This window comes from Ranitomeya variabilis, chromosome 2 (assembly GCF_051348905.1).
Source record: "Ranitomeya variabilis isolate aRanVar5 chromosome 2, aRanVar5.hap1, whole genome shotgun sequence".
NCBI classification, from domain to species: Eukaryota; Metazoa; Chordata; class Amphibia; order Anura; family Dendrobatidae; genus Ranitomeya; species Ranitomeya variabilis.
In genome coordinates, this window is record NC_135233.1 from 460,280,649 (window position 1) to 460,402,985 (window position 122,337).

The 122,337-nt window shown below is 43.8% G+C and overlaps 2 protein-coding genes across 2 annotated transcripts; one reads left to right on the top strand and one right to left on the bottom strand.

The window, feature by feature from the left end:
* Window positions 1-12,146: 12,146 nt before the first annotated feature.
* On the bottom strand, window positions 12,147-87,457 carry LOC143806667 (uncharacterized). Its single transcript, XM_077287463.1, has 5 exons — window positions 87,360-87,457; window positions 34,141-34,194; window positions 18,042-18,153; window positions 14,663-14,917; window positions 12,147-13,940 (listed from the first exon to the last, which is right to left on the bottom strand). The coding sequence occupies exons 3-5, from the start codon at window positions 18,098-18,100 to the stop codon at window positions 13,838-13,840; spliced, it is 417 nt and encodes a 138-aa protein (XP_077143578.1). The 5' UTR covers window positions 18,101-18,153; window positions 34,141-34,194; window positions 87,360-87,457; the 3' UTR covers window positions 12,147-13,837.
* On the top strand, window positions 49,313-52,153 carry CD248 (CD248 molecule). The gene has a single exon (XM_077287461.1). It carries the CDS (start codon window positions 49,736-49,738, stop codon window positions 51,836-51,838), a length of 2,103 nt encoding a protein of 700 aa, XP_077143576.1. The 5' UTR covers window positions 49,313-49,735; the 3' UTR covers window positions 51,839-52,153.
* Window positions 87,458-122,337: the final 34,880 nt, after the last annotated feature.

Consider the following 122,337-nt stretch of genomic DNA (forward strand, 5'->3'; position numbering starts at 1 on the left):
CTCATATGGGGTACCAGCATACTCAGGACAAACTGGGCAACAACTATTGGGGTCCAATTTCTCCTGTTACCCTTGCGAAAATAAAAAATTGCTTGCTAAAACATAATTTTTGAGGAAAGAAAAATGATTTTTTATTTTCATGGCTCTGCGTTATAAACTTCTGTGAAGCACTTGGGGGTTTAAAGTGGTCACCACACATCTAGATTAGTTCCATGGGATGTTTAGTTTCCAAAATGGGGTCACATGTGGGGGAGCTCCAATGTTTAGGCACACAGGGGCTCTCCAAACGCGACATGGTGTCTGCTAACGATTGGTGCTAATTTTTCATTCAAAAAGTCAAATGGCGCTCTTTCCCTTCCAAGCCCTGCCGTGTGCCCAAACAGGGGTTTACCCCCACATGTGAGGCATCAGTGTACTCAGGAGAAATTGCCCAATAAATTTTAGGATTCATTTTATCATGTTGCCCATGTGGAAATGAACAAATTGAGGCTAAAAGAATTTTTTGTGAAAAAAAAGTACTTTTTCATTTTTACGAATCAATTTGTGAAGCACCTGGGGGTTCAAAGTGCTCACTATGCATCTAGATAAGTTCCTTGAGGGGTATAGTTTCCAAAATGTGGTCACTTGTGGGGGAGCTCCAATCTTTAGGTACACAGGGGCTCTCCAAACGCGACATGGTGTCCGCTAACGATTGGAGCCAATTTTTCATTCAAAAGTCAAATGGCGCTCTTTCCCTTCTGAGCCTTGCCGTGTGCACAAACAATGGTTTGTGACCACATATGAGGTATCAGTGTACTCAGGAGAAATTGCCCAACACATTTTAGGATCCATTTTATCCTGCTGCCCATGTGAAAATGAAAAAATTGAGGCTAAAAGAAATTTTTTGTGAAAAAAAAGTACTTTTTCATTTTTACGGATCAATTTGTGAATCACCTGGGGGTTCAAAGTGCTCACTATACATCTAGATAAGCTCCTTGGAGGGTCTAGTTTCCAAAATGGGGTCAATTGTGGGGGAGCTCCAATGTTTAGGCACACAGGGGCTCTCCAAACGCGACATGGTGTCCGCTAAAGATTGGAGCCAATTTTTTTCATTGAAAAAGTCAAATGGCGCTCCTTCCCTTCCGAGCCCTGTCGTGCGCCCAAACAGTGGTTCCCCCCTCATATGGGGTATCAGCGTACTCAGGACATATTGTAGAATAACTTTTGGGTTCCAGTTTCTCTTTTTACCCTTGGGAAAATAAAAAAATTGTTGCTAAAAGATCATTTTTGTGACTAAAAAGTTAAATGTTCATTTTTTCCTTCCATGTTGCTTCTGCTGCTGTGATGCACCTGAAGGGTTAATAAACTTTTTGAATGTGGTTTTGAGCACCTTGAGGGGTGCAGTTTTTAGAATGGTGTCACTTTTGGGTATTTTCAGCCATATAGACCCTTCAAACTGACTTCAAATGTGAGGTGGTCCCTAAAAAAATGGTTTTGTAAATTTCGTTGTAAAAATGAGAAATCGCTGGTCAAATTTTAACCCTTATAACTTCCTAGCAAAAAAAAATGTTCCAAAATTGTGCTGATGTAAAGTAGACATGTGGGTAATGTTATTTATTAACTATTTTGTGTCACATAGCTCTCTTGTTTAACAGAATAAAAATTAAAAATTTGAAAATTGCGAAATTTTCAAATTTTTTGCCAAATTTCCATTTCTTTCACAAATAAATGCAAAAATTATCAACCTAAATTTACCACTAACATGAAGCCCAATATGTCACAAAAAAACAATCTCAGAACCGCTATGATCCGTTGAAGCGTTCCTGAGTTATCACCTCATAAAGGGACACTGGTCAGAATTGCAAAAAATGGCCAGGTCATTAAGGTCAAAATAGGATGGGTCATGAAGGGGTTTGTCACGGGTTCCTTCTCCGGTACCACACAATCAACAGAGCAAGAGAATAGTGAACAATTCCAGAACTTTTATTTAGGCAAAAACACGAAAGGTCCATATAATCCACCACACTGAGGATCCAACAATCCAGCACACAGAGGATAAAAAATGGTCCATATGCTTCCCCTTCTCTATGCCGTGCTGTCTTCACTTCCTAGTTCCAAACAAGACTGGTCTGTGTCTCACCTCTCCATTCACAGGTTAGGGGGGTGGGTCGCAGGGGCTCATTGTTTCAACAAGCTAGGTCAACATGTCATTAGCATATTAGCAAACAACATTATTCACTGACCCTGTGGAGAGGTAACAATACAGAACTGTGGGGAGAATATCAGATGGCAAATAACAACTCAACACCATGAAAATAAGTAAAATAGAAATGTACACAAAAATAATACCACATAACATATCACACCATCACAACCAACACCCTTAACATCTCCTCTCTGTGATACCCCCAGGTCGTGGTCGGAACTGTAGGGGCCCAGGATTGTGAGCTGTGATTGTCATTGGCCTGCGGCTGGGTGGAGGGGCAGATATAATCGGAGGGGGACGGGACGCGGGAGAAGGCCGTGGTTCATTGTCCAGAAGCCTCCTCCATTGCGGTCGGATAGCAAGGGCTTCATCGGCCAGGGCTGCAGCTCTATCCACGATGCACGGCGTGCGTTCCCGGACCCATTCCAGTACCTCTGCGGGGCACTTGACAAGAAATTGTTCTATAAGGAACACCTGTATAACATCTTCCACAGTAAAGGCGTTTTCTGCTTCCAGCCATCTCCGACATGCCTGGGACATCTTATGTGCATACATCCTAAACGATCCCCCTTAAGTGCATGGGAGGTCTCGGAACTTGGCCCTATATGAGTCTGGGGTGATAGCATGGTAATCCAGGATAGTCTGCTTTACAATGTTATAATCCTGGTTCTGCTGGGAGTCAATGGTTCGGTAAGCCTCCGCCAGGCTACCTTTCAGGAGTCCCACTAACAAACGCATCCAGCCAAAGTGGGGCACCTCCATCACAGCACACTGCTGCTCAAAGTCCTTGAAGATCCCCTCCACATCTCCGTAAGCCTCATCAAATGGCTTAAAGTCTGTCCGGGTGATCCGTACAGGCTCCCGGATCGTTGGGTTTACATTCCACATTGCGTTACTCCCTCTTTCAAGCTCCATTGCTTCTTGTCTCCATTGTGCCCGGCGGGCAGCCTCCTCCTTGTACTCCTGAGACACGCCTGGGCCCAGAACCGCCATCTCTTCTTCGTACCACACCACCCACTGGCTTTTTGGGGTGGGGGTCCTTGTCTCCAGTGCTCGTCCTTCAGACATATGGGAGTAGGTGGTCTGGCTAGCACCCACCAGTAGATCAATTAAGGCCTCTTTAGTCAGTCCCTGGTAGTTCAGGCCCAGGTCTCTGGCTCTCTCCTGTAAACTGGATACAGTCCAATTTCTGTACTCACTCTGTGGGTGGTTCTCCATTAGGTTTCGCTCTGTTGATCCCGCTGCTTGCCACCAGTTGTCACGGGTTCCTTCTCCGGTACCACACAATCAACAGAGCAAGAGAATAGTGAACAATTCCAGAACTTTTATTTAGGCAAAAACACGAAAGGTCCATATAATCGACCACACTGAGGATCCAACAATCCAGCACACAGAGGATAAAAAATGGTCCATATGCTTCCCCTTCTCTCTGACATGCTGTCTTCACTTCCTAGTTCCAAACAAGACTGGTCTGTGTCTCACCTCCCCATTCACAGGTTAGGGGTGGGTCACAGGGGCTCATTGTTTCAACAAGCTATGTCAACATGTCATTATCATATTAGCAAACAACATTATTCACTGACCCTGTGGAGAGATAACAATACAGAACTGTGGGGAGAATATCAGATGGCAAATAACAACTCAACACCATGAAAATAAGTAAAATAGAAATATATACAAAAATTATACCCACATAACATATCACACCATCACAGGATTAAACTTGTATCCTTTATTGTGATTTTTCTTGATCAGCCAAGGAAGTGCTGGGAATATCTGACATATGCTTCGGCTAAACAGAATTACCGCAGAGATCTTTTCTCTCTGCGCCTTTATGTCAGTAACATACGTAATAGGGGGCATTAAAGATCTCCGATTTCAGCTTTTTTTTGCTGTTGCTGAATGGAAGCATAGACCTTCCGGCTAATTCATGTGATCCTGAACCTTCTTACCAATCTGCTACAGAGTTAAATCTACAGTCGCTGTTCTAGAGTGGCACCACCCAGACATCTGGGGTCACCCCCCATCCCTCCAGGCAGGGTGGGATTCACAATCTGGTTTAGATTTGGGTGTGGACCGCTCAGTCCGGGTGTAGGAGGGGAGCTGATATGTAGTATTTTGCTCACGCTGCTCTGTGTGTATTACCTTGTTTGACTTTGTTTCTTCCCCTTACATTTTATCTCATTAATGCTACACTTGTAAACAAATCATTAAATCCACTTTATTGCAAATTCGGTTTATTAGCAAAATTTACACATTTTTTGCTGTTTGGAATAAACCAAGAAAAATGTAAGGACCTATTTATTACAAGTCGTTTTTCCAATGCCAACACAAAATGGCACTTTTAGTGGCTATTGCAATCTCAGAACTATTTAACCCCTTCATGGCAAGCATCTTCAATACTTAGTAAATCCCCTTTGACGGTTATGATCTGCTGCAAATGTAATCCATAAGCAGACACCAGCTTCTGTCACTGTTGATGAGGAATCTTAGCAAATTCATCATGGGTAATGGCTTCCAGTTCCAGGTCACTACTATTCTTGGGTTTGCGTGCTGCAACCACCTTTTTCCTAATCCCACCAAAGATTTTCTATTACTTTTAAATCAGGAGTCAGTAACGATCATTCCACAGTCTTCCAAGACTTCATCTCAAGCCAAGTGGTGGTGAGCATTGAGGTCTGCTTGGAATCATGGTACAATAATTCACAAACTTCAATTCCACCAAGAAAATGATGGTTACCCAAGTATTTCCTGATACATGGTTGACTCTATCTTGCTCTCCACATGCTGCAGGTTTCCAGCCCAGCCAGAAAGATGCAGGTCATCTTCGAGCCCTGCCATGTTTTACTGTAAGCAATGAGCCATTGCCATGTTTTACTGTAGATATCACAGGGGCCCCACCATGCTTCACTGTAGGCATCACCAAGCCCCCACCATGCTTCATTGTAGAGATCACTGAGCCTCTGTCATGCTTTACTCTAGGCATTCCCGAGCCTCTGCCATGCTTCACTGTCAGCATGATTGTACCCCTGCCATGTTTCACAATAAGCATCACTGAGCTCCCACCATGGTTCACTGTAGGCATCACTGAACCTCTGTCATGCTTTACTGTAGTCATCACCGAGCCACCATTATGTTTCACTGTAAGCATCACAGTGCCATCTCCATGCTTCATTGAAGGCATCACCGAGCTACCACCATGCTTCACTGTAGGCATCACCAAGCCACCACCATACTTGTCAGTAGACATCACCAAGTCACCGCCATGCTTTACCGTAGGCATCACCGAGCCACCGCCATGCTTCACTGTAGGCAAAGTATTTTTTTTCCTCAAATACTTCATTCATTCTCCTTCAGACAAACTGATGCATATGCCCAAAAAGTTCCAGTTTTGTTTTATTGCTACACAAAACAGAATCCAAACACTTCCATGGCTTATTGTAATGGTTTTGAGCATAATGGAGCTTATTTTTCTTGTACTTTTGAATCAGTAGAAATTTGGGCATTGAGACCTTCAAGTATTAGGATGTGCCTTACTGTGCAAACTGAAACATCAGTGCTGCTGCCACCAAATTTTGCTGCTGGTCTTTTGAAGTCACTTGATGGTTTTTGTCCATCAGCCTCCCCTGGAACCTGTTGGCAGCCAATGACATCTTCTTTCTGCCATGTCCAGGTAGTGTAACCAGTGTTCCTAAAACTCTGCTCCCAACTTTGTCTCTGGGAACATTCAATGCCTTTATATCTCTTAACTTCTTGAACCACTCTTTTGACAACCTAAGAATCTTAGTGACCTGGAGGCTTTTCCCAATGATGAATGGGTAAAGATTCCTTAGGAATGCTGTTAAAAGCTGGTGTCTGGCTTTGCATCACATTTCCAACAGGTCATAACAGTCAGAGAGGCCCTACTAAGTACTAAAGACACTAGTCATGGAGGGGGGTAGGAATAATTTTGAGATCGCAGTTGTCAGTATTAAAGTGGCATTTTGTGCTGAATTTGGAGAGACCACTTGTTTTCTGAATTCTGTTGAGAGGTTTTAATTGTTTTTGTTTGATTGGTTTACTGCAAAGGGCAGAAAATTTGCAAATGTTGAATAAAATTGTTAGGGGTCGAGTTCCCACCTCTGCACGGGGGAAATCTCAGTCCATCTCCGCTGCGGTCTCCCATTCTTCTCCTGCCGCAGTGGAGCCTGCTCAGTGGAGACGTCAGTCCCAGTGTCTCGCTCAGTCTGACTCTGTACAAAGAGTTACTGCTGCTTTCCCTGCTTCTGCCATTGAAGTCAGTGCTGGGCAGCGGCGAGCAGACGCTTCTGGGACTAAGTCCTGCTTTTCTCGTTCTGAGCATGCCCAGAGTAAGATCTCTCAGTGAAGATCGAGGGTCACATGATCAGATACTGCAGCTTAGGCCATTGGTCCTTCAGGAAGGTCCTGTAGGTGCTCACGCTCTGTGGCAGCCTCTCATTGGTCCTTCCAGGAAGGTCCTGTACGTGCTGCAACTATTTAAGGCTCGCATGGCCGCACGGCCTTGCACTAGTATTGTTCTAAGTTATGTACTTTGCGCCAGTATGGTCATGTATGATTGTGTTCAGGGACCCGGCTGAAATAAGCCCTAGAATGCTGGCACCTCTGGCGAGGAGTTTGTGTATTCAGGGACCTGGCTGAAATAAGCCCCTAGAACGCTGGCTCCTCCGGCTAGGAGTTTTGTGTGCATGCATGACCACTGACTGCTCTCGTTTGGGTAGTTAGTCTGTGCCACTGTGAGGTCTAACAGGGCGCAGTGCTTTGAGTTCACGGCTACTCTGTGAAGTAATAGAGTTAGCTCATACTGCCATATTGTTCCGCCGTTTGCTAGCAGCAGGTTCGCCTGCACGGTGGACCCCGGGCTGCGAACGCATCTATTATAATAAAATCTCTATATTCATTTGGTGCATTCCGCTAGCCCTAACATAATACTAGCACCAGGGTCTGGCTAGTAAATGGCGGACATTCAGCAATCTTTGCGGTATATCCAGCAGCTGGAGGGTAGGTTGGCGGCTCTTGAGAGCTCAACCTCAGCTGTGGATGTAACCGTGGTTGCTGTACAGGCTGCTAGCGTGGCTGCAGCAACCTTGTCCACTGCCACCCCTGTTCCGACATTATCTCGCCTCCCGCTACCAGAAAAATTTTCTGGAGATAGCAAATCCTGTAGGGGATTCGTGAGTCAGTGCTCTATTTACCTCGAGCGCCTGGCTGCACGTTTTCCCACAGAGCGGGCTAAGGTGGGATTTATTGTGTCCCTCTTGTTGGACAGGGCATTGGAATGGGCTACACCGCTGTGGGAGCGTGGCGATCATGTGGTGCAGAGTGCTCCGTTGTTCCTGAGCACTTTGAAACAGGTCTTTTTAGGACCTCGAGTCACCCATGACACGGCGCTCCAACTGCTGGCATTAACTCAGGGTGTGTCCTTGGTCAGCCATTTTGCCGTCCACTTCCGTACATTAGCTTCCGAGCTGGAGTGGTCGGATAAAGCCCTTATCCCCATATTTTGGAGGGGGCTGGCTGATCACGTGAAGGACGCTCTGGCCACTAGGGAGATTCCTGCCACACTGGAGGAATTAATAACTGTCTCTACTCGTATTGACCTCCGTTTTAATGAGCGGAGGTTAGAGCGAGCCCAGTGTAGGCCGAGGTTTCGGCTGGCTCCCACCTTCGCCAAACCTCTGAAGTCTCTGGTCCTGGTTCCTGAGTCACATGAGGCCATGGAAGTGTCACGAGCGGGATTTAAGTCCCGGACCGCTTGTGCACTCAAGGCCTGTCATGTCTGCCAGTGGTCAGGACATCTTGCCACCAGATGTCCCCAGCGGTCGAGGAAACGTCAGCGTCTAGTGGTAGTAGGTGGAGGTACACTAGACATGGCGACGTTTGCCTCCAAATTGTCCTTTAAGGGGACAATTATTATAGGCTCATCCTCCCACTCGGTAGAGCTCTGCGTGGATTCTGGGGCGGAGGGCAATTTTATGTCTTCAGCCTTCGCCCAACGTCACGCAATACCCCTGGTTATGCTAGCTCAACCAGTAACGGTACAAGTGGTGAATGGGTCGACACTGCCCTCACAGATAACACACCAGACCATCCCTTTTACTCTGTCCATGTCGCCATCCCATCAGGAGATTATATCTCTGCTCGTCATTCCTGAGGGAATAGATGAGGTCCTGTTGGGGATAGCATGGCTACGGTACCACTCTCCTCATATCGAGTGGTCCTCAGGCAGAATTTTGGGTTGGGGTGAATCTTGTGGGGGTAGGTGTCAGAGGGAGTGCGTTCAGGTTGCTACTACAGAGGTACCCCCAGATCTATCCTCTCTGCCCAAGCAATATTGGTCTTATGCGGACGTGTTCTCCAAAAAGGCGGTGGAGACCCTTCCGCCCCATCGCCCCTATGACTGTCCCATTGACCTCTTGCCTGGTGCTGAGCCTCCCCAGGGTCGAGTCTATCCTTTATCTCTCCCGGAGATGGAGGCAATGTCTCAGTACATTCAAGAGAATCTGGCAAGAGGGTTCATCTGGAAGTCAGTGTCACCTGCTGGGGCTGGGTTCTTCTTCGTGCAGAAGAAGAATGGGGAACTGCGTCCATGCATAGATTAGAGGGGTCTTAACGACATCACCGTTAAGAATAACTATCCTTTGCCCCTGATATCGGAGCTCTTCGATAGGCTTCGGGGAGCAAGGGTATTTACTAAATTAGATCTGCGGGGTGCTTACAACCAGATTCGCATCCGTGAGGGGGACGAATGGAAGACGGCTTTTAACACCAGGGATGGGCACTATGAATATCTGGTGATGCCCTTCGGGCTCTGCAATGCCCCATCCGTTTTCCAAGACTTTGTGAACGACATCTTCCAGGATATGCTCTCCACCTCGGTCGTAGTCTATCTGGATGATATTCTCATCTACTCTCCAGATATTGACTCCCACCGGAGAGATGTTTGCAAAGTCTTCGATCTCCTACGGGCAAACTCCCTCTATGCCAAGTTGGAGAAGTGTGTGTTTGAGCAGGAGTCCTTACCTTTCCTTGGCTATATCATCTCCGCCCAGGGATTGGCTATGGATCCTGTCAAACTACAGGCTGTGATGGACTGGCAGGAACCCCATTCTCTTAAAGCGGTGCAGCGCTTTATGGGGTTCATTAATTATTATCGCCAGTTCATTCCGCACTTCTCAACTTTGGTAGCTCCCTTGGTTGCCCTCACCAAGAAGGGAGCAAATCCCAAATTGTGGTCTGAGGAGGTCTCCAAGGCCTTTAACTCCATTAAGTCACACTTCGCTAGCGCTCCCATCCTACATCGCCCTGATGTTGATAAGCCATTTATCATGGAGGTGGATGCCTCATCTGTTGGTGCTGGAGCAGTCCTCTTCCAAAAGGATGCTCAAGGTCGGAAGCATCCTTGCTTCTTCTTTTCTAAGACCTTCTCACCAGCAGAGAGGAATTATTCCATCGAGGACAGGGAGTTGCTAGCCATGAAGTTGGCTTTCTCGGAGTGGAGACATCTCTTGGAGGGAGCTCATTTTCCCTTCCAAGTATTCACAGATCATAAAAGTTTGGTGTACCTGCAGACAGCCCAGCGGTTAAATTCTCGCCAGGCCAGATGGTCCTTGTTCTTCTCCCGGTTCCATTTCACCCTCCATTTTCTTTCTGGGGAGAAGAACATTTGTGCCGACGCTCTCTCTCGCTCCGTTGTGTCATCTGTGGAGGAGGAAGAGGAGCCTCGGCTTATTGTCCCCACTGAGAGCCTGAGAACTGTGGCCCCGGTTTCGCTAGAGTCTGTGCCTCCGGGCAAGACTTTTGTACCATCCAGTTTGCGACCGCAGGTTCTCTCTTGGGCACACTCGTCCAGGGTGGGTGGACATTTTGGTTCCAAAAGGACATCTGAGTTACTGGCGAGGACATACTGGTGGCCGCATATGGCTCGTGATGTCGCAGACTATGTTCGGGCGTGTGTCTCTTGCGCCAAGAACAAGTCCCCTCGGCAATGGCCAGCTGGGTTGCTTTACCCTCTGCAGGTGGCAGACAGGCCCTGGGAGATGGTCGGGATGGACTTTGTGGTGGGCTTACCCAAGTCTCGTAACGAACATTATCTGGGTGATCACCGACCATTTTTCCAAAATGGTTCATTTAGTGCCTCTTCCACGGCTACCTTCTGCACGGGCTCTGGCAGCCGTGTTCATCAAGCATATCTTTCGCTTACACGGTATGCTGAACAAGATTGTCAGTGACCGGGGTCCTCAGTTTGCGTCTCGATTCTGGAGGGAGCTTTGTCGTCTACTCAGTATTGAGTTAAATCTCTCCTCGGCTTATCATCCCGAGACGAATGGGTTGGTTGAGAGGGCCAATCAGACTCTGGTCACTTATTTACGACATTTTGTTTCTGCCAGGCAGGATGACTGGGTATCCTTGTTACCGTGGGCTGAGTTTGCTCTTAACAACGCTGTAGCCGACTCCACTGGTCAGACTCCTTTCCTCCTTAATTACGGCCAACATCCTGTGCCCATGCCTGTGTCCTCTGCTGATTCCAGGGTGGCAGACTGGGCAGTGAAGGCACGAGACATTTGGGACTGCACTCAGGATGCTATCCGGGCCCCCAAGGAGAGAATGAGGTCCTCCGCCGATGCACATCGGCGCCCTTCCCAGACCTTTGCTCCTGGCGACTTAGTGTGGCTCTCCGCTCGTAACATCAGGCTGCGTGTTGAGTCCACTAAGTTTGCACCTCGCTACTTGGGTCCCTTCAAGGTCCTCGAACAGGTTAATCCTGTGGTCTACCACCCTAGCCCTTCCTCCACGCCTAGGTATCACCGACACCTTTCATGTGTCCCTCCTTAAGCCCGTATACATGTCCCAGTTTTCTGAGTCATCTGCCGGGACATCGGGTTCATCTACGGACGATTACGAGGTGAACGCTATTTTGGGGTGCAAGGTGGTTCGTGGCAAAAAATTTAATTTGGTGGACTGGAAGGGTTACGGTCCTGAGGATAGGTCCTGGGAGCCTGCTGAGCACATTCGGGCTCTGCAGCTCATTGCTACCTTCGAACGTAGCGAGGCCCTAGGAGGGGGGGTAATGTTAGGGGTCGAGTTCCCGCCTCTGCACAGGGGGACTCTCAGTCCATCTCCGCTGCAGTCTCCCATTCTTCTCCTGCCGCAGTGGAGCCTGCTCAGCGGAGACGTCGGTCCCAGCATCTTCGGGCTCCGCAGCTCATTGCTGCCTTCAAATGTAGCGAGGCCCAAGGAGGGGGAGTAATGATAGGGGTCGAGTTCCCGCCTCTGCACAGGGGGACTCTCGGTCCATCTCCGCTGCAGTCTCCCATTCTTCTCCTGCCGCAGTGGAGCCTGCTCAGCGGAGACGTCGGTCCCAGCATCTTGCTCAGTCTGACTCTGTACAAAGAGTTACTGCTGCTTTCCCTGCTTCTGCCATTGAAGTCAGTGCTGGGCAGCAGCGAGCAGACGCTTCTGGGACTAAGTCCTGCTTTTCTCGTTCTGAGCATGCCCAGAGTAAGATCTCTCAGTGAAGATCGAGGGTCACATGATCAGATACTGCAGCTTAGGCCATTGGTCCTTCAGGAAGGTCCTGTAGGTGCTCACGCTCTGTGGCAGCCTCTCATTGGTCCTTGCAGGAAGGTCCTGTACGTGCTGCAACTATTTAAGGCTCGCATGGCCGCACGGCCATGCGCTAGTATTGTTCTAAGTTATGTACTTTGCGCCAGTATGGTCATGTATGATTGTGTTCAGGGACCCGGCTGAAATAAGCCCCTAGAACGCTGGCACCTCCGGCTAGGAGTTTTGTGTGCATGCATGACCACTAAACTAAGGAGAAATGGTGCACTCTAGCTGTATGCTTTTAGTACGTACGGGTGCGGTGCCTAGTCCAATAATAGATATGACCATAGCAAAAAAGAAAAAAGATTGGACTAAAGTAGGCTCGCACAACCTCATTATATGCAAAAATATGAAAAACATTTATTGGAACACCACAGCAAAACAATATAAAAACATTTAAAAATGCACATATAGGTACACATCACCCCAATTAAACTCAGTATGTCAAATAACAATACACTGATAAGCTCAGCTGAACCAACATGTATATACCAATGATAATTAAACAGCACCAGAGTTATTTTATACAAAGGTATATTTTATTAAATACAAATACTAAAAGTTACCACACAGGATAACGGTAGCAGAAAAATAACACAATATATATAATAATAAATACGTTATTATGGACTAGTACCAAAGTGTGATGTGATCCCAAATGGTGTGCTGAAATACGCACAGCGGTCACAGGCCCTATGTAGCAGCAATCAATCCTATAAATTGAAGGTGTCCATTGTAATTGAAACACCACAGAAGACAGGCCCACATTTGTAAGTGGAAGGGAGGGGGGGCAGGAAAAGAAAAAACCTCCCACAGCCAGTGGAACTACACTTGTAAATAGTCTGTCACATATCCATGTCAAGCAATTGTTGCTGCTAAAAGGTAAAAAAGTAAACGGTTAGTTACCCATGAGATGTGTTGAATGATGAGGGACCGGACCGCTTTCCCCGACGCGCGTTTCGCGAGGATAAACCTCGCTTCCTCAAGGGGGCGTGGTCTCAGATGTCTAAATGTCCATCTTAAATGCACGGCCGTTCCGGTCACCTGACCGGGAAATGGCCAATTGCATTGCTTATCCTTGCGCCTGCGCAGACGCTAAGACCGGCTCAGCAGGCGCGATCCCGCACTCCCAATGCGCATGTCCGATATGGCGGCAGGCGCCTAGCCGCACAACATCAGGCATGAATCATCATTCAACACAGGGGAAGTGGGTTTGCGTGGTGAGCCACCAATGTTATATACTATAAGCCTAATTACCTAAAATGCCAGCCGCTGGGTCTCGTTGGAGCAGAGAAGCGTGGACCGCAACGCAACCGCCGACCGGAAGTGGAGGGGAGCTGGGCGGAAGTCAAAGGGATCTCCATGGAGAGGAAGCTGTGCATGCGCACACACGGCTCTGATAATGAGCCATGTTGCGCAAGCGCTGGAACAAAGGAACAGATCAGATGGAAACGATGGAAAAAGATAAAATGACACCCAGTGCAGCCGCCGCAAAGGATAAAGCAGAGGATAGTACAGGATGAGGACTCCAAAAGAAGCGGAGAACCCAGGGGCAACCTATGGAGTACGGGAAAAAGATGTATAATTACTGCAACAACATAAATATGCACAAATAAACATACTAACCAAATAACCTTATGTACATATATGAATACAAAAACAGGGGAGACAATGTGGAAAACCCCCGGTGTATTGCGAGACTAGTCACATAACAATACATTTCCCCTTTATCTATCTATATATACACTTTCATTTAAAGTGCCAGATTCCCAACAAGGCACTAGTCCCACTAATAAGGGTGCATATTTAGTTCACTTCTTGTATGTCAAAAAATTGTACATAAAAGTGTCCACAAGAATCAAGTCCAAAAAATCCATTGTTGATAGAGTAAATAAATATCTCCATTCTCTGTTTCGTGGATCTTGCTTGAGAACAAATCTTAGTAAAGACATATCCCGTAGTCGCATTCTTTCCAATGAGCCCATAGATGTCGAGAAATGCTGAGCCCCCCCCAGTTACTAGGGAAGGTCAAAGAAAACCATAATATCCGAAGGTCATGTACAGGAGAGCGTGTAATTCCCCACGTATGGAGATGCAGATCCAAAAAGGCTGATGTATCTGCCAGAGGAAGCTGAAGAGAGAGAACAAAAATACATAGCATTAGTGCGACCTACGTGAGGCCCAAGATGTAATTGTAGAGGTTCAATTGCCCAGAAACCCTGTGAAGAGGAGTTCTTCATTGAGGCCTGACGGGGACACAAATTGTAGCTCAAAGATCCATCTAGACTCCATTTGTAAAAGGAGTTAACGACTGTCTCCTCCTCTCTCATTGGGGGCAAGTTTCTGTAAGCCCACCAACCTGAGGTTAGCAGAAGAACCCCGATGTTGATTTAGAAAATGCTCAGCCACTGGAGTAAGTATTCTGCCCTTCTTAAGATCTGAGGTTGCTAGATGTATCGTGGAGATGTGCTTTTGAGCACGTTTCCGCAACTCCTGCGAGGTTTGCCACACATACACCCTTTTACACGGGCAAATAAGTGCATAAACTACATCTCTGGACCGACAATTGATGTATGCTTTTAGAGGATGTTTACTCGACAGTGTAGGATGGACAAAGAGATCACGAGTTGGAACCATGTGGGGGCAGACATTACAATCTCCACATGGGAATGAACCCCTTAAAATGATACCTCTATTCAGCCTCACCGTAGACCTTTTAAAGTGGCTCCTCGTGAGTATGTCCCTCAAATTTGGTGCCCGTCTAGCTGTTATAGACGGTCTATCGCTCGTAACTTCCATGGTCTGATAATCTGCTCTCAAAATGGGCCAATGCTTTGAAAATATGTCACTGACCTGCTTCCAACTGTTGTTAAAGTCGGTGATGAATCTGGTCTGCGTCTCCCGACGTTGTCTTCCAGATGATAACAAGGACTTCTGGTCCTGTCTTCTCGCTCTTTGATAGGCTGTAGAGATGACGCGTCGGGGGTAACCCCTTTGCTTGAGCTGGAGAAATCCAGAAGCGCATTAGTCGCTGTTGGTTTGCGAAATAGATTCGTCGCCAGGCCATTCTCATAAGGGAAGATTTTTAAGTCCAAAAATGTGATTTCTCTGTCAGAGATGGTATAAGTAAGAAAGATATTAAAAGGGTTAGAATTTAGGACCTTAAAAAATTCTATACATTCCCCCTCTGTACCTTTCCAGAGAATGAAGACGTCGTCTATAAAGCGAAACCAGGCGTGTACGTGGGCCGCGAAGGAGGGTAAAGGATAGACAAATTTCTCCTCCCACCAGCCTAAAAAGGTGTTGGCATAGGCTGGCGCACACTTCGCGCCCATCGCCACGCCTGATCGCTGCAAATAATAGACTCTGTCATATTTTTGCATATAATGAGGTTGTGCGAGCCTACTTTAGTCCAATCTTTTTTCTTTTTTACATGCATGACCACTGACTGCTCTCGTTTGGGTAGTTAGCCTGTGCCACTGTGAGGTCTAACAGGGCGCAGTGCTTTGAGTTCACGGCTACTCTGTGAAGTAACAGAGTTAGCTCATACCGCCATATTGTTCCGCCATTTGCTAGCAGCAGGTTCGCCTGCACGGTGGACCCCGGGCTGCGAACGCATCTATTATAATCAAATCTCTATATTCATTTGGTGCGTTCCGCTAGCCCTAACAAATATTGATTGCAGCTACAGTGCCTTGCGAAAGTATTCGGCCCCCTGGAACTTTTCAACCTTTTCCCACATATCATGCTTCAAACATAAAGATACCAAATGTAAATTTTTGGTGAAGAATCAACAACAATTGGAACACAATTGTGAAGTTGAACGAAATTTATTGGTTATTTAAAATTTTTGTGGAAGTTCAAAAACTGAAAAGTGGGGCGTGCAATATTATTTGGCCCCTTTAAATTAATACTTTGTTGCGATTACAGCTGCATGTCACTTGGGGTATGTCTCTATCAGTTTTGTACATCGAGAGACTGAAATTCTTGCCCATTCTTCCTTGGCATACAGCTCGAGCTCAGTGAGGTTTGATGGAGATCGTTTGTGAACAGCAGTTTTCAGCTCTTTCCACAGATTCTCGATTGGATTGAGGTCTGGACTCTGACTTGGCCATTCTAACACCTGGATACGTTTATTTGTGAACCATTCCATTGTAGATTTTGCTTTATGTTTGGGATCATTGTCTTGTTGGAAGACAAATCTCTATCCCAGTCTCAGGTCCTTTGCAGACTCCAACAGGTTTTCTTCAAGAATGGTCCTGTATTTGGCTCCATCCATCTTCCCATCAATTTTAACCATCTTCCTTGTCCCTGCTGGAGAAAAGCAGGCCCAAACCATGATGCTGCCACCACCATGTTTGACAGTGTGGATGGTGTGTTCAGGGTGATGAGCTGTATTGCCTTTACGCCAAACATATCATTTGGCATTGTTGCCAAAAAGTTCGATTTTGGTTTCATCTGACCAGAGCACCTTCTTCCACATATTTGGTGTGTCTCCCAGGTGGCTTGTTGCAAACTTTAAACGATACTTTTTATGGACATCTTTGAGAAATGTTTTTCTTCTTGCCACTTTTCCATAAAGGCCAGATTTGTGCAATGTATGACTGATTGTTGTCCTATGGACAGACTGTCCTACCTCAGCTGTAGATCTCTGCAGTTCATCCAGAGTGATCATGGGCCTCTTGGCTGCATCTCTGACCAGTCTTCTTCTTGTTTGAGATGAAAGTTTAGAGGGACGGCCGGGTCTTTGTAGATTTTTAGTGGTATGATACTCCTTCCATTTCAATATGATCGCTTTCATAGTGCTCCTTGGGAGGTTTAAAGTTTTGGAAATCATTTTGTATCCAAATCCGGCTTTAAACTTCTCCACAACAGTATCACGGACCTGCCTGTTGTGTTCCTTGGTCTTCATGATGCTCTCTGTGCTTCAAACAGAACCCTGAGACTATCACAGAGCAGGTGCATTTATACGGAGACTTGATTACACACAGGTGGATTATATTTATTATCATTAGGCATTTAGGACAACATTGGATCATTCAGAGATCCACAATGAACTTCTGCAGTGAGTTTGCTGCACTGAAAGTAAAGGGGCCGAATAATATTGCACGCCCCACTTTTCAGTTTTTTAATTTCCACAAAAATTTAAAATAACCAATAAATTTTGTTCAACTTCACAATTGTGTTCCACTTGTTGATTCTTCACCCAAAATTTACATTTGGTATCTTTATGTGTGAAGCATGATATGTGGGAAAAGGCTGAAAAGTTCCAGGGGGCCGAATACTTTCGCAAGGCACTGTATATGTTGTACTTATAGGTAGCATTAACTGTTTTGGCTAGTGCTGGTCTATTACATCGACCAGACGATTTGGTTTTACAACACTGATTATAACCGTTGTCAGAAATTGACATATAACTGATGTAACTATTATTTTTCAATACTGAAAAAACAATGATTCATATATTTCTGCAGTCTTAATCACGCCCTTCAGTTTCGGAGACAAAAGCTTTTTCCAGTCTCTGTCTGGTTTGCCAAAAACAGAATCCAATATGTTATAAATGAAACCACACATGGGTGCTTTTGTATATACAATTTTGATGTGTTAAAATAAATGTATGCAAATGGTCAAAACTGAGTTTAAGAACAGGCCAGGTGTTCGAAACGCATCCAGTTTACTCTATTTTTTGCGCCTTCCATACCCCAACTATACGTATATAGTCGTCACAACAACTGACTTTATTTTAATAATTCTAATAAAGATGCCAAACTTTTTATTATCGAAGCTGGATTGCTTTTTTCATGTGCACTTCGCTTCTACGTCAGGCAGGAACGTGATTCTGTGCTTCGTCCCGTGAGATCCAATGTGAGACTACTAGGGGTGACCGGAAAATTTTCCTACTTTTGCTTATGTCTCAAACACACATAACCAAAAACAGCTTTACGGCAAACAAATTTCCTCCATTCCCTTCGATGTAAAGCTACAATTAGTCATAACACTATTATCGGTCGATTTCCCCAATACTGTCTGCAAATTGAGTAGTGACACATCAGGTAACAACCTTGCAATGCCACATCAAACTCACCTAGAAAGGTAACTATCACGTCCTATGATTTCTCTCTCAAACAACCCCAGAACCTCCATAAAAAATAAATATAAAATAAAAGAACACTTACCAGTCTAAGCTTTCCCCAACTAATGTCTCAGGATTAAAGAAAGGTGCGGCACCCACCTGGCCATCCTTGGACAGTTGACCCAGCAACGGCCTTTCCAATAGATCCAGACATCCATAAGCTAGTTCCACAATCACTCAGATATCCAAGGCACAGGACAAAGCTTACCGTCTGTAGAGCAAAGACAGAGGCCTTATCATCTTTGACCTGTGGACACCAACTCCATTGCTGCTTCTGAAAATAAAGGGAAGTAATCATTTGGAACTTCTGTCACTCAGGGATGGGGATTAGTGAATTCTGGCCAGTGGACACCTTGATGAAGACCAAGATGGCCATTCACCCTGAACTTCCTACTCACAAGCTCCGCACTTCTGGTACTTTATTCCTCCTCCCTGGTACCACTGTCCTGCTTGCTAATCCTCCCTTATGCTTAGACCATCAGTAGGACTATAACAGCCTCACTTCTTTGCCAATGAGCTGTCATCTGAGAAACTCCAGTTGCCTCTGACTCCAACAGTACAGATGAATTTCTCCTGGCAATAGATGCTGGAGAGTTCCAGGCTGAGGCTCCAACACTCTTGCTGCAATGTATGATAAGGGCAAAGGCTGTGGTTGCCTAGTTCTTGCCCAAAAACTTGCATCTCGTGAAGAAGATTCAAGATCAGGAGACGTCCCCAAAAGATGTTGTCCAGAGCCATGCAAGAAGGCAACTTCCTGGGCTCGAAGCAATAAGATTTTAAGAGTCTCAGGTATCTTGACTCACGTTAAATAAAAGCCCTCCCTTGGTTAAAGGGTTGTACCGTGTATATAAGCTATCCCTTATCAATTGAGCATAACTTATTGATAGCTGGGCATCCAACTCTTGGAACACCCATCAATCTTGAGAACAGTGTTCTGAAAATGGAGTGGAAATCGATTATTCTCACCTCTACTCCATTCATTTTTATTGGACTGCTGGAAATTGCAGAGTACAGTAATTTGCTGCCTCCAGCAGTCCCATAGATCATGGAGCTGAAATGCAAATGCTCGACTTTCTCTGCATCCAGAGATGACTGAAGAGTCCCATTCTTGGTATTGGTTGGGTTGCAATGGACGAGCCCCCAAGGATCAATAATTTGTCACCCATCCTGTATGAATAGGGGCTGATCTGCAGTACCCAGGAGCGGCCAGTAAACACTTTATGGAGCTGTGTTGTCCTGACAGTACTTTTTGTACATCCGGCCGCTGTCGGAGTTGGTAACAGCTGATCGGTGATGGTGCCGGGTGTTGATATCACTGATATGATATTAATAACCCATCTTTCAGATAGGTTATTAATATCACAGCAATAGATAACCCCTTTAAAAAAATCCAACAAAGCTGCACCAAATTTGTACTGTGTGAATTAACTGTAACAGCTCATCCATACCAAGTACAGATGAGTTCGGACATTTGGCACAACGCTACTCAGCTGACTTTTGCTGGAGTGTAGCCTGTACATGACTGTGCCTCTTGAGATTTTGTGTTCTTTATTCTTGCCACATTCTTGTAAATTCTGAATTTGATAGGCTCTAACACTAGCAGTCAAGTTAATAATAGAACAGAAACCTTGAAATGTACTGACTGTCGATATGGTACTGAATTTCAATAATCTAATAATTCAAATATTTCCATAAAATTCATTGGCCCAAATTGAAAACTTTCTGTTAATGGGATTTATCCAACATTGTAAATTATCACCTATTTACAGGATGGGTGATAGTTTGCGGATCGGTTCTGCAACTGATCTAAGACTAACAACCTCCATAATCTGAACCTCACATCTCTGTCTCCAAGACTTCTCTCATGCTGCACCAGTGTTCTGGGATGCACTACCACAAACGATCCTGCTAATACTTAGCTCCCATGTTTTTAATCGTGCTTTAAAAACACATCTCTTTAGACAAGTGTAAGGGGTTACAAAAGACGGTATTATTCCCCACTCGTCCCGGCAAATTGATGATTCTTGTTTTACTGTGTAAATACTGTTGTATACTGCATACTGTAAGACGTGCATTATGTTGTAGCTTAGGGAGAGCACAGTTAGTAGTTAGGACACTAGATTGGGCACAATAGTGTATATAGTTAACTAATAAGAGGAGTCAACTGTGGATAAGCTAGGAAGATTTCCTGATTGAGGGGAGTAGGGCCAGGGAGCCCAGACAGCCCAGAAGGCCCAGGGAGCCCAAGGCATCCTATGGGGCTTTAGAGCCTGGGGAAAGCGCAGTGACTCTGCAACATTCAAGTTAAGAGCCCAGTTGGTCCAGGGCCGGATAGTGGCCGGAGGTTACAGTTGGAACAGGATCGCAGGTCGCTCCAAGATGTGGCAGCTTACTACATGTCTGTGGCAGCCCTTATGTCTGTTGCGAAGCAGACAGGGGAACTCCTAAAGGAAGTAAAGCTGGACAGGGAGGACGCTGCAGTACCGGACGAGACGGTACATCCTGGGGACACCCTGGAAGGAATGAGGGAAGACACAGGGAAAGCAAAGGATGCATACTGTGTGGAACCTTATGACATGGCTGTAACTCAAATGAAATGACTTACTGCGTACTGAAGCAAGTAAATTCTTTATTGTTGAGTTGGACCTGGACTACAGAAGGTGTAGCAGAAGGTACGCTGCAAAGGGGACATTGTATTCATATGACGGGGACAAGGGCACGATTGAGGAATATATGTCAGCCACGACTACGGCCTTGCTACCCCTCACACAGGCCTATCACCTCAACTCACCAACCTAACTCATCCGTTCCTTCCTTTTAAATCATAACCTACTCCCTCCTATTCATCGGTCTCCACATCCTCCAGGCACCCAATAGTACAAGGTAACTGCACCTAGATACAGGTCCTTCTCAAAAAATTAGCATATAGTGTTAAATTTCATTATTTACCATAATGTAATGATTACAATTAAACTTTCATATATTATAGATTCATTATCCACCAACTGAAATTTGTCAGGTCTTTTATTGTTTTAATACTGATGATTTTGGCCTACAACTCCTGATAACCCAAAAAACCTGTCTCAATAAATTAGCATATCAAGAAAAGGTTCTCTAAATGACCTATTACCCTAATCTTCTGAATCAACTAATTAACTCTAAACACATGCAAAAGATACCTGAGGCTTTTAAAAACTCCCTGCCTGGTTCATTACTCAAAACCCCCATCATGGGTAACACTAGCGACCTGACAGATGTCAAGAAGGCCATCATTGACACCCTCAAGCAAGAGGGTAAGACCCAGAAAGAAATTTCTCAACAAATAGGCTGTTCCCAGAGTGCTGTATCAAGGCACCTCAATGGTAAGTCTGTTGGAAGGAAACAATGTGGCAGAAAACGCTGTACAACGAGAAGAGGTGACCGGACCCTGAGGAAGATTGTGGAGAAGGACCGATTCCAGACCTTGGGGAACCTGAGGAAGCAGTGGACTGAGTCTGGTGTGGAAAGGCGTGTGCAGGAAATGGGCTACAGGTGCCGCATTCCCCAGGTAAAGCCACTTTTGAACCATAAACAGCGGCAGAAGCGCCTGACCTGGGCTACAGAGAAGCAGCACTGGACTGTTGCTAAGTGGTCCCAAGTACTTTTTTCTGATGAAAGCAAATTTTGCATGTCATTCGGAAATCAAGGTGCCAGAGTCTGGAGGAAGACTGGGGAGAAGGAAATGCCAAAATGCCTGAAGTCCAGTGTCAAGTACCCACAGTCAGTGATGGTGTGGGGTGCCATGTCAGCTGCTGGTGTTGGACCACTGTGTTTCATCAAGGGCAGGGTCAATGCAGCTAGCTATCAGGAGATTTTGGAGCACTTCATGCTTCCATCGGCTGAAATGCTTTATGGAGATGAAGATTTCATTTTTCAGCACGACCTGGCACCTGCTCACAGTGCCAAAACCACTGGTAAATGGTTTACTGACCATGGTATTACTGTGCTCAATTGGCCTGCCAACTCTCCTGACCTGAACCCCATAGAGAATCTGTGGGATATTGTGAAGAGAAAGTTGAGAGACGCAAGACCCAACACTCTGGATGAGCTTAAGGCCGCTATTGAAGCATCCTGGGCCTCCATAACATCTCAGCAGTGTCACAGGCTGATTGCCTCCATGCCACGCCGCATTGAAGCAGTCATTTCTGCCAAAGGATTCCCGACAAAGTATTGAGTGCATAACTGAACATTATTATTTGATGGTTTTTTTGTTTGTTATTAAAAAACACTTTTATTTGATTGGACGGGTGAAATATGCTAATTTATTGAGACAGGTTTTTTGGGTTATCAGGAGTTGTAGGCCAAAATCATCAGTATTAAAACAATAAAAGACCTGACAAATTTCAGTTGGTGGATAATGAATCTATAATATATGAAAGTTTAATTGTAATCATTACATTATGGTAAATAATGAAATTTAACACTATATGCTAATTTTTTGAGAAGGACCTGTATATCCTGGCCAATGACCGGATCATGCAGCTTTATATGAAAACCCTTATTAATTATAATGATGGCGGACCGTATATAACAAGCACGTTCTACCTATTGTGTCCCCCCTATTTCCTTATAGATTGTAAGCTTACGGGCAGAATCCTCACTCCTCCTGTAACTGGTGAACTACGTGTTACTCTGTATTATTTTTATTGTGTGTACATGTCCCCGCTTCATTATAAAGTGCTGCAGAATATGTTGGCGTTATATAAGTGAAATTATTATTATTAATTATTATTATCTCTGAGAGATCCTGAAAATGGCTCTCTGAAATGCCCCATCAGTATGGAGCAGTGGCTGTGCACACCAGTCTCCACTTATTGTCTATCGGATTGTCAGAGAAAGCCAAGCACTGTATTCAGGTACAGTAGTCCCATAGACAAAGTTCATTCGGCCCTCTCGCTGTTCCACTCCGGGTCTGCACCGACAATATGTCTGCCCCTGTATAGGCTTTGTGGTGCTCGTACTGCATAAAGGTGGACTGTGTGAATTCTCATACTGTATATAGGGAAGCTGTGTGGGGGCTCACACTATAAATAGGGAAGCTGTGTAGAGGCTCACACTGTATATTGGGGATATGTGGGGGATTATACTGTATATAGGGAGGCTGTGTGGAAGCTCATACTGTATATAGGGAAGCTGTGTATGGGGGCTCATACTGTATATAGGCAGGCTATGTGGGGCTCATACTATATATGGGCTATGTGAGGGCTCATACTGTATATAGGGGACTGTTGTGGGTTCATACTGTATATAGATGGTAATGGGAGGGCTCATGCTATATATAGGGGGCTTTGTGGGGGCTCATACTGTATATAGGGAGGCTGTGTGGGGCTCATACTGTATATAGGGAAGCTGTGTATAGGGGTTCATACTGTATATAGGCAGGCTGTTTGGGGCTCATGCTATATATGGGCTATGTGAGGGCTCATACTGTATATAGGGGGCTGTTGCGGGTTTATACTGTATATAGAGGGTAATGGGAGGGCTCATGCTGTATATAGGGGGCTTTGTGGGGGCTCATACTGTATATAGGGAGGCTGCATGGGGGCTCATACTATAAATAGGGAAGCTGTGTGTAGAGGCTCACACTGTATATTGGGGATATGTGGGGGATTATACTGTATATAGGGAGGCTGTGTGGAAGCTCATACTGTATATAGGGAAGCTGTGTATGGGGGCTCATACTGTATATAGGCAGGCTGTGTGGGGCTCATACTATATATGGGCTATGTGAGGGCTCATACTGCATATAGGGGGCTGTTGCGGGTTCATACTGTATATAGATGGTAATGGGAGGGCTCATGCTGTATATAGGGGGCTTTGTGGGGGCTCATACTGCATATAAGGAGGCTGGGTGGGGCTCATACTGTATATAGGGAGCAATGCGGGGGCTCATACTGTATATAGGCAGGCTGAGTGGGGCTCATAGAGTATATAAAATGTATACATAGAATGTAAGGGTACCGTCTCACAGTGGCACTTTGGTCGCTACGACGGTACGATCCGTGACGTTCCAGCGATATCCATACGATATCGCTGTGTCTGACACGCAGCAGCGATCAGGGACCCCGCTGAGAATCGTACATCGTAGCAGATCGTTTGGAACTTTGTTTCGTCGCTGGATCTCCCGCTGTCATCGCTGGATCGGTGTGTGTGACACGCTTGTAACCAGGGTAAACATCGGGTTACTAAGCGCAGGGCCGCGCTTAGTAACCCGATGTTTACCCTGGTTACCATCGTAAATGTAAAAAAAAAAAAAACAGTACATACTCACATTCCGGTGTCCGTCAGGTCCCTCGCCGTCTGCTTCCCGCACTGACTGTGAGTGCCGGCCGGAAAGCAGGGCACAGCGGTGACGTCACTGCTGTGCTTTGCTTTTACTTTACGGCCGGCACTCACAGTCAGTGTGGGAAGCAGACGGCGAGGGACCTGACGGACACCGGAATGTGAGTATGTACTGGTTTTTTTTTTTTTACATTTACGATGGTAACCAGGGTAAACATCGGGTTACTAAGCGCGGCCCTGCGCTTAGTAACCCGATGTTTACCCTGGTTACCCGGGGACTTCGGCATCGTTGGTCGCTGGAGAGCTGTCTGTGTGACAGCTCCCCAGCGACCACACAACGACTTACCAACGATCACGGCCAGGTCGTATCGCTGGTCGTGATCGTTGGTAAATCGTTTAGTGTAACGGTACCCTAAGTCCGCAAGGACAGGGTCCTCTCCCCTCTGTACCAGTCTGTCATCGTAAATTAATTTACTGTAAATGATATCTATAACTCTGTATGTAACCCCTTTCTCATATACAGTACAATGGAACTAATAGTGCTATATAAATTAATAATAATACCGATAATAATAATATAGGGGCTATGCGGGGATCATACTGTATATAGGGGGGCTGGTGTGGGCTCATATGGTAAATGAGGCAAGTGTCAGTATAACTCTGCTCAATATTAAGTGATACAATTAATATTAATATAAAATAATTATAATATGATAATATTAATATTGAACAGAATTAATTTCAGCCTAGGGGTTCGGCCTCCACAACAGTCACGGTCTCTTATGTGGCCCCTCAGGAAAATGAATTGCCCACTCCTGCTCTATGCTATGGCCAGATGGCGGGGCTGGCCAAATGATGCGTCTAAAACTCTGCCCTTCCATCACTCTGACCGATTTCTGTACAATTTTGTCTGCCTGGCTGCCGCACTGTCTGGCAAAACCTTCATTTTTTTGCATCATTCCCACATATTTATGTTCACTTTATATAGTGGTTTATTTCTACATAATGCTAAAAACTTTTCTTCTCTTTTTGAGATTATATTTTCTAACATTTTCAACTTTATCCCTTATTTTTGCTCTGTCTGCTAGATCCATCACAGAAGTAGACTTGTCCCACCTCCGCCTTTCCAGAGGATACAGTGACCAGGACATAGAGAAAGGCAGGGCCCGCCGGCTCCCTGCAGGGGTTAAATCATTACCAGAGGAAGTTTAACATTCCTTCCATATCAACACCAGATCTCCTGGGTCAGACTGGTTCCCATGCCTCCAGACTGGACCTCTTAACCCTTAATATGTTTAGATATTCACTGTTGGTTTAGAATTTAACATGGTAAACTTTTTCTGATAAATTATTAAAGTTTTTTTTCCCGTATTTTTCAAAGTCTCATATATCATTGAAGGGGAACTTCCAAATATTTGGGTTTGCAATGTAGAAACCTAAGAAAACTAGGGACCTACATGTAAGAAGATTAATAGACATTACACTGACCTCAAAATGGCAATTAAATTCACATCATTACTGATTATTATTACTAGGTTCGCTTTTCAACTAACATTAAACTGAGCGCTGATCAATTTAATGAGGCAGTGTGGGACCTGGGGAGGGCAAGTAACAGATGATTTTATTATTTTGAATACAGGGACAACGATTTAGTACAGAAAGTGGAAAAGGTAATCTCTCTTTTGAAGGCTTTGGACACTGAGCATTGAAAAAAATATTTTTTTCACTTTAGTTAATAAAATGAATAAAAGTTTCAGCTTAACTCCTTCATTCATTTTCACACCCACTGACAAGCAGTTTGCAGCCTAGTTTCACATTTTTCTCTTACGGGAGTGTCTCTCTCAGAAATATAGGTTGGATGTGAGGTCTGTGTGTATCCAGGGAGCTGATGCATACCGTACATTTTCATGTCTGCCCTCCTTATCTGTAGCCTGCTTTCTTTCCCTTCTTGATACTGTACATTTTCTCTGCTCTTCGGAACTGTGTGTGTACAACTGTTCCTATTCGTAACACTGAGAAAATGGATGGGATGAAGAGAGAGCAGTCAGAACCAGGGACAGGAGTTTGGATGGATTTGTTACATTTTTGTAAATCAATCAGCTAGCTTGATTCAACTTGCATTTAGGAAACAAGTGAAAAATGGGAAAAAAAAAAATCAGTGTACACAGCGTCTATATTTAATTACTGGAGGGCAATTAGTAAATTCATAGCAAGAATTTGTTAAAATTACCCCTCGACAGTGCCACATCAGACATTTTACTCAGTGCATGACTATTCTAGGTTGACAGCCTATTTTAAAGCATAAAACATAACTTAAAAGAAAACGGGATGATTAAAAAACAAAGTCATGATTGGCTATAACAGTCACCACAGATAAAAAAAAAATGGAGCCCAGGATAGTACATCAATGAATAATTATAAATAGGATGGGAAACAAGTATGCATATAATATATAATAATAACCATATAAAGAGAATCATATTATTAACATGCAAAAACAGCATCATCTGAGTGTCTGGGGGTCTATTGAGCGGTCAGTGATGGTCTCAGGACCTGGGCTCCACTATTTTGCAGGCAATTAAAGTGCCTGCCTAATATGATAAAGTCATAGTCAAAGTTTAGTTACTCTTAAAGTATCTTTATTCAATAAACGCTTCATATTTAAGGTTATAACAATGCTACGTCTTATTATTTGTTCATTATACCGCAATGATTTGTCAATTGTGCAGTGTCTGTCGGTGCTATGTCATGTTGGAGTGAATCATGCTTCCAATCAACCATAATTATGGCTATGTTGAATTTATTAGGCCACATCTGGTGTCTTGGTGGTATTTTTATCAACTGGTTATTCCCTTATATGTAGAACAGTGGCTGCTTCACGCAATGCCCAGGCCTCACGAATGACATAACATGAGGATAAAGACACTACCCAGACAGGGACAGTGCCAGCCGACCCTCAGACTCAACACATCCTATATAAACACCATACAGGTAACGCACATATATAAGATGCCGAGAACAGTGACAGTAACACCGCGCTCATCGGCACTACACAGGCCCTAGGTTATGGCAGGCTTACTTAAATCTCCAGGAAACATGTAGAAGTGTTACCGTACATGACGCTGTCGGAGGGAGCGTACATTTCTGCGCTCTGTTAGCAATAACTGTAAACTGCGTATTTTCAGTGATGCATTTTGCATCGGCTTCTGTAAGAATTGCAACCGACCTGACCTGGGTAGCCCTACGGTCAAATCATTGTATCGATCATCCAACGCAGAGAAAAGGGTTGTTTTTAGGAGTTTTTGGCTTGGGGGTCAGATTTGTTCCAAAATGATTCTTAAGGACAGCTCCAAAAACTATTCCTATTCATGTTTTAGGAAGTTTGTGAGTGTCTTTTTTTTCCCCTGGAAGAGGTTTCGGTGGAAGAAAAAAAAAGGTGCAAGTCACTTCTTGGAAGCAAATTCTGATGGAATACGATCAAGCCTAAGCAGTGTAAAGTCAAAGGAGATGTTTCAGGAGAAAAAATCTTCCAAAACCGTATGTCCAATATGACCCCCATCCAGTGACCGTATAGAGGTAGATACCAGTCTTGCCAATCATATAAGTGATTATTCTTCTGATATATACAACATAGTGACTTCTAGCCCACGTTCGTTCTGATTGAGGTTATTCACTTTTCTCGTCTTTTCCATCTGGTCCAGACCGACGTGACGACATCTTCCAGCCACGTCTCGTCTGGAGACTTTATAAGAAAGACACATTTGACTTCTCACATTTCCAGCCCTCTATTTATTCCCAAAACACAAAAACTCCCCATCCTGCCTGCACCAGTGGCATGGACCAGTGAGCCCAATACGACAAAAACTGTGTCATTACTATGCTTACTCACCCCACCAAAAAAATAAAATGCTACACAGACAGTGTACCAGTTAGAGAGTGCCTCTAATATTAAAGTGTCCAATAGAAAGTATTAATGCTCCCACTGTGCAACTTAGAAAGTAATAAGGCCCCGTATGCTCCTTTGATGGATATAATATCCTAAGTGACCCCTTCAAGCAATAATGACCCCTGAATGACTCTTAAATTATCAATGCTCCCTAAAAAAAATAATATCCCAAGTTTCACCTTAAAAAGTAATAATGCCCCGAGTGCCTCAATAAAAAGTAATAATGCCCCTATTTAAAAAAAAGTCCTCTGAGAACCCCCACAGCTCCCTATATATATTATAAGTGCCCTCAGCTCACATTATATATAAAGTATGATGTCATCAAAGCTCCCTATTTACAGCATGATGGCACGACAACCCTTATGTACAATGTATATGTTCCCTACAGCTCGCCATATACAGTATGAGAGCCCACTGCTCCCTATATACAGTATGATGGCCGCCACAGCAACCTGTAAACAGAATGCTGCCGACAGAGCTGCCATAAACAGTATTATGGCCCTACAGCTCCATATAAACAGTATGATGGCCCCACATATCTCTATGTATAGTATGGAACCCCTACCGCTCCCATATATGCAGTATAATGCCCTCACAGCCCTGTATATACAGTTTGATGACCCTATAGGCCCCTATATACATTTTGAGGCCCCCACAGCTCCCTATATGCAGTAAATGATAGCCCTATAACCCACTTTATATATGTTGAGACCACACAGATCCCTATGTAGTATGATAGGCCCCACATCTCCCATACATACAGTATGATGGCCCTCACAGCCCAGTAATAAAAAAAAACCAATAAAGATTACTCTCACCCAATCCGGATTCCTGCAGCTTCTGTCTCCTCTTCTAAGTTCCTCTGTTGTCTGGCCAGTTCAGGGCTGGAGACCTGGATCTTTGACGCTAGCGATGCCCATGCTTTTACCTATTATAGTCTATGGGACTGTTCACATGTCTGTGAATTTTTGTGGACCGAGTGGTCCTCACCAAATCATGGAGACATGTCCAATATTGATTTGAATGTAGAAAAGCCGCGGAGACACCATCACGTGTTTCTCAACGCAAGCAATGAATAGCCAAGTCTTTCACCAGGAAGGAACAACCACGGGAAGGGCAGCATCCAATAAAGGAAAACCACCTATGCCAAAACATGGTATCCATCCACAGACAGCTGTTTCGGGGTATTTGCCCCTCATCAGTGTGGAGTAGGAAACTGGCTATTAGGAGCAGTGCCTCGTGAAAAGACTATAAACATAAGGGTGAATGACCTCGGGGAGATCAAAAACATCCAACACCGCGGAGACACCATCACGTGTTTCTCAACGCAGTGATCCAGAACACTGCCCCCATCCCTTATGGGAAATATGCAAATGCATGTAGAAAAGCCGCGGAGACACCATCACGTGTTTCTCAACGCAAGCAATGAATAGCCAGGTCTTTCACCGGGAAGGAACAACCACGGGAAGGGCAGCATCCAATAAAGGAAAACCGCCTATGCCAAAACATGGTATCCATCCACAGACAAAGATATTTAGTCTTTTCACCAGGCACTGCTCCTAATAGCCAGTTTCCTACTACACACTGATGAGGGGACCCCGAAACAGCTGTCTGTGGATGGATACCATGTTTTGGCATAGGTGGTTTTCCTTTATTGGATGCTGCCCTTCCCGTGGTTGTTCCTTTCCGGTGAAAGACCTGGCTATTCATTGCTTGCTTTAAGAAACACGTGATCGTGTCTCCGCGGCTTTTCTACATGCATTTGCATATTTCCCATTAGGGATGGGGGCAGTGTTCTGGATCACTGCGTTGAGAAACACGTGATGGTGTCTCCGCGGTGTTGGATGTTTTGATCTTCCCGAGGTCATTCACCCTTATGTTTACAATACTGAGTTGAGTCACGGATCAAACTCACCAATGTAAGTCCATAAATCCGTGAAATAAAAATCGGACACAACTCGGATGCCATCCATGTGCTGCATGTTTTAAGAGAAATATCCTTCAGTTTTTTTTAGAGATGAAAATCTGATGGTAAAAATGGAAAAATTGAACAGACACTGAAGAAAATCTGATCCAAAAATTCTAATGTAAATGGAATCAAAAACACTGATGAACCTTGGACCATTTTGTTTTGTTTGTTTTTTTTGTTTTTTTTAAGTACAAGAAAAATCAAAGATGTCTGAATGAGGCCTTACTGATTGTAAGAATATTTTATCTAAGTTCAGTATGGTATATAGAGGAGTTATACATTTTATGTAAAGACTTATGAAGCCCCTTTAAATGTGGCAGTATTATGAAACTTCATGGTTAAACTGCATCAGACTAAACTACAAGGCTTTGCACATGTTTTCCACTGAGGCCACTAATTGTTCTCTTTTACAAGAACATTCTTTACTTCTAAGTTTCCTCCAGTTTTTCCAGCTGACAGCAGAGGCCATCGTCACTGATATAAGACCTTTATATTTTCTTTAAAGGTTTATACCCATCTCTGCCTTCCATGGCTGATATCAGAATAAACTTCTTTTTTGTCCCGGCCATCAAAAGCATGAATATGAGCTATGTTGCTTTTGTATTTCCCATAGAAATTAATGACACTTTCGTAAACAGCGTAGCAAAGGGAGAGTAATCTTGTCTGTGGTGGCCGGGACCTAGGAGCAATTATTTCCATCTGAGCCACGATGGGAATAATCTTTTAAAGAACATCTAATAATATAGGTTTATATTGCGCTCGACCCCATCCCATCGCACGTCCTCCCCAACCTCACCGCCACTCTTATCCCATCCCTAACCCACCTCTTCAACTTATCACTAACTTCTGGCACCTTCCCTTCAGCTTTCAAACATACCACAATCACGCCTATCCTTAAAAAGCCAACCCTCGATCCAACTGCAATGCCATTCGCTTCCAAACTCCTGGAGCAGCACGTCCACGCTGAACTTTCCTCCCACCTCTCATCTAACTGGCTCTTTGACAATCTACAATCTGGTTTCTGCCCCATCACTCAACTAAGACAGCCCTGACCAAAATTAGTAACGACTTACTTACAGCTAAAGCTAACGGACAATACTCTGTACTCCTCCTTCTAGACCTGTCCTCTGCTTTCGACACAGTTAACCACTTCCTCCTACTACAGATCCTCTCCTCCTTTGGCATCAATGACCTCGCCCTATTATGGATCACCCCTTATACCTTTCCAACCACACATTCAGCGTCTCCCACTCCCACACTACCTCCTCATCCCATCCTCTCTCTGTTGGAGTCCCCCAAGGCTCTGTTCTAGGACCCCTACTCTTCTCAATCAATACACTTGGCCTGAGACAACTCATAAAGTCCCATGGAATCCAGTACCACCTTTATGCTGATGACACTCAGATCTATTCTAAACTCTGCTGCCCGACTAATCCACCTGTCCTCCCGCTATTCCCCGGACTCTCCCCTCTGTCAATCCCTTCACTGGCTCCCCTTTGCCCAGAGACTCCAGTACAAACCCTAACCATGACATACAAAATCATCCACAACCTGTCTCCTCCATACATCTGTGACCTCGTTTCCCGGTACTTACCTGCACGCAACCTCTGATCCTCACAAGATCTCCTTCTCTACTCCCCTCTTATCTCCTCTTCCCACAATCGCATACAAGATTTTTCTCGTGCATCCCCCCTACTCTGGAACTCTCTACCACAACATATCAGACTCTCGCCTACCATCGAAACCTTCAAAAAGAACCTGAAGACCTACCTCTTCCAACAAGCCTACAACCTACAGTAACCACCGACTGACCAAACTGCTACACGACCAGCTCTACCCTCACCTATTGTATCCTCATTCTAAGTAGATTGTGAGCCCTCATGGGCAGAGTCCTCTCTCCTACTGTACCAGTCGTGACTTGTATTGTTTAAGATTATTGTACTTGTTTTTATTATGTATACCCCTCCTCACATGTAAAGTGCCATGGAATAAATGGCGCTATAATAATAAATAATAATAATAAATAATAATCTACCTCTCTGACCCAGACGTCACCTCTCTGCTGTCCAGAATCCCGGAGTGTCTATCAGTTATATCCTCCTCCTTCTCCTCTCGCTTCCTCAAACTCAATGTGGACAAATCTGAACTCACCATCTTTCCTTCATCTCATAGATCTTCCTTACCTGACCTATCTATCGCAATTAAGGACATCACGCTTTCCCCTGTACCGGAAGTCCGCTCCCTCGGAGTAACCCTTGACTCTGCCCTGTCCTTCACACTGCACATCCAAGCTCTTTCCACGTCCTGTCGCCTCCAGCTCAAAAATATCTCCAGAATCTGTCCTTTCCTCAACCGTCAATCTACTAAAATGCTTGTGCATGCCCTCATCATCTCCCGCCTCGACTACTGCAACATCCTTTTCTGCGGCCTCCCTGCTAACACCCTTGCACCTATCCAGTCCATCCTTAATTCTGCTGCCCGACTAATTCATCTCTTTCCTCGCTATTCCTCCGCTTCTCCCCTCTGCAAATATCTTCACTGGCTCCCATTCCCTCAGCATATCCAGTTCAAATTACTAATACTAACCTAAAAAGCCATCCATAACCTGTCTCCTCCATATATCTCTGAACTAATCTCCCAATATCTTCCCTCACGTAATCTCTGGTCCTCCCAAGACCTCCTTCTCTCCTCCACACTTATTTGCTCCTCACCAAATCGCCTCCAAGACTTCTCCCGAATATCCCCCATCCTCTGGAATTCTTTGCCCCCAACTAGTCCGACTATCAACCGCATTCAGATCCTTCAGATGGAACCTGAAAACTCACCTCTTCAGGAAAGCCTACAGCCTGCACTGACCCCCCTGCCTCCTCACCACTACCGGAGCCACCGCCTCACCAACACCAGAGCTTCTGTAATCCCTCAACCTAATGTCTCCTTCCCCACCATCCTATAGAATGTAAGCCCGCAAGGGCAGGGTCCTCGCCCCTCTGTATCAGTCTGTAATTGTTAGTTTGCTTACTGTAAGTGATATCTGTAATTTCTATGCAACCCCTTCTCATGTACAGCACCATGGAATCAACGGTGCTATATAAATAATAATAATAAAGAAGAATATCCAGTTACGAAGATCAGGGTATCATTATTATGGCCGGGTTCAGATGAGTATATGCAAAATCATCCGTTTCTCATCCTCTAAAATATTACATTTTTATATCTGTATTGAGTTCCATATGTCCATTTTTCATATCTTTGTGCCATGAATATCTCCATTTTATCCATCCATATGGCATCTATTCCTTTTTTACTTACTGATAGTAACCCGTATGTGATCTGTTTTTTACTCACCCATTGACTGATAATGTCTGAACCGAACTGATGATCACAGTTGACTATGGGTCCGTGTGAAAAAAATCTTTACTTGAAATATGCCATTGACTTTCTGTCAAAGCTCACCAGGTGAGAAGGTTCCTCTAAGCCCCAGGTCTGGGTGGGCACATGGACCACGGGCACTTGGGCAGCGAGGACTTTGCACATTCATGAATCTCAGGAACCGCAGGGCAGATGAAGTGTAACCCAACAGGGATGGAGCATGTGAAGGGCAGTAGGTACAGAATGTGGAGCACATCAAACATACAGGTATAGTAACCCAATCCCAAGATGCAGGTGTGGCCTTAAATAAGCATAGGGAGATGATGTCATGGATCCATGCTGGACAACCTGCAAACCCTAACATGGAGCACAACAGAGGGCAGTGGACCCAGGGGAGGGAAGCAGAGCTCAGGATACCCAGAACATGTGTGTAACATTTTAATTGAATGATGTCCCGTTTATGCTATCCATTTTGCTTACAGACAGCACAGAGACATTTAATACACTTGCCTGAATGAGCCCTAAGTAGAACAAAACAGTAAGCAACTGCAATTAAAGAAAATTAGGATTTAGATCATCAAACTGCCACCAACCTGTTTTCCAGGACCACAGCAGCTTCATAATAATGTGCTTCTATATGGTCAATCCTGCATAATGTAAAAAAGAGAACTTTAGAAATCTGCATGTGCCAAATTCAAAAATAAATGGGTAGAGGACACCTCCTCTGTGGAGGAAGCTGTGACCATCCGTAAGGAAATGTGCACACAATGGGGGTGAATCACGAAAGCTTTTTTGTAATATTTCAGACGAAAAAAGCTTTGAAAAGTTGCAAGGGAAAACAAGTAGGTGGTAAGGTGCACTTAAATGTTTGAGCACACCAAGTGTCATGGGGTTACCGCACACAGAGGAGTCAGAAGACCGCAGAGTCTGAGTTCTTCTACTTCTGCGCTAAATAGAAGCACTTCATCTTCTTATTAAACAGTGTAAATTTCTTTGGGCAGTGCAGGGTCAATGTGCTCTGTTGAGAGCTCTTGAAGCTAAGCCTCTCAGGTGTGCACTGTTAGCCACTCTCATCCCCTATATAATCTGGGTCCTGACTCACACAAATCATCAGAGTAGCTTATGCTGCACTCCCCTGTGCATTCATCTGTTATATATGAGTGTATATTTGTATGTTTGGTATTTTCTGTTACCCCTGTTCGTATTACCTTGTTAGTTTGGTTGATGTACACTACTACTCCCCTCGGTGGGGGAAGGGTACAGGCTGAGGGTGATTCAGGAGCTAAGGGAAGGTACATGGCCTCAGCATCTTCACCTTCAGAAGTAACCTGGGGAACAGGGGGAGCTAGGGCGCCTCTAGCATTAGGGATAGGGAAGGAGACACCTGGCAACAGAGTTGTGACACCAAGGGTGCACCAAGCACCTGTACTTTTTTTTGAACATTTATTCTGTGCTGACAGAGTCCCTTTAGTAGCTTGATGTCTTTGGAAACCTGAAGCAGTTAAAAGATGCTCAAAAGACTGAACATAAGATCAGCAAATCGTTTTTATATTGTAGTGCAAATTGTCATTCTTCTTAGTGTCTAATTAGTACGTACCCATCTAAAAAATAAATTTTGTGCATTTTTTCCTTACCATCCATACATAGGTAGAGCATAAGGATTTAAAGATGAAAACATGAGTGTCAGAATTTTATAGCTTAGAAATGATAAAGACCCCCAAAAATCCAAGTAAGACACCCGATATCTGCCTGTGCTACATTAAATATACACTTCCTGTAATTATTTTGATTGGTTTGGAAATATTATTAAAATTTAAGTAATTATTTCAAACTTTTTTATTAAAAACAAAAATGGAAATAGAATTGTATATTTCTTTTTACCAAAAATGAAGAAGGCAATTCATGTGCATACAAAAGTTGGATATTGTCATCTGTTTTCAGTGAGGGTGAAAATAATTGCACATTCTTGTGCAAATAGTTTTCTGCTTAGGAAGTTACGCTAATTTTAAAAGCTATGAAAATGGATGTTTCCCATACCAAGAGCGTATTGCCATTTATAGAAGCATCTGTGTCACCCACGTGCAGAAGCAAAAGGACATGTGCGCTCTTCTCTCGGGAGTCAGAAGAACCAGATGGTCATTCGTCTCCACCAGGATAATGTCTACATGCCGCTTTATTTGAAGTGCACCATTCCCAGTCTTGGGGTAACAGGTTCTCCGATTTGTTTCTCTCTTTGTGCTAAGAAAAAAAATATTATGAAATCTGAGCCTATACGAAATGTCACATTTGATTATGTCTACGAAAGCGATTCTGTTGGAATCACTTCAATTTCTACAACGGGAACAGTCCTGGGAAATCGCTCATCTACAGTATTTTGAAACCTAGCCCGTACTTGGGTTTTAGAAGGTTATCCATTTCCATAAAACTTACAAACCATCCATAATCCTATAAAATAAGAAAAGGATCTCTACCTTACACCTTACCAATCTACAGAAGCTCCCATGCCAACATTTCCTGGTCCTTGCTAGTCTCTGCACATCTGGCTCCAGCGATATCATGTCCAAATGACTTGTGACCTGTTCAGCTAATCATTGACTACAGCCATGAATTGTGTGATGTCATCACCGCTACAGCCAATGATTAGCTGCAGTGGTCACTTCTAGGCTTGCCATGTCATCGCTGGAGAATAGTTAACAGAGGCTAGAGAGGAACCAGGGAAATATCGGCACAGGAGTGCCAGGCAATCCTGGTTGTTATGTTCACAATTATATGGTTTCACGCGGATTTTGGCATGGATTTTAGTTGGGGCAATAAATGTTCAATTTTAATCCGCCATGTACATTCCCTAATGGATATAAACAGCACTTTTAGCTATGATTGAAGCGCCATTAAAATACACTGCTTAAAAAAATAAAGGGAACACTAAAATCCCACATCCTAGATATCACTGAATGTAATATTCCAGTTGTAAATCTTTATTCATTACATAATGGAATGTGTTGAGAACAATAAAACCTAAAAATGATCAACGCAAATCATAACTAATATCTCACGGAGGTCTGGAGTTGGAATGATGCTCAAAATCAAAGTGGAAAATGAAGTTACAGGCTAATCCAACTTCAGCGGAAATGCCTCAAGACAAGGAAATGATGCTCATTAGTGTGTGTGGCCTCCATGTGCCTGTATGACCTTCCTACAATGCCTGGGCATGCTCCTGATGAGGCGGCGGATGGTCTCCTGAGGGATCTCCTCCCAGACCTGGACTAAAGCATCCACCAACTCCTGGACAGTCTGTGGTGCAACGTGACGGTGAATGGTGCAAGACACGATGTCCCAGATGTGTTCAATCGGATTCAGGTCTGGTGGAACGGGAGGGCCAGTCCATAGCTTCAATGCCTTCATCTTGCAGGAACTGCTGACACACTCCAGCCACATCAGGTCTGGCATTGTCCTGCATTAGGAGGAACCCAGGGCCAACCGCACCAGCATATGGTCTCACAAGGGGTCTGAGTATTTCATCTCGGTACCTAATGGCAGTCAGGCTACCTCTGGCAAGCACATGGACAGCTGTGCAGCCCTCCAAAAAAATGCCACCCCACACCATTAGTGACCCACTGCCAAACCGGTCATGCTGAAGGATGTTGCAGGCAGCAGATCTCTCTCCACGGCATCTCCAGACTCTGTCACATATGTCACATATGCTCAGTGCGAACCTGCTTTCATCTGTGAAGAGCACATTGTGCCTGTGGCGAATGTGCCAATCCTGGTGTTCTGTGACAAATGCCAAGCGTCCTGCATGGTGTTGGGCTGTGAGCACAACCCCCATCTGTGGACGTCGGGCACTCAGACCATCCCCATGGAGTCGGTTTCTAACTGTTTGTGCAGACACATGCACATTTGTGGCCTGCTGGAGGTCATTTTGCAGGGTTCTGGCATTTCTCCTCCTGTTCCTCCTTGCACAAAGTCTGAAGTAGCGGTCCTGCTGCTGGATTGTTGCCTTCCTACGGCCCCCTCCATGTCTCCTGGTGTTCTGACCTGGCTCCTGGTAGTGCCTCCAGCCTCTGGACACTACGCTGACAGACACAGCAAACCTTCTTGCCACAGCTCGCATTGATGTGCCATCCTGGATGAGCTGCACTACCTGAGCCACTTGTGTGGGTTGTAGAGTCCGTCTCATGCTACCACGAGTGTGAAAGCACAACCAACATTCAAAAGTGACCAAAACATCAGCCAGAAAGCATTGGTACTGAGATGTGGTCTGTGGTTACCACCTGCAGAACCATTCCTTTATTGAGGGTGTCTTTATAATTGCCAATAATTTCCATCTGTTGTCTATTCCATTTGCACAACAGCATGTGAAATTGATTGTCAATCAGTGTTGCCTCCTAAGTGGACAGTTTGATTTCACAGAAGTTTGATTTACTTGGGAGTTATATTCTGTTGTTTAAGTGTTCCCTTTATTTTTTTGAGCAGTGTATATAGATTTATAGCTATCTAGATTCAGTACACTTCTCAACATTAAAGTTGCATTACAAAGAATTAAAAGTTGTAGAATTACAGAAGTAACATGAATGATAGACATGTTATAAGGAACTTGTCACCTCGGAAAACACTAATTACGTACAGATATAGGGGTTAATATATAGGTAAAAAGTGATACAATGCTGTTTGGATGCCGCATTGAAAGTGCAGCTACAGGTAGAAGATGAACTTATTTCTTCCTGGGAGCCGCCAGCTTTCAGTCATGGGGGCATGCATTTTGCAACTATAGTCACTGCTCCCAGTAAGCACACTTTGGTACTATGGCAGCTGGCTCTGTAGCGTATTTATGCAGAAAGAGCTGTCAATCAAAGTGCTAGAGAATGCATTCAGCCACTGCTTATCTTATAGGTATTGATGACTGTAATTGCTCCATGCACGCCCCTATGACTGAAAGCCGGCGGCTCTCCGGAGTAAATATTTTAATTTTGCCCTGTTAGCGTTACCTTCAGTAAGGCAGCCAGGCATAATTGTAACGCTATATCTTCAGGTATATAGCGTTTTCCAAGGTGATATGTTCACTTTAATTACATGCCAATGATCAAAAACTGGAAAACACCTTTTAAGACATCTCAATTTATTCAGTATTGAGTATGAGTGCAACATTGTATGCACTAGTTCTGCCGCCCTGAATGTACACTGGCAAATCATCAAGATCCGCTGCTGGCAGCTCCCTGTGTGATCTCTGAACAATGACGTCCCACATGTGCTCGATGGGAGACAAGTCCGGAGATGATGCAGGCCATGGTAGCTTATTTAGGCCATGCAGAGTTGACTTTTCACAGTAGCACGACAAGTCACATACAGACTGGCGTTATTGTGTTGAAAAAAGTCTCCTGGGACATTTTGGAGAAATGGTCGCACCACCAAATCAATGTATTTCCGAGCTGTTAGTTTACCTGCAATGAAGTCTACAGATATTACGAAAAATTTGTTTCCCTATTTATATATCAGTAACTTGTCTCCATACTGTGATTTCCATAATGCCACAGCTTTTTATTCTTGATGTTGCAATTTCAATGTCACTGATATCAGTCATTATCACCTCTGATGGTGACTGGATGTAAATATATTATGGAGTGGAAAAGCACAACTCTGTCCATTGTTCAATGGCAGATCAGCTCCTGTAGAAGAGAATAGGACCTGAACGGCAGAACCCATCAGCTGCCACTAATCACTGCACTGAGTTGTGGTGGTCCGCTCCATACACTGTTTACATTCAGCCCCCGGGGGAAATGGTAACAGGTGATCAGTATTGGTGCTTGGTGTTGGCCCCCCACTGATCTTGTATTGACAACCTATACTATATACCTCTAAATAAGCCCTGTGATTTCTCCATCCATACCGATCACCAATTCTCTGTTCTCCGAGTGGGCAAACTAATTTTCTTTAATAGAATGAAGGTAACGACAGGAAAGTACCCTTCTTGCCTTGCTCGGATTTAGTAGTTCTGTGGCGCTATGTATCTATATATTTAACCTTATTTTACCTTTGAGCTCTCTAGTGATTATATTTCCTGCATTACGTCAGTAACATACCACGTCAGCTGCAGTTATTGTGTTACTTCATCATTAAAATCATAAAGTGTCCACATTGATCTCATGAAATCTGAGCACAGAGCACAGGTGCGGAGCAAAGTTCTTCTTGCCTACGAATGTTCATCATGATGTTTGTTATATTCACAGTCCTTCCTTCATTGCAGAAAGAGTATTGAAGGCATTTTAAGGGTATGTTTCCACGTTCAGGAAACGCTGCTTGTTTGACGCTGCGCAGCGCTGCAGCGTCAAACAAGCAGCGTCCAGATGTTCCTGCATAGTGGAGGGGATTTGATGAAATTCTGTCTCCACTATGCGTGGAAACCCGCACGCGGCGGCCCTGCGACTACGGACATGCTGCGCGTCTTTTCAGATCGCAGCATGCCCGTACACCTTGCGGGGACGCAGCGTCCCCGCAAGGCATATCACAGGGCCCTATGGGAGAGAGCGATCATCCCGGATGTGAAGAGTTAACACATCCGGCATGATCGCGTCCCAGAAAGGGGGCGGGGCTTAGCGCCGAGCGGCTTCGCCGCTGCGGCGATACCGCCGGCCATCCGTACCATGGAGACATACCCTAAGGGGTAAGAAATATAGTTGATTTTTTTAGCTCTTGCGGAGATATCAGCTGGTATAAGCGGTCTCATAGTCATTGTTCTTAGGGATGAGGTTGAAAAATAGTTCTCTTACAAAAGAAAAACTGTCTTTTATGGCTCATTCAGACATCCGTGCAAATGGGACCTATTCCGGACTACACTGCATGGACTAGCTGGTGGCTCTCCCGACCAGAGCATGACAACTTCTACACTGCTCAAAAAAATAAAGGGAACACTTAAACAACAGAATATAACTCCAACTAACTCAAACTTCTGTGAAATCAAACTGTCCACTTAGGAAGCAACACTGTTTGACAATCAATTTCACATGCTGTTGTGCTAATGGAATAGACAACAGATGGAAATTATTGGCAATTATCAAGACACTCTCAATAAAGGAGTGGTTCTGCAGGTGGGGACCACAGACCACATCTCAGTACCAATGCTTTCTGGCTGATGTTTTGGTCACTTTTGAATGTTGGCTGTGCTTTCACACTCGTGGTAGCATGAGACGGACTCTACAACCCACACAAGTGGCTCAGGTAGTGCAGCTCATCCAGGATGGCACATCAATGCGAGCTGTGGCAAGAAGGTTTGCTGTGTCTGTCAGGGTAGTGTCCAGAGGCTGGAGGCGCTACCAGGACACAGGCCAGTACACCAGGAGATGTGGAGGGGGCCATAGGAGGGCAACAACGCAGCAGCAGGACCGCTACCTCCACCTTTGTGCAAGGAGGAACAGGGGGAGCACTGCCAGAGCCCTGCAAAATGACCTCCAGCAGGCCACAAATGTGCATGTGTCTGCACAAATGGTTAGAAACTGACTCCAGGAGGATGGTCTGAGTGCCCGACATCCACAGATAAGGTTGCGCTCACAGCCCAACACCATACAGGACGCTTGGCATTTGCCACAGAACACTAGGATTGGCAAATTCGCCACTGGCACCCTGTGCTCTTCACAGATGAAAGCAGGTTCACACTGAGTGCATGTGACAGATGTGACAGAGTCTTGAGACGCCGTGGAGAGAGATCTGCTGCCTGCAACATCCTTCAGCATGACCGGTTTGGCAGTGGGTCAGTAATGGTGTGGGGTGGCATTTCTTTGGAAGGCCGCACAGCCCTCCATATGCTCGCCAGAGGTAGCCTGACTGACATTAGGTACCGAGATGTGATCCTCAGAACCCTTGTGAGACCATATGCTGGTGCGGTTGGCCCTGGGTTCCTCCTAATGCAGGACAATGCCAGACCTCATGTGGCTGGAGTGTGTCAGCAGTTCCTGCAAGGTGAAGGCATTGAAGCTATGGACTGACCCGCCCGTTTCCCAGACCTGAATCCGATTGAGCACATCAGGGACATCATGTCTCGCTCCATCCACAAACATCATGTTGCACCACAGACTGTCCAGGAGTTGGTAGATGCTTTAGTCCGGGTCTGGGAGGAGATCCCTCAGGAGACCATCCATCGTGTCATCAGGAGCATGCCCAGGCGTTGTAGGGGGGGTCATACAGGCACGTGGAGGCCACATACAATACTGAGCATCATTTCCTTGTCATGAGGCATTTCCACTGAAGTTGGATCAGCCTGTAATTTGATTTTACACTTTGATTTTGAGTATCATTCCAAATCCAGACCTCCATGGGATATTCATTTTGATTTACATTGATAATTGTTATGTTTTATTGTTCTGAATACATTCCACTATGCAATGAATAAACATTTGCAACTGGAATATTGAATTCAGAGATATCTAGGATGTGGTATTTTAGTGTTCCCTTTATTTCTTTGAGCAGTGTATATCTCTATGATGCTGTGACACTCGGGTCGGGAGAGCCTCAGCCAGTCCGTGCATTGTGGTCCAAGATCGGACCGATTTGCACGGGTGTCTGAATGAGCCCTTAGTGAGGCTTATAGGTAGCTACCCTGTAATTAATGTCCAAAAAAGCCTTGAGACATGAGTGCGAAGTTGTAAACAAGTACATGGCTGCAACAACACAGAGAAGGATGACTCAGTGGTCACTTAACCAAGAGACATTTATTCGATGAGCACAGATACATGTGGAACCTACGGCACAATGTCAAAGGGTAAAACAAGCAGCAAAATTTCAGTAAATTATTGAATACAACAATTCGGCTATACTGAATATTGAGACAATTCTGTTAACACACAATTGTCTTGTTATTACACGTAAACAAGTATTATCGATAGTGTTGTCTTGCACCTAACATCTGCACCTAAAGTCCGCCACAGTACTATCTCTCTGTCACTCTCTAAGCAATACGGACCGTGGTACAGGGCCTAACAGATTTTTAATCTTTTACTTCTTTTACATAATAAAAAGGCTTTTTGGGAAAAAGATTTTTTTTGTGTGTCACCATATTTGTAATAACGTTTTTTAATATGCCAGATAAAAACACCCCAGCTCCTGTGCAAAAAAACCATCCTTTTGCAATAAATTTGGCACTTTACATATTATTGGCACGGTGAATGTACGGTCTTTGGTAGGGAACCCAAACTGTAAACAGAGAGAGTGAAACTAAAGTTGAACTTAAGTTTGGTCGAACCCGACGAACCTGAACTTCCACCGGTCCGTTCAGGATTGGGAAAGTTCGGGATCATCAGGTTCAGCTGGACTCTAGTCCAACTTTAATCTCATGGTCTCTCTCTGTTTATAGTTCGGGCTCGCTCATGTCAAGTGTTTAGCTCTAAATAATCAAACACTTATTTTTTTTCTGCCATCTCGTACGTCTTAGGGTATGTTCACACTGAAACTTTTTGCCGAGTTTTTGGAGCAGAAACTTCAAGTTTTTGAGTTTTTCAGGAACATTTTAGAAGGTTTCCACTCCCAAAACTGTTCAGCAAACAGTGTGAACACACCTTTCTCATAGAAAACTCCAGAAAACTATAGCTTGATGCTTTTTGTGAAACCTCCTTCCCCACAATTGACCTTAAAAATACCACAAACCACAAATCAAACACCATTTATATTGGCTTCACAATATTTTACTGTTTACTTGAATGTAACATCTGTCTAAAGAATTTTTGTCCCTGCAAAAAAGCCAACAAAAATTCCACAGCGATACTTATAAAACCCCTATCAACTCTTCACACATGACTATTTCATGCGCACATTAGCAGCCTCACTAATTTTTTATGGTTCTTGTCATTATTGCTTGTTCTATATGACAGTCGCTGGCTCTGCCATCTGCAAAAAATTATAGGTAAAGCTACGTACAATTCCCCCCAGGGGGAACAGAAGAAAAGAACCTATGGAACAAATTATTTCAGGATCCCGAAAAATGTTTGGTATAGTGAAGCGGAGATTTGTGAGGGATCATAGTTAACCCCCTCTATGCCTCTAGCTATGAATTCCATGATTCTCAATATATTGCTATCGTTTAAATATATTAAAACTTCTCATGCTCGATGGTATATTATCCAAGGACTTTTGTCTTCCAGGATCAGTATATACTGAAAATATGTAATAGACGGCCCAATAAAATCCAGCAACTACAGCGCAGTCACAACCTCTAGATATTTTACGTATGCCCGTAGCATGCATTTCAATGAAGAACAGACTGATGTTGAAGATTAAAGGGGTTGTCCCAAGGATGAAAAAAATTAAATAGGGCTCAACTGTTTAACAAAAATAATAAATATAAAAATGATATTAATAATAAATGATGTAACTGAGCCCCTGCAGCTCTTATTATGATGCTTATCATTTTTTTCCGCTGGTTAACACAATGGAAATGGTCAAAAATACCCATAAATATACTAAAAACTGATACCATGCTCGGGTGATTATGGTGATCTATCCCTGTTTCAGGGGTACGATAGACCTGAGTGTACTGGTGGATGGTGAACAAGACACACTAGAAATAATGGTATAGCCAATTGGGGAATATTGCGCAAGCTGGCCAACTGCTTGCTACTAGCGGTATGTCCTTGTGTGCAGTTGGCCAGCTTGCGCAATATTCCCCAATTGGCTATACCATTATTTCTAGTGTGTCTTGTTCACCATCCACCAGTACACTCAGGTCTATCGTACCCCTGAAACAGGGATAGATCACCATAATCACCCGAGCGCGGTATCAGTTTTTAGTATATTTATAGGTCCTTACAGAAGTGGCACAATTTCTGAGGATACCAGCAGCTGGGTGATTTTACCAGTCTTTCCCACTCACTTGGTGGGCATCAGTGCTGAGCGCCAGTGACATTGTTTTATTCATTGGTCAAAAATACCCATTTACTGGTTGAGGCCAGTCACTGCTGGGGTCAGTGTTTGACTGAGTGGGCATTAGCACCTATTTCTGCCAAGTTGGAATGGGCCGTTGAAATAAATATTAGTGCCCACTGAGTAACCCTCTGAAATGGAGCCCTTATGAAAATATTTTTAAGAAAACATCAACCATCATTATTACTCGCTTGTATATGCAGTAAACAAAAACAGAGGGGTGGTTGCTGCACCTGGACCCTCTGCTTCCTATGAAGTCACTGTCACTGTCACTAGATTTTAGGTAGAATTTGTTACTAATTTTACCATAGGTTTTTCCACATGGGTGGGAATCAATTTTTAAAGAGTAACTCCATTTTTTACTTCTTTATTATTTTCTTTTAACCCCTTTCCGACATTAGGCGTAATAGTACACTTATGCCGAACTCCCCCTGTTTGGTGCGGGCTCCGGCGCTGATCTATACAGCTGACATGCTCCCGCAACAGCCGCAGGTGGAATCACGATCCACCCGCGGCTGTTAACCAGTTAAATGACAGAGGAATTTAACTCTCCCTTACCAGAAGCGTGTTGCTAATCCCGTCCATCGGCGAGATCACGGGTCACCGACGGGTCGGCATGACAACCAGAGGTCTGCAGCAGACCTCTATGGTTTTCATTGCCAGATTGCTATGGTCGGCGCTCATAGCAACTGAGCATTTCTGCTACACACAGACAAGCCGCTCATCGCCTGTGTGTAGCAGAAGGGATCAAAGTAGTGCAGCTTCTAGTCTCCCATGGAGACTATTGAAGAATGCAAAAAGGACAAAAAAAAATCAAAGTTCAAATCACCCCCCTTTTGCCTCATTCAAAATAAAACAATATAAAAAAATACAAATATGCACATATTTAGTATTGCCGAGCTCAGAATCGCACGTTCTATCAATATAAAAAAATAATTAACATGATCGCTCAATGCCTAAAGAGAAAAAAAATTAAAAATGCCAGAATTACATTTTTTTTGTCACCACTACATTGCAATAAAATGCAATAACGGGCGAACAAAAGATCGTCAGCTCAGCGAGCCAAAAGTTAGCCCTCACCCAGCCCCAGATCATGAAAAATGGAGACGCTACAAGTCTGGAAATCTCCTATTCCCTGTCTGACGGCTCTGCAAGTGTGAGAAAGTTCTTCTGTTCTGCTCGCGGTGCTGTCAAACAGGTCATGGGAATTCACCGCCAATTAACTCACTTCACCTATCTGACGTTTCCCACCACACTCCTGCTGACGTCCATAGGTAAAGTGAGTTAATTGGCTCTTCCAAGACCTGTTTGACGTCACCGCAAGCAGAAGAAATTTCTCACGTTCGTGGTGCCATCAGACAGGAACAGGAGTTCACAGGGAGACACTCAGCATACGCTGCTCAGTGTCTCTGCTGGTTGACAGGCTGTATGGTCACATCATGCATCAATGCAGCCTGCCATCTAGATGTAGCAGAGCTAGACCGTGGGACAAATGGATTATCATCTTCTCTGCGGAAAGGTCAGGAATATTGTTGTTTGTTTTTTTAACTCTTTTGTAAATGACAATAGCATCGAGGGAATGGGCGAGGTTGTAAGTATGATTTAATTAAGATTTATTAAAGGAGTCTGTGTCATTCTTTCAATTAAAGGACTTTATTCTTGGTGTGTGTGTTTTTATACAATATGACTATGGGGTTAGTAATGTGGGCATTTTATTGACGCCTCTCCATTACTAACCTCGGGATTTGATGTCACCTGATAATACAAAGGTGACATCAACCCCCCCTAACTATCACCCCACTTGTCACCGCTACAGGGCAAGTGGGAAGAATAAGGCTAAGTGCCAGAATTGGCACTTCTTAGAGATGCTCCTTTTCTGGGGCGACTGAGAGCTGATGTTTTTAGCCTGGGGGCAGTATCCATGGCCCCTTCCTAGGCTATTAATATCAGCCTGCAGCTGCTTGGATAGCCTTTGCTGGTTATTAATTATAGGGGGACCCTACATCATTTTTTTAGGGTCCTCCATTTTAATAGCCAGTAAAGGCTAAGTACACAGCTGTGAGCTGATATTAATAGCCTGGGAAGCTCCATGGGTATTACCCCCTTCCCAGGCTATAAACATCTGCCACAGCCATCGGCTTTCCCTCTGCTGGTTAAGAAAATTATGCAGGAGCCCATGCCATTTTTTTCAGTAAAATAATATTTTATTAAATACATGTCCAGTAATTTGCACCCACACTGCACTTGTTGTATACAGGTCCTTCTCAAAAAATGTGTTAAATTTCATTATTTACCATAATGTAATGATTACAATTAAACTTTCATATATTATAGATTCATTATCCACCAACTGAAATTTGTCAGGTCTTTTATTGTTTTAATACTGATGATTTTGGCATACAACTCCTGATAACCCAAAAAACCTGTCTCAATAAATTAGCATATTTCACCCGACCAATCAAATAAAAGTGTTTTTAATACCAAACAAAAAAACCATCAAATAATAATGTTCAGTTATGCACTCAATACTTGGTCGGGAATCCTTTGGCAGAAATGACTGCTTCAATGCGGCGTGGCATGGAGGCAATCAGCCTGTGACACTGCTGAGATGTTATGGAGGCCCAGGATGCTTCAATAGCGGCCTTAAGCTCATCCAGAGTGTTGGGTCTTGCGTCTCTCAACTTTCTCTTCACAATATCCCACAGATTCTCTATGGGGTTCAGGTCAGGAGAGTTGGCAGGCCAATTGAGCACAGTAATACCATGGTCAGTAAACCATTTACCAGTGGTTTTGGCACTGTGAGCAGGTGCCAGGTCGTGCTGAAAAATGAAATCTTCATCTCCATAAAGCATTTCAGCCGATGGAAGCATGAAGTGCTCCAAAATCTCCTGATAGCTAGCTGCATTGACCCTGCCCTTGATGAAACACAGTGGACCAACACCAGCAGCTGACATGGCACCCCACACCATCACTGACTGTGGGTACTTGACACTGGACTTCAGGCATTTTGGCATTTCCTTCTCCCCAGTCTTCCTCCAGACTCTGGCACCTTGATTTCCGAATGACATGCAAAATTTGCTTTCATCAGAAAAAAGTACTTGGGACCACTTAGCAACAGTCCAGTGCTGCTTCTCTGTAGCCCAGGTCAGGCGCTTCTGCCGCTGTTTATGGTTCAAAAGTGGCTTTACCTGGGGAATGCGGCACCTGTAGCCCATTTCCTGCACACGCCTGTGCACGGTGGCTCTGGATGTTTCCACACCAGACTCAGTCCACTGCTTCCTCAGGTTCCCCAAGGTCTGGAATCGGTCCTTCTCCACAATCTTCCTCAGGGTCCGGTCACCTCTTCTCGTTGTACAGCGTTTTCTGCCACATTGTTTCCTTCCAACAGACTTACCATTGAGGTGCCTTGATACAGCACTCTGGGAACAGCCTATTTGTTGAGAAATTTCTTTCTGGGTCTTACCCTCTTGCTTGAGGGTGTCAATGATGGCCTTCTTGACATCTGTCAGGTCGCTAGTCTTACCCATGATGGGGGTTTTGAGTAATGAACCAGGCAGGGAGTTTTTAAAAGCCTCAGGTATCTTTTGCATGTGTTTAGAGTTAATTAGTTGATTCAGAAGATTAGGGTAATAGGTAATTTAGAGAACCTTTTCTTGATATGCTAATTTATTGAGACAGGTTTTTTGGGTTATCAGGAGTTGTATACCAAAATCATCAGTATTAAAACAATAAAAGACCTGACAAATTTCAGTTGGTGGATAATGAATCTATAATATATGAAAGTTTAATTGTAATCATTACATTATGGTAAATAATGAAATTTAACACTATATGCTAATTTTTTGAGAAGGACCTGTATGTCACTGACATCTATATATCTATGCATTCTATGTGTGTATATCTATTCTATTCTAACCTGCCACGCTGTGATTTTACACTGTACGAGGCACATGAATTGCCGGCTTTTTATCTATCTATCTATCTATCTATCTATCTATCTATCTATCTATCTATCTATCTATCTATCTATCTATCGATCTATCTATTTATCTATCTATCTGTGTTTTGAAGAATATTTCCTTTGAAAACGATATGTAAATGACATAGAGAATTGTTCTATGTAAAAGCTTATGTTAAAATACCATTGCAGTTTGACAGCAATCTCACAGTATTCGGATGTAAATCGTATGTCAGACGTGTTTTTTCGGTCCTGATATTGGAACTTTTTTTTCACACATATGGATATGAGCCCTTAAGATATGTGTCTGGCAGAACTAAAATGTCCAAATTAAGCATCCACAGCATAAAACTGCTGCAGTCAAAAATGCAAAATAAAAAAATAATCTAACACCCAAAGTGAAGGCAGCGTACAAGGCATTTAACATCATCCTTTTTTTTTTTTTTTTATCAGTGTGCCACATCTACTGTTTTTCAATTTGTACAATCATAAAACACATTTTATCTCCATATCGGTGCAGCTTTTGTTTGATGATCTGTAGTCCTTTCATTTCCTTATTCTGCGTCCTTTGTCTTTTTTCCCCTTAAATTCACTCTCATTCCTGTCTGACCTCCTTTATATTCCAACTCTGCTTTTATGAATCATTCGTTTCCCTATTCAGTCTTCCCCTAGCCTTCCTTACTTTCTTTTTTTTTTTTTTGCCAAGACAGAAATATTTGCAAAATCTCAGGGGGTCTGAGACCAGGAGTAAAATAGGGGAGAGGAAAAGGGAAAAAAAAAAAGATAGAAACAAACTTTGTCCATACAAGGATGGAGAGGGGGAGGGAAAGCAGAATATGTGGGAGAGCGGACCTCCCTCTGAAATCTACAAGCAGATAGATAGAAGTAGAACTTCATTTACTACTCTGTCTGTGAAAGGCATCGGGCTGGAGGCTGGGACAGCTGGGGAGAGCGCAGAGATGACGACTTCCAACCATACAGGCTATAATATGAGATAACTGGCTGGCAATGAGATCATTTAAGAGAAACATTCTATAACCCAGGAATTATAATTTGCAGAAAAAAAAAGATCACCGAAGACAAATCTGCAAAACTCTACGGACTAAAATCAAATGTCTATGAAGTTTGGGAGAATGAAATTGATTCTCATGTTCACACAGACTTTTGGAGACAAGTTCAACCAGCTATAGTCTTCCTGGCTAGAACAACCAGCCCACGTTTACCTGACCAAGAGATCATTCAGATTGAACTGGATCCAACTGAAACCTCTGGAGTAAGATTGACATTGTCGTCAAACAGCAACGGAAAACAAACAAAAAAAAAACCTCATGGATCTCTTATTTTCCACTTTGCAACTTCTACTTCTACTGTCCGTTTCACTTTCTGGTGACCTCAAAGAACATGATGCCCTCTGTGGGCCAGGTGACTCATGCTACGCTGTCTTTTACCAGAGGAAGACTTTTCTTGAATCTTGGAGAGCCTGTCGAGAAAAAGGTGGCAATTTAGCGACTGTAAAAAATGTTCAGGAAGCTGCTTTGGTTGAGCAACTCCTTACCTCATCAACAGGTTCCCAAAGTGATGGAGATGTTCAGCTACGGCTTTGGATAGGCCTACAGCGTCAACCTAGACAGTGTGCTCCACAGAAGCCATTGCGTGGTTTTACTTGGACAACTGGGGACCAAGACACTGCATTCACCAACTGGGTATCACAGCCTGTTTCATCAGGATCCCAAAGTTCCTGTTCAGCTGCTAGGTGTGTGGCTATCGGTCTGGGCTATGGTAAACCAGAAGATGATTTTAAATGGTCAGAGGGGACTTGTACATTGCCAGTTGATGGCTTTATATGCAAGTTTCGCTATCAAGGAATGTGTCCAACTTTGACTGGAGAAAATGTTCGTTATTCTGTACCGTTTGGCTACCAGGGTTCTTGGCTTGATCTACTACCATTTGGCACTGTCGCAGTGGTGTCCTGTGAAAGTCAACAACAGGCCATATCTGTACTCTGCACATTTCGAGAGGATCGTACAGTTGGATGGGACAAAGAGGAGCCACTGTGTCAAGACTCTGAAGAGTTGTGCCAGGATTGCCAACAGTTGTGTGAAGATGGAGTGTGTGCTTGTGAAGAAGGATATGTACTCCAGCCCGATGGACACTCCTGTGAGCCAGAGGACTTTGAGGAGCAGAGATGCCCATGCCAATATCGATGTATAGAGCTTGGAATTGGTGGTAAGGGTTACCAGTGCATATGCCCAGAAGGCTATGAGCTAGCTTCAGATGAACTCAGTTGTGAAGATATAGATGAATGTGAAGACGATGAAACATGTGAACACTTTTGTGAAAATACCCTAGGTTCGTATAAATGCTCTTGTGATCTGGGATTCGCCATCTCGGAAGATGATCCTGAGCGCTGTGTCGATATAGATGAATGTCGTTTTGCCCGTATGTGCCAGCAAATGTGTGTAAACCATGTGGGGGGATTTGAATGCTTTTGCAATGAAGGCTATGAACTAGCTGCTGATCGTGTCAGCTGCAATCGTCTACATTATGAAGAACCTAAAAATCTGCCAAATCCCCATGTAACCAGTTTCGAAAGTTTTTTGGAGCCAGAACCTGATACAACAGGATGGGAAGATCTGGTAGATACGGAAATCAAGTCAGAGACTGAAGAATACATATCTAATTCCAACGAAGAAATTACTATTATTGGGACAACTACAGAAGAGGTTCTTGAGACAACGACTGCTCTAGTGGGTTGGGAAACCCATGAGGAAATCACGACCATAGGCACTTTAATGCCAGATGATATGACAACATCAAAACCTAAAGAGAATACGATTAGAACAACTACTTTGCATACTACAACTCTTAATGCTCCTTCACTGGAGACACCAAGTAATGGATTCGTCTCAACAATAAAACCCGAAGAACAATCAAAAGTTAACGTTTGGTCAGGATGGAACTTAATCTATGATGTTCCCACAACCAAAAATCCTGAAACTCGTAAAAGTTCTTGGGATAAATCCAAGCTATCAACAGTGGTTCCTAGCAGGTCTAGGGTTAATGAAAAACCTCAAACAACACTAAAAATCAAAAACGTTCCAACTATAACTACTATGGTCACATCAGGACTTCCATTGTCTCATAATAATTCACATTCCGGGTCTCCTGAATTACATTCTAACTCACATCATCCATCTAAAGAGTCCAAGGGAAAAAGGGACACTCGATGGCTAATCGTAGCCTTGCTTGTACCCTTGAGTGTATTTCTAGTGATTATGTTGGCACTGGGCATTGTATACTGTACCAGATGTGGAGGAGAAGCAAAACCCCGTAGTGTTACTGACTGCTATCATTGGGTAACAGGTAGTGGACCAGAGAAAGGTATTCCTCCCTCCGGTGTGGACAGTCTAAACAGTCGAAGCGTTGTTTGAATCAATATGATGGATAAAGGATTGTAAATCGGGTAAAATACCAGTTTCGGTGGGACTCTCTGTGTTGGCATTGGTGCAATTGGAGTATTCACTCTATTTTTCCATTTCTTTATTTTTTTTCACTATATCTTTGTTCTGTCCATGCACTTTCTAATATTTACATTTGACTTCATATGTTCCATTATTTCACGTTTCCATTTCTTGTGTCCATATCTTAAATTACATCTTGGTCTGCCCTTGTTAAATGTTTTATGTTTACCCTTATTGTATGTTTTTTCTTGTCAACTGTTTTCCATATAAAGTAGCTTTTTTATAGCACACGTGTCATGCCTTTTGCACCAGTTTTGAACATCTGGACATGTATCTATACAATTATGTAAAGTAACTTTTTCTGGTAAAAAAAACCCACAAAACTTTCTGGCAGAGGGTTCTGAACGGAATGTCACATGAAACCAGGTGAGTGTAGATGTCACAGTGGTAGAGATACTGGCTCAGAATTCACATTATGTCCAGACTTTGGTATCTGTGATATATCCTGTTAATGATAGTAGATACAATTCTTTGTATTCCATCTGAATTTAATTTGTGTTTTGTGTACATAAGTTTAATGTGTTCAGAGCGTTATTGTATCAAATTAATCATAAGTCATGGTGTTGAGGGAACGCGGAGTCTCACAATGAAAACTTCATGAATTAAAAGCAGTTGTCTGTCTTTAGGCTACAAGTCTGCAGTCACTCTATGTAACTGCAGACTTGTGAATCTTCACAGCATGAACATTGTGCGCTGTGGCGCCAGGAGCAGTATGTGAGTGACCACAAATACACAATTTGCATTCATTTGGTCACATGCCGACTAGACATGTGCAGCCCACTGCAAATGTATTGAGCCAGGTAGGACACGTCTAGACGAAATGTGTCTGGAAGTATGCAAATCATGCACTAGCGATCACATGACCTCCCGCTTCCAGCGCGAGCACTGGAAAAATCTTCACAGTGTGCAGTGTGCGAGCTGTGAGGATTCACTAGTCTGCAGTTACAGAGAGTGACTGTAGACTTGAATCCTAAGGCCAGACAACCTCTTGAATGGCTATTACAATTACTGAGTTACTGAAACTGTAATCGTCAATTTAATTTATTTATTTTATCATAAATCAGTAATACATGTGAAAATAAACAACTTTGTAATATATCTTATTAGAGTCATCTGCTTCTTTCTCCTCCCGGACTGAATATTCAGTCTCAATATTCTCAAATCAAGGATAAAATCTGTTTCCAGTGAGCATAGGTTTTCCCATTATTGAGATAGAAGATGACAGTTGGTGCCATGAAGTTCTATGGAGAACTGCCACAGCCGTTTCAGCAGAATCTGTGCCTGTCTCTAGCTCCTCCTCTCTCCATAGAACTTTACAAGAACCAACTGTCATCTCCTATCTCTTCACCGAATACAGATTATACCCCTGAATTGAGAGTGAAAGGTCAGTCCAGAAGGAGATAGAAGGAGATTTCGCTAATGAGATATATTACAAAGTTGCTTATTTTCATGCGCACTGTCAATATATGAAATAAAAATTAAAATAACGGTTACTCTAAGGAAAACCAAAAGTATCACTTTATGCAAAGGCTCAATAATAGTCAAACATAAATGTGTATTTTGTACTTTATAAGTCTGTACAGAAATATCATTACTGCTTTACATTCGAAATGAATACACTGTGCTATGTTTAGTACAGGGTCATGACCCAGGAATTCAAAGAACCCCAAAAAGAGAGAACCCCTGTATGTAATAGCTCTTCAGTCCCCGTACAAGGCATAGCACAAACAGTTTTATCCAGAGTGTTAATTTAGGACACAAAGGGACCAAGACACAACTAGCTCTTTAGGGGTTCTTACTTTTAAAGAGAATCTATCATCAGGTTTTTTTATGTAATCTGAGAGCAGCATGATGCCGGGGCTGAGACCCTGATTCCAGCGATGTGTCACTTACTGGGTTGTGTTTTGCTAGTTCTATAAAATCAATGTTTTATCAGCAGGAGATTATCACTCCAGGACTAGGTGTCTCTTGCCTGCCGGTCCAACCACGCCCCCACAACTGATTGGCAGCTTTTTGTGTATGTTGACAGAATGCTGCTAACCAGTGGTGTGGGCGGGGTTATACACAGCTCAGCATTCTGAGCTTTGCTAGATCTACGGCAGAGAAATCTATGATTCAATCACAACTAAACCAAGTGATATATCGCTGGAATCAGGTTCTCAGCCCCTACATTATGCTGCTGTCAGATTACATAGCTGACAGATTCCCTTTAAGATGTCCAGGTTTCACTTTCCTCCTCCTTTACCTAACTAGCATTCAACTACAAGGTGATCTTGTATGCTGGGAGTCACTAAAGGTAGCAAAGAAATAAAACTTTGGATATATTCTGGGTGGAAATCCAGGTGTTCGTTAGAAGGGTAATGGACATTGGAGTAATAAAGCTACATATGATCATAAACTTAAATTTAGTAGTTTTGACCAGAGGAAAAATTTAAAGGGAGTTTATCAATACAAAATAAGTGCTAAACCAACCACATGGTGCGCTTGGTGCACCATGACATGGCCAGGCCAAACAGTGTAGTGCACCTTCCAAGCTACTTTTTTTTCCATCTATCTCTGACTCCTGTAAAGCCAAAGCTGTCAATCAAGGAAAAGGGGGAGGGAAATAGCTGGAAATAAGTAGGTGGGAATAGGTATACAACAGTGTCACCACGCCGAGGGTGCACCAAGCCGCTGTGCTTAGTTTGGACAGTCATTTTGTACTAATAGACTCATTATAAGGGTAGGTTTACACAGTTTTTTCTTCTTTTTTTTTATTTAAAAGTATTTTTACCATGGAGGACATATGTTGAAAAAAAAAATTATATAAAAAAAGCGACTTACTAATTACTAAATCAGTGACGTGTCCCCTTCATTGACAGGTTTGATGTGGGTCACAGAAACAGAAAATAATTGATTTTCCAAGCGATATACCACTACTTTATAAAATGAATAAAAGAAAACCCCTTTAAAAAAAAAAAATGTGGCGCAAGCTTGTATTTTAACATGCGGTTTAGCTGCTATGTGTTGAAAACCGTAAAGGTTTTTTTTTTCTAATTTTTGAAACCTCCTGTCCCTTGGCTGCAGTTTTAAAAAAGTCTATGCTTTTCTCACCCGCCCCCAGTCCAGCGCCAAGACACCGTGATGCTCCCAGTGTCTGGCATTGACGTCAATAACTGAGCCTGCCTGAGCTGATGGCACGAGCCGCTTAGCTCACTGATCGGCTGCAGCGCTGTCGTTGTGATGTCATCACTGGCTGCAGACAATAACGGAAAGCTGGAGCAGCAGAGAAGACTCAGCTCTGGACCTGGGGAGAGTGAGTAATGCACAGTTGTTGTTTTTTTTATAGGAGACAGGGGTATTTCAAAACTGTAAAACTCCTTTAAAGGTTTCAAGACATAGCAGCTAAACTGCATGTTAAAATACAAAATGTTGCCACTTTTTTTTAAAGGGTATTTTTCTGAAACCAGAAAACCTCTTGAAGGGGCGAGTACAGTACTGTAACCATTGCTTCATTATTTCCCTGCGTCTAAGGGTGCTCTCACATTACACTCGGTGGCCCCGTCAGAGCATACATCTGAACCCCCTGCAAAATGGGACCCAGACATATGGCCATAGACTGTAATTGTGCCGACAGAGCAAACATTCCACCTGATGTGCATCATTTTCGGGAGTATATGCCTAATGGAGGTGGACTCTCAGACCACATACCCCCCTCCCGAAGTCCGAATCCCGTTTTGCAGGGTGTTCAAACGTAAACTCTCAATGTGATAGCACCCGAGGTTAAACGAAAAAAAAAAAAAAGTAATGAAATGCTAAAATTCTTCAATAGCAATATTCAATGGTGCCTACTGCTTATAATCTCACCTATGTTTCCATGGTTACAGACTACAATGGAACCCTACGTAGTCGGATTTTGTAGTTTAGCTTCCAACTTTTTTTACCCTATTTTAGACTGACATATCTAAGTTATTGTAGCAAAAAATGGGAACTAATGGGTCAAAAAACTATTTGCAGGTTTGTTTAATTTTTCTTTAAAGCACACTAGGGCTAGAAAATTGGTTGTCAAATCCACGACGTTTCTGAATATTACACCATTGTATCAATGAAACTATCAGCGATTTGCTACAGAACGGGCGATGCGGTATGTTATCTGTTAGCATTATAGGAATCGAATACTCAGGGGGCGGTAACGTATTGGGGACCTCGTAGTGATTTAGTTTTGTATTGTATTGAATACATTTGTTGTTATCTTGGTTTCGATGTTGCCATTTCTAATTCCGTTTGTAATGTGTGTGTTAATGTGATAATCTTACAACTTTCGGCAACCTGTGTTCATTGTATACATACAACATGGTCACTTTTTTATTTGGTCATTTTTAAGTGGATCTGATTCAGAGTGAAGGGTGACAGACCTGTAAACACTGCAATAACGGTAAAATGGTTCCTTTTGTGCCCAAAAAAACTGTTGTTTAACAGACACGGTTAATAAAAAAAAAATTGATCTGATTTTTCTTTACTGTTTAAAAAACGGATTTGCTCATTTGTGATTTTAAATCTCTTTACTGCAATGGTGTAACTGTGTGCAATGCATATTATATATACTGGGAATGATACAAGTGAGGGCAGGTGAGGACAACCGTAGATTCTCTCTGGGGGCGATTATGCAAATCACAGTCTGATCGGAGCACGACCTGATTCTCTCAGATGAGGAGAAGATTAAAAAAAAAGTCTACATCTTCTCCATTCTGTCAGTCCATGAAAATCGGACTGCACTCAGATGACATCCGAGTGCAGTCTGATGATTTTCAAGCACTCATTGACTTGCATTATCAAGTGTGATCTGAATATCAGATCCAACTTGGGCTCCTTCCAGCCCGTCTATATACATGCATGCTCCAACGAGACTACATCTGTACTTAAAACGATGGAATAAGACATTGGCAAACAGTTCTGGCAGCAGCCTATCTACCATGAGAGTAAAAGGATGGGGCATGTTGAAATACATCTTTATCATCCTTATTTCCATTAAAATAGGAAAGTTTGGACTCCTCCATACACCTCCGACGGTGAGTCGATCCCACAGAAATCAGCAGATTTGACTGACACGTATGGCCACCTTGATGTGCAAAACTTAAAGGTCCCCTGTGACATTTTACCCAAAGTAAGAAAACTTTGGAAAATTTTGGGGATGCATGACCAACGCACAACCTAAAGACACTGAACTATTAGGCTTGTTTAAATGGCTCGCTCAACATGTCTTCCAAAGCCGTACATTACAAATTATTTTTATTATCCGGTGCCTTATAAGATGGGTGGCTTAGTTATAAGTTTATCTTTGAGGCATCTTCAAATATATAATGATGTCTTGGAAATTACCAGTAATAGTAAACGGCACGAGCTTGTAGCCTATTTTGTGGTTACTGTGGTGGCTAACTACATTACACATAGCCTGTACCGGTGCCAAGAGCAGGCGGTGCATGCGGTCACATGCAGACTAGACGTGCGCAGCCTCGCTCAATACAAGTGAATTAAGCGAGGCTGGACATGTCTAGTTGGAATGTGTCCGAAAGTAAGCAAATCACATACCTGCAGTCACATGACTGCCCCGGCGCTGGAGAATTCTGACAGTGCACTCTGTAAGGGTTTACAAGTCTACAGTCACATTGAGTGAGTGCAGACTTGAGCCCCGTGCCCGGACAACCCATTGAATCTCTTGTAGGAGGGATTTTCTGAAACTTTCCCTTTGCACGGTTAAAGTGCAGAAAAGAGTCTAATTGATTTTACCGTGCAATTGCAAATTTAGAAAGAAGGACATTTATTACAGAGCGAAGAACGTGACAGCCGCTTCTATAAATGAACACTCCTAATGTCCTCCTCGCATGCAATCATTCGTGATCTGTCAGCGAATCATCAGCAGAGCTACAAACAACGGCTTCAGTAGGGGAAAAAGTCTTAGATTTCTTTCTTTCTGAGCCTTTTATCTCCATCTCCAAAAACAGAGCTTTGCGAGCAAAGCAAAGTATATAAGTCCCATTCACAGAGATGGTCCATACAGAAGTCCATGTACACAGAGGAGAAGAAGACATGCAACATCATGGAAATACGCAACAATGGCGGCAACACTGGTGGGTCTTTGTATATGACTCCATGCTGTATGATTCCATGGTGTAGACTCTGTGGTGTTGGAGCAATGTATCACTATTACACCCGGCCATCACCCCAACAGATCAATTTGGTCACACAGGACCAAGGTCTAATTCATGAACTTTCTCCACCAACTTCCCGATGGATCACTTACACACCCTTGTCTAGCATGTCTAAAATGTATCTGGAATGTGTCTAAAACACTAATATATGTAATAATATCATAATTTAAGGGTTTTTTACACACTTTTTCTCACCCTGACTATGGTTAGGATTAGTGTTAAGACTAGGGTAAGGAATAGGACTAGGGTGGCATGTAAAAGTTTGGGCACCCCTGATCAAAATGACTGCTATTGTGAACATTTAAGCAAGTTGAAGATGAAATGATCTCTAAAAAGGCCTAAAGTTAAAGATGACACATTTCCTTTGTATTTTAGTCAATTTCTTAGTCTTTCAATTCTTGTTTCAGGGATTTTCATCCATTCCTCCTTGGAAAATTCTTCTAGTCCTGTGAGATTCCTAAGCCGTCTTGCATACACTGCGATTTTAAGTTTTAGCCACAGATTTTCAATGATGTTCAGATCAGGGGACTGTGAGGGCCATTGTAAAACCTTCAGTTTGCGCCCTCTGAGGTTGTCTATTGTGTATTTTGACGTGTGGCTTGGCGGCCTCTCCTTGCTGAAGCTTGAGAAGAGTTTGTCTTGCTCCCAGCACCCATCTGGGTTTCATTGGCTAATTCACCTCTCCCTTTCCCCAGAGAAGCAGAGTCAGGGGGTTTGAAGGAGGTTGCGGATCCAAATGATCACATCCCACTCGCTAGACCATATAGGAGGAAACCTATCATAGAACTACATCCAGAGTAGACACACATAAAAAAAATTAAATGAAGGTGTGTACTGTCTAATATGGTCCAGAGCTTTAACCAAAAACCTAAAAGATCTCCTTCCTAGCCAAAATGCCCAGAAATTGGTTGTGGGTGCTTAAAAGAATGAAAGTGGAAGTTTTGCGCTAATACTCAAGTGGTGTCCCACAGTCAGTGAGTTAGAATCCTAGAACGTTAGAGTTGGAAGGGACCTCCGGGGTCATCGTGTCCAACCCCCTGCTCAGTGCAGGATTCATTAAACCATCTCAGACAGATGTCTGTCCAGCCTCTGTTTGGAGACTTCCATTGAAGGAGAACTCACCATCTCTTGTGGCTGCCTGTACCACTCATTGATTACCCTCATTGTCACCACCCCTTATCATTTAATTAGCATAGGCTAACAGCACCTGCACCCTTATCTTCACTTTACACCCATTTTATATCCCATTCTCCACTTAACACATTTCCCTACAGCTGAAAATACACAGCTGAGATAGCAACTGATGTTCAAGACTGTAGAGGATGACTTCATTACACCAGAATCTTCCCCTGGTTGCAGCTAGGGATGGAGGAACGCCGCAGACTTCACCCCTTCTTCATACACAGTAAGAAGCCCAGAGAACCCACCTACTGGACAGAATCACTATGCCTTCATTAAACATTGTAGCCCTAGGACCAGTAGCCATTTCTAAGATGGACAATTTAGGCAGCACCCAAGCTACCAAGGCTTCGCGAGAGATCATAGAGGCCAAAAATGCACTGAAAACACTCTCAGTATACTGGAAGCTCTATGATCACACCCTGACACTTTGAGTGACAGTTCGCTCTACACACAAACACACACTCTAAGCAAGCTGTCACTCAAGTGCTCTTGGTATGATTAGTTAAGAAATTGCTACCTTGCACCACACCAGTGACACGGGGAGAGACATTGCACGGAGATGACACAGTGATTAAAACTTAATTTCCCCGATGTAGCTTCACTTCAAGTCATTCGGATACACAGGATATTAAACGCTATTACCTGCAGGAACTAAACTGGAAAACAAGCGTTTCTCGTATTAAAATATTAATATTTTCTCTGTTAGATCTTACAAAACACATTTTCATTTTAAATTGTTCAAGGTAATCTTTCACCAGGCTTTTCTCATGTAATTTGGGGGCATCGTGATGTAGGGGTGGAGACCCTGATTGCAGTGATGTGTCACTTACTGGGCTTCTTGTTGTAGGCTCAATAAAATTAGCATTTTATCAGCAAGAGATTATCACTAGAGGACTAGTTGTCACGTGCCATGTAGTCCTCCTGCTTTGTGTTATCCCGCCCTCACCACTGATTTAAAGCTTTCATATCAATGTACAATGTACACAGAAAGCTGCTAATCAGTGGTGTAGGTGGGGTTATACAGGGCTCAGTGTTCAGGGAACTGCTTGATCTGCAGAAGATAAAACTGCAATTTTGGCAAAACTGCAGCAAACAGTCCAGTAAGTGATACAGCGCTGGAATCAGGGTCTCTGACCCAATATCAGATAGGATAGCAAAAACCTGGTGACAGATTCCCTTTAAAATAATATCTCTAAACAAAGTGCCATTTCATACACTTTTTAGCACCTCCCAATTTTTTTTTATCCCTCTCAAAAATGTCTCTAGTAGGTCCAGTGCCAGACGTCATACAAGCTCACAAACTCAGTCCCACCACCAGGATCCTTTTGTAAATTTTAGTGATTTCTACCATTGTGCAGGACAATAAGGATCAATGGTCCCAACATAATAGTACGTCCTATGCCTTACTTTGTTTAAGGGGTTTAAGGTGGGAGAACTAACCCCTGAGCTAACGAAAACAGATTGATCACTAATATGGAACTGAAAGCAATGTCTCTATTTTTTCAAATAAGGCTAGGTGCAGACATTCATATATTCTCTCATGAATGGGAATATGGCTGATTATGCTAATCATACTCTCATCAGAGTTTGACCAGAGTGTGATCCAATGCTCTCACATTAGGAAAGATGGAAAAAAAATTCTTTATCTTCTACATTGTGTCAGTATGTGGCAATACGACTGCACTCAGATGTCATCCGAGTGCAGTCCAGTTATTTCTATGCACTCATTGGCACGCTAAATGTTTGACTGTAAAGAGAATCATGTTGGTACTTATAATCTGCTTGTACTATTAGCTCTAAGGACAGTAAAACTAGGAGAGTCACTTCTAGAGGCGTACAGAGTAAGGCCACATTCAGTATTTGGTCAGTATTTTACATCAGTATTTGTAAGCTTAAAACCGGAGTGGAACAATCAGAGGAAAAATATGACTGAAAACTGTTCCATGAAAAACTCCATCAAAAGACAAGGGGACACTCCCTACTCTAGAGAAAACATAGGTTCAATCTCCAGAGGATACCATCAAGAGCCGGTCACAGCAGGAAGATGATGGTTTCAAAAAAGGCTTTGATGATTTCTTAGAACAAAATAACACAAGGCTTATAAATGTTTAGGATTAGTTCCTTTTCTTTCATCTCAATCATTTCTAAAGTTTACACATACCAATTTTCTTCATAACACTTGTTGATTGATCTCAGGGGACATATGCCACCAAACTGAGCTCAGTGATTGGCAGTAGCGCTTTATGATGTGAGATCAGCGCTGCAGATAAACAGCAGAAACAAGGGCAGCGGTTGTGGCTCAGTGCTGGACCAGGGGAAGGTGAGAAAATCACAATATGATTTATTTTTACAATAAAGTGTGACGCTGAGTCACCTCGGACGGACAAGTTGTGAGATGGGATAGTCAAGGAGTCCGAGGATTAAATCCAGGAGGGTACGTCATAAACAGAAGGAAGAGGCAAAGGCGTAGTCAGGTAATGTACTGACGTCAGAATACCAGGAGATAGCGGATCAGAGCAGAAAGAGTTAAACCAGTGTTTCCCAAACTCCAGTCCTCACGGACCCCACAGGTCATATTTTCAGGATTTCTTTAGTATTGTGCAAGTAGTGGAAGTATCATCAAGGCATCAGGAATTGTCTCACCTGTGCAACACTATGGAAATCCTGAAAACATGACCCGTGGGGGTCCGTGAGGACTGGAGTTTGGGAAATACTGGGTTAAACAGACGTATAGTCAGGACGTGGCACCAAAGTCAAACAACAAAAGATCGACAAACAGAACGCAAGGCACAGAGAGACAAACCACACAGTCTGGGAACAACAGCCGGTTAAGTAGCCTGGCAATGATCTGGGATAATGAACACCTGGAGACAGCCAGCATCTCCCAGTCTCAGATTGAACGGCTGAGCTGTCAATCAACACACTGATGGCTCAGCACGCCCCTGCACCAGACTGGACCACTGAGCTGTCAATCAAAGTACTGACAGCTTCAGCACTCCCCTGCACCAGATTGGACAGCTGAGCTGTCAGTAACTGCATCTCAGAAAACCCTTATTTGCATCAAGACGGGGTGGATGTGCAGTACCCTGCCGCGGCCACTAGTCTGTTGATGGAGCTGTGCTGTGCAGGTCAGTAACTCAACACAATGGACCGGCGGCGGCACTGATAACAGCAGAGCGGTGATGGAGGTGCATGACGCAGCCCCACTGATCAAATAATCAAATATTGATGACCATCCTAAGGATAGACGATTAAAATAAAAGTTCTGGACAACCCCTTTAACTATGTAACTACATGCAAAGCCTGACATTGAGCACAATATATATATATATATATATATGGAATTTCCATTATAAAACGGAGATCCGCTAAATTCTATATAAGCATTTCTGTCGGTGTCCAGAGTGCTTACATCGCTATTGCATTCTAAATAAAGACGACCACGAGTCCCAAAGTAAGTGACTTATACAAAACATCATTTTACAATCCTCCGCACCAATCTCAAAAGGGAAATAAATTGAAGCACTTCATGGGAACACGATCACGTACTTGGCTGCGGGCCCTGACTCCTATCTATGGCAGGGTGTGTTGTGGCCTGGGAACATGTCCTAGTGGAGCTCATATTCTCCAGGCAGCTCATCTCGGTGACACCTCTGCAGCTTCAGCTCCCTGCTTCTCTCCCCCCATGTTGCCTTTTCCTTTTACCCCCCTTTCCTTCCAGCTTTTCTTCTGCAGATTTTTATGTTTACTCTCAGTTTATTAATCTCAGCCCTTTTCATGTCTGTTCTGGAATTTTACTTTTATGTTACTTTACTGTTCTCTTCTTATTTACTTTCCCTCCCTCGCTCATTTCCTGCATTTTCTTCTTGGCAAGTCATTATTTTTACTTTCCTTGATTTTTTTTTCTTAATGTATAACAAACAATGAGATGCTGAATTACATTACCTTCGGTACAAAAAACGATGGATTGTAGTTATTGGGGTACAGTGGGGTCACATCTAAGCCTTGTATCTGAGAGCAAATGATTTTGTAAGCAGTCCTATAGACAATGAATGGGGCAACCTGTTTTACAATGCCACTCCACCCATTGCCGAAGGAAGTGAGGGTCCCCAATGGGGATCCCAAAGGTGGTATAACTAGGTGATACATGTTATTGGTAATAAAATCCCTTTAATTTCTTAATCATCAACCCTATATAGAGCTATTGTGCAATTTATATCATTTTCCTTTTCATTGTGAATGTAGAAATCTAAGGCTTGGTTTATTGGTTTTGGTGTTTTGCACCTAATTCATCCTATTTACTAATTTGTTTAAGTCTATTTTTATTTTTGCTCGCCATTGTAGGTGCAGTTTTTTATTAGATAGTCATCTTTTTTGGATTTATTGGTTCTTGGGGGGGGGGGGGAGGTTTGCTTTTATTACAATCCTCAAGATGTCATAAGATCTCGAGAGAACATTGACTTTTTCTTGTGATGTTCCGTTTTTCACTGTACCTTGGCAAACATAGCAGCACCAGTTATAGGAAAAATGTCTGCTTACAGTGACAGAAGTCACATCTAGGACCAGGCAGTTCTGTTTACGCATGGCAGACACCCAGTGATTATTTGATCGTCGATAGAAACGTCGACATTGCCGTTTCCGCTCTTTAATATGTAGCACTCATTGAGTGCCATGTAGATGCAAAAGAGAAGACAGAAGGGGTGATAAACCATCTCTGTCTTCTCCTAATTGTACCTGACAATTTATAAAAGGGACAATCAACGACTGTTCTCTGCTTCTAGTGGGCCAACAATGCTAGAAAAAGAGACGTTAAAAGACATCAGACACATGATATGGCACCTCAAAGCATGCCCAGTGCACAGCAGGTCTCCACATGGCGACTTTTGTTGATTGCCTCAGACAGAAGAGAATATCTGGAGGTGCATTTATTGGCCTTCAGGGGGCGAGAGTAAAGTGCTAAGCTGGAGATAGCATGATATTGCCAGATAGAGGAGATACTTGACACTGGATGGAATAATGTGGAGGGAGGGCTTGATGCCAGTAGATGCCTAATGGGGGTAAGGCGGGAACTCCTGGATGTAAGTTGAAGCCTCAGATAGACTCTATGGGGCAGTTTTGGCTGTCACTATACCGATATTTGAGGCTCTGGGTGTCACTATTGTGAGGGAGAGTGAGGAGGGAGATAGAGGCCATCACTCATGGTGCTCTGGATGTGACTTGCGACCATCTTTCAGAGCTGAATGTTGCTCTCAAGGTAAGAAAGGTTGGAGACCACCATCCTAAAATTTTAGCCAGCCATACACATCGATGGCTGTTGGTCAAATGAAGCTTTGGCTGATTGTTCGGCTGGCAGCAATCTTGGCTGGCTTTCATTGAAAAAGCAATCGTTAAAAATGTGCGGGAGAACAAAGATAAGCAGCCCCAAATTAGACATGCTCAATCGATATTGTTATGCCGGATACTCGCACACCTCCTAAAAGCGCCTTGTGTTTTGCTCTGCTCCACCCAGTACCTGCCCATCACTCTGAGCTACCTGGTGCCATCTTCCAGATCTGCGGCTGAACTCATGCAGGAATTTGTAAGCATTCTGTCCTGCAGAGATCTGCTTCCCTGGCCAATCACCTGCCAGCAGGTGATATATCAGGCCATTTCACCCACCATTCCTCACTTGAACTTAAGTTCTAATAGTTCTGTCTCTAGTTCCTGTATTGACAAATTCCTGTTTTGTCTCACCTGTTATTGACACGGCTAGCCTTTTTGTTTATCTTGATCTATCCACTCCTGACCTTGGCTACTAAGTCTGAACCGGTGCTGCCGGCCCCGAACCTCGGACTGTCTGACTACGCTTTTGTCACACCCACCTGTACTCCATACCAGAGTTTCTGACCCTGCTGCAGTCCCGGGGATTGCCCTGGAGTGGTACCCAGCCTATCCTCACCATCAGATGGTCTAGTGAATATCGGTAGACACTTAGTAACACCCATCCAGGGCAAGACCGGCCCGTGGAGTATTGGGTCCAGACCCACCAGCATTGCAGATATCTTCCCTGATGATCAGTTGTCCTGGCCCCCATGCATCCATCGATATTGGTGGGATCGGCTGACATTAGTCTAATGTGTATAGTGGCCTTTGCTTTAGTCCTGACAGGGACATCTGCATTGTTACATTGAGATTCTATTTACACTGCTTCCGGAACACCAGAAAGAGAACTTTTCTTGATTGTTCTTTTTTATTTTGGTCGCATCTTTGGTAGAATTGAAATACAAATAAAAATTACATGAGATCATACAAAGTGGTGGTCGAGATAAAAGGCGTTTTATACTTTTAATGTCGGAATCAGAACAGTTGGGGTGTCAGTGTCAGCTGTTACTAAATACTGTAATACAATTTCCGAGGGTTACATCCAAATAATCCCTGACTATAATTGTATTGTGTAATTCTGCATATTCCACTGCAGAGACAATTCCTGCTAGAAGTTTACTCTGTATTGGGCAGTGATAGGGGAGGGGAGCCATATAACCTCTGCTATTCCAGCTGGCTGCTTAGTGATAGTCATGGGACATTGATTCATAGGTCACAATACATAACCACTCCCGAAAATGTAGTACCCCCAAGAGAACTGTCTGCTCCAAATACTGTGTATAAAGATTTGTCTATAAATCAAAACAGAAGAAGGATTTACTAGCTTCGTCATTGCATAGCATTATCTCTTATTGCTCATTCTAATCCAACTTTCTTAAAGGGGTTTTATCAACATCACAAATGGTTACAATTGCTTGTAAAAACAATTTACCTCTTATAAAAATCATTTACAATGTGAAGAATGGAGACATTTTTCAGTTTATTTTTTTCGTCTCGTTGCCTTGGTTACTGACCTCTTCTGCAGTTCATCAGTAGTGACCAATAATCTAGGCATGCAATGCAGCACTTGCAAGCTCTTTGCTATAAAGCTTATAAGTGCTGCTCTGATGTTGGCCAGTTCACTGATTCTAGACGGCTTTTATTACACACCTGTTCTGGGTCCCAGCTCTGCTCCCTTCACCCAGTTCACTAAACTCTCTTGTGCTCCACGTCGGGCTTTGCAAGTAGCTCAGCATACTTCCAATTGATCATCTACTTAGGCCTATAAAAGGCCTACAAAGGCACACAGCTGTGTCTTAGTATTAAGACTCTTAGTTTGTCTGTGCACCACAGTACCCGCCTGCGGTCTCCAGGACCTCAGCTACCCGCCTGCGATCTCCAGGACCTCAGCTACCTGCCTGCGGTCTCCAGGACCTCAGCTACCCATCTGCGGTCTCCAGGACCTCAGCTACCTGCCTGCGGTCTCCAGGACCTCAGCTACCTGCCTGCGGTCTCCAGGACCTCAGCTACCCGTCTGCGGTCTCCAGGACCTCAGCTACCTGCCTGCGGTCTCCAGGACTTGAGCTACCAGTCTGCAGTCTCCAGGACCTCAGCTACCCATCTGCGGTCTCCAGGACCTCAGCTACCCGTCTGCAGGCACCTCTGCTACCTGATTCCCTCATGCCTCAACTGCCTGATGCACGACATTCATGACCCATGTGCCCACCCTGACCTTGGACTTTGACGATCCACCTCACCTAGTGGGCCTATCGGGTTTAGTGCCTCTGCTTGCAACATGGAAGAGTGCACAATGTGTTCCAGAGTCGCAACCATGCCAGAAGGCTGAAGTATCAATCAGAGATACACCGCCCCCTGACAAGCAGGAAACCTTTTGGCCTTGGAGTAATGCACTTCTGAAGGTCTATTTCCAGAACTTCTAGTGGTCAGGAAAATCATCTGCAATAAGTAAAACCATGGCTAATGTCAATGTTGCAGAAGTTGGAATGTGAAAATCCCAACTGAGAAAAGTGTATTAATGTGGTGTGTTTAACATAGCAAAGCCACAAATTATCAAGGTCTGCACAGTGTTACAGAGACCTAACTGTCCAGTCTTTGTATGGAAGCCTTCCTCGAGAGCTTTATATATCTACATGACACAGTTTAAGAAGTTGATAAAGTAAAAAAATAGTACAGACATCTTTGTGTTACCTTCTTATTTCTCCCAGAGCAGAAGTTTTACTCTGAGGACATCTGTAGATGCTGTGAGAGCTTTTAAAAAATTGGCAGTGAAAATTAAACCATGTGTAAAATGTCTTTATTTCTTCTAGCAAAAAATATATCAGTAGTAAAACATTAGCATATTTATGGAAATGAACATGCCTGGCTATCCGAAAGCAGTGCAGGGATTCATTCATTCACGTCTGCGCCCTAGTTCTGATACTTTCCTCCTGCCCACGCCTATAACATGGGCTTTTCAGAGAAGGGTGAGAGAAGAGATTCTTTAGAACTTCCTCAGGGGCTCATTGGGGAAAGGAAGTCTTATTAAAGAGGTGGGCCACTACTTTTTTATTGATGGTCTATAAATAGGATTGGCCATCAATATCGGAATGGTGGGAGTGCGACTCCCGCCAATCAGCTGTTACCAGCGCCGGCCGCAAGTTATTGGATGCTTCCAGAAAACAGGAACGATCTCATTTCTAAAGTGGCAGTAGCTATATAAATGAATACCTGGTGAATCTATAGTACCTGGCCGTGGTGGCTACTATAATTTTGAAGGAGCTGCTGTGCTTCGGCAACTTCAGGCCACCATCGGTAACAGCTGATTGGCTGCGACTCCAGGTGTTGTACCCCCAACAATCAACTATTAATTGCCTGTCATATGGATAGGCTATAAAAAATAAAGTAGTGGCCAACCTCTTTAATGCTTCAGCATACCAAGACATTATGGACAATTGTAGCTTCCAACATTATGATAATAGCTGGAGAAAGACCCTTTTCTGTTTCATCATGACAACCCCATAATGGCGTGGTTTGATGAGTTTGTTGGCACACAGCCTTGACCTCTTCCCCATTGAACATTTTTTGGCTAAACTAGTACAAAGTTTACAATCGCCAGGACCGCTTGTCCAACATCCGTGTCTGACCTCACAAATGCTGTTTTAAATAAATGGGCAAAAATTCTTAGATACCTTCAAAATCTTGTAGAAATACTTCCCAGAAGAGCGAAATCTGATATTAGTTGATATTCCGTAAATTTAAATTGAAAGTTATTTCAGTGACCATTGTGTTTTTTTCTTACTTTAAGAGAAGGGTACCAACAATTTTGTCCATGTGTGAATATCAAGAATGCATATAAAGTGAAGGTACCAGTCCACTATGAGTAAAAGTGTCATGTCTGGGAAAGGGATGAGTCGGGATGTGGTTACAATCAGCAAAAAGACTTCGTGCATATCAGGGGAAGTTGTGGCTAGTGTTCACCGCTATTCACCAGTCACTTCATCATCTCAGAGGTGGTAATAACTCCACCATGACCAGACCTGGGCAGCCCCAGCCCATCTATCAGCAGTGATGGGAGTGAAGAAGTAAAAGGCATGAATAAGTGTAAGCTGAGCTCCACTGGTACTGCATATTCCCTTGTAGAGTATCCTTTTTAAAAAAGGAACAATAAATAAAAGGCAAAAGTGCATGGCTATGAGCAAAAAAGCAAGGTAAATTATTTTGTTAGTTAAAATATTTGTCAGAGTTTTGCCCTGTCATTGCACCAGAAGAAGCCTTCAGGGTGAAACTCAGAGATGAGTGGATGACCTCTCAAATTTGTCAACTGCCATATCAGCTAACCCTCCCGAATACAGGAGTGCTTTTTGGTCCGACAGCTTTTCTCAGGAAGAACAATGTGATTGGCAGACCAAATCGGACATGCCTTATCGACCTCAATCCTGACCATCATTTGGCCGGCTTCCACATACACATTACACCATCGATATCAGTGGGTTCGGCTGACATACATTACAGACCAAAAGTTTGGACACATTTTCTCATTCAAAGATTTTCCTGTATTTTCATAACTATGAAAATTGTACATTCACACTGAAGGCACCAAAACTATGAATTAACACATGTGGAATTATATACTTAGCAAAAAAGTGTGAAACAACTGAAAATATGTCTTATATTCTAGGTTCTTCAAAGTAGCCACCTTCTGCTTTGATTACTGCTTTGCACACTCTTGGCATTCTCTTGATGAGCTTCAAGAGGTAGTCACCGAAAATGGTCTTCCAACAGTCTTGAAGGCGTTCACAGAGATGCTTAGCACTTGTTGGCCCCTTTTGCCTTCACTCTGCGGTCCAGCTCACCCCAAACCATCTCGATTGGGTTCAGGTCTGGTGACTGTGGAGGCCAGGTCATCTGGCGTAGCACCCCATCACTCTCCTTCTTGGTCAAATAGCCCTTACACAGCCTGGAGGTGTGTTTGGGGTCATTGTCCTGTTGAAAAATAAATGATGGTCCAACTAAACGCAAACCGGATGGAATAGCATGCCGCTGCAAGATGCTGTGGTAGCCATGCTGGTTCAGTATGCCTTCAATTTTGAATAAATCCCCAACAGTGTCACCTGCAAAGCACCCCCACACCATCACACCTCCTCCTCCATGCTTCATGGTGGGAACCATTCATGTAGAGTCCATCCATTCACCTTTTCTGAGCCGCACAAAGACACGGTGGTTGGAACCAAAGATCTCAAATTTGGACTCATCAGACCAAAGCACAGATTTCCGCTGGTCTAATGTCCATTCCATGTGTTCTTTAGCCCAAACAGGTCTCTTCTGCTTGTTGCCTGTCCTTAGCAGTGGTTTCCTAGCAGCTATTTTACCATGAAGGCCTGCTGCACAAAGTCTCCTCTTAACAGTTGTTGTAGAGATATGGCTGCTGAAAGAACTCTGTGTGGCATTGACCAGGTCTCTAATCTGAGCTGCTGTTAACCTGCGATTTCTGAGGCTGGTGACTCGGATAAACTTATCCTCAGCGGCAGAGGTGACTCTTGGTCTTCCTTTCCTGGGGCAGTCCTCTTGTGAGCCAGTTTCTTCGTAGCGCTTGATGGTTTTTGCCACTTCACTTCGGGACACTTTCAAAGTTTTCCCAATTTTTCGGACTGACTGACCTTCATTTCTTAAAGTAATGATGGCCACTCGTTTTTCTTTACTTAGCTGCTTTTTTCTTGCCATAATACAAATTCTAACAGTCTATTCAGTAGAACTATCAGCTGTGTATCTACCAGACTTCTGCACAACACAACTGATGGTCCCAACCCCATTTATAAGGCAAGAAATCACACTTATCAAACCTGCGAGGGCACACCTGTGAAGTGAAAACCATTTCCGGTGACTACCTCTTGAAGCTCATCAAGAGAATGCCAAGAGCATGCAAAGCAGTCATCAAAGCAAGAGGTGGCTACTTTGAAGAACCTAGAATATAAGACATAATTTCAGTTGTTTCACACTTTTTTGCTAAGTATGTAATTCCACATGTGTTAATTCATAGTTTTGATGCCTTCAGTGTGAATGTACAATCTTCATAGTCATGAAAATACAGAAAAATCTTTGAATGAGAAGGTGTGTCCAAACTTTCGGTCTGTACTGTAAGTCTAATGTTTGTGGCCAGCTTAAGGAGGCTGTCCAATACTTTATCATTGATGTGTGGCACCCCAGGAGTTCGGGTACCACAGTAGTGCTGCCTTCCTCTTGTTGAGGGTAGTGCTATGCCTGGAGACAAGTGAGATTCCCTTTGGCAGGTTATCACACACAACACCTTCCAAATCCAGGCCAGGAGGTGGAGCTCAAAACCCTGTTTTAGGGCAGCTTCCCTGGATAAAGATCCTGGTTTGGAGTAGGAACCAGGTTTAGTCTGACAGTGAAGGGAAAGGAGCAGAGGAGAGAGTGAGAGCTCAGGGAGGCTAGAATAGAGCCACCTAGGGGCCACAGCGCAGAAACCGGGTGCCGGGAGCCCGAGGCTGTGGGGAGCTGTAAGCCCCATAGCAGAACCGGAGGGCATAGGACTGCATGTAAATTGCCCACACCACACCTGAGGCACAGCAGCAATTTAGAGCCTGGAGTCACCGTGTAAGAGACCCCAAGAGTACAGCTGAAGCTGCCTGCCGTGCAGGTTCTGTCCCAGGACAGGAGAGAGAGAAAGGTGTACTTGGCCAGCAAACTACAGGTAGCAAGGTACCAGAAATCCAGCACATAGTGGAAGGCTCCCAACCTGACCTGCCAAGGGGATTTCGCTTGTTTCTGGGCTGCCTGGATTCCTTCTGTGCCTGTTGCCAGTACCCTGGACTGTGGATTACCACCTTCAGTAAACCAGGTAAAGACTTTACCACACTGTGTTCTCTACTTATTCGATGGCTTATACCATGTTGCCAATATACCTTGGGAGCCCTGGGGACCCCGCTTCACCTGTGGGAAGCATCACCATCACGGCTGCATCAACATCCCCCAGAGGACCCCTTTAAAGCAGCGTCAGTCACCCTGACCGAAAACCACAGGTGGAGTCACGAATAGACTACATCATACCAAAAACCTTTAATTGAGTCCCAGGGCCACGGACCAGGTCGCAGCCAATGTGACATCCCCTTTAATAGCCGACCGGACCCAGCACCGAGTACCCTGCCTTGGTGGGCGACTCAGATGTGTCATCCTTAGGATAGGTCATAAATGTCCGATTGGTCAGGGTTTGACACCCAGCATGCCTGCCGATCAGCTGTACCCGGCGCCGGCCGCAAGCCAGAACTGCTCGATTACGGAGTTAACACGAAGAACAGCTGATCGGCGGGGGTGCCAAGTGTCGGACCCTGAGCGATCAGACATTGATAGGCCCTCAATGATAAAGTAATGGACAACTTCACAAACTATGTCTGTGACTGTGCACTTGGGGAAGATACGTTCCTGGAGAGGCAGCACACAAACATTCCTTTCTTCCATTTACTATAATGGAGAGTGACAAGACAACATAAGTGAGGCCACCTGGGGAGGGGAGAAATTAGGTATAACATGTGGCCTTCGTACGGAGCCATCATTGAGTTCTTTATATTGGGTCTATCACCACTGTTATATTTATAATATTTAATCGTGATGTCATAATCATTGATACTGAACCCACCGTAGTATTTTCTCATATCTATGTGTGATATAGCGGTCTTGCTAAGAATACACACAGGTTGACAAGAGTAATGACGAGGTTCGTGCTTCAGGTCTGCATTATGTCTACACCTCTGCCAGCTAAAGATAACAATGACCTGATCTCCCTGGAGAAATAATATTCAGCGATTAATCATAGAATTCACAATGCTGACAGAGGCGACGGCTGCGGAACGGCACAATGTGGAATGTGCAACGTTTCTCTTACACAGAACTAGAAATGGCATCAGGTCCGGCAATTGGCTTAAGGATCAGTAGCCGACTTCTTCTTTTAGAAAGTTGTGAGAGTATTTTAGATGTATGCCATCTATTTAGAATTACGCTATAGGGGTTATCAAGTTTTGGAAAATTCCTGTCCCCCAGCTGCAGTTTGTGTAAAAAAATAAATAAATAAAAAACTAACAACTTTACTCAGCCTCCCCGGGTCCAAGGATGATTCTATGCCCTGTGTGTTATTGTCTGCAGCACTAACGGCACTGCAGCCAATCACACCACTCAGCAGCCCTGCCAGAGTTTATGGCATGAGCCACTCAGAGCTGATTGGCTGCAGCACTGTTGATGTGACGTCAGCGCTGCAGACCATAACAAATAATAGTAGCAGTGAGTGAGACTCAATGCTGGACCGGGGAAGAGTGAGTTAAGCCTGTTTTTAATATTTTTATACTTTTTTTTTATGAAACTGCTAAACTTTTTTAATGTTTGACACATTGTTGGGGTTATCCTTATCCTGCCCCATTTGTCCCAATAGCTACAGACCAGAATATTTGTAATGGTCTTATTACATTGCATAAGCCAATAGGGGTCCACCATTTACATGATTCACTGGCGGCTCTACATTTTTTTCTTACGGTGACTTTCCATCTGATATGATCCCCTATCGGACTCTAGATTGGGATGGATCGCCATCACGCCCCATCAGCAGATTATGTGAAGGGTCGGTGATGATATGTAATTTGGTGGAGGAAGGGATAGAGGTAAATGGTAAGAGGGAAGGGGGAAATACAATATAAATAAAGGAAATTAGATAAAATGCAAAAAAAAAGTATAAGTCTCACTGTTAATATATATAGCTTATTAGTGTTGAATTTAATAAATATTGATATTTTTAACTATCCATTGATTTGTTTCTTTTCCTCCCTTTCTATATTTACAGTATATAGACCACACACTCTGACATTGGTAATTGGACCAGAGCCATAAACTTCACACTGTATCCTGCAGTATTAATTGATTTTAAAAAAAATGCGTTCCAGAAAGATGGCCATAGTGCCACGATAAGGCCGGCCTCACACTGGGCGTAAGACAATACGCCACGTATTATACGTCCGTACTACGGCCGTAATACGGAGAAATGTTCCCAAAATATTGATCCGTAGTCAGGGTGTGTCAGCGTATTTTGCGCATGGCATCCTCCGTATGTAATCCGTATGGCATCCGTACTGCGAGATTTTCGCGCAGGCTTGCAAAACCGACATCTAATGGATTTATGTGCTCAAATGTTCGGGAAAACATATATACAGTATATATATATATATATATATATATATATATATATATATATATATATATATATATGTCATTGAGACACATATATATATATTCTGTATTTAGATTTCATTCAGCGCGATATCTGTGAACAGCCGGTAATTCAATTGCCGGCTTCTCATTTCTCCTGCACAAACCCGACAGGATATGAGACATGGTTTACATACAGTAAACCATCTCATATCCCCTTTTTTTTTGCATATTCCACACTACTAATGTTAATAGTGTGTATGTGCAAAATTTCAGCGCTGTAGCTGCTAAAATAAAGGGTTAAATGGCAGAAAAAATTGGCGTGGGCTCCCGCGCAATTTTCTCCGCCAGAGTGGTAAAGCCAGTGACTAAGGGCAGATATTAATAGCCAGGAGAGAGTCCATGGTTATTGGCCCCCCCTGGCTACAAACATCTGCCCCCAGCCACCCCAGAAAAGGCACATCTGGAAGATGCGCCTATTCTGGCACTTGGCCACTCTCTCCCCACTCCCTGTAGCGGTGGGATATGGGGTAATGAAGGGTTAATGCCACCTTGCTATTGGAAGGTGACATTAAGCCAGATTAATAATGGAGAGGCGTCAATTATGACACCTATCCATTATTAATCCAATTGTTGGAAAGGGTTAAAAAACACACACACACATGATTAAAAAGGATTTTAATGAAATAAACACAGCGGTTGTTGTAATAATTTATTGTTCTCTCAATCCATCAGGAACACCCTCGCTTGGAAAAATAATAAACGCACAAGATACATACCTTCTGGTGAACCGTCTCATCCCACGAAGTAATCCATCTGAAGGGGTTAACTAATATTACAGGCAGGAGCCCTGCTAAATGCAGCTGTGCTCCGTGCCTGTAATCCCCGGCGCATGAATGAAATGTAGGTCAATGACCTACATTTCCTTCAGTCGCGGTGATGCGCCCCCTGGTGGATGTCCTCATATGACCTGGAGCGTGGGAAAAAGTTCCCAGGCTGCAGTTCATGAGAACATCCACCAGAGGGCGCCTCACCGCGACTCAATGTAAGTACAGATCCTGCTTTCCTTTCAGCACCCGGGGATTACAGGCACCAGCGAGTGGTTTATCGCAGCTCGTGCCTGTAATATTAGTTAACCCCTTCAGATGGATTACCTCGTTGGACGTGATCTGACATCAGAAGGTATGTATATTGTGTGTTTATTATTTTGCCAAGCGAGGGCCTGGAAATGGATTGAGAGAGCAATAAATTATTACAACAACCGCTGTGTTTATTTCATTAAAATCCTTTTTAATCATGTGTGTGTGTGTTTTTTAACCCTTTCCTACAATTGGATTAATAATGGATAGGTGTCATAATTGACGCCTCTCCATTATTAATCTGGCTTAATGTCACCTTCCAATAGCAAGGTGGCATTAACCCTTCATTACCCCATAGCCCACCGCTACAGGGAGTGGGAAGAGAGTGGCCAAGTGCCAGAATAGGCGCATCTTCCAGATGTGCCTTTTCTGGGGTGGCTGGGGGCAGATGTTTTTAGCCACGGGGGGCCAATAACCATGGACCCTCTCCTGGCTATTAATATCTGCCCTCAGTCACTGGCTTTACCACTCTGGCGGAGAAAATTGCGCGGGAGCCCACGCCAATTTTTTCCGCCATTTAACCCTTTATTTTAGCAGCTACAGCGCACAAATTTTGCACATACACACTACTAACATTAGTAGTGTGGAATATGCAAAAAAAAAGGGGGGATATGAGATGGTTTACTGTATGTAAACCATGTCTCATATCCTGTCGGGTTTGTGCAGGGGAAATGAGAAGCCGGCAATTGAATTACCGACTTTTCACTAACAACGCTGCGTATTTCTTGCAGGTCACACTGCTGGTCCGTGTGGAATCCGTATTTTTCTCGCCCCCATAGACTTTCATTGGCGTATTATTTGCGCAATACGCTGACAAACGCAGCATGCTGCGATTTTGTACGGCCGTAGAAAGCCGTATAATACTGAACCGTAATATACGGCTAATAGGAGCAGCCCCATTGAGAATAATTGTGCCGTATGTAATGCGAGTTTTACGGACATAGTTTCTGCGCTCTTACGTCCGTAAAACTCGCCAGTGTGACGCCGGCCTTAATCTGCTTTTTTTTCCCAATATAACAGGACGGGACCGTCAAGGGTCGCCATTTCATCAATCATGCAAGGTCTGCTAACCATATGATCTGTAGGGTGGAGATAAGTTTGGCTTTTCTGTAGATTTTGTGTTGGTTTCTGAAACATTTTTGTTCTTCGCAGATCCAGCCAACAGCATTTGAATCTAAATAAAACATTTTTATAGGTTGCAGCTAGTATGTACGATCATAAAATATATGGAACAGGGTGAAAAAAATGCAACCGAGGATCAAAAGAAAAAAAAATGCTTGTTCAGCTGTAGAAATATATAGAAGTTTTCTTTGTTCTACTGCCTACCCGCCATGCTGGTTGTTGATTCACTTTATACATATTGCAAAATACATAAATTCCCTAACTTAATGAAAAACTCCAGCAGAAAAAAAAACACAGCCCACTCATATGGCAACGTGGGTGAAAATTTTCATCCACCCTTGGATGAAAGGAGCAGGGTCAGTTATTATATTACCCATTGTAACTGGTGGATCCTGTGTTATCAGCTGTGTACAGAAGTGTTAGCTATCATTGTAATCATGCCTCTGCTGATAGCGAGCCTGCTGAAAACTCTTCTTGAAAGAACAGGAAGCATGATAAAAAAAAAAGCTCCAGTGGCCAATGGGAAAATGGTAAGATTACTAATTTGAGGTTTTTGCATAAAAATAATATCCTATACACAATAAGGTATAGTAAGCCGTAATATGAGCTCTCCACACCAAAAAAGGCAAAAAAAAAACAACAACAAAAAACAAACAAAGAGGAAAAATATCACTATACTTGTGATACCACAAATATACCAGGATGAAAAATACACATTTGAAAAAAACATAAAGATAAAGTGTAAAATGCCTAAATTCTTATAAAAATAGTAATAGAGATATGACAGAGGATGGGATCACTGAGTTCTGAGGAGCAGAGGGCAGAAAAGTCACTAACGCTCTGCTGACTCCATAACCGTAGCATCCAGACCTCCTCTTATATTAACATCAGCACAAACACTTCGCCCCCACCCGGAGCTTCATGGCTGAGCAGCTGGATGCAGCCTTACATCACCAAGCACAATGCCGAGCGTCGGATGGAGTGATGTAAAGCCGCCACCACTGGACTCTGGAGCAGTATAAATGTGAAGTGACGGATTGTGCTTATTAGTGATGAGCGAATATACTCGTCACTCGAGATTTCTCGAGCATGCTCGGGGGTCCTCCGAGTATTTTTTAGTGCTCAGAAATTTAATTTTTATTGCCGCAGCTGAATGATTTACATCTGTTAGCCAGCATAAGTACATGTGGGGATTCCCTAGCAACCAGGCAACCCTCACATGTACTTATGCTGGCTAACAGATGTAAATCATTCAGCTGCGGCAAGAAAAACTAAATCTCCGAGCACTAAAAAATACTCGGAGGACCCCCGAGCGTGCTCGAGAAATCTCAAGTAACGAGTATATTCCCTCATCACTAGTGCTTATCTATTTGGTCTCTGATGGAGAAGTCTGGATTTGGTGAATGACAGAACGTTACCCACATGAAAAATCTCTACATACAGACTCCAAAATCTTATAGAAATCCTTCCCAGAAAAATGGAAGCTTCAGATGGGCCGACTCCACATTAATGTCTATGGATGTAGATGCTTTAACCCCTTAACAACCAGAGGTATTTTTGATTTTGCATTTTCATTTTTTTCTCCCCTTCTTCCCAGAGCCATAACTGTTTTATTTTTTGGTCAAAATGGCCATGTGAGGGCTTGTTTTTTGCTTTTTGCATTGGTTTTAACATATCATGTATTGGAAAACGGGAAAAAAATTACAAGTGCTGTGAAATTTAAAAAAAATGCAATCCCACAATTTTTTTTACCATATTCACTAAATGCTAAAACTGACCTGCCAGTATGATTCTCCAGGTAATTACGAGTTCATAGACACCAAACATGTCTAGGTTCTTTTTTATTTAAGTGGTGAAGAAAAACTTACAAAGTTTGTAAAAAAAAAACCAATGTGCTGTTGTCCGATACCTGTAGCGTCTCCACTTTTTGGGATCTCGGGTCGGGTGAGGGCTTATTTTTTGCGTGCCGAGCTGATGTTTTTAATGATACCACTTTGGCGCAGATACGTTCTTTTGATCACCCATTTTTGCATTTTAATGCAAGATTTGCAGCAACAAAAAAAAAACGTAATTCTGGTGTTTTTACTTTTTTTCTCGCTACGCCGTTTAACGATCAGGTCAATTTTTTTATTGATAGATCGGGCAATTCTGAACGCGGTGATCCCAAATATGTGTAGGATTGATTTTTTTTCAATTGTTTTATTTTGAATGGGGCAAAAGAGGGGTGATTTAAACTTTTATATATTTTGTATTTTTTTAAAATATTTTTTAAAACCTTTTTTTTTTACTTTTTGCATGCCTCAATACTTTCTTTGGGAGACTAGAAGCTGCCATAACCCGATCGGCTCTGCTACATACAGATGATGATGAGATCGCCTGTATGTAGCAGAAATGCTCACTTGCTATGAGTGCCGACCACCGGGCGGTGTTCATAGCAATCTGGCTATCACAACCATAGTGGTCTGCTGGAGACCTCTCGTTATCATGCCAACTCATCGGTGACCCACGATCACGTGACGGGGTCACCGATGGGCAGGATTTCCAGAGCGCTTGCCGGAAGCACAAATTTAATGCCGCTGTCAGAGATTGACAGCGGCATTTAACTAGTTAACAGCCATGGGTGGATCGCGATTCCATCTACGGCTGTTAGAGGTACATGTGAGCTGTTCAAAACAGCTGACATGTGCCGGGAAAGATGTGGGCTCAGTGCCGAAGCCATCAAAGGGATCAGGGCCGGCTCCAGGTTTTTGAGGGCCCCGGGCGAAAGAGTCTCAGTGGCCCCCCCCTTTAACACATACCACGATTCATGATCGCATATAACACAGCCATGTAGTATATAACACAGCCCACGTAGTATATAACACAGCTACGTAGCATATAACACAGCCATGTAGCAAATAACAGCCCACGTAGCATATAACACAGCCACGTAGTATATAGCACAGCTCACGTAGCATATAACAGCCCATATAGTATATAGCACAGCCACATATTATATAACACAGCCCACGTAGTATATAACACGGCCCAAGAAGTATATAGAACAGCCATGTAGTATATAGCACAGTCCACGTAGCATATAACAGCCCACGTAGTATATAACACGGCCCACGTAGTATATAACATGGCCCACGTAGTATATAACACGGCCCACGTAGAAAATAGAACAGCCATGTAGTATATAGCACAGCCCACGTAGCATATAACAGCCCATATAGTATATAGCACAGCCACATAGTATATAACACGGCCCATGGAGTATATAGAACAGCCATGTAGTATATAGAACAGACCACGTAGCATATAACAGCCCATATGGTATATAGCAAAGCCCACGTAGTATATAACACAGCCATGTAGTATATAGTACAGACATATAGTATACAGCACAGCCCCCCTCCCCCCAATAGTCCAGTACTCACTGTTATAGTTACAAAAAAAAAAACACTCCCCACCTCTCAACGTGCCTGCGCTGTGCCCTGCTCCGGTTCCGGCGGCTGCCGCTGCACTGCCTGACATACAGCGAGTGCGCGATGATGTCATCGCGCACCCGCAGCAGCAGTGTCAGAGGCAGAGTGGGGAATGATGGGAGAGGGAGCATCAGGTGACGCTCTCTCCTCCATCATTTGCTTTGAACTTTACCGGCAGACGCCGGTATAGTTCAATGCGGCAGCAGGGGAGTTGGCGCTGGTGACAGGTGGGCCCCCCTGCCTCACAGAGGCCCCATAGCGGCTGCGTGATGTGCCACTAGCTGAGGGCCCCTTGGGGAGCGGGGGCCCTAGGCAGCTGCCTGCCCCTAACGCTGGCCCTGAATGGGCCCCCCTGTCTCGCCAGGGCCCCGGCACTAGCCCGGGTACGCCGGGTGCTGACGCCGGCCCTGAAAGGGATGGAGTCCGACATTGGCGTACTATACTGCTCGATGTCGGAAAGGGGTTAAAAGCTCCTGCAGGTGTAATGTGGAGGGGTCTAAATACTTTTGTCCATATAGTGTACCTTATAGGCGATAGCTCAAAAAGCACAAGAATTATTACAAAAAAATATTAAATTACGTCATAATGTGATATCCAAATATTAGAAGGAGATGGGGAGAACTTAATTTAGCATTTATTATGGGATCTCCCCCATATTCCTCCTGTTAGGTTCACTATACTCTATTGTGGTTCTTTTTATTGTTTTTGCCTGCAATACATTTATTAAATACGGAGTGGAGTCCTTTGGTTACATACTTGTTTTTTTTATGTGATTTTAATAATTTGTTTCTTAAAGCAATGTAGTTTATACAATACAAATCTGGTCTTAATAATCATTTGAAATCTAATGTGTAAAAGGAGAGGAGAGGAGACAGGAGTATAATACATTCGGCCAATGAAGAACACACCCGCAGTATCCATTGCCATCAGTTGGTGGCGCCACTGTCTTATTAGAAATATGGAGTTCAGTTTGTAAAAAGGCTTAAAAGACCAATTTGGAATAAAAAGTGAAAAAAAACAAAGAAACACTGACTATTGTCTTCAAGTTATTCAATTCCGCCAAGTTTGTAAAAAAAAATTTTGTTTATTTTTTTTTTTTTTAATTATGCCTGCTACTTGGACCGTTCGGTCACAGTCAGGTCATTAATGCCAAGACTCCTGAATGACATATTTAGCCTTTATATAGCATTTCAGGGGTTGCCTGGTGCTTTTATATTGTTCGCCTTTCCTTAGGATAGGTGGATTGGTCGGGGTGCGACATTTGGGACCCTCGCCAATCAGCCGTCATTACTTCTGGTAGCAATCGTAAGTGAACAATTGCGGGGCAGAGCTACACAGCTTTGTCAACTATATAGTGGCTTTGTGCGGACCACTCAGTCCACAAAAAATCACGTACATATTAACAGCCCTATTGACTATGATAGGTACCAGTGCCATCTGGGAAAAACGTGGATAACACTCGTAAACGAAAAACTCACGTGTAAATGAGTCCTTATTCAGACATCCATTTGTTTTGCCCTGTGCACATTACAGTGTTTTCCTGTGTGTCTGCGGCGTGGTGCGTTTTTAGTTTTCCCTGTCTGTGCTTTCTGTAGGGGTTGGTGTGTGGTCTTATCACTGGGTGGCGGGTTGAGGATTCAGCATAGGACTGCAACAGGAGTCAGGGTCAGGCCTGGCGGCCCAGACAAGCACACCATCAGTGTAAATTCTGGGAGAGGAACAGACAGGGTTTTCCCTAGTCTGAGGGATATCGCAGGGGCCCGGGTAATCAGCTGTAGTCTACCCAATACCCGCGTGACAGACATTATATATATATATATATATATATATATATATATATATATATATACACACATATATACACACACAGTGTATATATATATATATATATATATATATATATATATATATATATATATATATATATATATATATATATATATATATATATATATATATATATATATCATACAGCGCTAGATAGCAGAAAAGCCGGTAATTCAATTGCCGGCTTTTGCTATCTCCTTCCCAAACCCGCCAGGATATGAGACCATGGTTTACATACAGTAAACCTTTTCATATCCCTTTTTTTTTGCATATTCCTCACTACTAATATTAGTAGTGTGTATGTGCAAAATTTGGGGGCTCTAGCTGTTAAAATAAAGGGTTAAATTGCGGAAAAAAACTGTCGTGGGCTCCCGCGCAATTTTCTCCACCAGAGTGGGAAAGCCAGTGACTGAGGGCAGATATAAATAGCCTAGAGAGGGACCATGGATATTGCCCCCCCCCCCCTGGCTAAAAACACCCCAGAAAAAGCACATCTGGAAGATGAACCTATTCTGGCACTTAGCCGCTCTCTTCCCACTCCTGTGTAGCAGTGGGATATGGGATAATAAAGGGTTAATGTCATCTTGCTATTGTAAGGTGACATTAAGCCAGGTTAATAATGGAGAGGTGTCAATAAGACACCTATCCATTATTAATCCAATAGTAGTAAATGGTTAATGAAACACACACACATTATGAAAAAAGTATTTTATTGAAATAAAGACACAGGGTGTTGTAATAGTTTATTATACTCTCAATCCTATTGAAGACCCTTGTCACCTAAAACAAAGTTAAAATAAAAAAGCAACAATATCCCATACCTTCTGTCGTTCAGTCTTGTCCCACACTGTAAATCCATCTGAAGGGGTTAAATAATTTTACAAGCAGGAGCCTGCTAATACAGCTGTGCTCCTGGCTGTAAAATCTGGGGAATGAATGGAAAGCAGGGGAACGTAGCTACCTAGACTTGCGGTGCTGCGCCCCCTGCTGGTATAACCTCAGATGAACTCGAGCGTGAGAAAATATTCAGAAAAATTCCCACGCTCGAGTTCATCTGAGTTTATGCCAGCAGGGGGTGCAGCATTATTAACCTGGCTTAATGTCACTTTACAACAGCAAGTTGCTACACCGGAGTGGGAAGAGAGAGGCTAAGTGCCAGAATAGGCGCATCTTCCAGATGTGCCTTTTCTGGGGTGGCTGGGGGCAGATGTTTTTAGCCGGGGGGGGGGCAATAACCATGGTCCCTCTCTAGGCTATTAATATCTGCCCTCAGTCACTGGTTTTCCCACTCTGGTTGAGAAAATTACGCGGGAGCCCACAAATTTTGCACATACACACTACTAACATTATATCCTACAGAGAACCACGGAGTATAAAAAAGCCCAAAGGCATCATTTACTAAAAAGGTAACAACTTTATTAAAGATAATAAATTCACATAAATACAGACTTGACATACAATGTACACGTATGACTCATGTACGGCGGACAAAAAACACTGAAAATAACACCCAAGGTAAAGAAAAGGCAAGAAAGCTTATGGCCATTAGGGACATGTGCACTCATAAGTGGTGCGACATATACCATGAAAGTGCATAGTGCAATTCAAAAACACATGTGCCTAATAGGGCCAGATAGGTAACTACTATTCACACCCGGGGGGCCACCGGACAGACACTGGCACCAATTCTGGGTAATAGCCCCGTCTCACACAGCGACGCTGCAGCGATACAGACAACGATGCTGATCGCTGCAGCGTCGCTGTGTGGTCGCTGGGGAGCTGTCACACAGACAGCTCTCTCCAGCGACCAACGATCAGGGGAACGACTTCGGCATCGTTGAAACTGTCTTCAACGATGCCGAAGTCCCCCTGCAGCACCCGGGTAACCAGGGTAAACATCGGGTTACTAAGCGCAGGGCCGCGCTTAGTAACCCGATGTTTACCCTGGTTACCAGCGTAAATGTAAAAAAAAACAAACACTACATACTCACCATCTGTTGCCCGTCAGGTCCCTTGGCGTCTGCTTCCTGCTCTGACAGTGCCGCCGTACAGTGAGAGCAGAGCGCAGCGGTGACGTCACTGCTGCGCTCTCACTTTACGGCGGCTCAGTCAGAGCAGGAAGCAGACGGCAAGGGACCTGACGGGCAACAGATGGTGAGTATGTAGTGTTTGTTTTTTTTTACATTTACGCTGGTAACCAGGGTAAACATCGGGTTACTAAGCGCGGCCCTGCGCTTAGTAACCTGATGTTTACCCTGGTTACCAGTGAAGACATCGCTGGATCGGTGTCACACACACCGATTCAGCGCTGTCAGCGGGACCTCAACGACCAAAAAAAGGTCCAGGCCATTCTGACACGACCAGCGATCTCGCAGCAGGGGCCTGATCGCTGGTACGTGTCACACATAGAGAGATCGCTACTGAGGTCGCTGTTGCGTCACAAAACTTGTGACTCAGCAGCGATCTCGCTAGCGATCTCGCTATGTGAGACGGGGCCTTAAGATTGGCATAGCTTCAAACTTGTTTTAGCCCATTAGGGTGTGAATAGTAGTTACCTATCTGGCCCTATTAGGCACATGTGTTTTTGAATTGCACTATGCACTTTCATGGTATATGTCGCACCACTTATGAGTGCACATGTCCCTAATGGCCATAAGCTTTCTTGCCTTTTCTTTACCTTGGGTGTTATTTTCAGTGTTTTTTGTCCGCCGTACATGAGTCATACGTGTACATTGTATGTCAAGTCTGTATTTATGTGAATTTATTATCTTTAATAAAGTTGTTACCTTTTTTTAGTAAATGATGCCTTTGGGCTTTTGTATACTCTGTGGTTCTCTGTAGGATATGATTAGTATTGGAGTGTTTGCCCTATATTCTCCTATGTCCATTATAAGGGTTTTCCCTGTGATTGATCTTGATTGATATGCATCAGTGGTATGTGTATTTGACACTACTAACATTAGTAGTGAGGAATATGCAAAAAAAAAAGGGATATGAGATGGTTTGGGAAGGAGATAGCAAAAGCCGGCAATTGAAATATAAATACACACATTATATATATATATATATATATATATATATATATATATATATATATATATATATATATATATATATATATATATATATATATATATATATATATATGTGTGTGTCTCACTGACATATATATATATATATATATATATATATATATATATATATACCTATTCTACGTGTAGACATTTATTTGATCTATTCTAACCTGTCAGTGTGATTTTACTGTACACCGCACTGAATTGCCGGCTTTTCCTGGACCCGTGGAAGCGCATTTGCGAGAAACGGCCGTCGTCCGCTCCTGTCTCCCCTCACCCCTCTCCTCTTCCTGCCGCCTCTCCATGTATGTCTAATACCGCATAAAGCGAATAAAGGACACTGATTTCAGCAATCTTGGGGTGAGTGCCACATCACTTATATTGTTGCATTACCTGAGACTCTACCGTTCTGATATATGTAGAGCACCGCCCATTGATGCATTAAGCGCTGTGTTTCAAGTCTGGTGGAAAATCGGCTTCTTGGGGTATGTGTCCACGTTCAGGAAACGCTGCGTTATTGACGCAGCGCTGAGCCGCAGTGTCAAAAACGCAGCGTCCAGATGTTACAGCATAGTGGAGGGGATATAAACCAAAATTCAATATTCCTATAGGTCAAAGAGAATCAAAGTACAACCAAATAACCTATAATCCTCAATTAACTATATAAAACAATACTTTTATTGGTTAAAACCATAGACACAGCCACAAGCATAACATAACGCACTATGACATCTTCAGAACGATGAGTATTGCTCCTAGCTCATTGCTCCACTGCATTGTTATCCATGTACACTGACAGACTAGTTTACGCAATAACTATAAATGAGGCGGGTATCTCTATATAAGAGCGTTATATCTCTGGTTATTGATTAGGGTGGCCTCTTTAAAATAATGTGCATATCATGATGATCTGTATTAGTTATGCAATATCTTTGATCTGTTTATGTATCTTATGTGTACATGGTTAGTTTGTTTGTGCTACTGAGTACTGATTATTTAGTCAGTGCATCTATTTATTTCTGCTTTGCTTGCTAGAGTATATCAAGTTAATTATTTTGGCATATATATTTTTTGTGCCATTTTTTCCCAGCTACCCATAGGGAATCCAAGGGATAGCCGTCGCGGAGTGGGGGCGCCATTTCCGCTGTACAGTAGGGTGCCAACCTCCACAGCAAGCCAGGTATTGAGGTTAGGGAGCAGTGCAGTTAGGATTTTTTGTTCACTTTTAGCACTTTATTCTGCACTGTTTTGCACTTTGTATGTCTGTGTCTCTCACCCTATCAAAATAAATACAAAAACGTTTTTGCCTTATCTACCAATGGGCAATTTTTGTTATTGATATCTATCTACCCAATTTCTTCCTTTTGTATATCTGGAAGCCCGGTTGTGACACATATGTAGGGCAGCAATAGGGATTTTTAGGGTGAGCCGTCATTGAGTGGGGGCGCCAATCTCGTTTATGTGTAGGGTGCCAACCTCCACTGCTAGGTAGTAGGTATTAAGGGTCCCCTTGATAGGGTACATCTAGAGAGCACGGTTGTTAGTTATGTTATGCTTGTGGCTGTGTCTATGGTTTTAACCAATAAAAGTATTGTTTTATATAGTTAATTGAGGATTATAGGTTATTTGGTTGTACCTAGCATAGTGGAGGGGATTTAATGAAATCCCATCTCCACTGTGCATTAAAAAAGGCATGCGTTTTTCCCACGAAAACGCACATGCGGTGCGTTTTTCCTGAACGCAGCATGTTGCTACAATGAGCAAAACACGCAGGAACACCGCAGGTGACCTCAAAGTGACCTCAGGTGCATTTTTAGTCAGGATTTTACCTCCATAAAATCCTGACCAAAGCCTGAAGCAAACCTGAACGTGGACACATACCCTTGCTCTTGTAGCCTGTGAAGACAATCTTATACCTGGTGCCGCTCAGTTCTCACTCTTTTTTGATTTGCATTCATATATAAATATAAATATATATATATATATATATATATATATATATATATATATATATATATATATATGTGTGTCTATGTGTAGACATTTATTTGATCTATTCTATTCTAACCTGTCAGTGTGATTTTACTGTACACCGCACTGAATTGCTGGCTTTTCTCTATAACACCGGTGCGTATTTCTTGCAAGTCACACACATGGTCCGTATGTAATCTGTATTTTTCTCGCCCCCATAGATTTTCATTGGCGATTTTTTGCGCAATACGGTGACAAACACAGCATGCTGCGATTTTCTACGCCCGTACTATACCATATAATACGGATGCGTAATATACGGCAGATAGGAGCTGCCCCATAGAGAATCATTGGGCCGTGTGCAATGCGTATTTTCTGCGCCTCTCATACGTCCGTAAATCTTGCTAGTGTGACGCCGGCCTTAGACAAGCACAAAACATGCGGGGATTGTCTGATATACACGGAAAATTCCCACATGTTTTGTGGCTATGTAACAGCTGCGGAACCTGGGGCTGCGATACTCGGTGCGTACCCAAGCATCATAGTCAAAACTCGAGTAACGAGCACTTGCGCTCATCACTGCTACCTATTAAAATGTTAAAAATGGATAAACAGATGGCCCAATGATTGAATACGGATTTTCATGGCCCCATAGACCCACTCCCAGTCCGTGCCTTGCCGTCTTAGCAGTTAGCATGTACCACAAAACACAGAAGTGCGAATTCGGCCTCAGCGACAGTAGATTTCCTGCAAGTGAATAAATTATTTTTTCAACTTGGGAATCAAAGATTTAGACCTCGTTCGTCCATCATTTTCTGACAAAATTCTGTCGTAAATCTGTTTGAAATGTTGAAGAGAAGATTCTATCTAGGCAATTGCCAAAAATAATTTTTAAAGAAGTTAAAAAATACCGAGTGATCTTTCGCCTGTGCTGAGCTCCTGACCGAGAAGTCACCATTTACTTAGTGAGTGCTGAGGTCTGCTAGTCTGCTGAGGGCTCCTGTTTGCTGATAATCAGTCAGATGCCTGCCATTTATTATCTAAAGAGGATTGACCTTTTCCTTGCAGGTTAGGAGGCCATGGTAGGTTGAGCAAGTCAGAAGGTCGTCCACCTGGCATTAGACAATGGTTGGTAGCCAGTAGACTGGTCTGTATGACATTTTGACCAAGTTTACCAAGGACAGGACAAAACGATTCCAAGATAGGGGCATTTGATAACGGGTACTTTCTTGTGGATGGTTTTCTACATGTGCCACCGTCCACATGCCATCACAGGGGAGGTCTAGCACTTTCTAGAAAAGCAAATAGCAGCCTGGTGCAGAGCCACTGCTCCTCCTCTGTCCCATTTTATAGGGGATGTCATAAATGTGTTACCAACCAAGGTGACCATACACACAGCTGGATGAGGAGTCCTCAGCTATGTCACCGCATTCTCCCCCACTAGGAGCCTGCAATCCACTGCATGTTCATGTTTCCTTAACCCCTTGATTATAAGTGAAGATTGGTCATATCAGCCTAAAGCTAGAGCCACGCAGTGACGTTGGCCATGACAGTCATCCACTCGTGGTCCTACAGAAGATAATGGGATCAAACTTCATCACCTACACTAGCGCAACAAGTAAAGTGTGCAAAAAATTTAACCAGGTCTTATTTTTTGCAACTTGCTCGTCACGGTTGGGATAGTGTAGGTGTCGAAATGTGACCAAAGTCCTTTGTATACCGCTGTGATGTAGCAGGGGCACCGAGAAAACTTCAGTCGTGCAACAGCTGTCGTGGCCAAAGTCACCGTGTTTCTCTACCCAAAAATTAGCAGTCTTCCATCAGCTTTCTACAAAGGCCATAAAATGTTTAGTTTTATATAAAAACACTATATAAGGAAAAGCTCTGCAACTTTTTAAAAATACTCTATGGGGCCAAATCTGATAAAGTTGATCAAAAAGATTCACAGGACTTGGGTTCAACGTCTGCGCTGGTAATTCTTGGCTGTTGCACCAGAGCCCTGCAAACCTTCTCTTACCTGACACCTCTTCTAATTAGCAGACCACGGTGAAGTCATTACTTTGCGGCACCATAAATGCATGACGTTGTGGGGGCCTACTAATCAGAAGAAGAGTCGGGGATGCTGCAAGTACGAACATGTACGCGGGGCTCTGGTGCGGTGGTCATGGACTAGCGACGTGGCTGCTGGACCAGGTTCCTAAACACCTTTTATCTCAATTAGTCTCTAATCACTAAATTTGTTGTTTTTTTTACAGTGATTTTCTCTTTTTCTTGTTTCCTTTGCCTGATTCATTATCTGTTTTGCAGTTTTTCAAAGCTCTTTGCATCTTTTCTTTTTTTGTCCATCAATGTGGGTGTGGTTAATCAATTCCATATGTTTTCACCTAATTCTGAAAAGGTTGCAATTTTTTTTGTGCAAATCTATTCCACTACTCTCAAGCATTTTTTTTACCGGGGGGGGGGGGCCGGCGTCACACTGGCGTATTGCATCCGATGCGAGATCCGGCGTCACACTGGCGTATTGCATCCGATGCGAGATCATCGGATGCGATATGCTAATGACACTCGGCTCCTGCTCGCAGCAGAGCAGGAGCCGAGTGTCATGCGTCTGTGCTCCGATTCTCTCGCACAGGGAGGATCGTAGCACAGCTGCGGAGGAGGCGGAGAAATGAATTTCTCCATCTCCTCCATTGCTGGGGTCCGCTTATAACGCACATCACTCGGATGATATCCGAGTGGTGTGCGCTGTCTCACTCGCACCCATAGGCTTATATGGGTGCGAGTGAGCACAGAGTATTCCTCGGTCTGAGACAATCGCAGCATGCTGCGATTGTCTCGGACCGAAGAAAACGGCCGACAAAATGTCGGCTGCTGGGAGCTGCCCCATATGTTAACATTGGTCCGAGTGCAATGCGATTTTTTTATCCCATTGCACTCGGCCGTTTAAAACGCGAGTGTGACGCCGGCCTTATGCATACTCTTGGCCAGAGACCGACTAGTTGGCATGGCTCACTCCATAAACTTGTACTGAGTGAGGCCGCACCCCGTCTAGAGATGCGGCCACCTAGTGGTCATGGCCGACTAGCGGGCTCGGGCTGGAATATGTATAACACATACGTACTCTCAGTTTCTGGCTCAGAAACCGGCAAATCTCCGCAGTGCACAGTGCCTGTACTGGGGAGATTCATATGTCTGCAGTCACGCAGAGTGACTGCAAACGTATTGATTTGGACTGGACAACCCCTTTAAAAAGTAAAGAAAAGCATATGATTAATCAGAGCCAATGTTTGAAGTGTGTTTATCAGGTCTCATTCAGACATTTTTCTTTTTTTGCGCACCCATAGACTTTAATAGGTGAATCTTGTAATACAGAAGAGACTAGCGCATGCTGCAATTTTTCTCACACTGAAATTTGGTGTGTATATATATTAAAGGCCCCGTCTCACATAGCGAGATCGCTAGCGAGATCGCTGCTGAGTCACAAGTTTTGTGACGCAACAGCGACCTCAGTAGCGATCTCTCTATGTGTGACACGTACCAGCGATCAGGCCCCTGCTGCGAGATCGCTGGTCGTGTCAGAATGGCCTGGACCTTTTTTTGGTCGTTGAGGTCCCGCTGACATCGCTGAATCGGTGTGTGTGACACCGATCCAGCGATGTCTTCACTGGTAACCAGGGTAAACATCGGGTTACTAAGCGCAGGGCCGCGCTTAGTAACCCGATGTTTACCCTGGTTACCAGCGTAAAAGTAAAAAAAAAAAAACAGTACATACTCACCATCTGTTGCCCGTCAGGTCCCTTGGCGTCCGCTTCCTGCTCTGACTGAGCCGCCGTAAAGTGAGAGCACAGCAGTGACGTCACCGCTGCGCTCTGCTCTCAGTGTACGGCGGCACTGTCAGAGCAGGAAGCAGACGCCAAGGGACCTGACGGGCAACAGATGGTGAGTATGTAGTGTTTGTTTTTTTGGTAACCAGGGTAAACATCGGGTTACTAAGCGCGGCCCTGCGCTTAGTAACCCGATGTTTACCCTGGTTACCCGGGTGCTGCAGGGGGACTTCGGCATCGTTGAAGACAGTTTCAACGATGCCGAAGTCGTTCCCCTGATCGTTGGTCGCTGGAGAGAGCTGTCTGTGTGACAGCTCCCCAGCGACCACACAGCGACCACACAGCGACGCTGCAGCGATCAGCATCGTTGTCTGTATCGCTGCAGCGTCGCTGTGTGAGACGGGGCCTTTAGATATCCGTCAGTCAGACAGGGCCTGATCAGGGAGAAGTCAGTAAAGACCCACCCCCAGGTAGGCGGAAGTCAGTAGAGAACCATCACCAGGCAGGGAGAAGTCAGTAGGGACCCACCTCCAAGCAGGAAAAAGTCTGTATGAATCCACCCCCACACAGGGATAGGTCAGTAGAGACTCACCCCCAGGCTGCGTGTAGACAGTAGGAACACCCCCAAGCAGGGAAAAGTCAGTAGGAACAAAACCCTAGGAAAGGAGAAGTCAGTAGGGACCCACCCTCAGGCAGGGAGGAATCAGTAGGGACCCATCCCCAGGCAGTGAGAAGTCAGCAGGAACTCACCCCCAGGCAGGGAAAAGTGAGTAGGGACCCATCCCCAGGCAGGGATAAGTCAGTAGGGACAAAACCCTAGGAAAGGAGAAGTCAGTAGGGATCCACCCTCAGGCAGGGAGGAGTCAGTAGGGACCCATCCCCAGGCAGGGAGAAGTCAGTAGGGACCCATTCCCTGATTACTAGTCATCTAAATGAGGTCTTTCGAGGCTCCCTGTCCAAAGTATGTTTTTTTCTGAAATATTGCAGCATTTCAGAGCGAATCCTAGATATTTGTAAAGGTGAAGTAGATTTCTCATTCATGCTGCCCCTGGTTCGAGCAGCATGTATCACCTGACAAATTCTCTTGAAATGCTTTCCAAGTCTGCACCATTGTGTCATCACTGTATGATTTAGTTTTGTAATAACGTAATTTTCTATAAATATAGAATGAGGGAAATCAGTTTGTGGTGAATCAAATTTTCCTCTAATTTTACAAAAAAATTCAGATTTGCTCAAATCTGGCCAACTGGCTGCTGTCTTGCTGGATTATATTGGAGGGCTAGGAAAGGATTATTATAATTTTTTTAATTATAAATTCTACCCACCCGGCTCTCACCCGTCCCACTGCACATTTTTTAATTTCGGCAGATTTTCTCATCCTTAGCAGTTTTGCTTGCTTGTCTTTTTTTTATCTGTTTATACTCTGGAAATCATTAAAGAAGCATGTAGAGATATATGGTCATTTATTCTGTCCCTTTGGGCATATGAAGGAAATGTTTGTGTTACTTCAGTTCAAAACAGATATATTTAGTTTGCGAAGAAGTAACAGAACGTCCTTGAAATGATGTACTAATGAGATCAGTGCACACAGCCATGTATTGTGTCACACGGCTTCTGAAAATAGGATTTTCCATGTGACTTTTCCCACTAGTTAAATAGGCATTCACTTTTATGAAAAGTTAAAGGGAGTTTCCAAGATCATGAAAAAGAAAAAGGGAAGGAATGCCAATGACAAAAGTACCACTTTCTTATTTTGCTGTAGCAATGTCTTTATTTTGCTGTAGCAATGTCTACTCATGTGACTGCTGCAGCCAATCACTTACTTCAGCAGTGCAAAGCATGAGTGAGTTGAGATGGATGATTGGCTGCAGCGCCTTGAGGCTAGAAAGGTGCAAGAAAAAACGAAAGACTTGAGGGAAGCACCGAATTGGTTGTACTTGAGTGACAAGGAATTTATCGGGTGTGTGATTGCAGCACCTCCAGGTAACCGGTTGCTTCAGTGATGTTACCTTCCCTTCGGGGAAGGTGATGTCACGCTCGGAGGCAAAGTGGATACTATCTATCAGGTAAGGCACTCACATTCAACACAATCTGAATCTAGGCCAGAAGGGGGAGCTCAGGACCCGGATTCAGGGGCGCTTCCTTACACTTTATCTATCCTGGACTGGAGGAGGAGTAAGTCAGTCTCAGAGAGTCTGAGAGAGACAGTGGAGGGAGGCAGTTGGTCTCCAGTAGCTGAAGGACGTCTGGCGCAAACGTGGGGGCCAAGCAGCCACGAGGGAGCTGCTACCACTGGAAAGAAAAGCACAAGGAGAATTGAATTGTGGAGGAGCTTAGAGGAAAGAAGCATAGAGGAGGAAAGGGCTCAGTAGGGGAACAGCGGAAGGACACCCTCAGAGTCAGAGCGCAGAAGCCGGGTACCGGGAGCCCAAGGTCGTGTTGTTCTCCAGGACACGTGACAGAACCGGAGGGCAAAGCACTATATGTCAATTGCCCGTAACAAGTCTGAGGTGAAGCAGTGACCATGAGAGCCGGGTCATCTAAGAGATCCTATAAATAGGCTCAAACTGCCTATCGTACAGACATCTGTCTTAGGACAGGAGAGAGGGGACTTGCACTGAGCTTCAAGCAGCCGGGACCTAATTAACTAAACGGCGCTAGCAGGAAAGGCTTACGGACCTCACCTGGGAGAGGGATCTCTTATTGCCTCCAAGCCGGCCGGACCACAGCTAACCTGTACTTGGTACCCTGGACTGAGGACTACTACTACCATCACTAAACCAGGTAAAGTCTTGCAAACCTGTGACCTCGTTCTTTGTGCATTTATCGGCTTACACCATCTTGTCATACACCTGGGAAGCCCTGGGGACCCCGCTTCACCTGTGGGAAGCGTTACCATCTTGCTGCAACAACATCACCCCAGAGGACCCCTTTAAGCAGCGTCGGTCCCTACTGACCGAACACCACAGGTGGCGTCACGAACATAGACATTACAAATCCCCTTAAAGACCTTCCCCTTTAATTGGATGCCCCGGGCCATGGACCGGGTCGCAGCCACCGTGACATCCCCTTTAAGACCCGGTAACGAGTACCCCGCTGCCCTGTCGGGGCGCTCCAAAACAGCTTTTACTATACTTTGACTGGTGTCAGTTTTTTCTGATATCCCTTTAAGAAGCCATTATTTAACTTTGGGGGAAAAAAAAATACGCTTTGATGGTTCAAACCTGCGAGGTCAAAATAAGCAGCGACTGCATGAGATTTCGGAAATGTAATTCACTTTGCTGGTATTGTAAAGCATTGCATTTTTTTTCTGGGGCAAACACGCAGCGTGTGACCAAGTCCTAAGGTTTTCATGGAGTTTTTTGGATCTTGTCCGCTCCAACAACGGCTGAAAAATGTCTTAAAAGATGCTTGAAAAACTCCTCCTGTTCATTTTTTTTGTAAAACCACTTTGCTGCTAATACATTCAGTATTTTGAGTGTTTTTTTCTTTCCAGGTTTTGGAATAATGCCTGGTGGGTTAAAATGTAGTGCATTCCACTTCTTTGAAGCTGCTTCTGATGGAACCCTCTCCAAACTAGACACTTTCCAACTAAATTACCTCAGCGTAAGCGTCGTTAGAACTCTACCCACGGCGCTCGCCCTGACGTAGTTGAGGTGAAGTGAGTTCATTGGCTCTGAACTCCGATGACCTTTCTAATGGCATTGCAAGCATGAGAACTTTCTCACGCTCGCTGTGATGTCACTGAGGTGAAAGGAGTTCATTGGATGTGAACTCCTCTCAATTTTATCACATCACCATGAGTCACTGAGCTGAGCAAGCACGCGCAGCTCAAAGTCTCTGCTGGATGGCAGGCTGTATAGTTGCATCATGCAAAAATTCAGCCTGCCTTCTAAATGTAACAGTGCTTTAAGCATCGCTGGACAATTGGATTATTATTTTTATGTCAGTGGCAGGTGAGGATGATGTGGTTTTATCATTTTATTTATTTATTTTTTGCAGGGGACATTGGCTTCAGTGGATTGGGGTAAATGTGAGTATAAATGTTCTTGGTTAATTCAATAAAGGAGTCTGTCTTTTTTTTTTCAAATAAAAGGACTTTATTCTGGCGGTCACTTTTTTGACAATTTGACTATGGGGTTAGTAATGGGGGCATCTTATAAATGACTCTCCATTACTAACTCCTGGGCTTGATGTCAGCTGCCATTACAAATCTGACATCAACCCCCTCCCCCAACTATCACCCCACGCACAAAAGCAAAAGGGAAGAGCGGAGGCTAAGTGCCAGAATTTTAGTCTAGGAGGGGGGCCAATACCCATTGCCCCTTCCTAGCCTATTAATATCAGTCCACAGCTGTCTGCCTAGCCTTTGATGGTTATTAATAGGATGACCCTATGTTATTTATTGGGGGGTCCCCCATTTTAATAACCAGTAAAGGCTAAATATACAGCTGTGAGCTGATATTAATAGCCTCGGAAGGCCCATGGGTATTACTCCCTTTTCAGGTTATAAACATGAGCCCCCAGCTGTCTGCTTTCCCTCTGCTGGTTAATAAAATTTGGGGGGATCCCACACCATTGTTTTCATAAAATACTTTATTTAGTAATAATATACATGTAAAAAGCACTGATTATATATCTTAGTTACATATTTATAGCTATCTATCTCAAAATACAGTATATATAGATATATACAGTTAGGTCCATATATATTTGGACAGAGACAACATTTTTCTTATTTTGGTTATAGACATTACCACAATGAATTTTAAACAAAACAATTCAGATGCAGTTGAAGTTCAGACTTTCAGCTTTCATTTGAGGGTATCCACATTAAAATTGGATGAAGGGTTTAGGAGTTTCAGCTCCTTAACATGTGCCACCCTGTTTTTAAAGGGACCAAAAGTAATTGGACAATTGACTCCAAGGCTATTTCATGGACAGGTGTGGGTAATCCCTTCGTTATGTCATTCTCAATTAAGCAGATAAAAGGTCTGGAGTTGATTTGAAGTGTGGTGCTTGCATTTGGAAGGTTTTGCTGTGAAGTAAACATGTGGTCAAAGGAGCTCTCCATGCAAGTGAAACAAGCCATCCTTAAGCTGCGAAAACAGAAAAAACCCATCCGAGAAATTGCTACAATATTAGGAGTGGCAAAATCTACAGTTTGGTACATCCTGAGAAAGAAAGAAAGCACTGGTGAACTCATCAATGCAAAAAGACCTGGGCGCCCACGGAAGACAACAGCGGTGGATGATCGCAGAATAATCTCCATGGTGAAGAGAAACTTCTTCACAACAGCCAACCAAGTGAACAACACTCTCCAGGAGGTCGGCGTATCAATATCCAAATCTACCATAAAGAGAAGACTGCATGAAAGTAAATACAGAGGGTTCACTGCACGGTGCAAGCCACTCATAAGCATCAAGAATAAAAAGGCTATACTGGACTTTGCTAAAAAATATCTAAAAAAGCCAGCACAGTTCTGGAAGAACATTTTTTGGACAGATGAAACCAAGATCAACCTCTACCAGAATGATGGAAAGAGAAAAGTATGGCGAAGGCGTGGTACAGCTCATGATCCAAAGCATACCACATCATCTGTAAAACACGGCGGAGGCAGTGTGATGGCTTGGGCATGCATGGCTGCCAGTGGCACTGGGTCACTAGTGTTTATTGATGATGTGACACAGGACAGAAGCAGCAGAATGAATTCTGAGGTATTCAGAGCCACACTGTGTGCTCAGATCCAGCCAAATGCAGCCAAACTGATTGGTCGTCGTTTCATACTACAGATGGACAATGACCCAAAACATAAAGCCAAAGCAACCCAGGAGTTTATTAAAGCAAAGAAGTGGAATATTCTTGAATGGCCAAGTCAGTCACCTGATCTCAACCCAATTGAGCATGCATTTCACTTGTTAAAGACTAAACTTCAGACAGAAAGGCCCACAAACAAACAGCAACTGAAAACCACCGCAGTGAAGGCCTGGCAGAGCATCAAAAAGGAGGAAACACAGCGTCTGGTGATGTCCATGAGTTCAAGACTTCAGGCAGTCATTGCCAACAAAGGGTTTTCAACCAAGCACTAAAAATAAACATTTTATTTAAAATTATTGAATCTGTCCAATTACTTTTGGTCCCTTTAAAAACAGGGTGGCACATGTTAAGAAGCTGAAACTTCTAAACCCTTCATCCAATTTTAATGTGGATACCCTCAAATGAAAGCTGAAAGTCTGAACTTCAACTGCATCTGAATTGTTTTGTTTAAAATTCATTGTGGTAATGTCTATAACCAAAATAAGAAAAATGTTGTCTCTGTCCAAATATATATGGACCTAACTGTATATATCTACACTCACCGGCCACTTTATTAGGTACACCATGCTAGTAACGGGTTGGACCCCCTTTTGCCTTCAGAACTGCCTCAATTCTTCGTGGCATAGATTCAACAAGGTGCTGGAAGCATTCCTCAGAGATTTTGGTCCATATTGACATGATGGCATCACACAGTTGCCGCAGATTTGTCGGCTGCACATCCCAAAGATGCTCCATACAAGGCAGGATGGATCCATGCTTTCATGTTGTTTACGCCAAATTCTGACCCTACCATCCGAATGTCGCAGCAGAAATCGAGACTCATCAGACCAAGCAACGTTTTTCCAATCTTCTACTGTCCAATTTCGATGAGCTTGTACAAATTGTAGCCTCCGTTTCCTGTTCTTAGCTGAAAGGAGTGGTACCCGGTGTGGTCTTCTGCTGCTGTAGCCCATCTGCCTCAAAGTTTGACGCACTGTGCGTTCAGAGATGCTCTTAGGCCTACCTTGGTTGTAACGGGTGGCGATTTGAGTCACTGTTGCCTTTCTATCAGCTCGAACCAGTCTGCCCATTCTCCTCTGACATCTGGCATCAACAAGGCATTTCCGCCCACAGAACTGCCGCTCACTGGATTTTTTTTCTTTTTCGGACCATTCTCTGTAAACCCTAGAGATGGTTGTGCGTGAAAATCCCAGTAGATCAGCAGTTTCTGAAATACTCAGACCAGCCCTTCTGGCACCAACAACCATGCCACGTTCAAAGGCACTCAAATCACCTTTCTTCCCCATACTGGTGCTCGGTTTGAACTGCAGGAGATTGTCTTGACCATGTCTACATGCCTAAATGCACTGAGTTGCCGCCATGTGATTGGCTGATTAGAAATTAAGTGTTAACAAGAAGTTGGACAGGTGTACCTAATAAAGTGGCCGGTGAGTGTATATATACACACACATACATATATATATGGAATAATATTTCCTTTGAAAACTATGTGTAAATGACAGAGTATTACTCTATGTGAAAGCTCATGTTAAAATTGCTTTGCATTGGGATGCTAGGTGATAAAAATTGCATTGTACTCACATGAAAATCGCATGACACTCGTCTCAATTTTCTGGACCGATATCGGTCCGTTTTTGTTTTTTTTGGTGATGGGTATGAGCCCTAACAGAACAAACAGGATGGTAAAAATCTCCAAACAAGCAGCAAATGAACACATTATAGTTTTAATAATTAGACAAAGGGGTGTGTCTAATTGGTCCTTGAAGGGCTTTGGGAGATGATGTCACCAAGGAATGCTGGGCCACCAAGATCCGACGTAGAGCATAGCAAAGGGTAGCAGTCATAGGGGCAGGTAGTGGAGCTCAGCCCTGAGGACAAGATACTGAAATCAGACATGGTGGATTCTTATCTTTCCTGACAGACATTTTTCTGGGACCTCCAAAACATTAGACTGTAGGCATACTCATCAATATCAGGGTATTTGGCCAACATTAGTCTAATGTCTACGATTGCCTTTAGGCTGGGATCACACATACGTGAGATACGGCCGAGTCTCGCAGGTGAAAACCCAGCTCTGGCACCGGCACTCCGGAGCGGAGCGTGCAGCCGCACAGCAATACATGGAGCCGCACGCTCCGCTCCGGAGTGCCGGCGCCAGAGGAGGGATTTCACCTGCGAGACTCGGCCGTATCTCGCGTATGTGTGATCCCGGCCTAAAACACATTCCAGGAATCATGGCATGAATTTCCTCCCTTAAGACTCTTGCGTTACCAGTTGGTGCCATCAGCTGAACACAAAGCCATTTATTGTGCCTGGATCATGGTAAGGGACTGTTAAAATATTTGCATTAGATTATGTTGGTGTTTTCAGTTCGTCAGCCAATGACCTCATTGACTCCAAAAAATAAGAAAGCGGATTATCACAGCCCCAATCACTATAAATCCAAGGACACGACAGCTTTAAAGTGAAAATTGTTCATATCATTAAATGTGTTGTTTTTAGCAGATTTAACTTATGCAAGTTTATATTTATAAAGTTCATAATATAAATCCATGAGGCTGCACCTGATTTTATAACAAAAAAAAATTTGCATTTTTTATTGTTTTTATCTATTTTGTGAAATCGGTGTTGCGTTTTTAACTACCTATTACTTTTGAAAAACAGCATAGGATTCAGGCTACGTTCTCAGGAAGATGGTGAAATTTTGATGTTGCAGATTTCTGCACCCTTTCGTCAAGTAACTAAGTAAATTAGGTTACTTGCGTTTTTTTATTGCGTTTTTGAGTTAATTTTTTCTACATGCGTGTGTATCGCGTTTTTTGTCTCTTTTTGATGTGTCATGCTTTAAATAAAGCTGCTTCGTTTTTGATACTTCTTGGTGTTTGACTTTGACAAAGCTTTATTGGTACAGTCAGGTGCAGATTACATGCTTTTTTACCTGTGTATTTTCCCCATCTAATTTAAGTCTATGGCGAAATTCTGCACAGAAAAGTCAGCGTATCCGCAAGAGAAATTGACATGTTGCGAGTAAGCTATGTTAATTAATATTTAACAGGTTAACAGCCGCAGGTGGATCACAATTCCACCCGCAGCTGTTAGGGGCACATATCAGCTGTTCAAAACAGCTGACATATGCCAGGAAAGATGTGAGGTCAGCACTGCAGACCACATCAAAGGGAGGGATTCCAAAGTGGGCGTACTATTACGCCCAATGTCGGAAAGGGGTTAACCTTGAAAAGTTGTACAACTTTTAGTCTGTGTGCATTCATTTCAATGTTACGGTCAGCGGTTTTACAGTACATTTTCAGGTGGATTCCACCTGAAAGAAGTTATGTGCACAAAATCCTCTGTGCTGTTCATGTGAGGTTGTTGTTAGCATTTTTTTTTTCACTTCCGGTTTTGAAAAATTCCTGGAAAAAAAAAAAGTGCATGTCACTTCTTTGAAAAGGATGCTGATGGAATCTGTTCAAAGCTTGCTAATGTCCAATCAAAAGGCTGCCAAAAAAAAATTTGTTTTCAGAAAAAAAATTATTTCAAAAGCTTTTCAAAATCAAATCAGGAAAAGATAAACTTCTGCAAACCCCCACCACCCCCAAAAAAGGAGCATTTCCTAAAGAGATTTCCACTTGAAAAGTTTTCATCTTGGAATGCCTCAATGAACCTCCGTCTGTACAAACAATCATAGGCTATGCGCACAAAACGTCACAAAATGTTCAAAAGAATGAAAAGAAGCAATACTATGAAAAAAAACGACTCACATGTTCACATGTTCAGGCTTTTGACCATCATTTAAAAAGTTCAGGATTCTAAAAATGCTAAGCGGTTAAAAAAACTAGCATGACCATTTTTCTGGTGTTTTTCGTTTGGAAGATTCTCTGTATTTTTCAATAAAAGTCAATGGGAAAGTTCAAAAAGATGTCCAGCTGTTTTTTTTTCCAAGCGTTTTGCCATAGTTTTGATTCAATGGAGTGACAAAAAAAAGTCAAACAAACAACAGTAGAAAAATATCACAAAAACCATGGGAAAAAAAAACTAAAAACACGTAAGACACTTCAGCCATGGCCATGTTTAAATAGTTTTCCTACAGTTCCTGATGACAAATTTTCCTTCTATAGTAATAATATTTAGTATGTTCTTTTATTGGGGTATAATGACGCAGCCGCGGCACTCAGAAGTTGCAAAAAATATTAAGGCTAAGTTCACAATAGGTGTTTTTGCTGCGCTTCTTTAAGCTAATTTTCAGCTGCTTTTTAAGGTACCTTCACACTAAACGATATCGCTAGCGATCCGTGACGTTGCAGCGTCCTGGCTAGCCATATCGTTGAGTTTGACAGTCAGCAGCGATCAGGATCCTGCTGTGCCATCGTTGGTCGGAGCAGAAAGGCCAGAACTTTATTTAGTTGCTGGATCTCCCGTAGACATCGCTGAATTTGCGTGTGTGACGCCGATTCAGCGATGTCTTCACTGGTAACCAGGGTAAACATCGGGTTACTAAGCGCAGGGCCGCACTTAGTAACCCGATGTTTACCCTGGTTACCAGCGTAAACGTAAAAATAAACAAACACTACATACTTACATTCCGGTGTCTGTCCCCCGGCGCTGTGCTTCCCTGCACTGTGTCAGCGCCGGCCGGCCGGAAAGCAGAGCACAGCGGTGACGTCACCGCTGTGCTTTCCGGCTGGCGCTTACATAGTGCAGAGAAGCACAGCGCCGGGGGACAGACACCGGAATGTAAGTATGTAGTGTTTGTTATTTTACATTTTACGCTGGTAACCAGGGTAAACATTGGGTTACTAAGCGCGGCCCTGCGCTTAGTAACCCGATGTTTACCCTGGTTACCAGGGGACTTCGCATAGTTGGTCGCTGGAGAGCTGTCTGTCTGACAGCTGTCCAGCGACCACACAGCGACGCTGCAGCGATCGGGATCGTTGTCTAGATCGCTGCAGCGTCGCTAAATGTGATGGTACCTTTACAGTACCAGCTATGTCTATGAGATTTCAGATATCTCATGCACACACATTGTTTATTTTGGGCTTTGCTGCGTTTTTTGGACATACAGCATGTCACTTCTTTCAGCGTTTTTTCAGAGTTTTTCATCCATTGATTTCAATGGGTGGTGAAAAAATGCACCGAAAACGCAGGTACCAGATTTTGCTGCGTTTTTTGTGTCAAAACCTCATTCATTGGAATAGGACTTTTTTCAATACTAAACTTTATCAGCATGCACAAGAGACAAATCTAGCATGGCAAAAAACCACAGCAAAAAAACACAAAAAATGCATCAAAAACGCAGCGAAAAATGCAAGAAAAAACATCATCTGGATTTTGTGCTTTGCATTTTTTTTTTGCACAAACCGCGTAAAAAAACGCAAGAAAAAGTTTATTTCCTGCCAACTGATCAGGTTTTGCTGCAGAAACAAAAACGCTGTAAAAAAAAAAAACACCTAATGTTAACTTGCCCTAAATGTAACATTATAGGTGATTTGTAAATAAAGTCCCACTATGATGAAATAATAAATCTTAAAATATTGGCAGCAAGATGATTTCCATAAAGTGTTAAAACATTTTGGGGAGAGTGGCTTATGTGGCTCTTCTGCCTGTTTATAAAAGTACTTAGGTCATTGCAGATGGCACCCCTGAATGTAAAACTTTGATGGGCACAAAGTTTAGCAACTTTAACAACTTTAGTCAAAAACTCATGTTTTTTGTATTGGCGATATAGACATGTGGCACCCAAAAAAATAAATGGCAACCACTAAACAAGTTATGTTTTCGTACTTGCTAAAGATTTTAACTATTTTAAGGGTGAAATAAATCATAATTTATAACAACCACAACAATTATAGAAAATCCCATGAAAAATGTACTGAACGTCTAGTTCCCTTCCTTCAGACTCATTTCTGGTCTGGGATGTGTATTGGCACTCATTAGCATACATTTGAATACAGGGGGGGAAGGCTGTATGGTAAGGAGGAAATGTCCCTTAAAACCCCTTTATAATCCTTCCTGCCCTCTACTCTTATAAGGTGTCTGAATACACATCTTTTCATTAGCACATTTACAGTTTCACCAACACTCATCCATTCACTCTCATAGTCTCATTTATATCATTGTAACTTTTGTTTATTTGTTGTCTTTTTTCTGCATCATTTGAGACATTCACTTATTTTTAGATTTTATATTATTTATAACCCCTGAGACTATTTAAGTCAATTGTCCGTAGTGCTAGTTGGTATACAAAAGGTTAGGTCCTTCAGACACCAATTTGTGGATGGTTACCCATTGGTCTCCATCACATCACCCCATTCTTATAATGCCTTCCATACACTTTAGTTAGCTGGCAGTCAAAAGATCGTTTGGCTGAAAAGTAGCTCGCCCGATTCTCGCACAGACAGGAGCTCCTGCTCTGCCGAACGACAATGTGTTCTCTAGAAGAGAACCGCTGCCAGATATCGCTGGCGGTGGCTTAACTTTTGGAAAACAAAAGTCAAAATCAGACATTCTAGTTTCTTATCTCCCTCAACATCGTTTGTTGAAGAAATGTTGTGGGCCCTAAACAGCCACATTAGACTGTTAGCCGAACTCGTTCATATCGGCAGGGTCAGCCGATGCTAGTCTAACATGTCTGAGGGGCTCTACATGAAAGCCATGGAAAATTACTCCAGTGTCCTACACAGTCCAGCAAATCGATGCAACCCAAAATTTGTCTTTGTGTATGGTTTTAGCAGGAAAGGCTATACAGGTGTATCTCACAAAATTAGCATATCACCGAAAAGTTAATTTATTTGAATTTTTCAATACAAAAAGTGAAAATCATATATTATATAGAGTCATTAAGGGCAGAGTGATCTATTTCCAGTGTTTATTTCTGTTAATGTTGATGATTATGGCTTACAGCAAATGAAAACCCAAAAGTCATTATCTCAGTAAATTAGAATACTTTATAACACCAGCTTGAAAAATTATTTTTAAATCCGAAATGTTGGCCTACTGAAATGTATATTCAGTAAATGCACTCAATACTTGATTGGGGCTCCTTTTACTGAGGATAGTGACTTTTAGGTTTTCATTAGCTGTAAGCCATAATCATCAACATTAACAGAAATAAACACTTGAAATAGATCACTCTGTTTGTAGTGACTCTATATATTATATGAGTTTAACTTTTTGTATTGAAGAACTGAAATAAATTAACTTTTTTGTGATATTCTAATTTTGTGAGATGCACCTGTATGTCATAGTGTGACAACTGAAAGATTAGTATTAATCCTTTTTTCTATAAAAATGACATAAGCTCAGAAATAAACCTGATTTAGTGTCAGCCAAACCCACCAAATTTGGTAAGACCAGCTGACTATCGAATGTGTTTGAGGGGTCCTCTCATTCCTGCTAAAATGAGAGATGTTGGGGAAGAGAAAGATCAGGTAGATGGATTTCAACATGCCTGAACTTTTTGTTTTCAGGGAAGAGAAGTCACTGCCAGAAGTGTCTGAGCAACAATTTTCTTCTCCCCATATACAACACGTTTGGCCAAGCCGAGAATTCGTATGTACGGGGGGGAAAAGGGGTTTGAGGAAGAGAGGTCAGGACAGGATTATTAGTTGGCCACATTTATTATGGTGCTTGAACCCTCTAGGTTCAAGCAACATATTGTAATCCAATTTCTTATATTTATAGTGCTTTGGTACAAAGCACTATATTGTAATCCGAACGTGGTTAACTTCTTCTTATTATTATTATTAGGCTTTTTTCCGCAACCGCTGCATGCACAGACTCCAGTGAGGCGTCATTTCGAAGCCAGCGTCCACGAGAGGTGTGCTAAGTATTTTTCGTGTCGATCGGATTTGTAATTTTGGCGCAATTTGCGTTTGAAATTTTTTTTCCCATCATTGGAATGCATTGTCTCAATGTATTTCAATAGGGAAATTTTCGCATAGGGTTATATTGGCCTGATTTGTGAGGCAATTTCAAATGTAACTGCCACCAGGGCTGATAACTGCCACCTGGGCTGATTAGCTCATTGATATGCGCAGTCAGACCCAGTTACTATGCCAACGCCTACGAACTCTACATGACCCCACTAGGAAACAGGTTTTGCCAGATAATATCAGCTCTTAAAGTGACCCGCCCACCAAATTGGCACCTGAGGTGCCCCGCCCACCAAATCGGACCCTGAGGTGCCCAGCCCACCAAATCAGACCCTGAGTGACCCCGCCCACCAAATCGGTCCCTGAGGTGCCCCGCCCACCAAATTGGATCCAAAGTGACCCCGCCCACCAAATCGGACCCCGAGTGGCCCCGCCCACATTTTCTGAAGATCAAAATAAAATGGGCCCTAGGAGGCGCAAGTGGCCTCAGCAGGTCCCCAGGGGTTAAGCTCAACCCTGAGGAGCTACAACTACCAAACCAGCGCCTGAGGGGCACACAAGTGTGAAAGTCTTACAGGGGCAGCCCGGGCACCATTCCAAAGCACTATCTGTAGTTCCTTCAGGAAATACCCATCTAGTTTATTATTCTTCTCTGCATATTCCGCAATTAATGCGGCCCGAACCGCTCGGCGCAGAGACCCCGTTCAGGCGGCGTTTCGAAGCCCTCAGTGGGGACAGGTGTGTTATGTATTTTTGGAGTCCATCCGATTTGTAGTTTTTTAAAAAAAATCGCATTTAAAAAAAAAATTTTACCCATAGGAATTAATGGCGACCTTTCCATTACCCCCAACTGACATGTATTGAAGCCACAATGCAGCTGCACTGACCTTACAAAGATGGCAGCTATGGAAATGTACGGTGTCTGTATATAGAGGGATGTCTGTATATAGGGGATGTCTGTATATAAGTAAGATAAGTAAGTGCCCCCAGTCCTGTGTGTGAAAAGTAAGTGCCCCCTGTCCTGTGTGTGAAAAGTAAGTGCCCCCGTCCTGTGTGTGATAAGTAAGTGCCCCCCATCCTGTGTGTGAAAAGTAAGTGCCCCCCGTCCTGTGTGTGAAAAGTAAGTGCCCCCCGTCCTGTGTGTGAAAAGTAAGTGCCCCCGTCCTGTGTGTGAAAAGTAAGTGCCCCCCGTCCTGTGTGTGATAAGTAAGTGCCCCCCGTCCTGTGTGTGAAAAGTAAGTGCCCCCCGTCCTGTGTGTGATAAGTGCCCCCAGTCCTGTGTGTGAAAAGTAAGTGCCCCCCGTCCTGTGTGTGATAAGTAAGTGCCCCCCGTCCTGTGTGTGAAAAGTAAGTGCCCCCCGTCCTGTGTGTGATAAGTAAGTGCCCCCAGTCCTGTGTGTGAAAAGTAAGTGCCCCCCATCCTGTGTGTGATAAGTAAGTGCCCCCCGTCCTGTGTGTGAAAAGTAAGTGCCCCCCGTCCTGTGTGTGAAAAGTAAGTGCCCCCCATACTGTGTGTGAAAAGTAAGTGCCCCCATCCTGTGTGTGAAAAGTAAGTGCCCCCCGTCCAGTGTGTGAAAAGTAAGTGCCCCCCCGTCCTGCGTGTGACAAGTACGTGCCCCCCGTCCTGCGTGTGACAAGTAAGTGCCCCCCCATCCTGTGTGTGAAAAGTAAGTTCCCCCCGTCCTGTGTGTGAAAAGTAAGTGCCCCCCCCCCGTCCTGTGTGTGAAAAGTAAGTGCCCCCCGGTCCTGTGTGTGAAAAGTAAGTGCACCCCCCGGTCCTGTGTGAAAAGTAAGTGCTGCTGTAAAGCTGGCAGCGCTGTTCAAGCACCATGTATTTCCTTCAGGAAATGCCCATCTAGTTTTAATTGTTTTACCAGTGGTTTAATTTGCCTTTTAGTTGTCCACCTCTTGGGTAGACAATGAGGAACACAGATCCGTCATAATTATGTCTTCACTTTTACAGTACATGTTTAATATAAACTCCTGTAATTTGCAGCTACAAAACTCGAGTTTATGTGTGATATAACAAAGTACATAAGAAAATAAGACAGTGCTGCCATGGAAGTCAAGCATCTAAAAATGAGCAAATCTATTAGAAGGACCCTAGTCCAGTGGCCACATCAATACTTGCTGGCATCTCCAATGCTTCTTCTGTTTAGTAAGCCCAGCATGATGTCACCATTGCAGTGTGATCCATGCATGGTGTCATGATGGACCTAATAATCAAGAGACGACAGGGATACCAGCAGGTAGGAACCACTGACCGGTGGACCAGTGTCTTGCAAGTCAAGAAACATTCTGGTGAAGATTGGTCATACATGTGTCGAAAAGTGTTTCCTTGACTTTAGTTTCTAATGGTGACGGAAGTGTCTGACTTGTCTTTCCATGTAATTAATATGTGATGTTAAAGTTAAAATGGTTTTCACATATCATAGTGACACAACCAGACAGTAATTGCCTGGCAGCATATTATTTAGCTGCAATACTGTATGTGTGGTTGCATTTATACCTTGAAATTTGCACTTTGCTGCTAATATATTAATAAGTTGTATCATAATATAAGTAGGATCTATCAGGATGTAAGTATTGTAAAGCAATAGAAAAGGCTGCATTCACACATTGCTACCACAGTGAATTTTTGCACTATTTGTTGAGATTTTTTTTTTTAATCCCTGCAAAAACATTGTTTTACTGCAATTGTGGCAAAATGGTGAAAACAGAATAAGGCTACATTCATACTTTCATTTACGTTTATACATCCATCAAAAATAAATGGTTTTTCATCAAGGGTCATCTGTATTGTCTGCCTTTTTCTTCCGTGTTACATTGTTTAATTCTCAAACTTTTAAAAAAAAAAACTAAAGGAGGTGAACTGCCTGAACTTTTTTATCAATCAACTGTTGGTCCTCTGTCCTGTAGAGAGTAAGCTCTTATGGGTCCTCTCTCTTTCTATCCTGTACAGTGTAAGTTCATATGGTCAGCGGGGACCACTCTATCTCTCTCCTGTAAAGTGTAAGCTCTTAGGCCATGTGCACACGTTCAGTATTTTTTGCGTTTTTTCACTATAAAAACGTGATAAAAACGCGAAAAAAACGCTTACATATGCTTCCCATTATTTTAAGTGTATTCCGCATTTCTTGTGCAAATGTTGCATTTTTTTCCGCGAAGAAATCGCATCGCGGAAAAAAAAAGCAACATGTTCATTAAATTTGCGGAATTGCGGGGATTCCGCACACCTAGGAATGCATTGATCTGCTTACTTTCCGTATGTGGCTGTGCCCACCATGCGGGAAGTAAGCAGATCATGTGCGGTTGGTACCCAGGGTGGAGGAGAGGAGACTCCTCCATGGACTGGGCACCGTATAATTGGTAAAAAAAAAGAATTAAAATAAAAAATAGTCATATACTCCCCTTCGATGGCCCCCGGAGTCTTCCCGCCTCTCAGCTGTGCATGCTGCCGCTTCCTTTCCTATAGATGATGTGGTGAAGGACCTGCGATGACGTCACGGTCACATGACCGCGATGACGTCGCGGTCACGTGACCGCGATGTCATCGAAGGTCCTGATCAACGGAATCCTCTCTCTCGTAGAGTGTAAGCTCTACTGGTCAGCAGAGTCCTCTCTCTTGCAGAGTGTAAGGTCTTATGGTCAGCGGAGTTCTTTTGTTTTCTCTTCTCTCCGCCATGTGTATTTTCCAAGCAATTTCAACTTTTTCAGTATTGAGTTCTGTGTCAATTCATTTGCGATGAATCAAATTTGGTGAATTTTAGTTTGAAAACATCAGCTCATCCTCACTTCCCATACTATGTCTGCACACATCACATCCCCCTCTCACCATACTGTGTCTGCACTCATACCCCCACTCGCCCCCCATACTATGTCCGCATACATTCCCCCTTCACACCACATACTGCGTTCGCACCCATTCTCCCCATTCTGTATCCTCACCGATCCCCCCAGTCACCATACTGTGTCTGCATCCATCTCCCCTTCATACATTCCCCCTCGCTCCTCATACTGTGCCCACACCCACATCCCCACTCACCATACTGTGAATGCACCCATCTGCAGCACCCTCCCCCACACTAAATACCCCCACACTAAAACTGCCCCATCCCTCCTCAACCTTAAATATCCCACACCCCTCCCCCCACACAAACTGCCAAACCCACCCCCACACTAAATAACCCCACACACTAATTACCTCCCCCCACACTAAATCTCCCCCCACTCCCACACTAAATCTCCACCACCACTCCCCCACACTAAAACTGCCCCACCCTCCCCCCTCACTAAATTTCCCACAACACTAAATCTCCCCCCTCACTAAATACCCCCACAGTAAATCTCCACTCCTCTATACTAAATCTCCCCACACACTAAATCTCACCACTCTAAATCTCCCCACACACTAAAGCTCACCACTCTAAATCTCCCAACACCCTCACACTAAATTTCCTCCACCCCTCCTCCCACACTACATCTCCCCTCCCCCACACTAAATCTCCTCCACCCCTCTTCCCAACACTAAATCTCCGCCCACCCCCCACTAAATCGCCCCCACGCAAAATCTGCCTCACACCTCCCCCACACTAAATCTCCCCAGACTAAGGCTGCCATCACACTAGCAGTATTTGGTCAGTATTTTACATCAGTATTTGTAAGCCAAAACCAGGACTGGAACAATTAGAGGAAAAGTATAATAGAAACATATGCACCACTTCTGCATTTATCACCCACTCCTGGTTTTAGCTTACAAATACTGATGTAAAATACTGACCAAATACTGCTAGTGTGACGGCAGCCTAAGGGTACCGTCTCACAGTGGCACTTTTGTCGCTACGATGGTACGATCCGTGACGTTCCAGCGATATCCATACGATATCGCTGTGTCTGACACGCAGCAGCGATCAGGGACCCTGCTGAGAATCGTACGTCGTAGCAGATCGTTTGGAACTTTCTTTCGTCGCTGGATCTCCCGCTGTCATCTCTGGATCGTTGTGTGTGACAGCGATTCAGCGATGCGTTCGCTTGTAACCAGGGTAAACATCGGGTTACTAAGCGCAGGGCCGCGCTTAGTAACCTGATGTTTACCCTGGTTACCAGCGTAATAGTAAAAAAAAAAAAAACGTACATACTCACATTCCGGTGTCCGCCAGGTCCCTTGCCGTCCGCTTCCCGCTCTGACTGACTGCCGGCCGGAAAGTGAGAGCAGATCACAGCGGTGACGTCGCTGCTGTGATCTGCTTTCACTTTACGGCGGCAGTCAGTCAGAGCGGGAAGCAGACTGCGAGGGACCTGGCGGACACCGGAATGTGAGTATGTACGTTTTTTTTTTTTTTTTTTACTTTTACGCTGGTAACCAGGGTAAACATCGGGTTACTAAGCGCGGCCCTGCGCTTAGTAACCCGATGTTTACCCGGGGCCTTCGGCATCGTTGGTCGCTGGAGAGCGGTCTGTGTGACAGCTCCCCAGCGACCACACAACGACTTTCTAACTATCACGGCCAGGTCGTATCGCTGGTCGTGATCGTTGGTAAATCGTTATGTGAGACGGTACCCTAAATCTCCCTCCACTCCTACACTACATGACCTGATAATGCTGCTGACGTCGCCCTGACCCGGCTGTCAGAGCTTCAATTACGCGAGTACAATTGTTCACAATTCAGTGCACTGCACCTTCTTTAAGCTGGCTGTCTCCTTGACAGATAACTTAGAGAATGGCAGACTACCAGTCCAGTAGGCGACAAAATGCAGCCCCGCCTGCTCCCCCCTCTAGATTTGCTTTTGTGTATAAGGATTATCTTATCGGAGTCATGAGACCTTTGATACTATGGTTATCGTTTCTGTACGCTGCTTGAAGCCTGTCTGTGGAGTTGCAGTCATGTAACCACTTGCTGATGACATAGCTGCCATGCAACTATCAGATAATTTTGGCGCCATGTCCTGAATTGGACGCATGCGCATATGAAATGCACTACCATTGGCTGATGAACTGACATATGGATATGTGATTCTGTAAGCGTCTGGGATTCACCTGAGGTTACCTGGACGACAAAGAAGCTGCCTGGTGATTGGATAATAGAGCAAAGGACCTATGGCTGGTCAAAACGTCGCATCTATGGCAGAATAAATGGAACCTTGAAGTTTTGTTTGCCTGAATTGGACGGTCACTCTTTGTGACTGCAGACTTGTGAATCCTCACATAGCGTGCACTGTGAGGATTCGCTAGCGCCAGGAGCAGGCGGTCTCGCGATTAGCATGCTTCCGGCCTCACTCAATACACTTTTATTAAGCAATGCTGCACACATCTAGTCCGTGCATCTTCAAATTGCATGACCGCCTGATCCTGATTCCAGCATCAGATAATTCTCACAGTGCGCGCGATGTGAGGATTCGCAAGTCTGCAATCACATAGAAATGAATAAGGACCCACAACAAGTGTGAAACGTCTCAGTGGTCGTGTTCCTTGCCTATCATGGATTTTATGAAGATTTTAAAATAAAACCTGAAATTTTAAGAGGTTTATTTATTACTATACTTTGCTTATATAGCACCATCATATTCCACAGCACTTTACATACATTATCATCGCTGGGGCTCACAATCTACATTCCCTGTCTATGTCTTTGGAGTGTGGGAGGATACCGGAAAAGCCGGAGGAAACCCACGCAAACATGGGGAGAACATATAAACTCCTTGCCGATGTTGTTGCAGCGCCCCAGAGTCCTGGTCGTTGCAGTAATGTCGCTCTTCCACCAGGGGGAGTGATATTACGTCTGATGGTACTAAAGGAGTTCACCTTGCCAGGTATCACAGTCACACACTACACTTCACACTCCAGTCCACCAGGGTGAGCCTTGCTTCTATCTATTAGGGCACTCCTCACACACGGGTAAAACTGGTGGGTTGGATAGGAAGTCAGGGAGAAGCAGACTGGGCTTCGACCCGATAACATCGAGTCGGGAGCTACCTGGGTTAGACCCAGAGGGAACCTGTCAGGTAGACAGGGAAAGGAGGAGGAACATCTGAGCTGCAGACAGAGGTCAAGCACGAGATAGAACGTTACGGAGCTGCGCCTGCACTCCATTGCGGCAGCATCCTAAGAAAGGACACGAAGCGAAGTATATTGTGGAGAGTGAGCAACGAAGTCACAGCACAAGGAAATAATACCAGGAGGAGTCCTTCCCCGAGATCGGCAGCCTCCTTCCGAGGCGCGTAGCCGGTGGCCGGAACACCGAGGGAGTAATTGGCTCTACGCATTACTTCAGAGACCGGCAGGACAGTTACTTCCAAGTTGGCTGCCCGACCTTAATACCTAAGAAGACACGGAGGCAAAATGTGGTAGAGGGGCATCTCTAGGGTCCCTATAAATAAGCTCCAGGCCTACCCCATCATACGGGTTGTCCTACCATACCATCTGGGGGACAGCGAGAGAGAACATCAGAAACATTCACGAAAGTTGTGAGGACTATCCCGTGGTGCTCAGCAGGGAGGTACTACAACACACAGGCGCTAGTAGGAAGGCTACTGATTTCCACCTGGATAAGGGAACTCTGGATGTGCCTTCGGACTGGCCGGACTCTGTCTGCCCTGTGAACAGTACTTTGGACTGTGGACGCTGAAGTCTTCAGTAAAAGGTAAAGAGGCTGCAACCTTTGTGTCCTCGTTATTCATTGCGCCTTACTACGTCCACCATCACTACCTACACATCTGGGAAGCCCTGGGGACATACTTCGCCTGTGGGGAGAAAGACCCGGTACCGAGTACCCCATTGCCCTACACGTGGGGGCGCTCCATTGTCCTTGGTTGGATTTGAACCCAGGATTCCAGCGCTGCAAAGCAACAGTGCTAACCACTGAGCCACCGTACAGTGCTAACCACTGAGCCACCATACAGTGATAACCACTGAGCTACCATGCTGCCCAAAAGATAACTGAATGCTGGACATTATATCTTTTCTAAATATCTCATGACTGCACAGCTTACTGTAGTATTTGGTGTTATTATTGGACGTACAGTAGTTAGTGGCTTTATTTGGGTATATTATACAGTACATTATTTTCCGTAGCTGCATTTATATGGCTAAAATACCCATGTGCAGGAGTTCTATCTGTATCATAGATACACGGTTGTATACAGAGAGTAATTTGCAGCAGGCCCCACAAGCCTATACCACCGGTTGCCATGGGTGACAGCTCTCGTGGACTAACCCTACGTGTTTGGCCTGCAATCTCTAATCGATGCCAGGCTATATCTATGTTACTTCTCATGGAAAAACAAGTCTGTCTATGCATCATCTTTGCAGTAGAGCAGTAAAAAGTCCAGATCTTCCTCTTTGGGCCTCATTATATCTGAGGTTTGGTCCTTAATAGTTTTTTTCCACTCAGGACATCTGTGTATTAGGTGTCAGTCTGGCCCCCCTCTTTGTAACAGTGGCTGGAAGAGGTCTTCACATATAAAGACCCCCTGTGTTCTTGCTAATTTTCTGTATTCAGGAAGACCCCATAATGCTGATTTGCTCAGCGGGAAGCCATTAGGAGGGCATACAAAAGCCTGAAAACCCTTCCCACTCAATTAGGATGCATTTAAACAGCTGGGTGATGTGTGTGGGGCAGCCTTGGAGGATCTGCTTCCTCTTCTCTGGTTTAACCCTTCTGCTTCTATCATTAGACCATGTTTCTATTGTATTGGTCTGACCCATTATTCAAGTTGATGTAATGAGTCCGGCTTCTTTTATGCAGTCTCAACAAAAGAATCTATCTATCTATCTATCTATCTATCCCATATCTATCTATCTATCTATCTATCTATCTATCTATCCCATATCTATCTATCTATCTATCTAACTACTGTATCTATCTATAATAACATTATAATAATAATAATAATAATAAGAACTTTATTTATATAGCGCCAACATATTCCGCAGCGCTTTACAAATTATAGAGGGGACTTGACATATCTATCTATCTATCTATCTATCTATCTATCTATCTATCTATCTAATAAGAAAAAAGGAACAGCACAACATAGGTACTTATCTTCGGGTGCAGGGCCCCAAGTAATCTGTCCAAGGATTACTGCAGATTCACAGAGACTCAAAAAAGAGGCAGCACTCCATATTCATAGTGAAACATGTGGCAGGTTTAATCGACCCACATAGCCGGGCGACGTTTCAGCTCAAACTGAGCCTTTATCAAGCCTTTATTTAAAAAAAAACCTTTATTTATATAGCGCCAACATATTCCGCAGCGCTTTACAAATTATAGAGGGGACTTGACATATCTATCTATCTATCTATCTATCTATCTATCTATCTTTGTGGGACCCGATCCAGCAGCCACATCCCTAATTTTCGGCCATTGGATGGGAGCGCTGATATTCTCCCGACATCTACACCTTTTCATTACCTGGCATGGCGTCACTATTAGAGATGAGCGGATATTTCAATATTCGGCCCGGAAACAATCGTCAAACATAAATTTGGTAAGAATATGGTACAAATATGGCAAATTCGGCTCCAGCCATCGTTTTCCGAACATATTCGCTCATTTTTAGTCTCGATGACGACACGCTAGGCCAGCTAATGAAAAGTGGAGGACTCACATCGACAGCCGCAGAATACTGTCTGCATGTAGCAACAATCTTTTTCAGCTCCCCCATAAACATTTAGGCCGGGGTCACACTTGCGAGGGCAATGCGAGAAACTCACGCCAATCTCTCGCATCAATACCCGGCACTGCCGCCGGCACTCGGGACCGGAGTGTGCGGCTGTATGCATTTCTATGCAGCTGAACGCTCCAGCCCCAAGTGCCGGCGGCAGTGCCGGGTATTGATGCGCGAGTTTCTCAACTTGCACTCGCAAGTGTGACTCCGGCCTTAGGTTCAACTCTGCCAAGCAGGTGTGTCTATATTAACAAATAGGAGGAGAAAATGCAACATTGGCCAATGTGCTATGGAAAATATAGAGATATTATTACTCCCACGCTTCCAATTCTTCTTTTCTCTCACTTTTATGTACATCTTGTGAGTTTTACGTATGAACACGAGCAGTGGAAAAATTTCTTCTCACACTATAAAAGTGGAAGAATTTTATTATTTTTCACTTTTACCAACAGACTATAATAAAAGCCAGCACCTGCTATTTTATGTATAAAATATGGGAACTATGAGTTCGAGGAGAATATAATTCATTTATATTGTCACGTCCATGGATGTGGCTGAGAAGACAAGCTAAATACATAAATCAAAGCCAATATATTTAGCTTGCCCTACTAATAATAGAAACAAGTGTTAGTGCAGCGCCCCAGAGTCCTGGTCGTTGCAGTACTGTGGCTCCGCCACTAAGGGGAGCTATGGTGCGTCTGATGGCACTGAAGGAGTTCATCTGATCAGGTATCACAGACACCAATACATTTCACAGTCGGGCCTCCGGGGGGAGCTAAGGGTTCTATTCATTAGGCCACTCCCCACCATAGTGGGTAAACTGGGGGTCAGGCAGGAAGTTAGGGAGAAAGCTGACTGGGTTGGAACCAGGCAACACCTTGTGGCAGAGGGTGTTGTGGGGGAAGATACAGTAGGGTCTCTGTCAGGGGTGGGATCCTGGCAGAGGCTTGGCAACTTGAACGAACGTAACGGGACCGTGCCTGCTCCGGGTAGCGGCGGTGCCCAAGGAAGGATTAGAAGCGAGATAGATTGTGCTGAGTGAGAAACGAGATCAAGCAAGAGGAGAAATACCAGTAGGGGTCGTGCTGTAAGACCGAAGCAACACCCTACTGAGGCGCACTACCGGTGGCCGGAACGCCGAGGGAGTATAATAACATTCAGCTTCAAGCAGTACTCCAAACAGCGGCAGGACAGTCAGTTTAAGGCGGGCTGTCTAACTTAAATCACCTATGCAGTCTTGGGGGGCAACTTGTGGAGAGGGGCGACTCTAGGGTCCCGGAAGAGCTCCGAGCCTACCCGTCAAACGGGTGCCGTCCCAACCAGAACACCAGGGAGGGACGGAGGATTAGCAGAACATCATCTAATCGAGTTGTGAGGGAACTTAAGAAACAGACACAACAGTTGTGGGGACTTTCTGTAAGCACAGCAGGGAAGGACCGCAACACATAGCGCTAGCAGGAAGGCACCGATTTCCACCTGCTAAGAGAACTCTGGAGGTGCCATCGGACCGGCCGGACTTGCGCAGCCTGGTTATCCGGATTCCGGACTGAGGACCCAGAGATCTTCAGTAAAGAGGTAAAGAGACTGCAACCTGGTGTCCTCGTTATTTACTGCACCGCACCACCACAGCCTCACCACCACCTTCACCCGTCACATCATTTACTGTGCGCCCCTCGGCAGGGTCACGGACTGGGCCTAGCCACCGTGACAACCCCAGAACAGAGATTCAGAGGCCCGGTACCGGGTACCCCTCGGCCCTGCGGCAGTGGGGGCGCTGCATTAGCATAACCAAATATAAGTTGCCATGTGAGCAGCTTGAAATTACAAGGATATTTCTTGTTGATCATATTCCTCAGGGGCAGGGCTCTCTCTCTGCATACCATCCATTTACACTGATTGCACAATTATTAGGCAATTTATTGTTTTATTTTTTACATTTATTATTGGGCAATGTACTTTTGATGATTCATTTTATTATTGCACAACTACAGTGATGTCTGTCAATCCAAAAGGGCAATAAACCTGAGACCTGAGTATTTAACCCCTGAAGCCCTGCTATGTGTAGAAAAAAAAAATGTTTAAATCGCAACCCTTCCACACATTCAAAATAAAACAATTAAATATATATTAAAAAAATCACATATTTGGTATTGCTGCATTCAGAATTGCTCGATCAATCAAAATATGAAAATAATTAATCCAATCGTAAACAGAATAACTAAAAGAAAAAATCAAAACGCCAGAATTACTTTTTTTGGTCGCCGCAACTCTGCAATAACGGGCCATGAAAACATCGTATCTGCACCAGCATGGTATCAATAAAAACGTCAGCTCGGCACACAAAAAAATAAGCCCTCACCCAACCCCAGATCACGAAAAATGGAGACGCTACGGGTCTCAGAATATGGCACCACATTTTTTAGGTAAGCTTTGGAATTTTTTTTACCACTTAAATAAAAAAGAACCTAGACAGGTTTGGTGTCTATGAACTCGTAATGACCTGGAGAATCATAACGGCAGCTCAGTTTTAGCATTTAGCTATCATGGTAAAAAAAAAAACAATTGAGGAATTACACTTTTTTGCAATATCATTGCACTTTGATTTTTTTTTTTTCCGGTTTTTCAGTACACGATATGGTAAAACCAATAGTGTAATTCAAAAGTACAACACGTCCCACAAAAAATAAGCCCTCACATGGCCATATTGACAGAAAAATAAAAGTTATGGCTCTGGGAAGAAGGGGGAGCAAAAAATGAAAACGCAAAAATAGAAAACCCTGAGGTCGTGAAGGGGTTAAGAAAATAAAAGTGAGGTTTTGTCCTAGGAGGATATCTGTGTGAGGAAAATTATTCGGCAACTATTACTGTCCAGAATTATTATGCAACTAAATGAAGTGTACATTTTCCCATCTCAAATGTTTTTTTTCACCTGTTACAGCGAGAATAAGAACCGAACGGCTCAAAATATACAACAATATATATAAAAAAATATATATTAGTGACAAATATATCTGGCCTTGCTTTCAATCACAGCCATAAGCCTTCCATCCATGGCGTCTGTCATTTCCCAAAATTGTTGACAATCAACTTTTTGGGCAGCAGTAACCCCGGCCCCCAGACACTGATCAGAGAGGTGACTGTTTTCCTTCCCCATAAATCTCCCATTTAAGAAGGACCCATAAATTCATAAGTTTGTTTTCTTCCATGCATGCTCTCTTTGAAAAGACGGGACCCGTCGCTGGATTCCTGCTTTTCATAGGCAGTGACGCATCCTGCGCCCATAGGCTTCCATTGTAGCCAGTGACGGGCAGCGCAGGATGCGTTGCTGACCTATTTTCCGATGTGCAGAAAAACGTTCCTCTGAACGTTTTCTCTGCCCGACAGACCGTTTTTTTTACGCAGGATCCAGTGAAAGACGGATGAAACGGATGGCCATCCATCACAATCCGTCGCTAATACAAGTCTATGAGAAAATTTGCTGAAAGACGGAAGTGTGAAAGAGGCCTTAAGGTACCTTCACATTAAGCGACGCTGCAGCGATAGCGACAACGATGCCGATCGCTGCAGCGTCGCTGTTTGATCGCTGGAGAGCTGTCACACAGACCGCTCTCCAGCGACCAACGATGCCCAGGTCCCCGGGTAACCAGGGTAAACATCGGGTTGCTAAGCGCAGGGCCGCGCTTAGTAACCCGATGTTTACCCTGGTTACCAGCGTAAAATGTAAAAAAAACAAACAGTACATACTTACATTCACGTCTCTCGCCGTCCGCTTCCTGCAATGACTGAGCGCCGGCCCTAACAGCACAGCGGTGACGTCACCGCTGTGCTGTACTTTCACTTTACGGCGCTCAGTCAGTGTGGGAAGCAGACGGCGGGGGATGCGAAGGTGAGTATGTAGTGTGTTTTTTTTACATTTTACACTGGTAACCAGGGTAAACATCGGGTTACTAAGCGCGGCCCTGCACTTAGCAACCCGATGTTTACCCTGGTTACCAGTGTAAAACATCGCTGGCATCGTTGCTTTTGGTGTCAAACACGACGATACACGCCGGTCTGACGACCAAATAAAGTTCTGAACTTTGTTCAATGACCAGCGATATCACAGCAGGATCCTGATCGCTGCTGCCTGTCAAACTAAACGATATCGCTAGCCAGGACGCTGCAACGTCACGGATCGCTAGCTATATCGTTTAGTGTGAAGGTACCTTTAGTTACATGTCTCACACCCATAGATCTTAACGGCTCATTTACCCATTAAATATGTGGATTTCTCTGAGATAAGACATTGGATCGCAGATATCAAGGTATTATTTTATTAGGCTTCCTATGACCTATATGCCCGTATAGATGGCTTAGAAGGGTCGAAGCTACTGACAGATTCCCTTTAACTTGGCACAAACCCTTTAATATTAGCAACTAGCTGTAGGCAGCAACTGCCACTATAAATGAGATAGATCATGGGAGGCAGAAATGTTCACGACAAGAATATACTTTCTCCGTCTCCTCCGCAGTTATGCTGTGATCCTCTCATGTGACAAGATCGGAGCACAGAACACTGACACTTGGCTCCCAGTAGCAGCAGTGCAGGAGCCGAGTGTCAGTAGCATATTCCACCCGATGCTCTCGCGTGGGATGTGATACAGTAATTTGATTCTGGCCTTTGTAAAATAGTTTCAGCATAATGGTATTATTATGCTAAGTTCACACTAGGCGTTATTGCAGCATTTTTTAAATTAATTTTTTTAAAGCAAATTTTTCAGCTGCGTTTTACAGTACCAGAAAAGCCTATCAGATTTCATGCATACAGCTTGGGTTTTTTTGTCATCAGGATTTTGTGCTTTGCATGTTTTTTGAACAATGGAACATGTCATTTCTTTCAGCATTTTTCACCCATTGAAATTAATGGGCGGTACAAAACAGCAGCAAAAAACAACAAAAATGCAGCAAAAAACACAAAAAAAACAAGGAAAACCTGATTTCTTACTGCAGCTTCTTTCCTACCAAGAGATTAGGTTTTTATGCAGAAAAAAAAACCGCTTAGCGTGAACATATCCTTACCTTTTGTGTGGCAGCATTATGGCTAAGTCATTAACATTGATGGTTTGCAATTCTGGGGTCTTGGGTTCAAATCTCATCGAGGACATATGCAAGGAGTTTGCATGTTCTCTCTGGCCCTGACTTGAGGGTTTTTTAAGTAACTTTTCCTTTTTTTTTTTTTGTCTTGTAATATTCGCTGAGGCTTAAGGTGCCAAATTCATCAAAATGGTGCACACAGTTTATCAGTTTTGCACAAAGTCAAAAATTGTATTTTTTCCTGTTCTTAGCCAATTGTGCTACTTTTTTTTTTTTAAAAAAAGTTACATCTTTTTCAAAATGTCACCAAAAAATGGGACCTTTTGCTTAAGATACAGAAAATTACTCCAGAGGGGACTGGAGTAGAGTTACGCCAAATTTTGTGACTTTTCATAAAGTCATAAATAAAGAATCGACCGAAAACATCAAGAATCACTAAACTCTGCCTGCAATGCAGAAAATGGAAAAAAACAAACAGGTGAGTGTAAGTAGAATAGATAAAAAAGGTGGAACTAGAATAATGATTTGCAAACAAACAAACAAAAAAAAAACAGGCGCAAAGGCAACAAAGAATCCGAGCCCCTGTGTCTATATGGGTTTCCTCCGGGTTCTCCGGTTTCCTCCTACACCCCAAAGACAATACTGATAGGGAATTTAGATAGTGAGCCCCAATGGGGACAGTGATGATGTCTGTAAAACGCTGTGGAATTAATGTCAATTTATAAGCGAGTAAAATAGATATATGGTTATGGTTTGGTGGAATTATTTGTCTCTTATATTGCAGTATCTATGGTAATATTGGTCTTAGTACAGTTATGTTTTGTAATGATCGGTATGCAACACTATGTGGTGGCATTATTTATCTTTTTGCGACTACCTTGCGGGTCATAATACAATCCCATTCATCTTCATTATGCGGTGTGTCATTGAATGATCATTGGCTGCGTGACCTGTGCTATACCCACGTTCACACGTTCAGTATTTGGTCAGTATTTTACATCAGTATTTGTAAGCCAAAACCAGGAGTGGCTGATAAATGCAGAAGTGGTGACGTGTTTCTATTATAGCTTTTCCCTCTGATTGTTCTACTTCTGGTTTTGGCTTACAAATACTGATCAAATACTGAATGTGTGAACATGGTCTAATTGTTAGAGTACCTATAAAACCAATCACTGAAAATGCCACAGTGCAGCGTGATGCTCAGCAGGCTGAAGCACAGAGCTCCTGCCTGTGTGTGCACTTACCTATGTAAAGGCTCAATATACAAATTGCCTCTTCAGAGAAGAAAAGGACTAGAACTGTGTTGTCGAGGCTAAATGACTTAAGGTACCTTCACACTAAACGATATCGCTAGCGATCCGTGACGTTGCAGCGTCCTGGCTAGCGATATCGTTGAGTGTGACAGGCAGCAGTGATCAGGATCCTGCTGTGATATCGCTGGTCGTTGAAGAAAGTTCAGAACTTTATTTGGTCATCAGACCGGCGTGTATCGTCGTGTTTGACACCAAAAGCAACGATGCCAGCGATGTTTTACACTGGTAACCAGGGTAAACAACGGGTTGCTAAGCGCAGGGCCGCGCTTAGTAACCCGATGTTTACCCTGGTTACCAGCGTAAAAGTAAAAAAAACAAACACTACATACTCACCTTCGCGTCCCCCGGCGTCCGCTTCCCACACTGACTGAGCGCCGGCCGTAATGTGAAAGTACAGCACAGCGGTGACGTCACCGCTCTGCTGTTAGGGCCGGCACTCAGGCCGGTTTCACACGTCAGTGGCTCCGGTACGTGAGGTGACAGTTTCCTCCCGTACCGGAGACACTGACACACGTAGACCCATAAAAATCAATGCATCTGTTCAGATGTCATTGATTTTGTGCGGACCGTGTGCGGACCGTGTCTCCGTGTGCCAAACACGGAGACATGTCAGTGTTCGTGGGAGCGCACGTTTTACACGGACCCAATAGAGTCAATGGGTCCGCGTAAAACACGGACATTCTCCGTCTGGGGTCCGTGTGCGTGCCGGAGACAGCGCTACAGTAAGCGCTGTCCCCCCCACATGGTGCTGAAGCCGCCATTCATATGTTCCCTGTAGCAGCGTTTGCTATAGAGAAAATATGAATGATAGTGTTTAAAATAAAGATCCATGTGTCCGCCGCCCCCCCCACCCCCTGTGCGCCCCCCCGCTGGTCAGCAAATACTCACCCGGATCCCCCGTCGGCAGTCGCTCCTTCCTGGTCTGGCCGCGGCTTCTCTACTGTATGCGGCCGATTACACTCATGAATATGTGGCTCCACCTCCAATAGGGGCGGAGCCGCCTATTCATGAGTGTAAATGAGCGGCCCCACGTGACCGCATACAGTAAGCCGCGGCCAGACCAGGAAGGAGCGACTGCCGACGGGGGATCCGGGTGAGTATTTTCTGACCAGCGGGGGGGCGCACAGGGGGTGGGGGGGCGGCGGACACATGGATCTTTATTTTAAACACTATTCTTCATATTTTCCCTGCAGCAAACGTTGCTGCAGGGATGATATGAATCGCAGCTTCAGCACCATGCAGAGTGGGTACCACACGCTCCGTGTGGTACCCACTCGCCATACGGGCGGCACACGTGTGCCGCAGGTATGGCCTCCGTGAGTTCCCAGGCACACGGACACGGATAACTCCGGTACCGATTTATTCCGGTACCGGAATTATCTGGACGTGTGGGACAGCCCTCACACAGTGCAGGAAGCGGACGCCAGGGGATGCGAAGGTGAGTATGTACTGTTTGTTATTTTTACATTTTACACTGGTAACCAGGGTAAACATCGGGTTACTAAGCGCGGCCCTGCGCTTAGCAACCCGATGTTTACCCTGGTTACCCGGGGACCGGCTTCGTTGGTCGCTGGAGAGCGGTCTGTGTGACAGCTCTCCAGCGACCACACAGCGACGCTGCAGCGATCGGCATCGTTGTCTGTATCGCTGCAGCGTCGCTAAGTGTGAAGGTACCTTTAGAGTATGTGGTTTTTGCATTTATCCTATTTGCAGACACATGTTTTGGGTATTTGCCATTCCTCAGTGCAAAGCAAGAGATCTGATTTTGCTGTGTTTTGCTGTGTGAGAGCCTTCTGTTTGGGGTCTAAGATGTAACGTCTTTCCTGGTTGAGAGTGACATGCCTGACATACCAGCGTAAGGAGACTTAAAGGTCTTGCAATGCTCCTCTGGGAAATTAAACATGCATATTGCCTCTTCAGAGAGGAAGATGGCTAGAACTTTAGTGCCACCTATTGGAAATAGAAGTCTTCAAAGTCAATATCGACCCTTTAACAAACTTTGCCACATGACTTAGGATAAAAGATAAACCAGATATACTGTTTGCAGACATGTGTTTGGAGTGTTTGCCCCTCCTCAGTACAAAGCAAGAGATCTGATTTGGCTGTTCAAGAGGCCTCTGACTGGGCCTAAGGTATAATGTCTCTCCTTGTGGAGCATGACGTGCTTTACATGCTGGTGTAAGGAGACTTATAGGCTTTGAAATGCTCCTCTGGGAAATAAAATATGTAAAAATAATCCTAAAAGTCAACATCAACACTTTTAAAAAGTCTTGCGAGATGACTTAAGATAAAAGCCAAACCAGATACTCTATTTGCAGACATGTGT

Excerpts from the sequence above, each read along its gene's own strand:
- CD248 (XM_077287461.1), top strand. The coding sequence starts at position 49,736 with ATGGATCTCTTATTTTCCACTTTGCAACTTCTACTTCTACTGTCCGTT.
- LOC143806667 (XM_077287463.1), bottom strand. The coding sequence starts at position 18,100 with ATGGATGTCTGGATCTATTGGAAAGGCCGTTGCTGGGTCAACTGTCCA. Across the intron at positions 14,918-18,041 it reads AACTGTCCAAGGATGGCCAG|AGAAATCACATTTTTGGACT; the intron begins GTGGGTGCCGCA and ends CATCTCTGACAG. Across the intron at positions 13,941-14,662 it reads TTAACAACAGTTGGAAGCAG|CTTCCTCTGGCAGATACATC; the intron begins GTCAGTGACATA and ends CTCTCTCTTCAG.